Below are 129,233 nucleotides of genomic sequence, written 5' to 3' on the forward strand. Positions count from 1 at the left end.
ATTAATTTTTTATTTATTTTAGAATGATTGTAAAAATCAGCAGGAACAACACAAAGCATGGAGTTTAAAAGCCGCCTCACAATTTAAAACATGCTTGTCTGAGGTGAGTTTGGATGACAGAGATCTTTCTGTGACTGTTAAATGGCTTCAGGCACTGGAGAGATGCCAGAAGGAAGCAAAGCCCACCAGACAGACAGGGCTTATGTGTTGTATAGCAGAGCTGTGGCCTGGGGGCTAGAAAAACAAGTCTAGGACTTCAAGGTCAAGTGTCACCCTCTTCACTCGATAGCTGCAGCAATGAAAGGCACATCAGTTCCACTTAGAAAGAGGCCACATTGAGAGGCACCAAAACGTAAACCTGCATTGGTCCTTTTGTCCACCTTTTAGTCCCTTTGTTTTTACTTTATCTTGTAACATTTTCTATGAAAGTTTTACTGTTTTTTTGGGCATTCTTGTCTGGATTAGTAGTCCATTAAAGAAAAAAGTACTGTACTACATATTCATCAGAAAACAAAATGACTCCAGAGGTAGACAAAAAAAAGTAATAAAATATGTTCGAAAAACCAAACTAGTATTGTCAGCTTTTTAAAAGCTGCATCTTGATGTCTTTTTTTTAACACTCCCACTAAAAAGTTAAATTGTAAAATGTTCAATATTTTTTGATACTCATTTCAGAAAGTGAAACTCATAAATTATATAGATTCATTACAACTCGTCTTCCGCTTTATCCAGGACCGGGTCGCGGGGGCAGCAGACTCAGTAGAGACGCCCAGACGTCCCTCTACCCAGACACCTCCTCCAGCTCCTCCGGGGGGCACCCAAGGCGTTCCCAGGCCAGCGGAGAGACATAGTCCCTCCAGCGTGTCCTGCGCTGTCCCCTGGGACTCCTCCCGGTGGGACGTGCCTGGAACACCTCCCGAGGAAGGCGTCCAGGAGGCATCCGGTATAGATGCCCGAGCCACCTCAACTGGCTCCTCTCGATGTGGAGGAGCAGCGGCTCTACTCCGAGCCCCTCCCAGATGGCCGAGCTCCTCACCCTATCTCTAAGGGAGTGCCCGGCCACCCTACGGAGGAAGCTCATTTCAGCCGCTTATATCCGGGATCTCGTTCTTTCGGTCATGACCCAAATTCATTACACATAGAGTGAAATATTTCAAGCCTTTATTTCTTTTAAGTTTGATTATTATGGCTTACAGATAATGAAAACACTCAATCAAACAATCAACCACTGTCATGGTTCTTATTCAATTCAATTCAATTCAGTTTATTTATATAGCGCCAATTCACAACACACGTCGTCTCAAGGCACTTCACAAAAGTCAGGTACATACATTCCAATTAATCCTAACCATTGAACAGTGCAGTCAGATTCAGTTATTTATTCAAATTGGATAAAAAGTTTTTCTATCTAAGGAAACACAGCAGATTGCATCCAGTCAGAGACTTGCAGCATTCACTCCTCCCAGATGAACATGTAGAGACAGTGGACAGTGACTGGCGTTGACTTTGCAGCAATCCCTCATACTGAGCATGCATGTAGCGACAGTGGAGAGGAAAAACTCCCTTTTAACAGGAAGACACCTCCAGCAGAACCAGGCTCAGTGTGAGCGGCCATCTGCCACGACCGACTGGGGGTTTGAGAGAACAGAGCAGAGACACAAAGAGAACAAAGAAGCACTGATCCAGGAGTACTTTCTATGGGAAGGAAAAGTAAATGTTAATGGATGTATAGTTTTAAGGTGTAGAGTATGAGAGAGAGCACATAGAGTTAGTCACAGTAAAAGCTCAGTCAATCGCCATGTCTAGGAGAGAGAAAGGGTTAAACACTGAAAGACAGGGCCAAGTTGATCATCTGTAGAAGGAGAGCATTAAGTTGTTGCCAGCAGAAGCTTGGACGATGCCCCCTCTCCAGAAAGCTACACCTGGCCTGACACAGAGACAGGCCAGGTGTAGCTTCTAGAAAGAGAAATGAGAGAGAACAAAGTTAAAAGCTGAAATAACAGCAAATAATGCAAAATTGGAGAGTAGTGTGAGAATGTAGCGAAGAGGGTGAAAGTGGTCATTATGTCCTCCAGCAGCCTAAGCCTATAGCAGCATAACTACAGAGATAGCTCAGGATAACCTAACCCACTCTAACTATAAGCTTTATTAAAAAGGAAAGTTTTAAGCCTAGCCTTAAAAGTAGACAGTTTGTCCATCTAGAGCCCACTGATGGCCATTGTTATACTAAAAACCACAACAATTGGGATACCTCTCTCTGTCAGATTGACCATAACCATTGGAAAAGAGAAGGGGTCATACTCTTGCTGCAGCATTTTGAATCAGCTGAAGGCTTTTAACTGCATTTTGTGGACATCCTGATAGTAAAGAATTACAATAGTCCAGCCTTGAAGTAACAAATGCATGGACTAGTTTTTCAGCGTCACTCCTCGACAGGATATTTCTAATTTTGGCAATGTTCCGTAGATGAAAGAAGGAAATCCTAGAAACCTGTTTAACATGGGATTTAATTGACATGTCCTGGTCAAAAATAACACCAAGGTTTTTTACTTTATTATCTCAATTTAATGCCATCCACGTTAAGTGATTGACTAAGCAGTTTCTTTTTTACAGACTCCGGTCCAAAGACAACAACTTCTGTCTTGTCTGAATTTAGAAGCAGAAAATTTAAAGTCATCCAAGTTTTTATGTCTTCAAGACATGCTTGTAGTCTATCTAACTGGTTGGGTTCATCAGGATTTATGGATAAGTAAAGCTGAGTGTCATCAGCGTAATGGTGAAAATGTATTCTACGCTGCCTGATAATTTTACCTATTGGAAGCACATATATAGTAAAGAGAATTGGCTCAAGTACTGAACCCTGTTGTACTCCACAATTAACCCTGGAGATAAAGATGGTTTATCATTTACAAGAACAAACTGGAATCTGCCAGACAGATAAGATTTAAACCACATGCAAAGACACTCAGAAAACAAGAACACTTTAGTTGGAGTTTATTGAAAACACGGCCAGGCACTAATGAGAGCAGTGAGCCTAATCCCCATCACTGTGAGAAACAAAAGGGGAAACGGTTGGAGACTGAACCTCAGAATGTGGCCTAAAGGTTAACGTTTCTTACTGGTGGGTGGGGGCGTGGAACCCGCCAGGGAGAGGCACAGAGTCAGGAGAGGAAAAACAGTCTGCCAGGTTCAGTTTTAGTCCAGGAAGGAGTCCGCGCAACAAACAGAGGTCTGGTTCTGGATCAGATCAGCCAGAGATCACACCTGGAACAGGTAACAGGAGGAAGTTAGTGTTTCAGGTTCAGAGAAAAGTCTTTCAATCTTTTTCACAAAAAGCTTGCAAGAAACAGGTTTCAGAGCTGGCCAGAAAGATTACCACGGAGGGCAAAGCACTCAGGCAACGAAGTACTGGCAAACCATTCCTTTTATGCTCCCCAGCTGATGATCCAACGAGCGACACTTGTAGTCCTCGGCAATCTCCTGCTGGCGGCACCTAGTGTTGGAAGAGTGTTATTAGCAGGTAGCGGATAACCCCAGATCCTGACACACACCTTTTGATACCTTTGGCAATGTTGGCAGAGGCCATGTCCTGCTGGAAAATAATATCAGCATCTTCATAAGATTTGTCAGCAGAAAAAAACATGAAGTGATCTAAAATTTCCTGTTAGATGTCAGAGGACCAACACCAACAGATAAAACGGTTCCCCAAATCATCAACGACCAAGGAAAGTTTATACTAGACTTCAAGAAAAGTGGATTATCTGCCTCTCCACCTCTAGACTCTGGGATCTTGATTTTAAATGAAATACTTACTTTACTTTGATCTGAAAAGAGGACTTTGGACCACTGCACGACAGTCCAGTTCTTTTTTTCCTTAGCCCAGATACGATGCTTCTCACATTGTTTCTGGTTCAGGAGTGACTTGACATGAGGAATGCTACACTTGTATCCCATGTGCAGGATTCTTCTGTGCGTAGTGGCTCTTGATGCATTGACACCAGCCTCAGTCTTCTCCTTGTGAAGTCCCCCCCCAAATTCTTGGATCGATTTTGCTTGACAATCTTCACAATGTTGCGGTTTCCCCTGTTGTTGGTGCAACTTTTCCTACCACATCTTCCTTCCACGCAGCTTTCTTTGAATGTTCTTCGAAACAGCACTCTGTGAACAAACAGCTTCTTTAACAATGACCTTTTGCTGCTTACTCTCCCTATGGAAGCTGTCAATGACTTCTGGACATCTGTCAAGTCAACATTCGTCTCCATGATTGTGTAGCCTGCTGACCCAGACTGAGAGACCATTTAAAGACTCGGGAAACCTTTCCAAGATTTTGGAAGGTTCCAACATTTTACGTTTATTAGTTAATTACAGTATGAAAACATGGGTTTCCAATATTAAATTGTTTCACAATATTCTATTTTTTTTTGAGACACGGACTTTTTCGGTTTTATTTATCTGTAAGATATAATCATCTAAATTACAAGAAATAAAGGCTTGAAATATTTCACTCTATGTGTAATGAATCTACAGTACATACCAAACGTTTGGATACACCTTCTCATTCAAAGAGTTTTCTTTATTTTCATGACTATGAATATTATAGCTTCACACTGAAGTCATCAAAACTATGAATTAACACATGTGGAATTATATACTGAACAAAAAGTGTGAAACAACTGAAAATATGTCTTATATTCTAGGTTCTTCAAAGTAGCCACCTTTTGCTTTGATTACTGCTCCGCACACTCTTGGCATTCTGTTGATGAGCTTCAAGAGGTAGTCACCTGAAAAGCTTTTTCAACAGTCTTGAAGGAGTTCCCAGAGATGCTTAGCACTTGTTGGCCCTTTTTGCCTTCACTCTGCGGTCCAGCTCACCCCAAACCATCTCTATTGGGTTCAGGTCCGGTGACTGTGGAGGCCAGGTCATCTGGCGCAGCACCCCATCACTCTCCTTGGTCAAATAGCCCTTACACAGCCTGGAGGTGTGTTTGGGGTCATTGTCCTGTTAAAAAATAAATGATGGTCCAACTGAACACAAACCGGATGGAATAGCATGCCGCTGCAAGATGCTGTGGTAGCCATGCTGGTTCAGTATGCCTTCAATTTTGAATAAATCCCCAACAGTGTCATCAGCAAAGCACCCCCACACCATCACACCTCCTCCTCCATGCTTCAAGGTGGAAACCAGGCATGTAGAGTCCATCCGTTCACCTCTTCTGCACCACACAAAAACACAGTGGTTGGAACCAAGATCTAAAACTTGGACTCATCAGACCAAAGCACAGATTTCCACTGGTCTAATGTCCATTCCTTGTGTTCTTTAGCCCAAACAAGTCTCTTCTGCTTGTTGCCTGTCCTCAGCAGTGGTTTCCTAGCAGCTATTTTACCATGAAGGCCTGATTCACACAGTCTCCTCTTAACAGTTGTTCTAGAGATGTGTCTGCTGCTAGAACTCTGTGTGGCATTGACCTGTTCTCTAATCTGAGCTGCTGTTAACCTGCGATTTCTGAGGCTGGTGACTCGGATGAACTTATCGTCAACAGCAGAGGTGACTCTTGGTCTTCCTTTCCTGGGGCGGTCCTCATGTGAGCCAGTTTCTTTGTAGCGCTTGATGGTTTTTGCGACTGCACTTGGGGACATTTTCAAAGTTTTCCCAATTGTTCGGACTCACTGACTTTCATTTCTTAAAGTAATGATGGCCACTCGATTTTCTTTACTTAGCTGCTTTTTTCTTGCCATAATACAAATTCTAACAGTCTATTCAGTAGGACTATCAGCTGTGTACTGTATCCACCTCCTGCACAACACAACTGATGGTCCCAACCCCATTTATAAGGCTTGAAATCCCACTTATTAAACCTGACAGGGCACACCTGTGAAGTGAAAACCATTTCAGGTGACTACCTCTTGAAGCTCATCAACAGAATGCCAAGAGTGTGCGGAGCAGTAATCAAAGCAAAAGGTGGCTACTTTGAAGAACCTAGAATATAAGACATATTTTCAGTTGTTTCACACATTTTTGTTCAGTATATTAATTCCACATGTGTTAATTCATAGTTTTGATGCCTTCAGTGTGAAGCTACAATATTCACAGTCATGAAAATAAAGAAAACTCTTTGAATGAGAAGGTGTGTCCAAACTTTTGGTTTGTACTGTATATCATATATGAGTTTCACTTTTTAAAATGAGTGACAAAAAATATTGAAAGTTTTTACAATATTCTAATATTTGGAGCTTTAAATGTATCTGAAATATCTGCTGAAATGATTGGATTGAATTGACTTTTTATTTTTGTGCATATAAATTGGATCTTTTATGTTTTTTTGTAAAGTGCCTTGAAACAACGTTAGTCCATATAAATAAATTGAACTTAATTAAATTAGTGAACAAGGGAAGACTGGGCCTGTTCTCTGAAGGCCTCAGAGGTCCTCTTTCAGGAGGAACTGCACAGATCCACAGCTCAGGTGGGAAAATTTGTCAGTGGAAAGCTATTAGTTGTTCTCTCCACAAATCTGATTTTGATCTAAGAGTGGCAAGAAGAAAGTTGTCACTAAAATATAGGCCATAAGAAGTCATATTTGTAATTTTCCACAAGCCATGGAGGGAACAAATGTGAAAAGGCTCAAGGGTTAGGACTATATGTCTGACAGAGCTCAAATTATTCGTCTTCAACATTCTGAAAATTAACTTTCTAGTTCTGCATGTTCTGCACTCATTTATTTCAGTGTACGAGCACAATCTCCAGAACAGATCGAAGCACTAAAGTCATAGCTGTAAACATTGTCAAAGTAAGAGTTTGATATCTCGAAATCTTGTTTTGTCACCTTTTGAAATTCCTGCCACTGAGCCTTTTTTCCCTTTCTTCAATAAAGATGCACTAATTCACCAAGCTCCAATGAAAAACTAATGTGAATCTCATGATGAGATGATCAGCAGTGCTGTGTGGTTTTAACAGACAGTGGCGCCAGTGTTAGATAAAGAGTCCTTATGTGATTCACAGACATCTGTGTAACACTACAATTACAATTCAGCAGAGGGTCCTGAAATCATCCTGTGTGACTGATTAAATTTATAGGGCAAAATGTAAGAGGTGGATAATTTTACTGATGTGCCCATTCTGCATTTGAAAGCTCTGAACAAGACCCATGTTATGCCCAAGAAATGAGTTTTTTTGTTGTGTTTGGTTGCTTTGGTTATCGAGGAGGTCAGATGTGTTTAAAAAAAAATCCACCGTATGTAATTTCATTTAGAAAGAAACTGAACAAATCACGAAAAGATTAAGTTGGCCAAATCTAGCGCTGTAATTTTAAAAAATGGCCTGGATTGAATGAAGTCAGAGTCTCTGTGGTCTTTTATTTGCAGCACAATGTAAAGAGGCCCAAGTCAGATAAGAGTTTCTTTATGGATGGTGTTTCCCCAGGCCTCAGGGCCAGCCAGGAGATATAAGCTGATCTGGGTCTGCAGCCTGAAATTGTCAACCCAGCTGTTCACACAAAATCTCCACACACAGCGGGGGGCATATAGGGGCAATAAAGTAAGGTCAGGGGCAGACGACATGCCAGTTCTGTGATTTCAGTGTGTGCTCATGTGTGCATCATTGTACTGTTTTTTTGTAAGGGATGTTTACCTTTACCTCACCATGCTAACCCCCTGTTTGCACTCACTTTGCTCTGTTCCTTTGGAGTGTTTCTTAAACCTTGCAAATCAGTTGCATAAGTCGTTGTTGCTGTTATTGTTTTCTGAGCACTGACACGAAGCATGGGCTGCTAAAAATAGCAAGGTTGAGGTAAATAAAAGCAGCATCAAACACATGTAGCAACAAACTGATACCTCAACCACCAGCCTCTTCCAGCATAGAGGATTTTAATTTAGAAGGAACTTGTATGGTGGTAGGGTTGCTAACTTATTTATTTATTTTTTTGTATTTATTATTTTTTTTCCTAAATCATAATTATTGGTCTTAGCTCATTTTCTGTGAAGAACATATATGTTGGTGTGAAAAAGGGCAGCAGAACAATGATCCAAAGCACACTAGCAATTCTGCCTCTGAATTATGTAAATTACAAATCAATTGAAGATTTTGCAGTGACCTAGTCAAAGTCTGGGCTTAAATCCAATTGAGATGCTGAAGCTTGAAACTAAATTGGTTATTCATTCTTGAAACACCTACATTGTGGCTGAATTTAAACTATTCTGCAAACATGAGGGACGCTCCACAGTGATGTAAAGGACACATTGCCAGATATTGCTTATAGATGATGACAGTTGTTGCTCCTGTTACAAGCAGTTATTAGGTCGAGGGGACAGTTATAATTTAACATTGGGCCAGATTGGTTTGGATAGCTTTTTTGGTTCTTAATAAATTAAATCATCTTTTGAAAACTGCTTTTTATATATAGTCATGTTATCTAAGTCACATATTAACACGTGTTTAATGATTTGCAACATTTGAGAGTGACAAAAACACTCACACACATTTATATTACATACTGAATGTTGAGGTCCACTGGATCCTTAAAGGTCTTGTGTACCTTCACTTGGTCCTCCTCCTGTCTGGGCCTGTATTTGGGTGTGTGTATGTGTATTTTTGTGTGTTTGTTAAAGTGTAAGTTTTGTGTTTCTGCCCGTGCCTTTCCATTCACAAGACTGGAATATTGTTGCAGAAATCAAAAACCTTCACCAACTGTTCCTACAGCATAGCCTACTCTGTCTAAACCAATCTTTATTTTCTCATACTCTATCCTAGCTGCTAACTGGGGGTAGAACACAATAAGTATTGCTTTTCCACAGTGTTTCCTTATCACAACCAATCACATAATGATAACTCAGTATTTATAAATAGTTATAAAAAACCTTGCTTCATTTATTGCTTTGTTGAATTTTCTCCAGTTATATTTTCATTGTAATTGATTTTTATTTTGTCATTACATTTGACATTGGACAACATTCTGTAAAATCAAAATTTTTATGAGGAAAAAATTAGGACATTCTCTTATTTATTCCCATTAAAAATGTAAAGAATTGTTACAATATAGTTACTCTTATTTTAATTGATATTTGCCCCATTTTAGACATTATTTGGTTTGCTCCTGCTTGCTGAATTGAGAGTAAACACCATTATGGGTCTTAAAGAGCTGTTTGAGAACTTCAAAAAGAAAATTGTAGCAGTTTATTAGCCTGTTAAAGGATTTCAAGAGGTGTCAAAAGACTGCCAACATGCCCTGGTCTTGCCGTCCAAGCAAGTTCACCCTAAGAGCAGACTCCAAAATACTAAAAGAAGTCACTGAAAACCTTAAAATGTCCATACAGTAAACTCTTGAGACCGAAGTTTACTTGAGTAAATGTCGAAAAAGACCAGGACCTCTGGACTAGTATTCTTTGTCAAATGAGGGTAAAACTGAATAATGAGACACCAGAACAGAGGACATATTCGGCATTAAACGCACACAGTTTCCAGGAAAAGAACATCATACCAGCTGTGAAGCATGGAGTAAGAAGTGTCATTGTTTGGCTATTTGTTGCTGCTGCAGAACTTGGCCAGCTCATCCTCACAGAATCCAGCAAGAAATCCACCTTGTATAAGAGGGTGCTTGAGGAAAATACAAGAATCTCTGTAAAAAAATAACTAAAGTTTAACTGGTACCTGCAAAATAACAATGGCTCAAAACATACAAGTAAATCCACCAACAATTGGCTGAGTATTAAGAAATGGGAATGAGTCAAAGCCCAGATCTTAATCCCATTTAGAAACAGAGGGAGGACCTGAAAAGGGCTGCACATGCAAGAAACCCCTCAACATCTCACAGCTAAAAGTTGTTGTTTAAGTGCAAATAGGTTTATCTTTTTGTTTAATAAATGGAAACAAGATTAGACATTGTGTGAACATTTCACGTTAACAAATTGAGTATTTGATGCGGTATCTTCATTTTTATATCTATGTTTAGGATGAAGTAAACATCTGTTGAGTATTTAACATAAATATTGTTTGATTGTGTTCAAATAAAAACACAATAGCAAAAATATGAACAACATTCAAGGGTTAAATACATGTATGTATTGAGGTGCAGAAGTTTAAATCCTCAAAATACAAACTAAAAAAGTAAAAGAAAAGACAGTAAGTTTGGCTTTGAAGCATAAGAGGTGAATAAATCTAATAAAAGCAATATATTTGAGTGAGTGTGTGGGAGAGCATCCAGGCAGTGGTGAAAAGAGGGCTCTGTATAAGTATGTTTCGTAATGCCGTCTGCTTTATTTCCACACTGAGTACATTTAGAAGAGTGGAAAGCAAGGCAGAATACGATGACTAAACACTGCCATAAGATGTCACTTGTTGACTTTATGTCTTATCTGTTGCCTCAAGAATATCAGTAGTATCCACAACAATGACTCACTTGTGAGAAAATGAGAGAAATTGAAAGAAACCCTAATGAAGCCATGGCTGAATTGATGCATGGCGCCTTTAAGAAATAAAGTGAATGAGCCCCCCTTGGGGTGCCGAGACTGGGGCTTTGTTTAAAAACTGCATGCTCCAATCTGTGGCAAGATGCTGACATCAGCAGAAGCTGGGGCTAGGGGTCAGGTGGGGTCGAGGCTGCCACTCACCCGCTTCTAAATCAAAACAGCCTGGGCAGACCCTGCAGGCTTGCAGAGGAAAAAGACAGAGGGGAGAACAGTGAGAGAAGAAAACAAAATCTGCCTCGCTTGTAGCAGATGTACAGATGTACAGTTTCCTGTGCTCAATATAAACAGGGGATAGAAGCATTTCTTCTTCATCCTAACACCAATCAAACATAAGGAATATTTATCCCAATCTGGGGAAAAACACAAACCCTCTTACTCCTGGAAATAACTGATCCTTCTCTTTTACACTGTCAGTCACACCATGTTGATTAACAAACTCTGTAGTTTGTTGGGGATTTCTGGAACTGTTGTAGGGCACATTCACACCGCTCAGGGATCGGTCTAGGGTTTGGTAAAAGTGAAAAAATTCACACCTTCAGCTGGGCTGGTTTGCTTTTGCACAAAGATTTTTAGAACGGATCACACAAAGTCATGCAGTTTCAATAGATTGTTTAGGGGGCAGTATTGTGTTGACTGAGAAGATAAAAAGCACGAAGAAGAAATTCCATCTCATCTGGGTTCTGTTACTACTTTGGTGTTCAAATGTAGCTGTGCGCCTACACCTTTTCACTACACCACATAGCCCCACGGGAAATTTTCAAACTCTTTCATATTAGGGTTTGCGCCCTTACTTTGTATTTCCTTTACTTCTTTATGTTCTACTTAAATGCGCTGCTATTGCGTTACTTCCTCTCTTCCTGCTTTTAGTACACTGACCCAGTGTGCATTAACATTGCAAGCAAACTGCTCCAGGGTCTGGATAAATTGTGCAGAGACCGGTAGTTGTAACCATAGCCTGGCACAGTTTCAGGGTCTGCGATAGGTTCACACTGGCATTATCCACTCCAGAAATCGTACTCTTGCACAAAGCGATCCAAAGTTTGGTGTGAAACCACTGTTAGAACAGATCTTACTTTTCAAACAGAAGCCTTAGTGTCCATATAAACCATGTCCATGAATCATGTCATTTTCTGCTGATGTAATATATGATGTACTCCAAGGCCTGTTTTTGCCCCACTTCTTTTTTTTTGATATATATACACACCCTGTGGGACAGATGAGCAAAAAGTTTCCTAATACACCATAGTGCCAAAGATTTTGGGTCAGACAACCAAATCAATGTGTTCTTGTGTTCCAATCACTTCCATGGCTGTAGGTGTATAAAGTTTGGTGTGGAGAAACTTGACTGGCCTGCACAGAGTCCTGACCTCAACCTTCTTGAACACCTTTGGGATGAATAAAAGCGGAGGCTCCAGTTCTGGTTTTCTCCTTTAACTGTGAACACGCTCCTAAAACTTGTAGATGTTTACAGAATAATTAAAGTTGCTATTGCTGCAACTATGGGACCATCAACAAATGGGACCTTATGGATTAAAATGGAATTGAACCTCAAATCAACGTTTTTTGCAGATAAACTGTATAAATTGGGCCTTAATGCTGCTATCTTAAGTCGCTGTACAATTTTTTTTAATTTTCATGTAAACTTGTTTAATTCTCCAATATTTGTCCTAAATCCATCACTTTACCACTCAGAAAATGGACCCATTCTGCCCTCCGCTGCTTCGCCCTCCACTGCTTCGCCCTCCGCTGCTTCGCCCTCCGCTGCTTCGCCCTCCGCTGCTTCGCCCTCCGCTGCTTCGCCCTCCGCTGCTTTGCCAGCAGCACGAACTGATAAGGCTCAGGCCCGCTGGGCTCCACAAAGCCTCCCTCAATCTCTGGTGACGAGGGAGGTAAAAAGTCCTCCACCTTAAAAGACTTATCTATGGCGAAACTAAAAGCGTCGCTCTACACACTCTCATCCTCCTGACCTCACCCCTGCTTGACCCCTCCGCTCATCCCCACACTTGGCCCTGCCTCTCAGTGTCTCTTGGCCCACTTTGATGGCATTTTTCAAAGTTTTTCTGGGCGTGGGGTTATGCTTTTGCATCGGTTTTAGTTCCACTTTAAGAATAGGATGTCATCACATGTTTATGTACTTGTAAAAGTAGACAGACAAATATATTTGTCAGTATTTTTCTTTTCTCTCACTATAATGCAAATGTTATTCAGCTTTGTTGCTCCTTCGAGAATGCAGAGCTCCTCAAGCTGTCTGAATTACTTGAGTTCCTAAAAAAAATTACAAACAGGTTAATAACTGATTCCCTTTAATTAAACTTTGAGAAGATATCTAATTGTTGCCCCAAAGGTGATGTTTATGACCAATTAATACTTTTTGAAAGTCACTCAAAACAATAGGTAATTTGACAAATATTTTTAAACTAAGAAGGCTAGTGCCTAAACAGGGACTTGAAATTGTTATTGATACTCTTCCTCTTGTCGAGATTATTTTAACACACTTTTAATATTTAAGAAAGATGAAGGATTGCCTTCAGTTTGTCCAAAATATTTCATCAAAACCATTACCCAGAACAAACAGAAAATGTTTGTCTTTGTGAAGGTACTTACAGATTAAATCAACTTACTTACTTGTCTTTAATAGCCCTTTAGGGGTGTCAGAGTTAAGGGGGCTGAATAAGATGCATTCAACAATTTTTTGATTCTATTTCTATGAAATAATAAAAAATAAAAGCCATGCATATTTTTTATGCACTTCACAAGTGTACATTACTGTGTATTGGTCTATCACATAAAATATCTACGAAATAAGTGGAAGTTTGTGGTTATAATGTGTCAAAATGTGCAAAAGTTCAAGGTGTAAGAACACTTTTGCAAGGCACTGTGCACAATTAAACAGTCAGTCTCATTATTTGGAATGTTTCTGAAATATTTCTAAATTTAAACAAGATGCATCCCTTTCCAAGCATCTGTTGCAAGATTGCATGCTCATAAGATGCTGGGTTCCCTCTTCAGCCGCTTTGCATTTAAAATAACATAATCTCCTTCCAAGTCATGAGTCAGTCAGTCAGTCATCAGGATGGGTCCCTGGTGTGGTGAAAAATCCTTTGAGCAGCCGCTAGCTGGAACACCGTGAGCAGGCATTGATGAAATACGAGAATGCAGGTGTTACCCAGGAAAGACTGAGCAAGATCCAAAAAGGTCTTGTTTCAGACATGCAACAAAGCTGCCTCTAAAACAAGATTTGACTAATTCTTTCATAGTGCATAAAATTGGTTTTATAGTGCTATTTGCTGTATAGAAATATAAAATAAACTATATTTTATGTATAGAGTGAATGGTTCAAAACCTTTCTGATTTTTAACCATTGGTATACCTTAGACAAAGATACACAGACCAGGTTGCTTTGATAAAAGGGTGAGTTTCACCAGCCAGACAGGCCTCAGAGTCAACTGCAGGTCAAAGCAGCAGCAACATTGTGTAGGGCTGTGATGCGATGAAAGGTTGGAGTAACCACAAACATTACCCTCTTCATCAAAAGTCTTGCAGATTCAAAAGATAGATACTGTCTGTTGCAGCTTGATGCAAAACAACCTGGGTCACAGTTGCCTCTGCAAAGGATGTGTTCATGCTGGCACGTATTCAGAAAAACTGTTAAGGTGTTGTGGTCAAAGAGGTTTTTCTCAGAACCACCCTGTGCAACCTCCTGTAGTCCGACTGCTGAACTTTTAGTAACCTTGTTTCCCTTAACACAGGCAGAGTCAGAATTTCTTTAGAGTATACAGTGGCTTGTGAAAGTTTTCAAGCCTCCTGTTTCAATATTTGCAAGGTTACAACAAAGTCTTATGTATTTTATTGGGATTTAATGTTACTGAGTTGCCAGCACAATAGTTTCGGAGAGAAAGGAGAATGATTAAAAGTGTTTCAAACTCTTTGTATTTAAAAGGTACCCTTCTCTGATACCATCAAATAAAATCCTGTGCAACCAGTTATCTTCATAAGTCTCCTGAGGGGTATATAGAGTCACCTTGTGTGTAACTGAATCTCATTAGAAATATAACTGTTCTGTTAAAGCCTTCAAGGTTTATCAGCAGAAGTTAAAATTAGGATTAAATGATAAACTAATAGCCTAGGTTTTGAATATTACACAGTCAAATTCCTTGTTTGTGCACACAAACGTGGCTAATAAAGTTGATTCTGAAAATGTTGTTCAATTAATCATCTAAGAATAGAAAAGGTATAGCTGAACTGACAGGGCAGGCAACAAAAGCATCGATAGGAGAACTTGCCATGAGGACTATGGTTACCTTGGAGGAGTTGCAGCTCAGGTAGGAGGATTTATCTATAGGATAATGTTTAGCTGTGCTTCACAAACCTGGCATTTATGGAACAGTGGCCAGAAGCCACAAGCCATTTTTGGTCTGATGAGGCCACTATGTAATTTTCTGGGCTACATGCAAATCAGTGTGTTGTAGTGAACTCTTTCTGCACAACACTCTAAACACACCATCCCAAAGGTGAAACTTGGTGGTAGCAGCATCATGACGAAGGGGCGCTTTCATCAGCAGGAAAAGATAAGCTTGTCAGTGCTGACAGAAAGGTTGAAAGAGCTAAATACAAGACAATCCTTTGAAGATTATCCTGTTAGAGGCTGCAAAAGGCTTGAAACTGGTGTCGCAGATCACTTTCCAGCAGGAAAAGAGTTACAACAGTGTTGCTTAAATTCACATATTTTCTTGAAAACTGATGTATACTGACTGAGCTTGAGTGCTGCAAAGAAAATTGGGCAAAAGGGTTAAAATCTGCAGATGTGCAAAGCTGGTACATTCAGCACATACTCCAAGACACTTGTAGTTGTAACAGCAGCAAAAGATGGTTCTACGAAGTATTAAATCAGGGCGACTGAGTACAAATCTACATCACTGTTTTTGGATTTTTATATCCTAAAATAAAAAATCGTGATAACAATTTTGTGTTGGTCTACCAGATAAAACCCTGAGAAAATACTTTTTGTTTGTGGAAAAGTTTGAGCGACATAAACATTGTTGCACAGCAGAGTACACTATAAAATAATTCCAATATAGATTGTATTTTGCATTGATTTCTACAAGAAAGAGTAAACAAGTGTAATGTGTTGGAGTGAAATCTAAATAGATATTTTGAGTAAAGCTACCCTGTTCAATATTTCTGGTCTACTGTTCCCCAAGTCAGACTTAAACACAGGAAAAACTTGATTTTATTGCATTTACAACTTTGGCAGTGGCGTGAGTTCATAACAGTAAATCTTTTCTCAAGTCCATAATGTTGTGAGAAAAACAGGGCCCCATACATACAACAGTGGAGTTAACAACATGTGAAAATGCTGCTGAAAGACTGCTTTGCCTGCTTCTACCCCCATCAGCTTCTAACAGACAAATACTAAAGACATGGAAGTGATTTCATGGTAATCAAACTAGTCTTTTGAGGGCTTTAAATGTATTTTTTACGAAGCCTAACACCATTATGATAAATTACATTAGATTTCCTGTTAAAGGTGTTTAAATGGTGACAGGTATACAAGATGATCCGTTTTACAGGAGGACTTATTATGCCACCAACCAGAAACGAGAGAATAAATGTAAATGAGTCCAGGACTTCTAGGTGGAAGCTCGCAAACTTTTTTCTAGGTGGAGAATGGTTGCCAAGGCGAGAGTAAAAGATAAGAGAACAGCTGGAGATATGTGGAATTAAATTAAGATGAACGGCGAGCCTAGCAAGCTAGTACAAACAAGGTCCGATACATATAAACACACAGGTTTACACATATACACACACCCACGCTGTGATTCATGCAAACAGAATCAGTCTCCAGCAGGGATCTGTCCTCACCAGAAGGCCTCGAGGGGACACCACGAAATATCCAAGACAGGCCTTCTTAATCCTTTTAGGTGGACTACGAACACACACCAACACATACCTACACACTCACACAGCAGCTCTATTTGAGGAAAGCTAAGTCAAAAGAAAACAGGATATCACTAACTTTGTTTGCTTGCTTACATCTGTGTTTGTTTTACTGCGGGTGCATTGTTGTCCTTGCTTTTTATTCCTCTTCAGAATTTCCAAAACAATTTAGAACTCAACACAGTGGAAGCAGGATAGAAACAAATACTGTCATCACTGATATCTAGAAATGTTATCATCGGCATCAGGCGTAAACCTTATCACTCTTCATATACCAGACAAAAAAATATGTGGTGGCCTGGTGTGAGCTGTGTGCATGCAGAACAAATTTTATGAAAAAAAAAAAAAGATTGTGCAAGTAAATTTTTCTCTGTGGGTACTGTGAATTTGTGGTTGCAGTAGGTTGAACTGATATGTCCTGCTGTACTGTTTGATAGACTTTGTATATTTTTGAGAGTGACAGAACAAAAGGTCATGAGGCTGACACATCCCCTAAAACGTTGCAGCCACCTACACCAGGCACAAGAGATAAACTTTTTTCCTCCCCCTCACCACTCCCTTATTCTCTCCCTCTAGCTTGGACGATCAGGGAGTTGTTATCGTTGGCAGAAGGCCTGCTCCTAACTCCCAGTAGAAGCCACATGATTGTTTTTGCTGCCTGAGGTCCAGACCCTGCCTCTCCAGATCCTGTTACTGAGACTCTGGACCTTTCCACAGGGTTCCTGGTATGGGTTGGACACAAAATGAGAGATGAAAACTAGATTCTAAATGATAATTTTTTGCTGTTCCAACAAAATTCGAATGATCTATTTAATGGCTATAAATTTGACATTATACACAGTATGGTTTTCTATGGTTTGCAGCACATTTCTGTAGGATATTTGGTTCTTACCTGATTGAAGTAGTATTAAAAAGACTTGGAACAATTTGTATTTAAAAACAGGAGATATTAAGTTTACAGTGCCAAACCTCCCCTTCAACGTTTTCATATTTTGTAATATTAAAACAACAGGCCTTTGCTATTATTTTGTAATTTTATGTCATAGATCAACAAGAAGTAGAGCATAATTGTGAAGTGGATGGTACATATTTTTCAGATGATTTACAAATAAAAATCTGAAGAGTGGTGTGATTTGGTTTTGCCCATATCAAATAGTACCTAATTGTGTATAGTTTAATTTTAAAATAAATGCAGCTGTTGAGAACGTGAATAAACAAACAGCATCATGAGGACCAAGGGACACAGCAGATAGGTCAGAGACAAAGTTCAGCAGAATTTTAAAGCAGAGCCTTAACCATTAAACTAACATCCAAATGCAAAATACAGCTGCAGTGCAGCATCCATCCAGCTCTTGTTTATGGGATTGAATTACAGTTTCATGGTAAATTATATTCGGAGTCAAGCTCTCAATAATGTTTAGAATATTTATTTAATATGAGAGTAGTTGGCTGTTAAAATTTTTTTCCACCCAAAATGAGGTACTGAGGATGTGTAAACATTTCATTACTATAAACATTTTCTGCAAGAAAAGCAGTGAACATTGTTCAATTTCAGGGATTTTGGTGCATGCTTTTTCACTTAGTATGTATTCCCTGACTGTGTGCATAGCAAACTTTTAGTAAGTTTTTAAAACTGGGCTTTGATTTTGCAGTAATGTATTTTATACTTTTTATTCCATTCTTTGCAAAATACTTCGACACAATTGTGCATGGTAGCACTCTGTGCCTAAAACACCTAATTTGATTATGTATCTGATTTAATTTACCTTTTCATTAAAAAAAATTAGGCTTACAGCAAATTTTAATTTACTGGAGTCTCAGGCTCACACACACACACCTGCCTTTCACATATGTGTGTATTTTTAGCGGCTGACCCGAGCAGCTGTTTGCTATTACTCATATCAGCATGCACTCTTTCGCTCCCTCTCTGACCCATTGATTTTCTTTCCAAGCAGCCGAAACTGCAGTCGCTGTATGACATGGGTTGGCTTAACCCTGGCAGACTGTTTATTCTGCCACGGTGAAGCTTGTCCAGCTTAATCATTTCCTACCATCATTGTGCCCCAAATAATTTGTAATCTAAACTGCAGAGAACATTTTGATTAAATATTAACTGTTCTTCATTTTGTTGTTTACAGTGCAAAAATGTAAAGGAAATGGTGCATGTGTTTTTTTTTTTTTATGTTTTAAGATGGGTGGAATTTATGGTTTTGTGGAATAAAAGATTATCAAGCCTACTAAATCATACTATAATAACTATACAGTCCATGCACAAGTATTAAGACGACTTGATTTTTTTCATATTTGTTGTATTACAACATCAACATTTGTTACTTTCTCTTTGAATTTTGCACAACAGAGCGGTTTAAAGTAAATGAAAAACTGAAGTGTGACGTGTTTTTGTATTCAGCCCTATTCTAGAAAGTATTGATACTATAAAGTATCAATACTATATGGAAAGTATTGATACTATAAAGTATCAATACTATATAGAACAACTGTTTGCTAGTGTTACAGCTGCAAGTCTTTTGGAGAATGTTGCTACCTGCTTTGCACATCTACTGAGATGTATTAGATTTAAGTCTGGACTTTGGATCATTTTAACAAATAAATGTTGCTTGGATCCATTCAGTTGCAGCTCTAGTTGTGTGTTAAGGGTCATTTTTCTGCTGGAAGATGAACTTCCACCCCATTCTCAAGTGTTTTACGGTCTCTAACAGTTTTCTTCCAGGATTGCCTTCTATTTAGCTTCATCTATCTTAATTTCAACTCTGGTAAACTTTTCTGCCTCTGCAGAAATGCAGCATGATGCTGCCACCACTGTGTCACCGCAGACGTTAAATATTCATGGTGATGTGCTGTGTTAATGTTCTTCCACACATAGGGTTTTTGAAATAATGTTTGGTCTAATCTGACCAGAGCACTTTCTTAAAATGCCCCTTGTCACAAAAAGTCCCAATGAATTACATTAAAGTTGTGGTTATTATGTGACAATTTGTGACAGAGTATACGGACCTTCAATATTTGTGCAAGGCACTGCAAGCACATCGCAGCACCCAAAGACAAATGGGCAAATCCCATCATATTATATTCTCTGTCATGTGATCAAGACACAGCAACACGGGTGAAACCTAATGCAGTGTGTAGCTGAGAAAACATGCTTGGAGAATCATAGAGTCTCCTAATTGCCCCATATGTCATTTCAAAGATCAAGTCAAGGTCCCTCTATCCCAAAAGGCAGAAATAAAGAGCTTTATTACTCTTAATTAAGATTAGATGGCATTAATTACTTCCCCCGGGGTTTAGACATAAACATCCAGTCAGTGTTTTATAGAGTATAATTATCCCAGTGGCGTGATTACCTCAAACCGGAGCCTCCGCTGGCTTTCTGCAGCCAGTAATAACTGGCCAAGAAAGATATCAGCTTGTTTAGTTTAACTCCACAGATCAGGATTAAACAGAACAGACAATAAAAAGAGGCAAACAGTAAAGACTTTTACAGTAAATTCACTGTGCAAATATTCTGAATAAACATTGAGGCATCGAAGAAATGGCTGCAGGAAAGAGGTCAGTGCACATGGATTAATCAGTAATTGCAACACAAATCCTGTCGATCAGAACACAGAGATGTTCCAAGTAGATAAACATGATATATATAAATATATATATATATTTTTTAGAGGAATCAGATTTTCAGCAGAGTGTTTAGAGAGGATGCTTTTAACCAGGCAGCAGTCAAATCTGAAACCAGCAACATTGTGTGCATCAGTGGATCAGGTTAGTTGGTCATCATATCAAAGAGCAAACAAACCCTGAAGCAGAATTCTCAGTTTTACCTCTCTATTTAGGTTACAATTGATTTTGGAATCAATATATCACAGGCACATTACAGTCTGCTCTAAAGATTTTTCCATGTTATCTGACAGGGCCATAGCAATAACAGGTGTACTTTTTGAACCAGTTGCAATAAAGATATCATAACACTGCTGCAAAAACCCATATCAACAGAATAAACCTCAGAATCATGATGACGGTTTTGTGGAGTTGTGATTGGTGCTTGTGTTGGGACCCATTTTGCCATTTTAGTTGACATGCAAGCTGCATTTTTCAACAAAATGAGCACATACTTTGTTTGAGCATGCAGAGGCTCAACGAATCAGCACTCTATTATTTAAAAAAAATGTTGCGCTCAATGCAATGATCAAACAGTGTGCAGGATTTACTTTGTGAATAAATCCTTAATGGCTTCTGGGCACAGACATTTCGGGGTCAGTTCATGGACCAACCAGTATACAGGTGGCACTTCTAATGATGGAAAGGCTGAAGGCGGTGTGTCAGACAGATATAAGGTAGAGGCTAAAAGTTAATGAGAAAAGTGGAAGAATCTGTGTGGTTTCAACAACCTACTACTCTTTGCAGGGGATTTCCAAGCGGAGCAACCCCCCACCCAACCCACCCACCCGAAGGTCAGATCATTAACCTTTTATTGATAACTTGTGTATAGCTTCAGGGAATGGATACCGACAGCTTAACAAACAGCAAAACACTTCAAGTAAATAGGCTCGCTGCTGAGGTTAAATCCATACACACATATGAGAGTATTTCTAGCTTTATGGAAAATGATATGACTTTTAATATATCTTGTTTAAAAGCACAAACAGAATTATCAGGCATTAAAATCCCAAACGAACATAATATTTTTTTGTGGGCTGATGATCATATTAATTCAAACACAACCCTCCTTGTCTCGTGCAGCAGCACAAGCTTGACTGGTTAGAATACTGTTGTTGTAAATTTATTTACAGTTTGCTGAAAAATTATTCTTACACATTGAACTTTTATCACATTTTGTCACAACCCCAAACTTCAATGTGCTTTATTGGGATTTCATGTAATTAAAGTTACAAAGTAGTGCAAAATTGTACTAAATACCAAACAATTACCAATCTAAAAACTAGATACAAATACTATTGTATCAAAAGTAATCAAACACACACAGGAATAAAGGTTAAACTTCTGGAACATATATTAAACACAATAATAAATTCACAAAATTGTAACAATGTTTCAGTCTTTTGGTTTCCCAAAACCTATGTAAACTAAAGTTGGCCCACACTTCAATGTCCACCTAAGCTGGCAAATAATTAACTAAAATATAGTCCAAGAAAATAAAACCCCACATTGCAGGCCTGATATGATGGTGAAGCATGGAAATGTGATACCTCGCTCCAAAAAAAACATTTTGAACCCTCTTGGAATTTCACCTGTCCTTAGTCCCAGTCAGAAAGAAGATGATGGTGCGGGATGTTGTCAGCTCCTTTACCAGTCTCTCGGTCCACAGGAATCAGCAGGCAGCAGGAAAGTCCAGTGAAGATACAGTTTTCTACCACAGTCATAGAAACTACCAGTGTAAGCTCATCTCTCTGCACTAGGCTTAACTCTGGAAGCTCCCACGACGGAAACATTAGTTAAGTCTTCTTCTGTTAGTCGATTTAGCTTACAGAAATCCATGTCCATCCACTTTGTTAATGAATGCAATGCATTAGCGAGCAATAAATATAAACTCACGACTACTGTACAGCAAATTCCGGGTTGAAATAATCATAGTAGGTTCAAACAAAAGGGTAGAGTTGATATCTGTGCACAGACTATCGAGTTGAGAGTCTAAAATATCAGCAAACACCCATAAAAACGTGTTTAAACTACATATTTGTAAATTCTTTAACTTCTTATACCATAGTATTTTAAGTACTAACAAGCACAGTTTTTTTAACTTATTTATACACAATTTTAACACATGTAAGACTAAATTTTTAACACAGTCTAAATTATTACTCCTTTTATGATCTTAATTCAATACAAAATACCTTTATTTTGGACTGGGTTACATGTTGATTAGAGAGAGGTCGAGTGGAGTGGAGCTGTGCTGTGCTGGAACCGTGAATGGAAAACAGGCAATAGTGTTTTGTTTGTGGCACAGAAACATCAATTTCTGTCTCATCTGATGAGAGAACCTTCTTCCGCATATTTAATGTGTCTTCTTCATGGCTTGGGGCAAATTTAAACATGACTTCTTAAAGCTTTCATTCAACAGTGGCTTTCTTTTTGCCACTCTGCCATAAAGGCCAGGTTTGTGGAGTGTAGGACTAATAGTTATTGTGTTGACAGATTTGTGTATCTGAGCTGTGGATCTCTGCAGCTTCAGAATTGCCATTGGCCCTTTTGCTGTTTCTCTGAATAATGTCCTCCTTGGTTGGCCTGTAAGTTTAGGAGGATGGCGATGTCTTGGTAAGTTTGTGGTTCAGCCATACGCTTTCTTTTTTCAGATGGAACATTTTTTAAATGTTGGAATATTGTTTTATAACCTAACCCTGCTTCAAACATCTTCACAGCTCTGACCTGTCTGATGTGTTCTTTGTTCTTTATGATGCTGTTTTTTTTATTAATGTTCTCTAACAAACCTCTGAGACCTTCACGTACCAGATGTGTAACACACAGGTGGACTAATCAGGTGACGTCTTAAGTCCACTGGTTGTACTGGAATGTATTTACGGGTATCAAAGGGAACTGAATACAAGTGCATGACACATTTTTCAGGTTTTTTATTTAGAAGGAAATAAAATTATAAACCCTGAATCATCTTCCTCTGCTTCATGTTGTGTGTTGGTCTATCACACAAAATCATAGAAATATACTCTGAAATTTGTGGCAGTAATGTGAAAAAGTTCAAAGAGATTTGTAAGGCACTGTAAGATGATATGTTTCCACATACTGGCTTTTACACCTAATAGGTAGATGAGATTGTAGCTATGAATAAAGCCAGCATTCTCTTTTCACATCATGAACCACTATGAAATGTCAAATTAACCTTGGACAATGTTGGCAGTGCTCCCAGTTAACTGAATGTTCCATCTAATTCATAACTTTCTTCAGAAAATAAACTAGTTGCCTTTGTATGACACGAGAAGTCTGTCCCTATGAGGTGAGCTGTGCACTAGCAAACTGAGGGTATTCCTATTTTGTTCCCTGCTTGTGATTTCTGATACTCTAATCTAAGGGGTGCATGAGAGAAGGGGATTGCCAAGTTCCCTTCCCCCACCGGCCCTCGCTCCCCGCTTGGGGAAAACTTATTCTGGGCTGGAACGAGTAAGACACTCTCCAGACTCTTGCCTGATTCAACTCATAAAAACAGCCAGCATATGAGGCAACAAAGCATCATTCTTAACAAAACACATACATGGGTTCTTGGTTGTTTTTTGTTGCCCTGTGCTTTTCAAATTTGTGGCCAAACTTGATCGGTAACCTGAAAAACAAACAAAAAAGATCAAATATTAAGTGATGCCTATTGAAAGTGACCGAGTGAGATCGACTGCCTACTCTCTCACTCTACATTTGTAATAAGTTCAAGAGTTCAACATCGTATCTCCATCTTTTGTCTTGTGTTTTGAACCACCCGACCACCCTCTGCCAGCCAGTGCAGGTTTGGTTTAACTGACCGTTATATGTGCGGCATAAAACCACAGCAGTATGAGCTGGTTCAGCCTGAGTTCACGAAAGGGAAAGAGCAAACGGAGATGAGAGGCTCCTGTGAGCAGACTCAACTGATCTGCCTTTTTTGACACTGAAATGAAAAGCAAAAAGCACAAGTAATCTTTTGCCACATCAGACAAGAACACTGCACTTTTTAATTACTCACGAATGATTCAGCAGATTAATCGGTCTGCAGTATATTTGTTGCGTGCGCCTCCCGACCTAAACATCCTGAACCAGAGAAAACAAAAGCTCCCATTGGAGCAATATTGGATAAATAATTCCCATGTGACCACGGCCAAGTCCCATTTTGCCCTATCCTGTTTATTTTCCCCACCATTGTAATTACCCCCCTGCTAAAAAGCCCTCTCTAACTTCTTACAAACTACCCATCTGTAAATAAACCCAGAGACCCCTTACTTCAACCCACAAAAACATAGCAAAAGAAAATATAGGGGGTGGGGAATGATGAGGTTGTGGGATAGTAGCTCAAAGGGGCAAACATGGGCATTCGTTGATTGTGTGTGAGCAAGTGTGCACAAATGTGTGTGCAATCAGGAAACGGTGCCTTCAACCCCCTCCCCCCTCTTCCTCTGGCGTCCTGCCAACAACAGTCACAGTCTAATTACTGAAATCTGTGTGCCAGCTAAAGGCATTGTAGGAGTCAGTATTGTCTAGGGGGCTGTGAGAGCAGTCCCCATTCATCCCTGGGTGCCCTCTATTTACTGAGGTGCAATGGCCTTTACAAGAAATCTGTTTTTGAGAGAACAGCACGTTTGAATGACTTGTCAGAGACGGGCCTCAAAATGATACAGTGTGACTGTGTTGTTGGTGTGCCAAATTGGACAGCCAGCCTAAAGGAGGTAGAATACAGCTCCATATTTTTATACTTTAAAGGACACTGATTTGACTTTAGAACATTGTTTACATTTCATATTATGTAATCCAGAACAGTGACTTTTTATTCTTGGCCTTTGCTAAAATTAGGAATTCATCTCATTTTATTCCTCCCATACAGTCTTGAAACCCCTTTGAACTTTTTCAAATTTAGTTGAGATGCAACTAAAAACATCAATGCCTTTTCTAAGAGTTTTATGGGCAAGACTAACACAAAATAGTGCATAATTGTGAGTACTTTTGAGAGATACCTTTCACTGTAATTACAGCTGCAACTCTTTTGCCATATGTCACTACCAGCACATGTACAGACTAAATTTGTTTCTCATTCTTTCTTACAAAACAGCTCAAGTTTGGTCAGATTGAATGGTGAGCTTCTGTGAACATTGATTTTTAAGTTTTGGCTCAGATTTAGCATTTGGTTCAGGCCTTTAACAGGGCCATTGTTACAAATAAATATGGTTTGATCTAATCTATTCCACTGTAGTTCTCAAAGTATCGCAACGCAATGCACAGTGTCTGAATTTAGGCCATCATGTTGTCTCATCTGTCCAAAGCACGCTTCCTGTGTCACCAAATGGCTAGGGACAAACTGCAAATGAGGTTTCTTATAATCTCTTAACAACGGCTTTCTTAGTGCTACTCTCCAATGAAGCCCAGAATTGTGGAGTCCATGGAAAATTGTTGTCCTGTCGACAGATTCTCCCACCTGAAGTTTGATTTCTGCAGCTCCTACAGAGTTATCATTGGCCTCTTGGGTGTTTCTTTGAATAATGCTCTCCTTGCCAGAATATAAGTAAGAAATAAAATCATGCTCAAAACTGGGATATTGTTTTAACAAGTCCTGAATGGGACAAACATTGGAATTCTGGCAAACACACATGTCTATTTACAAAAAAGAATGAATGAAAACTGGTGGTTTTACCACCTTTTGAAATGTTGTCTCTCATAGCAAAATGGTGTTAGAACCACCACCTCTTGTGACTACCAAGCATAGAGATAGTTCAGGATTTCTGATATGATGTTTTGTGAGATAGTAACAAGTCATTGTTTCCAACTTTCTAGTCTTTTGCTTCAAATTCAAGTCAAGTCTCTAATTACTTAAATTAATATACTCATATCAGCTGCCTGCTATCTAGTTTGTCTCAAATACATAGTTGTGTTAGGGTATGGATTCCAATCATCAGCCTTAATCTTAATTTAGGAATTTAAGATTTATTATCTTCATCTTTCTAAAAACTGTTAACTGCCGTGAATTAATAAAATTTATATCGTACAGTATCTCACAAATGTGAGTAAACCCCACATATTTTTGTAAATACGACACTTTGATACAATGTAAAGTAGTCAGTATACAGCTTGTATAATTGTGGTAATTTGCTGTCCCCTCAAAATAACTTAACACATATTAATTCATGTCTAAACCACTGGCAACAAAAGTGAGTACACCCCCCAGTGAATATGTCCAAATAGTGCCCAAAGTGTCAACCTTTATTGTGGCCACCATTATTTTATAGTTCCCTAGAATTTCACAGGTCGTCACTGGAATCCTCTTCCCATCCTACATAACCAAATCATTGAGCTGGTGGATGCTACAGACCTTGCGCTCCTCCATCTTCAGTTTGACGATGCTCCACAGATGCTCAATAGGTGTGGAGACATGCCTGGCCAGTCCAACTTGCTTTACCCACAGTTTCTTTAGCAAGGCAGTGGTTGTCTTGGAGGTGTGTTCGGGATCGTTGTCAGTTTCCAAAGGGGGTAGGGAGGGTGATGCTGTTCTTCATCCTCTGCTTCAACATCTCACAGTACATATTGGTATTCATGCTACCCTCCATGGACTGTAGCTTCTCACAGTTGGTAGCACTCATGCAGCCCCAAACCATAACACTCCCACTGCCATGCTTGACTGTGAGCAAGACACACTTGTCTTTATACTCCTCATCTGGATGCTACCACATATGCTTGATAACATCTGAACCAAATAAGCTTTTCTTGGTCTTGGTCTCATCAGATCACAGGATATGGTTTCTGTAATCCGTGTCCTTTGTCTGCTTGTCTTCAGCAAATGAAGTTCTTTCTTTAGAAGAGCTTTCCTTCTGAGACAACAACCAAGCAGACTCAATTAAAGCTGTGTGCAGCATATAGTCAGAACACTGGCAGGCTCACCCCCCACCTCTTCAAGCTCTGCAGCAATGCTGGCAGCACTCATAAATTTATTTTCAAAAGACAATCTCTGGATATGACGCTGAGCATGTGCACTCAACTTATTTGGCCGACCATGGCAAAGCCTGTTCTGAGTGGAACCTGTCTTGTTAAACCGTATGAACTATGCCTGACATTACCATCATAACTAGTCATTCATATACAGTACAGACCAAAGGTTTGGACACACCTTCTCATTCAAAGAGTTGTCTTTATTTTCATGACTGAATATTGTAGTTTCACACTGAAGGCATCAAAACTATGAATTAACACATGTGGAATAATATACTGAACAAAAAAGTGTGAAACAACTGAAAATATGTCTTATATTCTAGGTTCTTCAAAGTAGCCACCTTTTGCTTTGATTACTGCTCCGCACACTCTTGGCATTCTGTTGATGAGCTTCAACAGGTAGTCACCTGAAATGGTTTTCACTTCACAGGTGTGCCCTGTTAGGTTTAATAAGTGGGATTTCAAGCCTTATAAATGGGGTTGGGACCATCTGTTGTGTTGTGCAGGAGGTGGATACAGTACACAGCTGATAGTCCTACTGAATAGACTGTCAGAATTTGTATTATGGCAAGAAAAATGCAGCTAAGTAAAGAAAAATGAGTGGCCATCATTACTTTAAGAAATGAAGGTCACTCAGTCCGAACAACTGGGAAAACTTTGAAATTGTCCCCAAGTGCAGTCGCAAAAACCATCAAGCGCTACAAAGGAACTGGCTCACATGAGGACCGCCCCAGGAAAGGAAGACCAAGAGTCACCTCTGCTGCGGACGATAAGTTCATCCGAGTCACCAGCCTCAGAAATCGCAGGTTAACAGCAGCTCAGATTAGAGAACAGGTCAATGCCACACAGAGTTCTAGCAGCAGACACATCTCTAGAACAACTGTTAAGAGGAGACTGTGTGAATCAGGCCTTCATGGTAAAATAGCTGCTAGGAAACCACTGCTGAGGACAGGCAACAAGCAGAAGAGACTTGTTTGGGCTAAAGAACACAAGGCATGGACATTAGACCAGTGGAAATCTGTGCTTTGGTCTGATGAGTCCAAGTTTTAGATCTTAGTTCCAACCACTGTGTTTTTGTGTGGTGCAGAAGAGGTGAACGGATTGACTCTACATGCCTGGTTCCCACCGTGAAGCATGGAGGAGGAGGTGTGATGGTGTGGGAGTGCTTTGCTGGTGACACTGTTGGGGATTTATTCAAAACTGAAGGCATACTGAACCAGCATGGCTACCACAGCATCTTGCAGCGGCATGCTATTCCATCCGGTTTGTGTTCAGTTGGACCATCATTTATTTTTCAACAGGACAATGACCCCAAACACACCTCCAGGCTGTGTAAGGGCTATTTGACCAAGAAGGAGAGTGATGGGGTGCTGCGCCAGATGACCTGGCCTCCACAGTCACCGGACCTGAACCCAATCAAGATGGTTTGGGGTGAGCTGGACCGCAGAGTGAAGGTAAAAGGGCCAACAAGTGCTAAGCACCTCTGGGAACTCCTTCAAGACTGTTGGAAAACCATTTCAGGTGACTACCTCTTGAAGCTCATCAACAGAATACCAAGAGTGTGCGGAGCAGTAATCAAAGCAAAAGGTGGCTACTTTGAAGAACCTAGAAAATAAGACATATTTTCAGTTGTTTCACATTTTTTTGTTCAGTATATAATTCCACGTGCGTTAATTCATAGTTTTGATGCCTTCAGTGTGAAGCTACACTATTCATAGTCATGAAAATAAAGAAAACTCTTTGAATGAGAAGGTGTGTCCAAACTTTTGGTCTGTACTGTATGCTATGATAACTAAGAGTGGACAACAATAATAATTTACTCAAATTATCTACTTACTTTCACTCCTGATTACAGAATATAGATAAAGTTCTGGAGCCAGAGTCTCGAGTCTTTAGAGAGCTGGCTTAAGTCAAGTCTAAAGTCTTTGTTTTTGTGATTTAAGTGTGATTTGAGTCCAAGTTGCAGATTCAAGTTTCTCTCGCTGGGTTCTGTTTAAAGGTTATAAAGAGCTAATATCTTTCATGTGGAAGATAAATATCAGCGTTTCCGTTCTCTATAAATCTGCGTTAGTCAGTCCTAGGAGTTAAAGCTAACAGCTAATCCAAAGGGAGGACACAACAGTAGACAATTTCATTAAACATTTTCATTAAACCTTTAAATTTCATCTGTGAATTTCAAAGCAAAATCAAGAAAAAATTATTTCTCACCATGTCCATAACTGTATCTGTTTTCCACCCTATTTGTGAAAGTGTTGGACTGCACAAACTCCCTCTGCTTATAACCATATTAGTGGGCTGTTCCCATTTTGAAGCCCAGTGGGGAGGAGAGGGGCTAGCTCATCCTAAATTCCCCAGGCCCATTTTTAGATCACCATGAATGGATTTATTAAAGCCTAATGCTTCTAAACTGCTTGATTTTCTGTGTAAACCCATTAGGAGGCATGCTGGAGGTGAGATAATAACAGCATAAGTAATAGAGAAAGCTCTTTTTTTAAAGGTGTTTACTGGACCAACTGTGATCTTGTCAAAGGCAGACATCTCAAAGAGGTCAAAGAATTCCCAAAATAGCAGTGTTAGCTCTCATGTTATCAAATGGATACAATGAGTTATTTACTGTACATCTGAGTTATCTCATCTGGCTTACTGCTTTCCACAGGAAATTTTAAAAACAGTACCAAGAGAATATCTCATAGGCACAACAATCTTTGCCAGCAGAGGCAGATAGCAAGTTCAATTGTGTTAACAGAGACATCTTTGCACTGCATTTGTCACTATCTGGCAGCAACATGCAAACTAAACTCAAACAATCAACCATGCTATAATAGTCAATCACATGTTATAACATGCTATGCTGATGGCTTTCAAAGTGGTGAGGAAGCTGAGGGGCCCCTGCCTGCTTTTGCTCTGTGTGGTGACTTTTGGTGACCACGCTTCATCTGCTGTAACCGCTACCGTCTCTCTCTGGCGACGCAGCCGTTCAGTAAGGAGGGCCCGTCTTCACTAAAGTTCCCCCATACCACAATGCAGCACGCAGCCACAGTCACATGAAACCTTAACAGGTTGGCAGAGCTGCTCGGTATGTACGTCTGCTACCACAGTGTACAGAGGCACATTGCACACCCCACAATAATGCACCATTGTGATGCTTTCATGTGCATTCGTGAGTTTCACATCAACTTGCGTTTTCTGAAATGTTCAAGTCACACAATTAAGGTCACAATAGTATTTTAGTGCTGTACTATACAGCAAACAGCATGCAGTGCTGGTAAAAGATTTACTTGCCATGGGCACGAATTCATATAAAGAATTCACATCCAATTTGTGTGATGCACTCATAACAATGACAGCTAAACAGACCCTCAGCCTGTTCCTGCCACCACCGTGCTTGACAGTAGGTACAGTGTTCTTAGGTTGATCCCGATTTCTCCAAACATACTTCTGGTTAATCTTTCTCTTCTTTGACCATAAAACTTTTTTCCAAAATGCATTTGGATTGTATACGTGGAAAGCTGCAGCTTGAAGTTGTTCATTTTGGGCCAAGGGTTATTTCCTTTGTTGGCACCCTCTCAGTCCATGTAAAACTTGCTTAACTCAAGACATAGCCATTGGTGTTTCAGCATTTTCTAGTGTATACAGTAATAGGCATTGGTTACGGGGTTCTTCTTCAATTTCCCGACATTTTCCCTTCATCTGACAGGGATATCTTGGGTCAGATGGTTGAAACTTGGACACAATTGAGTAATTCAACAGAACAATGAACCCAAATGCACATCAAAACTGATATTGGAATGGTTAAAGGAAGCCAACAATTAAGCCAATTTTCACCCCAAAAATGTATGAATTATGCCTGAAAGCCAGGTCCATCACCAGAAAGGTAAATGATTAAACTGAATAAAAGCAGTGGTGAAATTTTCATCTAAAATTGTGCCAGAAGCTTGTCGATGGCTAAAAAAAAGTATTTTCTTGCAACTTGCTAAGAAGCATTTATCTAATTATCAGTGGGTTTGCATTGATATATTTGAGCTTGTGTGTACAACTTGTTAAATCATTGTAAAATCTTTCCATCCTGAAAAAAAAATTGTTTAAGTGTGTCACTAAAAGTAGAAAATTAACACGAAATTTATTGTCATGGTAAGAGAGTGCATACTTTTCACTGGCACTCCAGAACCTATGAGCTATTTTTATCTTTACAGCTGCAGCCTAAATCAGTTTTAGTGTTGGGCCAGACAAAGACAAATGCTGCACATGACTACAAATTATGCTGTAACTTTGTTTCCCAGCCCACCTTCTTCTTCGTCTGCATTTGAAATTCATTCAGCTGTCTTGGAAGAGAATTATTTATGAGCAAATCTGTTTGTTGGAATGGCTCCCCTTGTTTTTTTGTTTTACTGCATTCCCCTGATGCATTTCTGCTGGGACAGCCTGTCAGAATCTCAAATTTTAAAACGAGCTATTGCGCCAAAACAAACAAAAGCTCGCTTTGTTTGAAAATAGGAATATAATTATAGCTTCATTACAGAAATTATAATCCCTTTACAAAATATCCACTGTCCCATTTTCCCAGACTTATTAAAGAGATTCTGCATGCCTGCTGCTTGCTGTTTTTTTTTTTTTTTTATCTTAAACAGGGTTTTCATGTCCTCCCATGGCAGGATGGAGGTGACCACAGGTTAATAATGAGCAGCCAAAAAAGAGACGATCCGCATGTGTTTCATTCTCTAAGCTTCAGTCCCAGGTGGTTTTCAATTCCAGATGTTTGAATATCACTCTTTTAAGAAGTATGGGTTCAGGAGTTTATTCTGTTCCTCTGGGCAATCAACTTAGCCAATCACTGCACAGACAAGGACAGTTAGCTGGCAGCAGTGAGCCTGGCTGAGACAGCTCTGTGTGAAAAGACAGGGTGAGCTGTTTTGTCTGAGCTGTCCACTCTGTGGGACAATTTATAAGCATATATCATAACATTTTAGAGTAGAAAAACCAACAAATCAAAGTATGAAACTATATAAAAATTGCAATCAGCTTTCCATTGACTTTCAGTGTAGAAAAGTAATTTTAACACACTTTTCAGAGTCACGGCCTCTAAAACAACAAGAAATGACCATTTATCAATTATGATATAGCATATATAATAGCACTCCCTGGAAAATCTCTCCTAGTAATCACAGAAAATGATGTTTTTTTTATGTTTTTAATGAAAACAAGATAATTGAACGCGTTGATACTTATTAGAAACAAAAAAAAGGATGTAATGAGCTATTTTGCTATAAAGATCATCAATGAATGAAACATTAGGTGAGCTCAGTGGAACCATCAAAAGCGGAGGGGTGAGGACGCAACACAGTTTATGCTACAGCTACAACAAAGAAAGACAACAGCCATACCACTAAGGCGAGTGCAGTGGCTGTTTGTGTGCATAAAATCTGTCAGGTTTCTGAGCCAAATGAGAGAAGGTATGCAGGTGTAGAAAAGTCAGTGTGTTTGAGAGAAGTGGTACTTGGAAGCAGATCCTAACAGTGGCCAATTGCAGGTGTGGACAGGGAACCTGATAGCAATATGTCCAGGCAAGAGAGACTCCTTAATATGATGTAAAAGGACAACATTTAAAAGGTTTTTTTGCTGTAAAACTGGTCATTTGTCCCTTCCCTTTTTGTATTTTCAATTAACAATGTTATTCATACAACATATGAATCTGAAGAGAAAGGAAAGAGAATATGTGGAACTGCACTTACGAAATGTAAAGTCACACAATATGATAAGAGTCATATGAAGCCATATGTATGAGGATGGTAGAGGAATACGAGGATAGAGTTAATGGAGTTGGCAGATAGTAACCACATAGTTAATAGGTTAGTATGGGAAACAGTTAGGAGTTAATGGTCTTCTGTGATGTGTGGATAGAGAATGCAATAAAAAAACATTTAATTTGTTCAAATTGGATCAGATGACGTCACTATGCTGTACTTTGTGTTTTTACTGAATTAAACAATCATAAATTTCCTCAATTGTAGACTAAGACATCGGAATGGAAGTTGTGTCTTCTGTCTTATTTTACTGAAGAGAGAATCACTTGAGAGCATTACAGGTAACTGCAACACATATGAAATAATGTAATTTACTACTTTACTCTATCCTGCTCTCCTCTTCGTTCCCTATTTCTGTCTCTTCTTGTATGCATCTTTCCCTGGAATACTGAAATATCCTTTATTGTCCCTTTGGTTTTACCAGCAGCAAGGCAAAAAGGTCGATATAAGAATACAGATAAGGCAAAATCTATAAAAATCAAAAACCAAAGTCAAAAAGCTAAGGAAAATCCCACGCAAAAAGAAAAGAAGTACTCTGCAATTATTATTCCTCGTCCTTTCTTTCGTCTTCCTCTCCTTTATTTTTTATCTTATGCTCTTGTCACTGTATATTCCTCCTCTTCATGGTCCCTTTCATTTGTCACTTTTTTATAGTTGGCTAACACAATTGATACCACTAGTTAAATCTAACCCTGCAGACTTTGGCCTCTGTACACCTTTCTATTAGTGCATCCATGTCCATTGTATCCTTGACCTCATTTTCAATGGCATTGAGAGCAGGGGAAGACAGTCTGTTCTGTAATGTAACATGGTGGATCTCAGGTATGTTTTGATTTATTTAAACACCGAGAAACTTCTTTCACAGGGAGGGTGAGTGGCAGTCTTTTACAGTAGCTATACTTAGATAAAAGTCAAGCATATTCTGCTGATATAAATAATCTAACATCTCAAATGGTGATGAGATTTGTGGGGGGAAGGACACATTTAATATTTTAATCAAGAAAAAATAGACATAGTGCTACAGTTTGTCTTACCTGTAATCACTTTGCTGTCAATATGGGTCCCTTTACCCAGAATGTAGAAAATAATTCCTGAAACTATCCATGTGGACAGTACTGCCACAACAACCATCAATCATACCTCATCTTGTTAATCAAATTCCTTGTCTTGTTGTTCCTCTGAGCTCACTTGTTCTCCCTTCATCCAGTCCAGGTTTTCTGTCCACACGTGCAATGTAGGAACATTGAAAAATGTCTGTTTCCTCACGCTCCGCTTTGACAAACCAGCGTCATCTTTCTATCTGATCCCTCCCGTCTCTCGCTCAAGCACCCTGCACTTCTTGGATATTTCTATGTGACGAAAACAGAAAAGCTCCCCCCTGTTCTGATATGAGAACAGGATGGAGCAGAAGTAGATCTAGTCAAGTTTTTTGCTATTGTTTTGATTGTAAATTCTAATTATTTTATCTCAAATAAGCATTATTAATGCATGGGTATTGTTAGGGGTCAGGCAACCAGCGGGGCCCCTTGCTGGTTGGGGGCCAACTGCCTATATTGTAAGTCCATGCCTGAGGTAACAACACAACTAGTAAATCCCACTAGTTTTCCAAGTTGCAATTATATGACGTCAGACCCAAACCCTGATACAAATAACGCAGAATATATTTTCATTTTATGAACTCAAGCTGAGACTTTGCTCTCAGTACTATCTTGGGTGGACATTGTGTTACTTCTGAAACACCCAAGTTTGGTGTGTCAGACATACTGTAATTACTCATAGGGAATTTTCGGCTGCCTTTCAGTTCCTTTTTCCATCAATTTCGAACATGGAAATGAATATTAACACAACGGAAAAGGAAAAGCCGTCAAAAAATTCTGATTATCTTGATACCCTTTGGAAATAAAGGAACAAAATAAACCATTACAATACCAATTTAGCAGTAAGGCTGTTTTGATTGCTACAATTTTCTTTATGGGATAAAGCATGTGCAGCAATAATAAATCCCTTCAAGGCATCTCCTTAACATCTCAAAGCATATGGCAAAAATACAATTCATAATATTTTTTTTTTACAACAGACTAGAGTAGAGGAGAGAAGGGCAGCAATTGCGGACTTTGTTTATTGACATCCAAACTTGGCTCAGCCAGCAAACCCTCGATCTCGTGCAATTGTTTGAGATGAACTGGCCGACTGCCAAATCTGGAGTAAATCAGCGCTGTCAGTCAGCAACAACAGCCAGCAAGAGGAGGAGGCAGAGGAGGACAAAGAGGATATGCACGAAGAGAGGGAAACTTTTGTGGGTTTTTGTGTATGCGATAGACATGTTTAAAGTTAGGGAGAGCATGAGAACAGGGCTCATATAAGACTGGGTAAAGGAGGGAAAGAGTAGTAGAGGAATGGGGGATGGGAGGTGTAGAAAAGGGAGAGAAAGAAGGATTGAAAGAAAAGGAGGGAGGACCTGGTGGTGCTCTGTTGTGAAACATAAGCTCGGAAAAAGTGCTCGGAGTTTATCACTCGACCCAATGTTTTTGCAGTTGTTACTGTTTGGAGGAGGTCCATTGCGTGAGTGGCTGCATGCACTGAACCTTCAAACACACACACACACACACACACACACACACACACACACACACACACACAATTGTCTGTGTGCCCCACCCCTGGTTGTGCAGGTTGTTTTTCTTCCACAGCCTGATACTTCAGTGCACACTGCTGTTATCAAGGTGAGGTGTGCTAACAAGTCAGGCCGCTTGCCTGATTTACCTGGCCCTCCGCCAACCTGCTGGATACAAAAACCCCCACTGAACCGGTCCATATTTTTGGCTCGGAGGCTTTCACCAGCCCTGTATGGGTTCTGCACGCTTGTGAAAGCACAGCGTCTGCAAAAGGGGCTTGAGGCAAACTCTTTTCTCATTACTGCACACCATAGGCCTTGCCATCGCACAGGACTCCTGATGCTTCCTGAGGAAACCACAGTGACTTCTCATTTTTATCTTGCTACAGGAATCCTCTTCCTGCCAATTAGTTCCCAGCAATGACCCTGCTTGTTTATGTTCCATCGAGTGACAACCCCATCACAATTAGGCAGTGCTTGTGTCTTTCTGAGGTGCATGCCAAGTGCATGGATTTTCATGCATGGGGAGAGAGTGCTGCCTGCTGTGTGAAGGTTTATGGAGTGCATCTTTTAATTGGGTCCAAATGGTGGTGGGTCAGAATAGAGATTAAAAAAAATTATAAAGCCCAGAAAAGGTAGAGGAGAGAACAATAGCCAGCAAGAGATTGAAAAGACAAGTTCAACAGGTTCACGAGCAGTGCTGTTAGGATTTAAATCCCTCCCCCTGACCACAGGACACTGCTGGTGTTTGTGAGTCAGAGATTTCTGTACTGGCTCTCTCTCCATTTATTTGTGTGTGTTTGTGTGTGTGCGTGCGTGCGTGTGTGTGCGTGTGTGTGTGTGTGTGTGTGTGTGTGTGTGTGTGTGTGTCATAGCTGTGATGGCCGGGAGTGACTGCAGCTCAACAAAGCTCTGCACTCTGCTGGGTTACTCTTGGTAAACAAAGGGAACTCACGGTGTAGTACATTGGTTGCCTAACCTCTCCTGCAGCAAGAGGAGACAGAAAAGAGCCTCTCCCGAAAATTGGATTAAAGGAGAGGTTGGAAACAACAAAAAAGTTTCCAAGTTTTGAAGGCATAAAAAGAGATCCAAATTGCAATAGAAAAGAGACTTTTTGCACATGTCTTGGATTTGTGGAGTGTTAAAAGTTTGCTTCATAAAGAGGCAGAGCTGGCTGTGGGGGGATGAACTGAACTGCTGAGAGGCTGAGTTTTTCTTTCTCGACCAGAGTTGGTCAGCTGTGACTATACACAGCTGAGAAGAGGGGGGCAGAGGATCATTGTTGGGTTGCTGCACCCACATCATGCTCCAGCCTCATTTCCCCACCGCCTGCATAGTGACACGCAAAAGCGTTGGCTTACTCCCATGACAACTAATAGCCTGAGCACCAGATGTTTGCAAAGCGCTGAACAAGAAGAGAGCAAAGTGTTCGAACATAAGCAAAGTTTAAATATCTTTGCAACTCTAAAGGGCAAGTTTAGTCTTTTCCAATAACTATAAAGTTTATTTTCTGTAAACTCAAAGAGACATATCAAGTGTGTCTACTTTAATCATAATGAAATTAACTGTTCTTTACTTGCAAAGATACAGTACAATGCAAAAGGGTTCATACCCCTTGATTGGGATTTTATTTGATCAGCCAACATGGAGCTGTGCATATTTGTGAAGTGGTGGGAAAATGATCAATGGTTTTCAAAATCTGTACTGAGCCCCCCTGAGTCAACAGATTTTAGAACCGTTGTTTAGTGCAGCCATAGCTCCAAGTCTTTTAGAGTAAGCATGTATCTACCAGCTTCGCAAATCTAGCAATTGAAATATTTGCCCATTTTGATGTGCAAAAAAGCTCAGTCAGGCAGGATAAAGAGTGTCTGTGAACATAAATGTCTTGCCATAAAGTTTCAATTAGATTGTAGGTCTGGACTTTGACTAGAGCATTCTCACACATGAATGTGATTAGATCCAGATCTTTCAATTGTAAGTCTGGCTGTATGTTTAGGGTTTTGTCCTGCTGTCTTTTGCAGCCTCTGACAGGTTTTGTTGCAGGATTGCTCTGTGTTTGGTTCCATTCGTATTCTCATTAACCCCCAACCATCTTCTCTGTTCCTACTGAAGAAAAGCATGCCCATGGCTGTCACCACCATTTTTCACTGTTGGGGTGGTGTTCAGAATTAGTTTTTCCTCCACATCTCATCTGTCCAGAGCACCTTCTTTGGGATGTTGACTGTGACCCCTACATGGTTTTTATAGTCACTAAGAACAACTATATATGGCTTTCTTTCAACAATGGCTTGATTTTCACCACTTTTACATAAAGACTAGATTTGTGAAGTGCTCGACTGAAGCTAATCCTGTCGGCAGCTTCTCCTACCTGATCAATGGATCTCGGCAGCTCCTCTAGAGGTATGAGCTCTCAACTGCTTTTCTGATAAATGCTCTCTTGCCTGGCCTGTCAGTTAAGGTGGACAGCCATGTCTTTATGTTTGCGGTGGTTCCATACTTTCCTTGTCAGATGCTCAAAGTTTACTTTTTTTTTTTTACTTAATCCTGCTTTAGACTCACACCACTGAACTTCCATAACTTTATTACTGACTGTTGATCTCCATGATGTTGTCTGTTCACTAATGATCTCTAACACATCTCTGAGGCTTTCACAGACCAGCTGTTTTTATACTTAGATTAAATTACACACCGGTGGAGTCTGTTTACCAATTAGGTCACATCTGAAAGCATTTTTATGTATGAGTTTCTGAATAAAGGAAGCTGAATACATTTGAATTCCACAGTTTTCAAATTTGATCGTTTGAAAAATTTTATCTGAAAATGATCTATTGTTTTCATTCAGTTTTGCCATTATGTGGTATTACATGCTGATCACATAAAATCCCAATCATATGCATTGAAGTTTGTAGTTGTAACAAAAAAGAGTGAAACGGTTCAAGGGTTAAAAATACTTTTCTTTAGCTATGGCTTTGACATAGCTGCAAGCATTTAGAAAACTCTGTTATCCTAATGATAGCAGCAGAGCTTTGAGCTAAAACATAGACACACATTTGGTTGCAAGGAATATCATCAAAATCCTTGTATGTCCAAAAACGTACTTGGCAATAAAGCTTTTCTGATTCTGATTCTGAACTGCACTAATGCGTTGAAGTAATGCTAGTAAATCTGTATCTGCACTCAGGAATTTAGGTTTGGGCTAAATACTACCATCAGTCTGCTAACATGATTGTAATAAAAACATTGTTTTTAAAGCCGATTTTATGTTTGTAGTAGTTATCTCTCATGATTCTGAACAAAACACAAAGTTAAAGGGAGTCCAAAGGGCTACATAGCCAGCCTTTATTTAATTCAGTAAAAGCTAACAGCTATTAATAATGATATATAGTTGTTTTTGAACAACTTGTGCAGCAAATCAGAGTACTTTTTCATGGAGGGGCTTGCTTATGCCAAGACAATGCTAAATCATTACATTTTACAAAAGTGTGGAGAGAAATTTTCAGCTTGCTCGAATGGTTAAATAATTTAATGTTTAACATGCTCAGCAGTCTCAACTTAAAGACTTTCTTTCTTTACTCCTGTAATCTCCATCTCCAAAGGCTGAATGCAAACATTATTTTGTAATTTTAAATGTGTATTGTTGAGTGAGGAGCTTCTTGAAACATTCTCAAGGGTTGGGGAAGTACCTGTGGCTTGTGGTGCTGAGCAGGTGCTGTGAGTCCTAGTTCATCGCTGCAGCTACTTACTTCAGTAGGCGACACATCACCTTTGCTTGGATTAAGGGCGACTCTAAAGAGATGAGGTGGAACTCGTTGCACTCGATGGCTTAAGCCCTGACAGAATCTGCTCTTTATTCTGCTGAGCTAGAAAGCCAGGCAAGTAGGAGGCTGCAGTGTTTTGATTGGCTTTGCAGACATAAACAAGAGCCATACTCTTGCATGACCCCTGGGTCTGACCCCAGAGATAGACGCTTCTCTAATGGGTGTCTCTTTCAGCAGGCAGCTAAGTGAGGGGAACAGAGGAGCCATTGTTTGGTCCAGGGAAAGCCAATGCTCTCTCCATTAAATGCTGATCCTAAAGAAAAGAACCACAAATTGTGAGATAAACATCCCGGGGAGGATTATTGCTGCCTTCAGGTTCATATTAGGTATAGTATTGAATGACACTGAAGCCCATATTCACATGATAACTGTATGATTTAAAAGGTTTGTAAATAATACTTCATATTATCTTCTATTCAAGCTTAAAGTCCCTGCATTCAAACATTTAAGACCCAGGTTTGGAGGAGAAAGATTCTGCAGTTGTGTATGCCAAGTCAACCATGACTGGGATAGCAGTTGTTGTTCAGTTTCAACCACATCCTTAGGCATGCTCATTGTGTGCATTTGTTTGCTTCGGGGGGCCACAGGCAAGATAGTTCTTCTGCTGCAAGCAGCCAGACAGGTGAGTCAGGTTTGGTTGAAGCATGAAACTCTACCTGCATGTACAACAATAAGAATGCCACGCGTCAGCCCTGAGGAAGGAGAAGGTAGGATGTCTGCTATTCTGAAACAAATAGCACCAATCTCTTTACTGTTATTACAAATACATACACCTCTTCTGTCAGCTCAGGGTCTATATAAGAATGAAATTAAAGTCTGTTCATTTTGCAGGTAATAATAATAATCCCAAACATACCAATAAGAATCCTTTATATTTACATGTCAGGAGTAATCAATCTCCTCCATGTCCTTCAGGCACTGAGGCTGCAGTGTTACTAATCTGCAGGCTCCGCAAGTCGGCCTTAACCTTTGAAGATGTGACAGTAACTCTTCTTATTCAGTGTATACATGGGCCTATTCACTTGTCATGCAGTGCGTGCACACAGTGTCTGCACGTGCGCATTGTTCGAACAGCAGATATTAGAGACTTTAGGAAGCCCCCCTGCTTCCACCAAACTAATTACTAAACTGTAGATAAAAATGATGAGAAGAGTCTTTGCAAAGCGTCTGGTTGGCTTCAAAGGCTCAGCTGGCCTAGGACACGTTGTAAGCCAGTGGCTTACATGCATAGAACAGAGGTTCTTCAAATGAAGTTGCAGCACAAAGGATTTTTTGCTGCAACTTTTTCTGCCCATGGTTAGATGAGATGGATGGGTTTTGAAGTCCAGAGAAAAAGTTTATTTAGCTAAAGGGAAACTATGCAAATATATATATGTGACTCTAGCTGTGATGCTTGACAGTACCTTGTATATCTAATACCTTTTTCACAATTTGTCATGTTACAACTTTGTTTCTGATTTTATGTGATAGACCAACAGAAACTGTCATGTAGCTGTGAAATTTAAGGAAAATCACACAAAATTGTACTAGAAATATAAAATCTGAAGAGTGTAGTGTGCATTTTGATTCAATCCCCTATTACTCTGATACTCCTAAATGAAATCCAGTCCAAACAACTATCTTAAGAAGTCACGTAATTCGTAATGGTTTGTTCGAGAACATTTCTGTACAAACAACATCATGAAGACCATGGAGCACAGCAGACAATGGAAGAATGCAGTTGTGGAGAAGGTTAAAGCAGGGTTAGGTGATCGAACAATATCCCAAGTTTTGGGAGCATCTGACACTCCAAAAGATGACACTGACAATGACACTAAAATGTAGCCAGAGCTACAGTGGAATAGTTTAGATCAAAGCATATTCATGTGTTACAATGGCCCAGTCAAAGTCCAGAACTAAATTCCAGATATACTATTTGGCAAATACTTTAAATTTGATTTTCACAGATTCTCTCCATCCAATCTGACAGCTTGAGCTATAATGCAAAAAAGAAGGGAAACATTTTCAGTCTCTAGATCTGTAAAGATGGTGGAGGCAGACCCCAAAACACTTGCTGTAATGGCAGGGAAACATGGTTCTAAAAAGTATTAACTAAGGGGGCATTGGACACAAAGGCACTTTATTATTATGCTCTTGTCTGATTTGGTCTATCCCCTAATTCCTAAAAAAAAACAAACAATGAAGTTTGTGTTTATAATGTGACAATAGTTGAAAAATCTCAAGTGGTCTCAGGTATTGTTGCAAGGCACTGTGTGTTATCTTGATCATCATAGGATAAACTTTACTCAGTTTCAAAACTTCCATAAGATTTTATTGAAAAAAGTACCAATAAGCAACAAGAAATCCAGAAAAAAATTTGTAGAGCAAAACTCTGTATATACAGCATATTGCACTACATAACAAATTGTCTTTACTTCCATATGAATATTAACAACCAGAAAAAATATATATAAACACAAAATAAAAAGAGTGCACAGTAGAGTCTCGAAAACACACAGTCAATGTTTACAAAAATGCTACATTTTCGCTGGGTCTCATTTCTTGGTATACAGAGAGTGTGTGATCATCAAGACTTCAATGAAACTGAGCAGTTAAAGGCATATTCCAGGGTTTTTTTTTTTTTTTTAGAAATATATGGTCAGCTATCTGTTCTGTAAAGAAGGGCAAACATTTTATACAAACAAGCTCATTAGTCAAGTCAATCAAACTGTATAATGCTTGGCCCAGGTTCATTACATGATAGAAAGATGTGCAAGGAATGTTCAGAGTTCATTTAAAAAAAAATGATTTTGATCTCACTGATTTAAAAATGATCCCACTTGTATTAAAAATTATTATTACAAGAATGAACTGTCCTTACAAAAAAAGACACTTTTTCTTCAGAAAATACAATTTTAAAAGTTAAGAAAGACCCCAAAGAATAAATGTTACTTTAAAAAACAGGCAAAATATTCTTAAAAAAAGCTAATTCCATTTTGTATAAAGTGGAAAACAAAATTCAAGACACTCATGGTTTCCAAAAAGTACCTGTCCAACACTTGGACCTCGGCACTCACGAAATGTGGTGAGCACAGTTCAGGAAACTTCCACTTAAAATAAAGTATAAGGACACCATGGTGGCTTGTTTCCCTTTTCAATAAAATCATCAGACTATTAAACCTGAACCTTCTGGACCAAATAATGCACAGAGATACAGCTGACACACAGCCAGATTAGCCCATGAGAACAATCCAGAGTTTATACTATACATTAAAACACTACTGGGATTTACAGAAACAAAGTACTTTCCAGTGCATAATGATTACAAACAATGATTGGGATTAAGGAACAAACATTCTGAGACTTGTGTAAATGGGTAACCTTATTGTTTATTTCCCAGTTTTCTGGGTATCATTGGAGATGGGTAAGATGTGTGATGACTAATTATTTATAAGAGATTAATTGAACTGCATTGAAGCTACTGCATTTTTGGACCCAAAAAATCATAAAGGTTTCAAAGAAATTGAAAATGTTGAGTTTACCCCACCCACAACCATATTCCTCCTTTGAGTGGGACACATTCATACGGGCTTGCAGGTTTGTAGTTTCTCTCTTCATAGTTCATATTGGCAACAACATACAACAAAATACGAATACTAACTTCTGTTCTGGCTGCAAGTGGAAAGTAGCAGAGATTGTGCACTCTGTTGCGTAACAAACTCAGAGGGCCTCAGAGCGTTTTCTTACAGGCTATGAGAAATGAGAGATACAATAAAAGTCTAAAAAATCAGGCACAATTACTCTGACGCTGAACCATTTCGAGTCCAATAACAAAGCAGAAAGAGGAAGAGGTGATTGCACACACAAGTGTATACAGTAGAAATTGGTAAAACATACCAAAAATAAATTAAAAAGGAAAAAAAAATAAATTACAAATTAAATGAACTACTGAACAAAAACTATGTCACGCAGGAGCAGCAGGAGTAGAAGGTCAAGAGCCGATGGTGAGACAAGGCACTACAGGGACTGGCTCAGCGTTCAGGATCCGCAGGAAACTATTATCACACTTAGTGCACCACTCTCACCTCTGACTGCAAACTCAGGAGCCCCTGTTACCATCAGCAAGTCAGCCTCAGACTCCTCAAACTGTACCTATGGGTGTGTGCCAGGAATTAGACTGCAAGAAATCTAAATGAAATGACAATACAGAAGACTCAACACCTCAAGAGGTGCCAACATAAATAAATGGGTGACAACACTGCTTTTTCTCTGAAACATGTAACAGATTCTCAAGGTTACCAGTAGCCCAAAAAGTCTGTCCCTGAGACATCTTAAAGAGAAAACAAGACACTAATTATGCAGTGATAAACTTGATACATAATAAGGAGCAAGTAATTATAGACCCTGATATGTACTGCTCCTTGGGTCCAAAAGATTCAGCATGAAAATAATAAACGTAAAAAAAAAACATAAACAACATCTTTAACAGTGTCTTTATATGTATTAATATTTTAACAACAACAATTACAGTTTTTTTCACTTTTGTTTCTTTTCAGAGACACTAGGTCTGCTGAGCCAGTGGTGGTTATATGTGTACCCACGTCCCAAATCTCTGAGTACCACAGACAATGTAAGATCACCCAACATAATATCAAATGATGTGAAACTGCACCAGGGTATCCTGAGAGGGGGAGATTTTGTTTCACAGACTGGTTATGCCATTCTGACTTGGTGTTCAGTGCTGGTCTTCTGTGAAAAAGTTGCTCTCGCTTAACTGAAATCCTGAAAACTGGTGAGTAAGATCCCCTGAACAGATGTCAAATCTATGCTCAGGCAGTCAGGCCTCAATACTGATTGTTTTTCTTGGCCGTATGAGTGAATACATCTGAAATGTGGTGGCAAGGAAACAAGCCGTGACTGAGAAACCATACGAGAAGGAGGTAAGCTCGGGAACAATCTGAACTCCTAAATGTCTGGAAGTCTAGTGCAAAAACAGTGGATCCACAGCTCCACTTGAAGGGCATGGAGGTCTGAAAACCATCACGTAAAAAGAACACATAAAAATGAAGGGGCAATGCTGGGAACAAGGCTAGAATATGTGGTGAAATGAAACCTAAAAAAAAAAGTAAACTATTAAACAGTGTGACAGTGTGCTTGATTCGTTTGCTCTAATTTAGTGCATGGTGCAAGACTTTTAATATTTTTTATATACAAGTAAAAGTCAACACCCTATGAGTTTAATGTAAATATCTACTCAGTGTGCTACATCTCAGATATATCTTAGCTGTCCACACAGCTATAAGATGTAAAAATGTTAAAAACCAGACAGATAACAAGCCTATTCAATAACTAACATACCAAGTGGCAGTTTTTATTTGGGTAGTCTTGCTCTCCGGTCAGGCTGACATGACCTGGAGGGTGCCATCAGTATTTAAAAACAAAGTAATGTCAGTTGCACTGCAAGCATGTTTTCTACTTTCAATCTGAATGTCCAATCAAAGGGAAACATATCATTTTAGCCCTTTCTGAGATGTTTTTTTAGAATTGCGTTCATAAGGGTGGTGAGGGTAATAAAGAAGGTAGGGGTCCACCAGGGAGGTATTCATGCAAAAACGGCCTCTGAACATATCTACGCAATTAGAACAACACAGAAATAATTATTGTTGCTACAAGCAACAGCAAGACAAGATCCAAAATCACGTTAACAAATGCTGTCTGTTAAATCATTTGCCTGACACTCCAGCAAGATTTAACTGATTTTTACGACTGGTGATAATTAGCTACTAATGAACTGCTTTTAATGCTCAATTATCTTGTCATTTCTTAAAACACAAAAGTGAAATCATCTGCATGAGGTCTGATTTTGATCTAAAGTTGTTTTTTTTTATGTTTGTTAGATCTGCTGGCACTAACCAGACTCGTTTAACCAGGTGGAGTTGTTCAGCACAGCCAAGTCCACCCCTCGTAAACTTCAAAAAGTCCCAAATGTTTGACATGTAGCACATGACTAATCTTTGAAACCAGTTCAGTGTGCCAATCCTTTTATGTACAAAAACTTTGCCTCATTCCTGAAATTCTACAAGATGAAGGGTCAAACTTAACATCAAAGCACAGAAAATAGAGGGAAAAGATACGTAGAAAAGATAAATAGATAAATGTTCCATTGAGGTGAGGTGCAAAATGCTTTGTTCTGAGAAGTGGCCTCTTTGGAAGTAAATAAATCAACTTGACTGGTCACCTGGGGGACTTCAGAAAAGAATCTGTCGCACCACATTTCCTTTCATTTCCGAACCATCTCATCTTGCTTGTCAAGAAACGCTCTATTCTCCTTCTGGCAGAAGACACTGACTAAGGCATTCCCAGGATGTGTAGAGGCCAGGTCTTTTAAGAAGGATACATGTTGAAGTGCAAAAAAAAAAAAAAATTACAAGAACAACATACTGTACAAGACGACTACATGGCATGTAGGCCAAAATATGAACATTATCCTTTAGACAATGCTGGAGCATCATGGCATCTTCTTTTAAAACTTGTATAAAATTTGGTTGTCGCCGTCCCGCGGTGATCATTTTGCCTCACTTTCTTTCTTCCCCTCAAACAGACCCGTGTTAGATTGAACAGTGCCTTCAGGAGCTTCCAGCTCAGCATAGATGAAGACAAAGGACATAAGGGGAAGATCCCCCTTCACCTCTGTCCTGCTCCACCTCCTCCAGCAATGAACCTCCTATCAAACAGGAGGCTGAGAATAGTTGCAGTCATGCGCCACCACAGCGGCCCCTGATTCCTTTGGTTTTGATGATACTAAAAAAACAAACAGAGATAAAGCATTCGACTGTTAGTGCAGTCTACAAACTCAAACTCCAAATGCAAAACAGAAAAAAGTCATTACTTGGTTGCGTTTGTTTTGCAGTGGCTGTAAAATGAGGTAAATGACAGGAGGTCAGCAAGGAAGACAGAACCAGACACTGGAAAAGCGATAATATTTCCATAACAGTCTGCTTTTGTCCCCAGTTGCATTTATTAATTAAGCCTTTATTTCTGTGTTGGATACACATGAAGCCAGTCATAATAAACATCCCAAGCAATAAACACATTCATTATACAGTCACACTTTTTTCTAATCTTTCTGCTTGAGACCAGCAGCCAGCAACCAAACACAAGACTCTCCGAGGTCTGCAAGCCAATTGGATTGTGTACGATTAGGGTGGATAATGCTATCTCACCCATTGAGAACCTGAGATAAGATAATTGCACCAAATGGGATTAGGGGGCTCCTGATGAGGGCCAGAGTCTCTGGAAAAAAAAGAAAAAATGCATCTGCATGACAGCTACAGTAGTCCAACAGCTCATCTGCTAATAAAAGACAGACTCCTTTACACCTGATAATGCTGTAGCTATTTTCAGTCCATAATAATCCAACTACATAAGCTAGATGTACTTAACTAATAAGTCTTAAATTAACGACAGATTATTTTTACTGTATTTATGATGCCTTGTTGAACAGGTTTGAGTTAAGACCCGAAAAAAAAAAAAAACTATTCAGCCCCCTTAAGTCCACATTTTGTAGAATCCCGTTGTGCAAATGCTGCTGCGAGTCATTTGAGGAATGCATCAACCAGTTCTGGACATCTGGAGATTGAAACATTAGCTTAAAGACAAGCCACCTTGTGCTCCCTCTGGCCATTCATAATTCACAAGTTGATTAGCCGCATGGATGTTATTTTTTTAAATCAACTCGAAAGGGATGGAGGGACGATAGGAGGCGTCATAGAGCATCAACATCAGCACTATGCATACAATCTTTATTAGAAGTCCCCCCATACAAGTCTATTCAAAACAGGGAGACAAAACCTAGTTTAAATACTTCCCATTTAAATTATAAAGCTCATCTTCTTCCTCTTTTTGTTGGAAATGATTTCTGGATCTTGTTGATGCTGTTAATCCTGCGTCTGTCTGGTCACACAAAACCTACGTCACTACTAAAATACTCCCAACAACCCGCAAAGATGGCTTGCCCCTACACAAGTTAGACAATTAGTGTTACCATGAGTCTCTTCGCTGTTTCTCTGATGAATGTTACTCTTCCTCGGTCTGCCAGTTTAGGTGGATGGCCATGTCTTGATTGGTTTGCAGTTTTGTCATGCTCTTAACATTTTCCTAATGGACTGAACCGTGCTCAGTCAGATGTTCAAAGCTTGTAATATTGTTTAATAACCAAACCCTGCTTTAAACGTCTTCACAACTTTATCCTTGGCCTATCTGCTGTGTTCTTTGGTTTTCATGATGCTATTTGTTCACTAATGTTCTCTAACAAACCTCTGAGGCTTTCGCAGAACAGCTTTATTTACACCAAGATTAATTTACATACAGGTACAATCTATTGACTAATTAGGAGACTTCTGAAAGCAGTTGGTTTAACTGCATGTTATTTAGGGGTATTAGAGCAAAGGGGGGGTACTTACTTACACATATCTAATTTCCACATTTTCACATATAATTTTCTTTCCACCTCACAATTATCCAGGACTCTTTGTTGGTCTTTTTCACAATATCCCAATATAAACCACTGAAGCTTAGGGTTGTAACAACACAAAATGTGAACAAAGTTATGTATGATTACTTTTGAATACATGTCTCATCATAATGTCCAGACCTTGACCTAGTTAAAAGCCAAGAGCTGCCACTGTGATAAAACTGTGGGGGTTTTATTCTCTTATCAGTCGGTGGTGAACATTGCATGGTGTTGCATAAGCGTTGCCATGTTCCAGCTTGCATGAGCGAATCTAGCTTTCCCACTTGCCTACTCTATCTTGCTCTTCAAAGGAAAAAAAAATAAAATAAATGAAAAGGTACAAAAATATGGCAAAGGTACCTGAGAAGGTCTGTTGCACATTGTATCTAAATCTTGCCTAGGGATATTTTGATAAAATAATAAAAACAGAGAAATGTAACACAGAGTTGAACTTGGTAAACAAGGAGGTGTCAACTAGATCTTCAGACATGTTGATTTAAAACTTAATTATATTATGTTACAGTTAATTTAGATGTATTTGGTTGGCAAACACTGAGCAGCTGTTAGCAAAGGCAGTGATAGCAATATGTGATGTAAGGAATTCATCATGTGTCGCACTAGACTACATGAAGAGCAATTAATCTTGTCAGAAACAAAATGTTCTTCTGACCTTTTGCACTTACTTCTTTCAAGTTAACTAGCATGCACATAAATAAACAGAGAAAGAGAGTAAGAGTGACAACAAGAGGTGTGCACCATCCTGTCACAGTACACTCATGAGTCACGCTGCCAATTGCCAAAAGGCTTCTGTCCCTAAATTTAGCTGGCTGATAGAGCGCAAGAGTCTAGTCAGATTCTCTGTGTCGTCACTTTGACACTACCCTGATGTCCTTTATCAGTTTCCAGCGCAGGCTGCTCAGAAGCACTGCCTTATCACTTGAGTAAACAAACTGGCCTCTGCATTAAACTCTGGATTAGTCATATCAGCAAAGAGAGAGAGCCCAAAGTAAAATACAAACATGCAACAAAGTTTTTTAAGAACAGACAAATCTTCATAGATTAATTAATGTAAAGATAACAGAACTTGTTTTATGTCAGCCAGGCTCCCTTCCCCCCTTTTCTACAAGTGCTGAAAGGAGAGAGTGTGGAGATAAAGCCACAAACACAGCATACATGCACACAGTCACCGCACAAACAGCCACATGCACAGCCACAGAAGATATTCAAGCCTGCTTTCAACACCTCCTCTCGAAAGCACCAGGAGTCGTCTCTCTTAAAAAAACATGGGGATGAAACCCGACTCTGCCCCTCGCCCTGCGCAGGCTGGAGCAGTCTTCCTGCCATTGTGACTGTCATTACTGCTGTGTCTCAAATGGCGGGCCGGCTAATGTCAACCATCCTCTGGGGACCTTAGCGTCCCCTCTAGGCCTCTGTGACTGAGGAGCAATTTATTTGTCAGCCTCCACCAACACTCCTCCGTTGCCTAATCCCTTGTTTCGGCTGGGGCGATGGGCTACCATGGAGAACACTTGCAGCCACATTGCTATAAAACCCATTGATGTCATAGTAGTCAAAAGCACTATAATTGCTCAAAGACAAGTGTCTGCTATGGATAATTGCTTAATACGTAGGCTGTGGTCCAAATCAACAGAACAGAGATGAGACAAAAGCGACCCAAAACATTTACTTTATTTCCCAGATCGTTTTATTTGACCGTGGTGGTCAGTTGCGTGTGTTTCCACTGTGAGGTCCAAAAGCAGGCTGTTTACGTGGTTACACCTGCTGACACTGAGCGGGTCACTCCTACTGCAAAATATATCAAATTGTAATCATCATCGCAATTTCAAAATGTTCGCTATTGTAATAGCAAAGGGCTAGCAAGGATAGTGGTGGGGTCATCATAACGATGAAAAGGAAAGAAGAGAATGAAAAAAATATAATAAAAGTTAATCCCAATCAATATTCTCATCACATTATTTATCAATAACATTGTGATTTCTTATTTTCCTATCATCGTGCAGCCCAATGCAGGAGCTTTGCCGCCCATAACAACAACCGAGTCCAGAGTCCGTTTTAAAAGTGAAATCACATCAATACGGCAATAATCTCAGATTGTTTCATAGCGGTTATGGCTTAAGTGTCAAGTACTCTCACTGCAAACTTTGTGGAAACTTGCAAGTAGAATTAATTTTAAAAGACCTGACTCCCAACAGTGCACGGAGAAGAAAGGAAAGAAGTTCCAAAAAAATAAACGCTATGGGTTTCAGCAATAAAACTACAACCGATGACTCTGTCACAGCGATTACACTATATAACTAACACAGAGTCCCTCCAAAACGTTATGGACAGGTGACTGCTTATTGCGTCTTTAAATAAATTTTGCTGATGCAGAGTTCTGTGTTTACTATCTCTTGGAGCAAGATGAAAGGACAAGAGAGACCCCAACTGCCCTGGTTAATTCCAGCTTGTCTGTTTCGCTGAAACCTAAAATCAGTAAGTAATAAACAATCCTTGGAAGTTGTGAAAGTTTATTTTGTATCCCGGAACATAAACACTGCAAATTATTGTAACACTAACTGATGGAGTAACGCTTTGATCAGATCATTACTCCATCAGCATCCACAAGTCCTAAAGAGGAAACGGCCACTTTATTCAATTCATTTAATTAATATTTTCTCTAAGTTAGCTGATTTAATTAATATCTTAAATTTGAACCTTGTAAAATTCAATGTGAGTGGCTGGGTTTGCAATGAATACTACCAATTATACCTGTTTTATAACTAAAAATCAAACTGTAGAGTTTAAACTGGGAGATGACAGGGAATAATTCACCAGTAGGAAAAGTTTGGGATCCTCCCACCACAAAACTTCACCTACAGTTCAGGGTCAATCAAAAAGTACTACATCCCTACAAGGGCAATTTTCTGGCCCTGCAGTGAAAACAATAGGGGTAATAAACAGAAGCAGAAAACTACCTTGATTCATTGAAAAGGTTCCTGCTGGGGAAAAGCACCTAAGCACCAATCAATGTGGTTATTCAGTGAAAGTTTTTGTCCTGATTCTCAGAGATAGAAAGTGAGAAGTAAGGGACAGCAAACAGCAGAAAAACAAGTATGGATGTAGTCATGCATGTCATGTACATACATACACACACATGCAATACAAAGAGCTGCACAAGCAGTACTAAAAATAGACAATACAGAGACACACACATCTAAGATTGCAGGTCATTTGAGTGTTTGAGCTGCAAAAACATGCCTTTGTAACAACCTAATAACACAAAACCATAGTGAAGGAACAAAAGTTATACTCCAATTGCAAAACTGTCTGAAGATTAGAATTGACTCAGCAATCGTGGTAGAAGCACAAAACTATTTTTCTCATAGTAAGTCACTAGTTTCACAATATGTGCATGCAGGATGTGACTCTACAAGGTCTTTTTTCACTCTGACTGTTTTCTCTACAGTTTGCTACAACAGTAAGAGGGGACAAAAGCCACTTCCTCATCCCCTGACACAGTCCAGTCTAAGTTGTGCGTCAGTACATCTCGGCCACAATTACGCTTTACAGCAGAACTACCGTCTGACTGTCTGGTTCTCTGTGTGTGTTCGCCAGTTCTCATGAGTCATGTTTGCAGTGATATCATAAATAACCTCTACTTGATAAGAAAACAGTCTCACTCCTCATATTGTGAGGTTAAAAATGGGAGGTTTTGGAGTATCCAAGACAGGGAGGAACCATTTTTTTTTTTCAAAAAGACTGAAGATGGTTGTTAATTAAGTATTTTGAGGTTTAATTTAAAAACCTCAGCCATTATGAATCTTTATGGCTTTAACCCCTTATTCATACTGTAGCTGCTTGTTGCAGAGTGCAGGGATGACTGGAGGCTCCCCGGAACCACAGCTGTTCCCCTCTGGGCGCATGTGCTAAGCTTCGGGTTACAACATGTTTATCTACTTCTGCAACTTCTGCTTTTTTTATGCACCGACCAAAATGTGTTTATGTTCAATTACATATGTGTGTACATCTTGAACTCGACAGAAACTATACGTTTATTGTAAAGTTTTAAAGATTTAACACACCCCATGCAGAAGCAGCGCACACTATGTGGACAGCTTGTATTGTTTGAGTGAGGGATCCTCTATGCCACTTGCCTTCACAGCATACTGGGGAAACAGGGGAAAGGAGAGAGAAATAAACAGGAAGAGGAGGCAGGGTAAGGGCCTGGTGCCGGTGGGCTAGGTGGGGGAAGGGCTGTCCTGAATCTGTGGGCTGAGGGAACAAGAGATGGAGGCAGTGAGGCACAGGGCTGAAGCTGTGCCTGAGCAAAGCCTCTCCAAAACAAACACAGAGTAAACACAATAAACATGAGCAAACTTTTTTTGACCCTACATGCACCTCTGTCGGGTTAGACCCAAAAATTTTAAAATGTATAGTTGGTGTTACAAATGCAGGAACTTTAGTCTGAGGTCAGTTGACTCCTTGTCCAATTTAATTTCTGTTATAATGTATAATGTAAACCATGGCATATTAGTTCATGTTCTTTGTATTTTTTACAAATTATAGGGGTAAAATGTATTGAATGTTTAACTCTCTAGCATAATGTAGTTTATTAGTATGTTATTATCTGAAAGGTTTGTATTACACCTTATTTTCATTTATGTTGCTGCTAATTCCTGTTTCAGTCAGTTGACTCTAATGAAATACGACAGATTAAGACACCTGATCAAACCATAATACCTCCGTCTTATAAATGTTATTTATTTAAGACCATAACCACATTTCCTGACCCTAAACTACGAGTAAATACAGAAATTTACTTTAAAACGTAACTTTTGTGTATCCACTTCATAACTGGGTGCAAAATACCCCCCTAAACATTTTCTAAACATACACAGGAATTTGGATTTCCTTTCACTAATTCAGCTTCTGTTTTCCATCTAATTAGCATGAATTTGCTGTGTCAGCATCAAGTAAAATGTAAAGTAAAGTGACTCTTAGTTAGGCTGCATCCTTTCTCCCTCACCTGTTGTAAGTGTTCCCGGTGAAACTGGTCGCCTATCAGCTGAAGTTTCTGCCCAATGCAGGCCTCCAAGCTGAGTGCAGCTGGCTGGTCCAGGGGTAAATGCTCCATCCTGTTCTGCTCCTCTGGTCGCCTCGCGTCAAAATCTCTGACAAGCTCGAAATGTGCTGGGAAGTGCAATCGAAAACCTGCGTTACCTGTTGAATGTCAAGGCCGATACTTATTATAATCTTAAACAGCCATATGGTCACTGAAACAATCCAAATGCAGCAATGACACATGCCAGGCTTCTTTTTAGAACAAAAACAAACATCTACTCAGCCCTGATCAGAGTCACTTAGCTTGAACAAGCCTTTCCAGCTGTAGCTTTATTACACATCATAGTTTTATAAGTTACACACTAACACATGTCAGGGTCAGTCAGTTGTTTTGTAGCTACTTTGGTATGACTGTTGTATATGGTGCCTGTGTAACTTTGCTATCACTGATAATCAGTAGTCTGAACAGCACAGGTGAACATCTCTGCCACGTGTCTTCAGTCATATTGGCGCCTTTTGAATAACAAAGCAGCTGGGTAGACTGCATAGAGACCATAAAAGCAGGTGTAATGACAACCATCAGGCGCCAAGGGGTGAGACAGTGCAGCAACACAGTTCAACAATTCTCACAGTGAGCCGCACGTGATAATTGTGTGCTTCAGTTTTATACCTCTGGTTCTCAAAACACAAGGCGCTGTTCCCCTTTTTCTTTTAAAGTACAACACATCACCAGCTTACCGTAGAATAGTGGTCTGGGCTCCTCCACGACTCCACAGGGCAGCATACCGTTGTGCGGTGCCAGGCCAGGACTGGGCGTCTGTGTGCCCCGATCTTCACACTTTATCTCTCTGAAGGGCGTGCGCCAGCAGCTGGGATCTGGCTCAAACACATCATCCTCCTCATCCTCCATACGGGGGGCACTAACAGAAGAGCAGCCTTGAATAGATTGAGAAAAAACATGAATTAGGCAAAATATTTTTCTTTTGAATCTGCCATTGAGAGTAAAATAAATAAATTTTTGTTTATTTCTTGCATGAATGGTGCCCAGGGTATGCTTCTTATTCAGGGAGTAGTACAGATAGATAGATAGATAGATAGATAGATAGATAGATAGATAGATAGATAGATATATAGATAGATAGATAGATAGATAGATAGATAGATAGATAGATAGATAGATATATAGATAGATAGATAGATAGATAGATAGATAGATAGATAGATAGATAGATAGATAGATAGATAGATAGATAGATAGATAGATAGATAGATAGATAGATAGATAGATAGAGAGATAGAGAGAGAGAGAGAGAGAGATAGATAGATAGATAGAGAGATAGATAGATAGATAGATAGATAGATAGATAGATAGATAGATAGATAGATAGATAGATAGATAGATAGATAGATAGATAGATAGATAGATAGATAGATAGATAGATAGATAGATAGATAGATAGATAGATAGATAGATAGATAGATAGATAGATAGATAGATAGATGTATCAATGCACTCTATGCTTTCTGCTTTTATGCTTCTCTCAATCTAAAGCTACCCTAATGCCTAAACAGCGTTGAAAAAAACCTACAATAAAAGGTCTCATAAATTTCACACAGTGTTTTAAAAAATCTCTGTTCAATGTAGAACACCCCAACCCCTCTGACTGTGCACTTTATTGTCTATATCATAAACCTCTCCCGTCTAACCTACATGAATTATCATAGATAACTTCTTGGTCTTGTAAACACATCAATTAAAACCCCAGCAGATTGAGTTAGGGAAAAGTAAGTGAACACGCTAGTTGCCATCATTTGTGGCTCGGGACTAATTTAAACAAATGACTCTGTTCAACTCACTCACTGATGTAACCACAGTTCACTGCGGTTATCCGACTCAGTCGAGGCAAGGTTACACAAAAGAGAGTTTAACTCTCTCTCTTTCACTCACTCTTGTTGGGCTTCTTAATTAACTGTCCTATCAATAATTTCACTAAGATTCTGCATTTTTAAATGATTACAAATTTCATCTGACATTTAAACATGCAGCAAAAAAACAAAAAAAACCATTAGGACGAATTAAGCCAATCTTACCACAAGAGTGTGGCAAGAGTCTCAAGGAGAACTTGGCAATCTCTCCGAAGTCAATGATATGGTGCAAGTCAATGGGTCAAAGAGTTATCAAAATATGCCTCAAATTCAAGCCGCCTCTTGGGCAAAACCCAAATCCACCATTAAGTTTTAATGCAGGGTTACAATACTACCACACTTCCAAATTAGGGTCCACAGCAAAAGCGTAATGACAGTCCTTGAGGAAAATCCTAGGACACTTTCCCTGACCTGGCCTCCACTAGAAGAAGGGGGGTTTGATTTCTTCAACCAAACATAAGTAGAAAGCTCAGTCTGTCTGCTGCATGAGCAGAGCTTAATGCTTTTTTGACAAACACAGAGGCTTTGAAAAAAATAAAATAAAAAATAAAAAACACTATTGTGTTGCTTTGCTCCATTGCCCAGGCAGAGCTCCGTGTGTTTCTGTCAGGCAGTGGCTCCCCCTGCTGCAGACGCAATAAATAGAGGCTGGCTGGTGGCTGTAAGCAGTGAGGCAGCTCTATTATTGACACAGTGTTTATACAACACAGCCTCACAAGACCCAACTGCACACAACAAGGCTGCAGGACACACGTAATGTAAGAAAAGATCTTTAGTTACAAAAACAATTTATATAAAAAAAAAAAAGTTAAACCTTATTATAATATAAATCCAGGCTAGATGTGTGTGTCTGTGAGAAAATGGCTATAAATTAGTGAAAATGTATTTTGAACCTATAAACAAGAGCGGAATAACACAAATGTGAAGTATATAACGTAGAACATGTGCTATTACACGCTTCCAGATGTTTAATATTGCGTCGTAACATTTTACCAGAAGCAATCTGCGGCGCGGGGCTCATTCACCGGCGGACATGTGAAAGCCGGGAGGAGCCGGTTTAATTCAACCCTCCTCAAACAATCACAGTCGGCGTTAAACAAGATCAGGTTGTTTTTTTTTTTTTTAACAGAGACGCACCGACGTGTCATAACATGCTAAATGTTACGAAACAAAAAAAAAATGTTATTTTTACGATGACGGCGGATTGTTTATCTGCTTCTTCCTCAGCCGCTGGAAAGCGCATGTAGAGTTTATACCCGTCTCTTACGTACTTACCGCAAAGCCTGGCTTCGTTTTAATACCTGTCTCACCAGCACAGAAGAGTAGGGGTTTAAAAAAAAATTGAAGGAAAGTTCAATATCCTGCCAAGATTAAGCGAGTTTAATCCTTTCCACTTCCACGGCTACTTCCATACTGCGAGAAGGAACTGATACAAGTCTATTTGACGTCAGTTTTATTACAGCTCTGTCAGCAGGGGGTGTGCACACAGAGGCCTCCTTCGACCAATGGTTGCCTTTGTTTATATCCCGCCTTCTCTGTCGTGTATTCAGACACGTGGACGGGAAATTCCCCCGAGCACAAGACGGCTTTCACGCTACTACTGACTACTGAAATGTGGTTAGAGAGCCTTGTCGAGTTGCTGTCATCTGGAGGGTGTATTTACACACGCGTATACCGTCTACAGCTCTGCTTTACACTGACAGATGTCAACGAAATCTGAATGCTTTACCGTCAGTGCAGTTAAAAAGAAACCTTTAAACCATCTCTCATTTCTTTATACTTTGTTTTCAAGTAATAAGACTTTGTTTTAAGATTGTAGAGTGATCTTGATCAATATTTCTCCAGCCTTTCTGGGTTTCTAAAGATTATTTAAATCTAGATAGCTGTGGCTGACTTTCTTAAAGTCCTTTAAAACAAAATGTAAATAAACGTGGAATGACTCAAGGATTCAAAATGCTGTAAATAAACATGTTTCACTGCATCCAAGAGCGAAGCTCAGCGCCTTGCAAAAGTATTCATAACCCCTTTTCACATGTTGTCACATTATAACCACAGACCTCAACTCGTTTTATTGGGGTTTTATGTATAGACCGACACAAAGTAGAGTATACTTGTGACAGGAAAGGAAAATAAAACATGGTTTTCCATTTGTTTTAAAGATAAAAATCTGGTGGTGTCTATTTGTATTAGCCCCCTTACTCTCCTACTCCAGTGCAATTGTCTACAATAGACACCTAAATGGTAAACAGAGCCAGCCTGTGTGTAATTGAATCTCAGTATAGATCCAACTGTTCTGAGAAGGCCTCATAGGTTTGTTAGAGAACATTAGTGAACAAACAGCATCAAGTAGACAAAGGAACAGGTCAGGTAGAAAGTTGTGGTGAATTCTTCTTTTATAAAACAATATCTCAAGCTTTAGGTATCTTACAGATGTTCAATCCACCATCCGAAAATAGAAGGAGTATGGTATAACTGCGTTCCTACCAAGACATCCAACTAATCTAACAGGGCAGCAAGGAGAGCATTACCCACATAAGCAGCTAAGAGGCCCATGGTAACCCTGTAGGAACTGCAGAGATCCACAACGTATGCGTGGAGATCTGTTGACATGTAAATCAGTAGTTGTGCACTCTGCAAATCCATGTTAAAGATTTTTATTTGTGGAACATTTTAAAAACAATGCATCATTTTTACACTAAATTACACTGTAGTACATTTTAATTTGTGGCTGTAACATGGTATTCATTATTCTGTTATACTGAACAGAGCAATTTAATTGAAACAATGTCTGGTGTTCTGGTTAAAAACAACCAATTGCATGTATATTAATAATAATAATAATAATAAAACTAATAATAATAGACTGACATCTTTTTGTTTATGTCTGGTGGTAATGACCTAAATTTATCTGGGACAGACCTAGATCTTGATCAGTATAATAAGGCACCTGCAGCAGAAAACATATCCGTTAGTTTTGACAGGTTTGTGACACAGATATAGTTGATACAACAAGTTGCAGTTGGTCTTATAAGCAAGTTGGGGTTTAATGTCAACCCTGAAGTTTATTATGTCACAAAAACACTGCAAAGAAAAGTAGAACTGATTGCATTACAATGAAACATTACTGACAGGGTACATGTTAAGGTCCTGTTTCTGTAAATGTCATTAAAACCCCTTACAGGTAAATACCGCACTTCATCTTGCTGAGCCCATAAGGCTATGCAGGAAAGTGCTTCCTGTAGATGCAAACTCATTTACCATTCAGCAAAATATTTTTGCACATCAGTCACAACCCAAACAACTCACCAACACTCCCTTGCAGCCTCTAGCACTCTTGAGTAATAAAGCCTCAGCCCGCACATTAATAAACAAATGACTTTAAAAAAACAATGGAGTTTCTCCAAATCTTAAATCAGGTGGTTCTTATGTTATGGCTAATTTGTATATAAAACTAGATAACAACCAAAAACATTTTTGTTTAAGTTAAACTTTATAAACATTATTTGATTACAGTTGATGTGGGGTTCTTCTTATAACAAAACTGTTACTTAAAGTTCATGCTGCAGTCAGCCCAGTGTGAGTTGTAGTCTGTGCTGGCTTGATTGCAGCATGTTGATATGGAGTGCAGATGTTGGTGATCTTCCCCTCCTGCCAGCGCTGTCGTACTGATCAATAAACCCGGGGACAGCTGGAGCAGAGGTCATCTATTCTCTGCATTCTCTCACAACAACCCTGCCCCCCTAACTGTGCTTTCCTCTCTCTCTGTGGTTCAGTTGGGAGATCATGTCCCACCATTCAGCTACTTGAGAAGTCAAAGCTCCCTGCCCCCCTACTCTTTCACCAGTTAATTAGATGGACGACTAACTTTGGACTTTGTTCCACCTGCAGCTTCTTTAAAGAGGTGGGGATGCATAGGGAAAAAAGAAGGAAAGATATCCTCCCGCCTCGTGATATTTGATGCTTTGCCTCTTGCATAAGTGGCTACTGTAAACAACAAAACGTTTAATGGTGTGGGAGTATTAGTTGCAGCTTTCTTTTGTACTGTGGCTAAACAAAGCATCCCCCCCTCCTGTTTTTTTTTTACATATGTCTCTCACTTGAGAAAACAGCAAGAAACACCTATAACTACAAGTGAATCCTGTCCATTGTTGTAGGGACAAAAGCCTTTCATGTGAGGAGTAAGAAAGGAAAAGATCTTAATGGTTTATTATTCAGTAGATTCTTACTTTCCAAGACTTAAACCAAAATAATGCTGTATCAGTGAAGATACACACATTTATAACATACCATACTTATTTTTTAACATGCAATAACATGTGACTAGTGTTTGAGATGCTGCAGGAATTATGTAGGAAGCATTCAGAGAGGCACAAAGGAAGGTTTTTGCTACATTAATTATGCATGGATGAATTTAGTGTTGCACTTGAAACACTCTTCTGGTGAAACATGAATTTAAATCTGTCATGTTCTTGGTTTAAGAAAGAGAGAATATCATTAAGGAGAATATGAAATATGATTAGTTACATTTCGGAAAATCTACAAGAAATGTTCATAATCTGTTCATTCAAATGGAATTTTACAGGGCCTTTCACAGCCATAAAGATCAACGTGGTATTTTATATCATAGAGAAAGACAAAGTAGTGCATGCTTTTTTTTAAAGTGGAAGCAAAATTATATGTTAAAAAAATCTCAAATAAAAATCTGCAAATGTGGCACAAATTTGTAGTCAGCTCCCTTTATTCTAACCCTTCTAAATAAATCCAGCGCAACCAACTGAACATCTTTAAAAAGCTTTAAATATCCCATGCTTTGAACATCACTGTTCAAACTCTGAGCACTGTTCAATCCGTCATTCAAAAATGGAAAGAGTACTGTACAATGCAGACCTCCCAAGACATCCAGCGGTGAGCCACCTAAACGTACAGGCTGGGCAAGGAGAACCCTAATCAGAGAAGCAGCCAGGAGGTCCATGGTAGCCCTGGAGGAGCTGCAGAGGTTGGGAGAACCTGTTGACATTGCAACTGTCAGTCACACAACCCACTACTCTGGCTTTTGTTAAAAACTGGCAAGAAATAAACTGAGAGAAAGCTGTTCTTGTTTGCAGTTTGCCACAAGCTATGTAGGGTACCCACAAACATAAAGCGTTTGTGGAAGAAGCTGCTCTGATAACAAATTAAGAAATCTAACACTGCATATTAACTTGACCACACAACCCCCACAGTGAAACATGGTGGTGGCAGTACCATGTTATGGGAATGTGTCTCTCAGCAGGGAAGGGAAAACTGGTCAAATGTCATCGGACAAAGAATGGAATTAAAGTCAAGGCAATCATGCAGGAAAACCTGTCAGAGCTGACAAAAGACCTGAGACTGGGGCAGAGCTTCACTTTTCCACAAAACAACGAACCAGCAAGAGCTACAACGGAATGGTTTAGATCACATGACTCAGTCAAAGTACAGACAAAAATCCAATTCAGAATCTTTGGCAATGCAATAAAACTGAGACACCTCCATTCAGTCTGACTGAGCTTGAGATTTGTTTTTTGCAAAGGTGGATGTTCATTTCAGTCGTTTATCATCTCTTGTGCAAAGCTAGTAGACATATACCCCTAAACATGTGGCTAACTGCAGCGAAAGGGGGTTCTACAGAGTAGAAAGGAAATGCACACAATAAATTTAACATCTTTATTTATAAAGCAAGTGAAAGGGGTATTCAGCATTCTGTCAAAATGTTTAAAAAGGTAGCTTTAGGGGAAAACTGGTAAAATAACTTTCTTTCTAGTGCTTGTAACTATAACCATTGACCAGTAGTTGTTCTATGCAATCAGCTGGTTATAAACAAATTCCCATAGATGCCTGAGAACCCCAGGAGAGGCAGACAGGCATCGGTAAATGTTACATCACAAAGCTGTTACCGCAGACAGATACAGGCACTCTCCACACAGATGCAGGCGTACACGTACACAAAAGGCACAATCACATGTCCTACTTGCTCGGTAACCTCAAAAGCCAAATCTTCGCCTTTGATATCTTCTTCTCTGTACACTTGGTCGCGTCATGCACATGTGTCCTTCGAATACACACATACTGTCTGAACACCAGAGTGTTCTTTGTTCCATGGCAGCTGCGTCCTGATGGCAAACCGGTTACTGGAGACTGAATGGCTGCAGTCATATTGGAGCACTGACCTGTTGACTAAAGGAGGATTACTTTAGTAATTTCTTATTTCTGTGGGTAATATGAGTTTAATTCTCAGGCTGCTTGTTAATTCCGATTTGGAAAGAGCTTTGAGCAATTTTTTAATCTTTCCACTTTATGCCATATTGATGCATTTAAGAAATAAAAACGATCTTCACCTAGTGTGCATCCCCTCAAAAGTTAGGTGAGAACACATTGAATAATGTAGTATGTGTGAGGTGGTGGGGAGGGGTGGTTTTGTCGCTCTTTTAGACATTGTGGAGGAGGGGCTAGTTATGAAACACTTGATCTTGCTCCCGTAACTGAGAGTGCAGATACAAATTGCCACCTTTTGTTAGGGTTGTCTAGTAATCATACATCCCTGTCTAGCTGCAGATTGCAGGACTAACTCGCTCAGATAAAAAGCCTCTTGTTTTTGAGAGTGAATGTTATATTCATGGTTTATATATCCCTCAAGAGTTCATATTTTGTGAATTAGGAAAAGGTGTGCACACTTTTGTCATATCCACCAACCTTTGCTAATTCCTAACTTCAAAAGTTCACAACACTACATTTTTATAGATGCAACAGCACTAGAAAACCTCTGTATGCTCATAGTGACTTAATGCAGGGAAGCAGCTGCAAAGTCCTAAGGGTACTAAGAGATACGTTGTGATTGTGGAGAAATGTTATGCAAAAGTGAAATCATGTTACATACTCACAGTCTTGATAACAAAACTCTGGATTCAGCATTTGGGAAACACACTAAGGTTTTTGTTGCGAAATTGTAGCACCAACATAGCCAGCTTTTCAGAAAGTTTTTACATTTTGGGAGAGAAAAATTAAAGTGTCTTGCTAAGAACTGATACCTCTTGAAATTGTTTCAAGTGTTTCACATTATCACTACAAACTTGAATGTATTTTACTTGGATTTGTATGGTAGCCCAAAAAAAGTAGCTCATTAATGTGAAGATATTTAATGTAAAACGGATTATCTGGTGGAAAAGCTAAGTGTGCTCCTTCCTTGTAAACACTATAGGTGTGGTGATAGCAGCATCATATTGTGGAAATGGTTGTGGTGGGTTTATAGTGAAAGACACCATCATACACCTGCTTCAACAACAGCTCTGTTAGCTAAACAAAACAGGCAGCACTGTAAGGATAATGTTCTTTGTTTTCTACAGTGCATCCATCTCAATTGAGCCTGATTTACTGCATCAGAAACTCCAGAAGGCACAGGTAGAGGTCTCAACAATCATCTGGATTAATTACTACCTCAAAAACAGACCTCAGTTTGTGAGACTGAAGAGTTATATGTCTGACCTGGTGGTGGGGACTGTGCTCTCACTATTCCTTTTCATTCTATACACTTCAGACTTCAGACCATTTCGAGTCAGACTAGTGTAATCTACAGAAATACTCAGATGACTCTACAGTTGTAGAGTGGATCATAGGTGGACAGAGAGCTGGTGGACCACTTTGTGGCATTGTGTGGGTACAATCATCTCAACTTGAATGTGAACAAAACAGAGTGGATGGTTGTGGATAGAAGAAAGAGTATGTCAATCACTAGTTTGATCATATTGGAAGAAGTGGAGATAGTGGAGGAATATAAATACTTGTGCAGACTGTGCCTCTTGAAGATGCTTAAGTTTTTCAGCGTTTGGAGCAAGATGTTGCAGATCTTCTATATGTCTATAGTGGAGTGCGCAGTCCTTTCTGCCATCATCTGTTGGGGTAGCAGCAACAAAGCTTGGAACAAATTGATACAGAAGAATGGCTCTGGTTGGAGGACTGTTCTGCAGGCTCTAGAGAATGTGCAAGAAGGGTACTTCATAAAATGAAGAACATAACAGAATGTCTTCAGAAAGGGGCTTCTTCAGAAGAAACCCTTATAGAGGCCACAAAAGAATCGAGAATGAAGCAGAGATTCAACTTTCAGCAGGACAAAGGATACTTTTGCAAGGCTCTACAAACAAAGGGTCGATAAAACTGGTTTAATTTTTCCAAATAATTTTCATGGTAAATGAAAAAGAAAAAACAAGTCTGTCCTACAATATTTTTTATCAGAATATAAAAATGGATGTGCAAGTAACAACAGAATAATGCAGATCTGATGTGAAGCAAATTTTATTATCTTAATCTGTCAGGTTTGCCAGGTGTTATTCTCTAATGAATATCTGGCATAACAGATAAAAACAAGCATTTTAGCATGACTTGTGAATTACTGTTTGTGATTACATTTCAGACTTTTGGTGGCTGCCACTTATAATTTTGTTCCTCCATACTGAATTTGTCCCTCTTAACCATTTTAAGTTGAAAGATGAGAAAACGGCACATATTTAAAACATTTCACTGTGATATACATGTGGACTTGGCATTACTAACATAGTCCATTTATATTTTATTAGAATGTGTAATAGAAAATATGTGTTTATGTCTAAAAGGCTGTTGAACATCTGAAATCAGATTTAATAGCAATCATAATGATTACCAGAAATCAGAGCCAGAAAATAGCTACAAATCCAGAGCCTATTGTCTTGATCTCCAATAAAAATTTGGAGTAGTGTGTGAAGCTGCTTTTTTAACTAAGAAAGATAAGAGTTCATGTATGGCAGCTATCGAAACACTCATGCACAAATATGCAGGCTGCAGATAAGACTGGAGAACAGCGTGGGAGAGCAGACTGGTTATCCAGCCTTTACACAGGACCCCCTGTTTAATCTGCTGCACATATTAAACCCCGGCAGCTCAAAGTAGACATGTCCTTACAGCTGTGGACATGACTCTCTGAAGTGCAGCAGCACAGCGGTGTCCACAGCCTCGCAGTACAGAGGCAGATGATGAAGACTGCTCACCATGAATGAGTCAATCTCACACCAGGGATATGACAATCCAAAGCACCCTCAAATCCAAACACAGCCCTTCAGGCGTGCACAAAGGGCTTTTCTCCACCATAAAAGGCATCACACTGGTCTTTCAACACTTTGAAATGCTGATATTGTTTTCCACAGGATTTTCGTCATGCTTTCAACACAAAATCCCTAGAAGTAATAATAAAAAGAGATCAAATAAAAGTGACAAATGGCTTAATATTTAACCACTGTTGATCATTAAACAATTAGAAAAGCCTGATTTTGATTAGTGCTCCATCTTTTACGATGCTGAAGACTCACTACAGTTGTATTTCGAATTATTTACTTGCAGGTTAATTAACTGTGGATGGCACAAATCAAGCCTGCTTCTCCATGGTGGTCTGGCTTAGAGACCTGCAAGCGGTGTCTGCAAAAGCAACATTAATGGCATCTATCATCAGCTACTAATTATGCTGCCTGTGGGCCCTACTGGATCTGGTTTCAGCTTTGGGCTGCCGCCACCAAACACTTAGCATTCATATTTAATCACACCTCATTATCAAGCAACAATGCAAAGAGAAGACAGAAACCTTACCTGATATGCCATGCAGTCACACAGAGACAGGGGAAAAAAAACATCTCCCACACACAACCACTGACACCTGCAAGGACAAACAGCAGTGACATATTAGCACCCCCTGTCAATTGGAGTTTGGGAAGAGTGCTTAAAGTGACACAACCTCTTTGATGAGAGGTAGCACCTCATTTCTATGCTTTCTCAGCAAGTTGGTGCTTTCATGTGAGATCCTCTTTTTTCAGCAGTTTCTGGTTAAAAAAAGAGCAAAAGCAAACAGAGGCTAATCCTTTATCCTCACAACATCTACGGGTTTGTTGCGGGGTGATCAGCGTAGAGTCATCAAGATGTCCCACTCCTCAGGTGTAGGCAGTCTGATGTTGGACATCAAATATGACTTTAGGCTGCTCAATACAACATATCCTTGTTGAATGTCATTCGTTTGAAAGGGTATATAGAATATAACAGTCTTCACTCATCTGGAAGCTTCATCAGTAGAATTATTTTTGATTTTGTTTCTGCACATTGTTTGTGGACTTACTTTTGTTGTTGGCATAATTTACTGGCTCCCGTGGAGTTCTTGCATCTGATCTGCTTCAACAAATCCTTTCAAGGGTTGGCTGTGCCCAATTTGTACTTAACACTGGTGCAGATAATTATCCAGCACTTGTTTGTCGAGTTCTAGGACTCCCGCCAACTGAAACATGAGACCCTCCTGAAAGATGCAGGGGCTATTAAACAAAAAGAAAAAAACGCAGCAATATCTTGTTTCTTCAAGCTGTGAATCAGCATGGACATCTTTTATGCCCTGATTGTTTTTCAGTTTTTATGTGTTAGCTTCTAATAACTGTAAACATTGTTCTTGGGTTGCAGAAAATCACTGCAGTTTGCAGTTTTAGCCATCAGTTTAGCTTTACAGTCCTATCAAATAACATTTTCCCTACATACAGACAAAGGCAACTGAAGTAAATACAAATAAACGGTTTTCAAATGATGATTTCATTTATTAAGGGCTCCAAAACTACCTGATGTACTGATGCTAAATCATGAATTAACTGTGGTTAACCACATTCTTTTCAGGGTGTTGAGTTTAATTACATCAACCACAGCCAGGGTTCATTGGTGGCCAATCACTACAATCAAGAAATTATTCAAGCAAGAACCTGTCTGACTACATGAAGTAGACTAAAAGATCTCAAAAAGCCACATGCCGTGTCTTAATCTTAAGAAAATGAAGAACAGACAAGAAACAAAGTCACTGACATGAATTAGTCAAGAATCGATTATAAAGCCTTTTCGAAAGCTTTGGGACTCCAGTAAACCACGGTGAGAGCCATTATCCATAAATGGAGAAAACATGGGGCAGTGGTAAACCTTCCCAAAAGAGGCTAGCCAACGAAAATTAGTCCAAGACGTCATTAACAACTTATCCAGGTCACAAAATAACCTAGAACAACATATAAAGAAATGCCAGTTCCCCTTGCCTCAGTTGAGGTCAGTGGTCATGATTTAACAATAAAAAAGTGAATGAGGAAAAATGTCATCCATTGTGAGTTTCATGGCAAAAAGCACAGTTGATCAAAAAGAATTGGTCTAACATTTAGCACAAACATTTGTAATAATCCCAAAAACTGTACACCCAGTTACATCTGGGATAAAACTAACATTCCAGGAAAATAACATCACATCAACATGTTGATGGTAGTGTGATATGATGTTGCTGTTTTAGTTTTTAATGAAAGCAATGCATTAAGATAACAATATCTTTAGATATACGTCTCAATTATTCATTCTTCTTGCATTGCAAAACATATTAGAAATAGTTCAGAAATCAGTTTCTTGAACTTCTACATGATCTACAGTTCTATACACTTGGTAGACCAGTTAACAAGAAATAAAATAAAGTAATTTGACCCTAAGTGGGGACAGGTAATGACTTTGACCTCAGACACTGCTGTCTCCCATTTCTCATCACAGACAGGAGACCATGAGAGAAAGTAATCTACAGGCACGTACACATGGACCTAATCCTCCCAGAATAAGTATAATAAATGTCAAATAAAATCATTTGACATTCCACCATGCACAGTAACACTGGAGTGCTAAACAACAGTCATTGAATCCGATCCTTAAACCTTTTGAATTTTCACCATTTTGTTATTCTGTTTTCAAAAATCTTGTGAAACCTTGTGATGTAACATGTAACATGAGTTAGAGAAGTCTCACAAGCTATAACTCTTAATTATTCATTCCATAAAAGCAATGCTTTCGGAAAAATCAATTGTTGAGTTTGGATCTGATGCAGAGTATGTTGAAATATTAGCTGTTGGGAAACATATCAGTCCAGAAACACTCCTTAATGTATATTCCATTAAAAATTTACACGCTGGTCTGAGTGTGTGTCAAGCATGCGGTCATATGTGTTTGTGTGTTTTGTGCAGAGATGTTTGTGTGATTGAATTAAGGGTGGAGGGGATGGTGGTCTCAGTCTGCAGTACTTCATGCCCCATCTTTTGGATGGCCTGTGGACAGAGGTGTATGCCAGGGGGTTGACCTCTAGTCAGTGTTACGTGAACCCCCTTTTGGACCTTGATGAAGTCAGATTGCCTAATACACAGAAAACAAAGGTGCTGTCAGTCAGGCTCAACAAGTCATCAGCAACAGCAGCAGCTCCACCAGCAGGTTGGTTCTTTACGCTGAGCTTCACTTATGGAATATTGATGATGGATAGACATCTGACTTCGAGCATACTGGAGCTAACTGTCTCTAAGTGTTCAGCAGTGGAAACTAACTGTACTTTCTGTTTGGATAAATAGAATGCACTTATTATGGTGACTCTTTGTGTTTAGTTGAAAGGTCTGTGTCAGATAACATTCTACGGCTGGTCTTTAAAGGGACTGTAGCCTCATTTGGGATTCAGTATATTAACTGTAATTAGACTTGAGTACATCTTAAAGATTCAACCAAGAAACAGGCTGCTAGATAAATTATACCCAAGATTATAAAACTGGTACAAATGCCTGGATTACCTTTAGTGGTTTTTAGTGGTCTTTTCCTTAACATAGAGACGTGTTCAAAATAAAAAAAAATTGAACCGAACAACAGTGACCAAGAGCAAGTGCTGGTGGCTACTTATGTTGAGTTCTATTTTCCTCTAAAGTCGGAACGCTGCTCTGGGAATTGCACTAAAATCCAGCTAAATCAGTTGCAAGCCTAAAAATGAGTGTGATAACGTGCTTATTAGCAAGCTAACTACTACTAGCAATACAGGCTAATAACATCACTTTTTTGCATTTTGTTTAAAACCAAAAGGAAAATGCTCATTAACTGAGGTTGAATGGCACTATGTGTGAAAAATGTAATGAAATATTACCATCCGATGTTTGTCTTGTCAAGCTAAGGTTTACACACATAGCAGCCATATTGGATTCTTAGGTTGGTGTCGGTGATACGCATCTGACTTTATCGCGTAAAATCCAAACTTCAATGCACTCCCTATCTAGTGGTTGAAGTGTGAATTTTGAGCTCATGTTGTCTTACTGTTCTAAAATGTCTATTACTATGATGGTACAAGGAAACGTTAGTTTTTACTGTTGTGAAATTGAATCTGAACCACTGGATCATAAGCCTACAATTCTTCTGAAATTATATTTTCTGTCATGTTTATGAACGTTGGAAAACTATTAAAACGTTTTTCTCATTTTTCATGCGTGACTAACATAGGTTTACTTCTGGCTAAGATTTTAGACGGAAATCCCAAAGAAACCCACTCTTTGATTTACCTTGACAACAATTTATATCTTTTTCATTTACTGAAGCCAACAGATGGCAATAAACATCTCCAGTGAACAGTAATGAGCATTATGAATGAGATCATCATTCACTGTAATCTTCAGTCAGAACATGAGACTCAGCAGACAATGAAGAATAACCAGTCTACCCAGCTATATCAGCTTCCTTTAGAGGGCCTCAATTCAGTGTTGTTTACGTCTCGTCCTTCTACTTGAGATGATGTCATTTGAACAGCTTTGTTATTTTTGTGAATATTTACCCGAAACAGGCAACATACAGGCGGGATGAACCAAATATAATCAGTGCTAAATGGGATGTGGAGAGAGATGTGACAGTGAGAGAGCTGGGGCAACCACATTCCAGGAGTATGAGGTGACCCAGTGTTGACTGCCCCACGAGGAATCCCTTTGATAGTACTCCTATCGGCCCAGCAATCAATACATAGTACTGGACTGATAAAACAACAGGGCTCACATCAAAGCGCACGCCTGCCACAATGAGGAGGATAAGTAATAAAATGTAAATTATTAATAGAGGGGAAGGGTCCCCTTTCAAGTGGAAGAGAATTTAGATAATCAAATTCAAACAGAATCTAACGTCTTCAGATGCTTTCCTCCAGGCATTCAAATCCTTCATAAAAGGACATTTAATTCAATTCAGTTTATTTAATTTTTTCAGTTTATTTATTTAGCGCCAATTCACAACACATGTCGTCTCAAGGCACTTCACAAAAGTCAGGTACATACATTCCAATTAATCCTAGCCATTGAACAGTGCAGTCAGATTCAGTTATTTATTCAAATTGGATAAAAAGTTTTTCTGTCTAAGGAAACCCAGCAGATTGCATCCAGTCAGTGACTGGCAGCATTCCCTCCTCCCGAATGAGCATGTACAGACAGCTCAATTCAGTTCAATTCAGTTTTATTATTATAGCGCCAATTCACAACACATGTTGTCTCAAGGCACTTCACAACAGTCAGGTACAAACAATCCAATTAATCCTAACCATTGAACAGTGCAGTCAGAGTTAGCTTTTTATTCAAATTGGATAAAAAGTTTTTCTATCTAAGGAAACCCAGCAGATTGCATCCAGTCAGTGACTTGCAGCATTCCCTCCTCCCGGATGAGCATGTAGAGACAGTGGACAGTCACTGGCGTTGACTTTGCAGCAATCCCCCATACTGAGCACGCATGTAGCGACAGTGGAGAGGAAAAACTCCCTTTTAACAGGAAGAATCCTCCAGCAGAACCAGGCTCAGTATGAGCGGCCATCTGCCACGACCGACTGGGGGTTTGAGAGAACAGAGCAGAGACACAAAGAGAACAAAGAAGCACTGATCCTGGAGTCCTTTCTATGGGAAGGAAAAGTAAATGTTAATGGATGTAGCTCCTTTAGTCGTTTCACCTAGAAAGAAAGAACAGATAAACTCTGAGCCAGTTTTCAAGGTTAGAGTCTGAAAGAGAGCACATAGAGTTTGTTACAGTAAAAGCTCAGTCAATTGCCATGTCTAGGAGAGAGAAAGGGTTAAACACTAAAAGACAGGGCTATGTGGATCATCGGTAGAGGGTGAGCATTAAGTTGTTGCCAGCAGAAGCTCGGACGATTCCCCTCTCAAGAAAGGTGTCACAGGTAGACACAGAGTCAGGCCAGGTGTAGCTTCTAGGAAGAGAAAAGAGAGAGAACAAAGTTAAAAGCTGAAATAACAGCAAATAATGCAAAATTGGAGAGTAGTGTGAGAATGTAGCGAAGAGGGTGAAAGTGGTCATTATGTCCTCCAGCAGCCTAAGCCTATAGCAGTATAACTACACAGATAGTTTCAGTTCAGATTATTTAGTTAAACGGCGCTTATTTACAACAATGTCATCTCAAGGCACCCCACAAAGGGTCCCACTGATGGTCATTGTAATACTAAAAACCACAAGGATTGGGATACCTGTCTCTGTCAGGCTGATCACAACCATCGTAAAAGAGAAGGGGTCACACAGGTAGCAGAAATGGAGAGTGTGTTTGCACCTCAACCATAATTGAGCCGGTTTAGGCTAAACCTGACTCCCCCTTGCTTGTAGTCTAAATAACTGGTTGGGCTCATCAGGATTCATGGATAAGTAAAGCTGAGTGTCATCAGCGTAACAGTGAAAATGTATCCTATGCTGCCTGATAATTTGACCTACTGGAAGCATATATATATATATATATATATATATATATATATATATAGTAAAGAGAATTGGCCCAAGTACTGAACCCTGTGGTACTCCACAAGTAACCCTGGAGTTTAAAGATGATTTATCATTTACATGAACAAACTGGAATCTGTCAGACAGATAAGATTTAAACCAGCCTAGCGCTGTTCCCCTGATCCCTACAACATATTCCAGCCTTTCTAAGAGAATATTATGGTCGACTGTATCAAATGCAGCACTGAGATCTAACAGAACCAGAACAGACACAAGTCCATTATCTGAGGCCATAAGAATATCATTATAGACTTTCAGCAGAGCTGTTTCAGTGCTATGATGAGCTCTGAAGCCTGACTGAAACTCTTCAAACAGGTCATTGCTGTGTAAATGCTCACACATTTGATTAGCAACTATTTTCTCAAGAATTTTAGATAAGAATGGAAGATTGGATATAGGTCTGTAATTTTTCAAGTCATCTCGATCAAGCGAAGGTTTCTTAAGTAAAGGTTTAATTACAGCTACCTTAAAAGCCTGTGGTACATATCCATTTACTAAAGATAGATTAATCATATCTAAAATGGGGCTGGTAATCAGAGGGAACACTTCCTTAAATAATTTGGTTGGGATTGGATCTAACATACAAGTTGAAGGTTTAGATGAAGCTAATATTTCTGATAACTCAGGAAGCTCCACAGGATCAAAACAGTCCAAACACAGATCAGGTTCTACAGTTACGTCCAATGTTGTCTCACTTGCTGAGGATGAAGTAATCATCTTCAGAAGTATGTCAAATATTTTATTTGTAATAGAATCAATTTTATTTAAGAAGAATCCCATAAAGTCATGACTGCTGACTGCTAAGGGAATGGATGGCTCAACAGAGCTATGACTCTGTGTAAGTTTAGCAACTGTGATAAAGAGAAACCTAGAATTATTCTTGTTCTCTTCTATTAATGATGAGAAATAAACTGTTCTAGCTTGGTGAAGTGTCTTTTTATACAACAGTAGGCTATTTTTCAAGATTAAATAGGAATCCTCTAGGTGTGTAGAGCGCCATTTTCTCTCCAATTTTCTAACATTGTGCTTTAAAGTACGCAGATCTAAATTAAACCATGGAGCCTGCCTCCTATGAATGATTACCTTCTTTTTCAAGGGGGCTGCATTGTCTAATGCATCACGCATTGATGAAGAAGCACTATGAACAAGAGAATCAATTTGTGAAGGGGAAAAAACAAAATGATTGCCCTCCACTGTGCTTTTCTGTGATAATGAGGAAATCAAAAGTGGAACAGATTCTTTAAAGGTTGTAACAGCAATGACTGATAATGATCTACTACAATGAAATTTTCTTTCAGGTGTGGAGTACTCGGTTAAATTAAACTCAAAGGTTATTAAGAAATGGTCAGACAGGACAGGGTTATGAGAAAATATTGTTATGTCTTTACACTCAATACCATATGTCAGCACAAGGTCCAGAGAATGAAGACAAAGGTGGGTTTAATTGCATGTAGACAATGCAACTTCAACCAAAAAAATTCTGTTTTGACACATCAAGAAAAATCCAAAAGGTGTAACTTTTTGATAAATTTCAGAAAACCTTCTGCAGCTGCTGTGTGTCTGAACCTATAACCCTTCACCTCCAAATAACCTGCACATCTGTCCCAGCAAAATACAGATTCTCAGATCCATATTCACATCCACCTGAACTCTTCACACCTCACTGTGGCTTTCAATCAATACTTCCCCCCAAGAGTAGCTTTGTTCTTTCATGTTTTGATTCAGACGGTCAATGTAGTTCTTTCTTCTCTTTCGCTTTGGCTCCAGCCCAGCTGACTACAAATTTCATAGCTTTTGATGCAGCAGCACGTCAGACACTATGATTTATTGATTAGCAAGTCTCTGAAAACTTCTACAGGTTTTAAACAATGCACAACATTGTGCTCTCTCCTTTAACATGTCGATAATATTAAATATTCATGGGAAAAAAAATTATATTTCCATATATATTTCTTGTTACTATTCCCAAATGGAAAGAAAATTCCTGTACAGCATCAGGATTCTTCAATGAATACATCTTTTTGGTCTGTTTTTCCTTTCATTTCACCCCAGGCATCAGTTTGCTTTCTCTTCTTTTTGCAGTGAAAGAACAAGTATAACCACTAATGACCATTTGTGAGGGTTTCTGAGTTGTTCCTTTCCATTAAGTTCACATAAAAGCAAGATTATTGATTTCTCACTCCAGACAAAATGTGCTGTGAAGTTTTCAATCTGCTCCACCCTCAACTCTTATTCTTCTCGTCTCTGCTGGATAAATTCTGAGCTCAAAGAGGGGTCAGGTTTGTTTGCGTCCATCAGCTTGATCAAAACATAAAAAGAAATCCCTTCAGTGAAGATTTTTTTATAAAGAGCTTCCTTTTGTTCTTTGAATATTTATTTCAGTTTCCTGGGGAGAATTAAAATCCAGGATACATAATACAGCACACTATTAGTCTGACAGTTCATTCTTTCAAATGCTCGTAACATTTGTATAGGTGTATCTCAAAAATAATTTAACTCAAAAATAAAAACTGATATTACACAGATTTGTTACACAAAATGATATATTTCAAATGTTTAATTTTGTTTATTTTGTTTAAAATTTTTTTTTTTTGCTTTTGTTTTCAGATCATTTCTGGGTTATTATTGTCAGTAATATCTTACCATATTCAAGACATTTATCCTTTGTGTATTATTTTGGTAAGGGTCTTGCTACGCAGGTTCATTTTTTTGTGTATAGTGTCTTACTAATGTCTTGTGCTCTTTCCTCTGCGCCTTTTAGTTTATTCTCTTGTGTTAATGCTAGATTTTCTTTCCTTTTGATATGCAGATCCTTTTGTGTCTAAGTTCAGCCCCCACTGTGTTATCTGTGTTAATTAGTTTCCTTCCCTCAGTGCCCCTGCTCAGTACTCCTCCTCAGCTGTTCAACATTCTCTTGATTAGACTCACCTGGTTTTCATGTCACTAATCACAACCGTCTGTATTTAAGATCACTGGTTTTCATTGTTTCTTATTAGATTCCCTTGGTGCCATTTCTGTATGTCTGTGTTTTTCATTAAACCTTTTTTCATTCCATTTCTGCTTCTGGTATGCCAGCACTTGGGTCCCAGAAAGGCACCAAACCATGACACACAGGGCTTTCTATCAAAGTAGTTCCAGTGCTCAGCTAGGGCTGGGGCCAGTTCCTAACTGGTTCTCCAAAAGAACTGGTTTGCTTTTTAACCACTTGAGAGCCAAGTTGGACCCTCATCATTACATCATTATAAATGTCTCATCCAGTTAATGGTTGAACTTCCCTCTATTTTATTCAGTGAAGAATAAGAGATGAGGATGACTGTTGTGCATTGGGACAGTTTAGGTACACAAATCACATTATTTGTCCCAGCATACCTGCAAACAGATGCCTTACTATCACCACCTTCATTTATCAGCGCTGTTTTAGGCAACAAGCAGTTGCTTAACACAACTTTTAGAGAAAAATGAAAATAGCAGACAATGTTAAAGAATTGTGTCTGAAATGGTGTTTATTGGATTTAGTGGAAAATAAACAGATGTAAGTGGCACATTTATTTACTTAAACTCTGTGATTGGTGATTTCAAAATAAATTACAGGAAGATTGAAGACAGGCAGTTTGTCTTTTTCTGATGCTAATCCAACATCTTATTATTGCTACTGGGTTTTGTTGTTCTAAATTTAACAGCTACAAAACTAAAACTCTTGAGTTTTAAATTTGGAGTTCAAAACGTTTTGATTGGCTGCTTTTCATGAGCTTGCCTATAGCGGTTCTTTCCTCTGGTCCAGCAGCAAACTGGTGCAAGGTTAGCACCAGTTCTTTGGGGTCATGGTGAGAGTTTAACACAGTGGAAACATAACAAACTGGTGCTAAGTAAACACTAGCCCCAGTTCAGCACTGGAACCAGTTTGGTGGAATAAGGCTCTTCAAATGCTACTGATGTCTATGGTTCAGGAGTGGTTTAACACAAGGGACATGTTAGTGGTGGGCCATGTCCTATATACTCTATGTCTGTGTCTTGAAGCACTGATTCCAGCTGCAATCCCTACTCAGGATCTGTCTGTTAGGTTTGTATTTGTTTACTTTTTGCTCAGCCAGTGCTTTTCTGTTCATTTCTGGTTCTTTAGATTCCATCTGGTTAGTTTTGTTGTTTTTCTGTGTTCTGGTGTTAGATACATTTAGTTATATTTTGATAGATCTGGTTCTTGTTTATGTTCTTTGCCTAGTTATTGTTTTCTTGTATTCTGGTCACCTCCATGCTCTCCTTGCTCATTTGTGTTAATTGATCACTCTCCCTCAGTTCTCTTGCATCCCTGGTCACCAGCTGTTTCACATTCTCCTGATTAGCTCCTCTCCCAGCTCATTGGTTCTCACATCACTTCCCTCAGTTTATAAGCTCTCTGGTTTACATTGTTCTCCACTGGTTGCTCCCATTGTCGTCATGCTACCTATCCTGTGTCTTTGCCCTGGTGCAGTCTTGAGTTCTTCCATGTCTGTTGCCTGGATTTTCATGCACCTGCTTTCATTCAGTTTATGTTTTCCCTGTGCCTGGTCAGCTGTAAGGTGGTTTATTTTCTATTAAACCTTTTCACCAACTCCACTCATCCTGCATTTGGGTCCTACCACCAAAACCCATCATGACACTTTGCTACTGCTCCTTTTCCTTGCACTTAACTTTCCATGGATACAGCACTCTGTGAACAGCCATGTTGTGGCTTACCCTCCTTGTGGGGGCTGTCATGACCATTGATGGACAAGGGTCGAGTCATCAGTGTTTTTGTTGTTTAGACCATAAACACAGTATTTCTGTGGTTTAAAAAAAAAAAGTATGTTTAGAGAAACTGGTCGTTGAGTTTTAATTAGCTGTGGGACATGATCATCAAAAGTAGCTGAAATACTCTAATGAATCTATAAAATCTCTGAGTATCACTGTTTGAATTGTAATTACTGAAATTATAACCTTGGTCATGATTTTTTGAGATGCACATTATTTACTCAACTTATTTTTTCAAGTAAAAATGTTGCTGTGTGACGTACATAAGTAGGTGTTAGCTGGCTAAATAAACAGGTGTACAGTCTGAAAGTGGTTTGACAAAGGGATGCAGTAACTCAGCAGGAATGCAGGCATTTCTGCTTCTCCAGCATTCCCAGGTTGTCTAATCTGCTTCTTTTGTTGGGCTAATGTGGTGATTCAGGATACTCTAGCGCTCAGCAGGGAGCTCCTGGCCACCTGCAGGGCAAAATGGCCGGGAGTGAACACACCATGTTTAACAAACTGACCTCTACAAAGTCCAGCTGGGATGGCAATATGGGTCCCCAAAAAGAGGACAGCAGCAAAGGAATGACACAAAGAACTGGTTTGCATGGTATTTCAGCCCTCATTTCTATTACATTAAATTTAAATACAAGTGTACCTTTTCACAAATGCCAGAGGGCAAAAAAGTAATAAATGTAAATGGATATAAGGGGTGAGTACTGCATATTTTACAACATTTTAACAAATACAATAAATCATAATAAATACAATTAATTTGACGTTTTGGGATAAATTTTGTTGATATGACATGGTTGTGCAGATCAGATTCATTTGTTAATTTGCATTAAAAAACACAAAATGTGTTATGATTAGTGTCAAAGACTGAAACAGCTTTTCACTGAGTCCTGCACCTAGTTTAAAACAGCCCAGTAATGACAGTAGCAGAAATATTAATTTAATTTATAAGCAATATCATTCAAAATTGTACACTTCTTTGTGTCTCGTATGTCTCCTTTGTTCCTACATAAATGCAAGTAAGAAAATGTGCATGTAACTTTCCACTAACAGCTTATCAGTCTTGTAAAAGCTGTAGGAGTAGTTCAGGCATCTACTACAAAGAGCAACTGAAACTTTTAGATAACAGTGGGTGTCCTGTTAAGAAATGACTTCTACAACAATAAATTTAGGTTCTGAACTCTGTCTTGGCTTTTCCACGACTCAGCTTCAGCATTTTTAAACAATTCTTTGGTAGAATAGCGTAGAACTCAAGTTCAAAGTAGATATTAGTCTATTTTCCCCTGAAGTTCAATGTAATCAAAAATGCATGGTTTCAGCAGTAAATGTAAACCTTCCTGGACCACAGTGTTGGAAAACAGGCCCAAATGGCTGCTTCTGCCAACAACTCTTCTACAGATGATACACTTGGCCCTGTCTTTCAGTGTTTAACCGTTTCTCTCCTAGACATAGCTACTGGCAGATCTCTTACTGTTGTATGTGCTCTCTTTCATACTCTAGACCTGAAAACTGGCTCAGAGTTCATCTGCTTAGCTGTCTTTCTCTCCTAGATGAAACAACTAAAGAAACTGCTGCTGCCTTTAAGGTTTCACTTTTCTTTCACATAGATAGTATTCCTGGATCAGTGCTTCTGTGTTGTTTTTTTTGTCTCTGCTCTGTTCTCTCAAATTCCCAGTCGGTTGTGGCAGATGGCTGCTCACACCGAGCCTGGTTCTGCTGGAGGTTTCTTCCTGTCAAAGGGGAGTTTTCCTTTCCACTGTCGCCTCATGCATGCACAGTATGAGTGATTGATGCATAACAAAGCAAGCGACTGTCTGTTGTTTCTACATGGTCATCCAGTGAATGCTGCAAGTCACTGACAACACTGATGTAATCTGCTGGGTTTCCTTACATAGAAAAACTTTTTAACCAATTTGAATAATAAACTGAATTTGGCTGTGCTGTTTGATAATTAGGATCAGTTGAAATGTATGTACCTGACTTGAAATCTGTATGATTCGATTGAATCAACTTGACTTGAGACGACATGTGTTGTGAATTGGCGCTATATAAATATACTGAATGGAATTAAACTATGATACCACCGCTAACTCCACCTCTATGTGAACACAGAAAGGATGAGGCTCCAAAATTAGAATAATTTATTGTCTTTTTTCTATTCTTAGTATGTTTACTCCCTAAAACATATTTCACAGTCTTGACCAAATTATGTTTTGCAAAATAAAAAAAATTTAAAAAACCTTGGGGTTTTGTAATAACTTTTTTTGTGCACTCCTGAAACTCCGGGATTCCAATCAATCAGATTTTTAGATAGACAGAAGCAAAATCACCAAATTTGTACCCCAAGACAAATAGGATGGTGTAATCTTTTCTCTTGCCTGCCAGTAAGTGACACATGCCACAGAGGGTTTCCGATAATGATATTGTAGTTATTGAAACATGCCAACAAACCACAAGGTACACATAACAAAATCTTTGCAAAGAAATGTAGTACCATGAAAAAATCTCTCATTCAGTAACATTAGCACTGACTTCTTCTACCAGTTTGTAACTCTATCCCTCTGTGAAATAATTGTCAATCCATAAAGAAAGTTGATTTGTGCGTATTTGCCAAAAATGGATCATTATTTTCTTTCTTGTTCCACTGAATTTACCCCAGTACTTGAACAACTTTGGAATAAAGGGTAAAGAATAGCTAATTTCTTCCATTTATTTACTACATCCTTCACCCGCGCAGTTAAAACTAAGGTAGGAATTTTTCAAGCGTCCTTTTAAGGAGTATTCAAGTATGTGACCTATCTTAAATATTTTTTTACATCACACCTTCCTCCTAATTACAGTGGACCACAAAACGATCCCTTATCACAAGATATTTGACTGAACTACCATCAACACTTCCTTTTATTCTCCCACTTTTCTCACAGCAGTGTGACTCATCTTCACAGTTAGGACTTCACTGTGGCATAGACACATGGTCTGCAATCTGTTTGTTCCTCTGCATCCCTTCCAGACCCTTCACACTTCAGTGTGACGCTGTTTCCCCCACATCTAAAAGATTAACTGACCATTACCACATGCTTTGCTCTGCACAACTTCCCTCGCCTCACTTTTTGCTTCAGTGTGTCTCCTTAGACCAGCCTGCATCTGTTTCAAGGTCCAGGATAAGGTTACTGTCCTGAGTTCACTTGGCCCACAAGAAGGGGTGAGTTAATGGGTCATATGAACGAGGGAGACACCCCCCACCTGGCAGTAGGCGCTGATGTCATGGCAGGATGCCTCAAGGATGGGCTGCACGCCGGTGATATCATAGCATGCTTGACTATGTGATGGATGAGTGACGGATTGGAATGGGGATGGGAATGTGTTCAGAAATTAATGAATAGCAGCAACACAGTAATGCAATATGATGAAATTCACAGAAAGATAAGCTAATTAGTTTTATTTTACCATGAATATTTATACATAGCCATTTAGAACAAAATTAGCAGAGATCTTAATTCATAATATGACCTGAGATAATGTCACAACTATACACGAGAGTGCATATTTGTAATTTTCAAAAATGTTTACAATTAAAATCACAATTTAAAAAGGTATCGTATGCTTTTGTATTCAGTGCCCTCTGAGTCAATATATCGTACCTTTTCCAGCTCCAAGTCTCTTCGGATATGTCGCCACCAGGTTTGCATAACAATAAAATCAAGATTTTGTTCATCTATCTTTGCAAAATAGCTCAACCTTAATCAAACTTGATAGAGGGCATCTGTTAACAGATATTTGACAGTCTTGCCATAGTTTCTCATTGAATTTAAGTCTGGGCTTTGACTAGGCCACCCTGATACAAGAATATGTTATGATATAAACCATTGCCTTGTAGCTCTCGCTGCATGTTTAGGGTCGTCTAACTCTGACCAGTTTCCCTGTCCTTAATGAAGAAAATCCTTACCATGATGCTGCCACCACAATGTTTAATCTTAGGATGGTGTGTTGTGGTCATACCCAGAGTTAGTTTTCTACCACACAAAGCATTTTGCATGTTAGTCAAAAAGTCAGATTTGGGTCTCATTAGACCTGAGCACCTCCTTCCAGCTGTTTGCTGTGTCACCTACATCAATGATTCCCAACCAGGAGTAACCCTAGTGGTACTAAGCACATAGCAGGGGTTGTGTGGAAACGTACCTTTTATCTACCAAAAGAGCAAAAATGGCACAATAAAATAACTATAGAAGGGAAAGTGTTCTGTTGCTGAGTTTTTCTTTAAATGTCTGTTTATTGAGGACTTATCCAAGTGTGGCGCTCCACCCCGCCAACAAGGTAGGCATACTACGTTTTCAAAGTTGATGTCATTCATTTTAATAGATCACATCCTGAGCGCTTTCTGTCCCTGTACCATCGCTACTCTACTTTTTATGTCCAAACTTGACAAAAGCTGGACTAAAACACACTCCTCATACTCTGTGTCGACGCTGACACGTTGAGTTACATATGCTCACCAGCAGGTGAACACACGCTCCCAACAGCGTAGAGAGAGCGGACAGAAAAACATGCGCTAAAACCTGGAAAGAAGGGAAGAATATCTGCAGATTTAAAAGTGCCGAACTTTGTTTTGATGGCAGCACTTCCTCTCTTGCGAGTAGCAGCAGGGCTAACTCTTCTACTCCTGGTACATATGGCAAAGGTACAAGTACACAAAATAGCCCAAGTGTTTCATGCCCTGCCTCTGACATGCAGCTAAAGTCCAGTCAACGCAGAATAAAGATTCTGACCTGGCTTGGCTGTCGAAGGTGAAATAATCCCCCTGGCTCTATAAGAGTGGTAATCAATCAATCAATAAATCAATTAGCCAATCAATTAGCCAATCAATCAATCAATCAATCAATCAATCAGACAGACAGACGTATCGATAGATAAAGAAAGACAATATATAAAGATGAAAAAAGACAGAAACAGATAAAAGATGTGATAGAGACAGAAAGATGGATAAATAGGGAACGATGGAGAGCCAAGTAAAAAAGATAAAGATATAGAAATTATAAATAAATAGAGTAGGTAGAAGATGCACAAAGACCATCTCAGTTTTTTTTCCTTATGAAAGTTCTCTCTCTCTCTCTCTCTCTCTCTATATATATATATATATATATATATATATATATATATATATATATATACAGGTCCTTCTCAAAAAATTAGCATATTGTGATAAAGTTCATTATTTTCCATAATGTCATGATGAAAATTTAACATTCATATATTTTAGATTCATTGCACACTAACTGAAATTTTTCAGGTCTTTCATTGTCTTAATACGGATGGTGCCGCATTCCCCAGACCTGGGCTACAGAGAAGCAGCACTGGACTGTTGCTCAGTGGTCCAAAGTACTTTTTTCGGATGAAAGCAAATTCTGCATGTCATTCGGAAATCAAGGTGCCAGAGTCTGGAGGAAGACTGGAGAGAAGGAAATGCCAAAATGCCAGAAGTCCAGTGTCAAGTACCCACAGTCAGCGATGGTCTGGGGTGCCGTGTCAGCTGCTGGTGTTGGTCCACTGTGTTTTATCAAGGGCAGGGTCAATGCAGCTAGCTATCAGGATATTTTGGAGCACTTCATACTTCCATCTGCTGAAAAGCTTTATGGAGATGAAATTTCATTTTTCAGCACGACCTGGCACCTGCTCACAGTGCCAAAACCACTGGTAAATGGTTTACTGACCATGGTATCACTGTGCTCAATTGGCCTGCCAACTCTCCTGACCTGAACCCCATAGAGAATCTGTGGGATATTGTGAAGAGAACGTTGAGAGACTCAAGACCCAACACTCTGGATGAGCTAAAGGCCGCTATCGAAGCATCCTGGGCCTCCATAAGACCTCAGCAGTGCCACAGGCTGATTGCCTCCATGCCACGCCGCATTGAAGCAGTCATTTCTGCAAAAGGATTCCCGACCAAGTATTGAGTGCATAACTGTACATGATTATTTGAAGGTTGACGTTTTTTGTATTAAAAACACTTTTCTTTCATTGGTCGGATGAAATATGCTAATTTTGTGAGATAGGAATTTTGGGTTTTCATGAGCTGTATGCCAAAATCATCCGTATTAAGACAATAAAAGACCTGAAATATTTCAGTTAGTGTGCAATGAATCTAAAATATATGACTGTTAAATTTTCATCATGACATTATGGAAAATAATGAACTTTATCACAATATGCTAATATTTTGAGAAGGACCTGTATATATGTATATACTGTATTATATTTTGCCTTCTGTTAAACCCCCCCACCACCAACACCAACATCCTAGTGGACACACTGGAGGGGGTGCCCGTGGTATAGCAAGATGGCTCCAGGGGTACACAAGTCAAAAAGGTTGGGAATCTACATGGTTTGTGGCAAACTACAAACGGCACTTTATATGACTTTTTTAATTCCTACTCAACCATACAGGCCAGATTTGTGGAGTAAATGACTTACAGTTATCCTGTTGACAGATTTTCCCACCTGAGCTTTGAATCTCTGTATCTTCTCTGGAGTTGGTCTCCTGGTCTTCATGATGCTTTTTGTTTACTCATATTCTCTTACAAACCTCTGAAGGAAATAGGTTATTCTGAACTTTATTTAGTGGTATCAGAGTAAACACAGTTAAACACAAATGCACCACACACCGGATTTTTGTTAAAAAGGGAAACAATGTAGGGGAGCAGCGCTGGTAGTGTAGGTGGTTAAGCGTGCGAACCATATACGGAGGCCTTAGTCCTTGACGGGGCTGTCCTGGGTTTGATTCCCGGAGCTGGCAACATTTGTCGCATGTCTTCCCCTCTCACTTCGTTCCCATTTCCTGTCTATCTACTATCAAATAATACTAGAAAAATAAAGGCCACTAGTGCTGCAAAAAAAACCAAATCTTAAAAAAAAAGGGAAACAATGTAAACACTCTTCTTTTTTTTAAATTCCAGAGAGAGACCATGCTTTTGATGAAAATTTAAATCTTTATTAAGCTTAGAAAATATTTTAAACATTAATTTCTTGTTTAGAAAACTCATCTCATTTGTAGTAGTAGTCTGTAGTTTGTTTCATTTTGTTTGTACTTCTTCAACTCATTTTCACTGAAATTATCAGTAAAATATTAGGAAATACATGTGCGATTAAACACACTGATGGTAAATAAACTATTATTTGGATAATATCCAGAATCTCCTTGCTTCTTTAAATTTGTGTGGTGATTGCACACTGGGGAGGAAAGATGTAATCCTTGAGAACCTTGTTATTTTTTTATCATGGCAATGGTTGTTGATGTATATTAATGTAATTTAAGGTTGCAAAACTTAAAAAAATTCAAAGAATACCATTTAATGGGACTTGTACATGCAAACACAACACAAAACAGGTGCTTTGAACAAGAAGACACAGTCGGAGATCCCACATTCCAACATGAGGCTGAGCCAGCTCCTCCTACTTCTTATATCCTCCATCTGAAACTCCTAATACTCCCAAACACTTTGATTACGAGATCATTTTACACTGCCAAGCCAAGAGTGAAACATTACTCTAAATGACGTCTCTGCTAGATAGTTATAGATTGCGCCACATGGAGGATGAGGTCATCCGGCAAACGTATAACTGCAATGGCTCAATGTCACTTTTTTAATTGGAAAGACTAGCAGGGTCTAATCTCTCTTGTGCTAAGATCTTAATCTCTTTAACATGATTAGAACTGACATTGTTTCATACCTGTTTCAAATAAATATTGACATATCTAGATGTTTTGGTGGGAATGTAGTCAAGGCTTGCATTTGGTGATCAGTTGACCTCAGGAAAAAGTTCAAGGCAGGGGTAAGGGATCTTATTTTAAAGTCTGTGTGCACACAAAACTGCTGTGTTCTACCATGAAGCTCCAGAATTTCCACCAGTTGTCTGCTTGGGAATCTCCATGGCTGGAACAGCAGCAGCTGCAATGCTGCTCCACCAGACAAACAAAATTCATCGGGGAAGTTTTCCAAAACGAATGCCGACCAAACAGCTCTGCTAAAGCTCTCTGTGGTGGGAAGAAAAAAGCTCCAGCGTTACAGCAAAAGATCCATTAAGGGACATCAAATATTCATTTGCCATACGGCACAGAGCTTGTGACTCTATACCCACAGTGCTGTGAAACTGCTGCAGAAAACAACAAAACAGTTAAGAATAATAAAATATCTTTAGCTTTATTTGAGATCACTTCAGGAAACAAGTGTTTCTTTTTTATTGAGTAGCAAAAATACACCCATCAAAGAAATTACTCACAATAACCATCACTATCTTTATTCCAAGTGCAATCTGCACTATATTTTGATAGAAAATGATTTAAATGAATGTTTAATGGTCAGAAATGTGGAATTTCTCCCCTGCCCACATGTGTGTCAATAACAAGCTCATTGTGAGAAGCCATTAATGAGGGCAATAATGACATCACCATATGGCTCAATAACTTAACTCCAAACTGTCAATAAAAACGCCATAAATGAATCTAGCCAGGACAATTCAGACCATGACCAAGTCTTAAATTTGTTTATTGTGAGCTGGTAATTGGCTTTGAAGCCTCCCAGGCTCAATCCAAAGATATTATCAACCTGTTCACATCAACAAGGAAGTTGGGTTTGTTTTAAATGATCAGCCACAGTAAGTTTATCTATACTTGATCAAATTTCCAAATAATTATGGTAACATTTATATTTTTTAGACCAGAAGTTGTCAGATCAACAGTAGCCTTTGTAATATTTAAGCCTACACTGTGTTAAATATTTCATCACACGTGTCGGTAGCACCATCTGTCAAATTTTCACCAGGAGGCAGCATTAGCACATTTTTCACACTGCAGGTTCATATGAAGTTCATCTTCTGTAATCCACTTCTCCCTCTGCCAACCCTTTCTGCATGTTTATTGAGTGGCCCTGAGGTATAAACCCCATTTCACACTTCTGTCAAGACTGGTCAGTAATACTTCGTATATATAAACACCTGCCAAACATCTAATACAGTCACTGGGGGCTGGGAACCTTCTGACATTTAAGAACATGAAACAGTCTGCTGAAATCTTAAGATGGAAATTTTATAAAATACACGGTTCTTGATTTCAAAATTTCAGTACTTAAAGTCCTACAAACCTTTTAAAAGCGACAATATATTAGAAGCCTGTTTTCAACACCTTATAATATGAAATCTGACCAGCAATTCACAATGTGGATTATCTGTCTCAGACATGCAGTGTTGATTTATTGGAAACACCTGCAGTAATATTTCCTTCTACTCTCACCTAGAATCAAAACCCTTCCTGTAAGAGCAAAACTAATTTGGTTTGAAGCACCAAAAGTGCCACAATCAGGCAAGTTAATAAAGCATGAAAAAAACTAATAAAATGTAATTTTACAGTACATATTAAGTACATTAAATAAATAACTACCATAGTAACTACAAGTGTTGTTGTATTGATTCAGAATCATTGCAAATGGTGATGGCTGTAGGCAAGAATGATCTCCTTTTTCTGTATTACCACATATTTAAAAAAAGCCTCTGACTGAAAACACTCATGTCATGATCTTCCAGTGTTAGGTGTTTGTGTTTTGAGTTTCTGTTTCTCAGCACTTCACTGTTTAGTTGGTGTTTTTCTTTTTAAATTAGGTTTTATGGTTCATTCTTGTGTTTAGAAATTTAGGTAACTTCCCTGGATTTCTCCATGTTCCTTCTCATCTGTGTAAATAACCTCCTTCCTCCAGTTGCTTTGCATTGTCCCTGCCACCAGCTGCTCCACATTCCACCTGATTAGATCTTTTGGTTCATAGGTCATTTCTCCTCCCTGCCACTTTATTTATACTCTCTGGTTTCCGTTGCTCACCACTGGATCCTCCTGTTAATTACCTGCTCCACATCTCTGCTTGTCAGGCCCAGTCAGCCCATGTTTATGCTCCGTTTAAGTTACCAGGTTTAGTTTTTAAATAACCATTCAACTCAACATGTGTCTCCCATGCTCTGGTCTGCACATTGGTCCATCAAACCAACAATCTCTGACACTCTATTGTTGAAATATAGTCTCATTACAAGATGGTCAATGTTGTCCATTATGTTCTTCATTTTATGAAGCATCCTTCTTGGAACAATCTTCTCTAGAGGCTCTAGAGCAGGGGTCCGCAATTTGCAGCTCCAGAGCCGCATGTGGAACTTTGACCAAAAATGCAAAATATTAAAGAAATGTTTTAAATTGTAAAGGCAAGGCAAAGGTAATAATGCTGAAAATGCTAGCTTTAGCAAATTTCCCTAGCTGTTTTAATACACATACCATTTCCATAAAGAATGACACTAATAGTGTGAGGAACATTCTTTTTCATTATGTAATTTTTTGTGCTTTATCTTAAAAAAATGTATGTCCCATTGAGCAAAACATATTAAACATAAAAACAGAAATAAGAAAATTAATTGTTTTTAAATTGTTATTAATTTAGAAATCTAATCGAACTCACTATAGTAAGTATGATAACAAGCTATTTTATTCTGAAGAGTCCTGTTGCTATGGTGACAGTAAATAAATTTCATTTAGCTGGACCAAAGGGAAAATGGCTCTTAGGGTTGTAAAGGTTGCTGACCCCTTATCCAGATTGGATAAGAAGTTCCAGAGTGTAATGGTTTGACAATGCCACAGTTTTTGTTGTCATTTAGATTGAAAAAAATTTAATCTCTCTTATGGGGAAATCTTGGCTCATGCGCAGTATAATCGAAATCTATAGAAATGGATGTGCACCCGCACAACATAATGGCTGCTGACCAGTTTAAAACCCACAGAAGATAAAGATAACAATAACAATGGCGGATTGCGGAGTACTTATGCTGCTGACTCTTTTGAATCTAACAACTGTTTTCCAACAAAGTGCTCTATTTCTGCCCGTTTTGTAAGCAGGAAGTGTCTGCTCATGTTATTGAGTTTCAAAGAACATAGCGCCAACTAGTGGCAATATGTCATACCATTTTCTCATCTCTTCTATTGCAGCGTGAATGCTGTTTGTAAATAAAATGTTGTTATGTAAATGTGTAAACAGAAATGGAAAAAAATAATTCAGTTTTCAATGGATCATTGTTGTATAAACAGGGCCTCAGATTTGATTTGAAAGGAAACCAGACTGCAGCTGCAGCTGTTGCACATGTTTAACTGTGAAAAGATGCACAGATTATTAGCCGGTGATATTGGTGGATTAAAGGCTGTTAATGGCTCATAACGATCTGCTCATGTTAGCTGTAGCTACTGTTGGGACCACAACCATGGTTACAACGTGAAAGGCCAGAACAGACTTTTCTGGAACTTTCAAAATAAATTGCATTAACCTACTTCCGGCACAGCCAGGAAACGGGGTAAATGAGAACTTCCTGTGACGTCACTGTCCAACTAAAAGCACCGCTCTTGCTACACCCTGTCTCTTCCATCCGGACCCCGCTTTACTGGCAAACAGACATAACTCTTCAACTGGATTCAAGGGTGTCATACGATCATCGATCATATGCACAAAGTTAAGTATAAATGAATTGCTGTCTGTGTATCCGGTATTCATTCAAGAACGGGAATAATTAAGGTACAAGCGTTGCTTGACTTTTCTCTCTACTAAAAGCAAACTGTTTGCTGAGAATTCCCTGCAGAGACGCTGTCTCTACGTTGCCAAGTGGAGCGGTTTCCCAGTCTCAAGGAGGACAACAGAGACCGCATCACCGTGGTAACGTGGAGTTTGGTCGGCCCGACAGAACGAGCCACCAGCCACAGCTCCGGAGGTTAGCTATAGCTAACCTTTTGTTCACAGAGTTTCTTCAAACTTTGTCGCCCCGGACAACGTTTCCTCAGCACGGTTCATGAGGTTAGGTTTGGGCAGAGAAAAGTGATTTAGGATGAAATGATCTAAACGATTTTCATTTTATGAAGTTTGGTTTTGTTTGTGAAACTCTGCTATCTTAGTGCTAGCAGGCTATCTGTGGCACACATGCTCCGTTGTGTTCTGTGTTTGTGTGTTTTTTAAAGTTAAGACAAACTTTATTTAAAGGGTGACTTTAAACACAGAAGATTGATCATAACACGTCATCCGCGCTTATGCATTTAACCCTTTTATTAACGGTATTTTAAATGTGTGTGTTTGATTGTGGTACTAAGCTATCAGCTTCTTTTGTTAGCTTTAACTGCTAACAGCTAAGAACACATGCTTGCCTGCCAAATAATATTTACCAAGAAAGGTTTAGTTTTCAGTCCAGTAAATAATAATTCCCTAAGAACATTATTTTACTAAACTTGATAACTAAGTAATCACCATTAAGCCCCATTTCTCCAGAAAGATTTGGCTCTTTTCCAAAATATTTCCTTAAATATTTTAGTATTTTCTTAATAATATTACTTTAAATATTATTTTAATAAAGGCAGTTAATGAGACACCATTTATAATTAGTCATCCAGAAGGTTGGTTTTATTCAGCAGATCATTCTTTAAAACATTACTTTAATAAAATAATATTTTATCTGATCTTGCATTGTGAAGAGTTGTCTAAACGTTTGCTGATTATTGCCCAAGTTGGTTCCAAGACTAACTTAACTTCACTTCCAGAGTCTTCAAGATAATCCTTGGTTCTCAAACATAAACATTGCATGGTAATGTTGCATCACTCTTTTAGTCATGGTTTCAACCATCTTTAATCAACTTGTTTATATTGTACATAGCCCATTAGTCTACCCTATTCTTTAATTCTGCTTGGTTGTTTAGTTGGATTGTTTTAGCATAGTGAAGAGTTTGTTGATATATGTTTGATTTTGAGTTGACTTATTTTTGTTAATAAATTCTTGTATTTTAAGAAAATGTGTGAATTCATTCCATGTGTGTGCAGAGTTTTGCTGTTCAAGAATGTCAGAGCTTGGCTCACCCTTTTCGATTTTTGTCCTAATACCACTGCCTTACTGGGCTGGTATTCACAGGACAACCCTTAACAGACCAAAATATTATTTGATAAAATATTAAGGTGTTAATATTAAATATTAAATAATATATTCAGATTCATAGTCACAATACTACACAACAATGACCACATAAATGTCTCTCCAAATGAAACCTGTATTACTTTGGATTAATGACAAATGACAAAATAAACTTAAACCTACCTCTGACATTTTCTCGCTGCTAAACAATCTGCAAGAGTTTAAAATATCCAGCTGAAATATATCAATATAAAAGCACTTCCTGCCATGTCATGGACTTTATGAGAAAATTTGTGTTTTAGCCATTAGAGACTTGATACTTGACTTGGACTTGGAAAAAATGAGTTGTGAGCATCTTTGATACGTAGTACCTTGGTTCAAATACTGAAATACCCTAGTTTCCTTATTAAGTATAGTCAGCTATGGATCTTCCTGTATGCAGCCTCACGGTTCTGTCTTCATTCCAGTATGTTGTCTAAGCGAACCCCAAGGTATTTATATACTCCTCCATCACATTCTCTTCTTTTTTTATGATGGAAATTGTGTTTTACATATTACTGTTTCTCTTGAAATCTATAATAAGCTCCTTTGTTTTGTCCAAATTCTAGATTGGACAATTGTTATGACACCATGCCACAAAGCAGTCCACCAGTTCTCTACTCAGTCTATTGTTCATCCCTGATACACCCGACAACTGCAGAGTCATCTGTGTATTTCTGCAGATGAAAAAACTAACTCGTACTAGAAGGGTGAGGCAAACAAAGTAAAAAAGAATGGAGTACAGTCCCCTCTTGTGCTCATGTGCACAACCTTTAACCATCACAAACTGTGCATATACTGGTCCTTCTCAAAATATTAGCATATTGCGATAAAGTTCATTATTTTCCATAATGTCATGATGAAAATTTAACATTCATATATTTTAGATTCATTGCACACTAACTGAAATATTTCAGTTCTTTTATTGTCTTAATACGGATGATTTTGGCATACAGCTCATGAAAACCCAAAATTCCTATCTCACAAAATTAGCATATCATTAAAAGGGTCTCTAAACGAGCTATGAACCTAATCATCTGAATCAACGAGTTAACTCTAAACACCTGCAAAAGATTCCTGAGGCCTTTAAAACTCCCAGCCTGGTTCATCACTCAAAACCCCAATCATGGGTAAGACTGCCGACCTGACTGCTGTCCAGAAGGCCACTATTGACACCCTCAAGCAAGAGGGTAAGACACAGAAAGAAATTTCTGAACGAATAGGCTGTTCCCAGAGTGCTGTATCAAGGCACCTCAGTGTCTGTGGGAAGGAGAAAGTGTGGCAGAAAACGCTGCTCAACGAGAAGAGGTGACCGGACCCTGAGGAAGATTGTGGAGAAGGGCCGATTCCAGACATTGGGGGACTTGCGGAAGCAGTGGACTGAGTCTGGAGTAGAAACATCCAGAGCCACCGTGCACAGGCGTGTGCAGGAAATGGGCTACAGGTGCCGCATTCCCCAGGTCAAGCCACTTTTGAACCAGAAACAGCGGCAGAAGCGCCTGACCTGGGCTACAGAGAAGCAGCACTGGACTGTTGCTCAGTGGTCCAAAGTACTTTTTTCGGATGAAAGCAAATTCTGCATGTCATTCGGAAATCAAGGTGCCAGAGTCTGGAGGAAGACTGGGGAGAAGGAAATGCCAAAATGCCAGAAGTCCAGTGTCAAGCACCCACAGTCAGTGATGGTCTGGGGTGCCGTGTCAGCTGCTGGTGTTGGTCCACTGTGTTTTATCAAGGGCAGGGTCAATGCAGCTAGCTATCAGGAGATTTTGGAGCACTTCATGCTTCCATCTGCTGAAAAGCTTTATGGAGATGAAGATTTCATTTTTCAGCACGACCTGGCACCTGTTCACAGTGCCAAAACCACTGGTAAATGGCTTACTGACCATGGTATCACTGTGCTCAATTGGCTTGCCAACTCACCCGACCTGAACCCCATAGAGAATCTGTGGGATATTGTGAAGAGAACGTTGATAGACTCAAGACCCAACACTCTGGATGAGCTAAAGGCCGCTATCGAAGCATCCTGGGCCTCCATAAGACCTCAGCAGTGCCACAGGCTGATTGCCTCCATGCCACGCCGCACTGAAGCAGTCATTTCTGCAAAAGGATTCCCGGCCAAGTATTGAGTGCATAACTACATGATTATTTGAAGGTTGACGTTTTTTGTATTAAAAAAACTTTTCTTTTATTGGTCGGATGAAATATACTAATTTTGTGAGATAGGAATTTTGGGTTTTCATGAGCTGTATGCCAAAATCATCCGTATTAAGACAATAAAAGACCTGAAATATTTCAGTTAGTGTGCAATGAATCTAAAATATATGAATGTTAAATTTTCATCATTACATTATGGAAAATAATGAACTTCATCACAATATGCTAATATTTTGAGAAGGACCTGTACAGGGGTTGGACAATGAAACTGAAACACCTGTCATTTTAGTGTGTTAGGTTTCATGGTTAAATTGGACCAGCCTGGTAGCCACTCTTCATTGATTGCACATTGCACCAGTAAGAGCAGAGTGTGAAGATTCAATTAGCAGGGTAAGAGCACAGTTTTGCCCAAAATATTGAAATGCACACAACATTATGGGTGACATACCAGAGTTCAAAAGAGGACAAATTGTTGGTGCACGTCTTGCTGGCGCATCTGTGACCAAGACAGCAAGTCTTTGTGATGTATCAAGAGCCACGGTATCCAGGGTAATGTCAGCATACCACCAAGAAGGACGAACCACAAGAGGAAGCTGTCTGAAAGGGATGTTGTGTTAACCCGTATTGTATCCAAAAAACATAAAACCACGGCTGCCCAAATCATGACTTAATTAAATGTGCACCTCAACTCTCCTGTTTCCACCAGAACTGTCCGTCGGGAGCTCCACAGGGTCAATATACACGGCCGGGCTGCTATAGCCAAACCTTTGGTCACTCATGCCAATGCCAAACGTCAGTTTCAATGGTGCAAGGAGCGCAAATCTTGGGCTGTGGACAATGTGAAACATGTATTGTTCTCTGATGAGTCCACCTTTACTGTTTTCCCCACATCCGGGAGAGTTACGGTGTGGAGAAGTCCCAAAGAAGCGTACCACCCTGACTGTTGCATGCCCAGAGTGAAGCATGGGGGTGGATCAGTGATGGTTTGGGCTGCCATATCATGGCATTCTCCTGGCCAAATACTTGTGCTAGATGGGCACGTCACTGCCAAGGACTACCGAACCATTCTTGAGGATCATGTGCATCCAATGGTTCAAACATTGTATCCTGAAGGCGGTGCCGTGTATCAGGATGACAATGCACCAATACACACAGCAAGACTGGTGAAAGATTGGTTTGAAGAACATGAAAGTGAAGTTGAACATCTCCCATGGCCTGCACAGTCACCAGATCTAAATATTATTGAGCCACTTTGGGGTGTTTTGGAGGAGCGAGTCAGGAAACGTTTTCCACCACCAGTATCACATAGTGACCTGGCCACTATCCTGCAAGAAGAATGGCTTAAAATCCCTCTGACCAATGTGCAGGACTTGTATATGTCATTCCCAAGATGAATTGACACTGTATTGGCCCCAAAAGGAGGCCCTACACCATACTAATAAATTATTGTGGTCTAAAACCAGGTGTTTCAGTTTCATTGTCCAACCCTTGTATTTTGTGTTTGCGTTTGCTGTAGTGCACCATGAAAACATAGCATGTAACTTGAGTGCACTTTAGGGAGGGTAAGTGTGTAGGTGGGGCTGATGAAGAGGAAATGTTGTGAAGGTTAACCAATCAAATGTTAGGGTGTATATGACAAGCACGTGGCCCACTGAAAAACAACTATTAAATCCTTAAATAAACATTGCAATAAGCATAATTTTTACATTTAATTGAATCACTTAAGAGATTTTCAAATAAATATAGATTATATATATCATAAGGTGACATTTAAAATTCTTTCTTGATTTTTCAAGGTGCAACTCCTCTGGAGGGGTTGTGTCCTCTTTTTAGATGTGTGGTCACTGGCATTTGGATTGGCTAAGTGGCGGCGGCAGAGCTAAGCTGGTTGGCGTTTGTTCCTGGTCGTTGCAGTGGCAGCAATGTGGTGTGTTTGCTTGGATGCGGGGGCATGGTGGGGGCCGCCGGCTGGGGATCTCTTGTCGGGTGAGTTTGTCCCATCTTGGTGCAAGGCAAGGTCAGGGGGTCTGTTGTGAGTACGGTGCTCGGTGGTGTCTGCTCTGTTGTGCTTGTGGGCTGGGGCTGGGATGGTGTTGCGAGGGGCCTTTCCTTGCCGTCGTGGCACGCTGTGTGTTGGGATGGCAGGATGTGGCAGAGGGGCTTGGAGCGGGGCTGTTTGTGGAGCTGATGCTGTGTGGATGTGTCTTCATCGGCTTTTCGAGGGTAGTACTCCTCTGTGTGGGTGTGCCCCTGTAGGGAGAGGATCCATGGCATTTGGGTTCAAGGGCATGTGTTTGATATCTGTGTCCTGGTTGGGAGTGGCCCTGTGGGGGAATTCATGTTGGGGTTCATGGGGAGTTCATGGGGTTTCGATTGGAATTCATTGGGGGTTGGGACTGTTTTCGTCCTGGGATGGCTCTGGTTGGCGGCCTTGTTTGGGCCAGGTAGACCCCTCTTTTGTCCATGGCCCCCTCTCTGGATGGGGATGGGGTCGTTGGGGGCTGGGATGGGAGCGGGGGTTGGTGTCTGGGCCAGGGTTGTTCAGGTTTGGGCGATGCCAGCACTAGTGTGGGCTGGTGCAGTCTGCCTGTCTCCACCCCAGAAGGAAAGGTACCGCCTCCTGGATCCGGGGACCAGTTGCCCCTCTGTGGTGTCGGCACCTGGACCTGGGAGTATAGAGTATGTATCGGGAGTGTTGTGCGTCTTTACATTAGGTGTGTGGGTGTGAGTGTTTTTATGAAAAACAGGGGTGGGAATGTGTGATTGTGACTGTGTGCACCTGTTTTTATGTCAGGTTGGATCTTGGGCAGCTACGCCTCGTGGCTCAGCCTATTTCCTTCCCGCCACACTCCCTGCCGGTGGCTGGTGTCTCTGCCTGCTGGTGTATTGGTGGTTCTCAGTGTCTGCAGCTGGGTGGTTTGTTGCGTGTCGGCTCACTCCTGGTGGTTGCTTGCAGGAGCCTGGGCCTCCTGGCTCTGTCAGGCCTCTGCTTTGGAGGGTGATGTGCCTCAGGATCTCTGGGTCCACGGCTTGATCTACTCCGGCGTAGACTGTTGCCAGCGGGGCCTGTGGGTTCCTTGCTGCAGCTCCCTCGGGCTTCTGCACTGTGGCTGCTGGGTCATTCGCCTAGGGCTCTCCTAGGTGACAGTTACCACCAAATACATCTTACATTCATTAGTACTGTGCACTTTTTGGTAACATTGCTGTTGTTATTTATGTTTCTGCAGGTCTAGAAGCAATGTTCTAGTATCTTGTATTCTCTTTATCTTTCTTTCTCTCCTCTATTCTCCCCCTTTTCCCTTTTTGACCGACCTCTCACTTTCTCCGCTTCTCCTTTTCGATATATATATATATATATATATATATATATATATATATATATATATATATACAACAGACCAAAAGTTTGGACACACCTTCTTATTCAAAGAGTTTTCTTTATTTTCATGACTATGAATATTGTAGCTTCACACTGAAGGCATCAAAACTATGAATTAACACATGTGGAATTATATACTGAACAAAAAAATGTGAAACAACTGAAAATATGTCTTTGATTCTAGGTTCTTCAAAGTAGCCACCTTTTGCTTTGATTACTGCTCCGCACACTCTTGGCATTCTGTTGATGAGCTTCAAGAGGTAGTCACCTGAAATGGTTTTCACTTCACAGGTGTGCCCTGTCAGGTTTAATAAGTGGGATTTCAAGCCTTATAAATGGGGTTGGGACCATCAGTTGTGTTGTGCAGGAGGTGGATACAGTACACAGCTGATAGTCCTACTGAATAGACTGTTAGAATTTGTATTATGGCAAGAAAAAAGCAGCTAAGTAAAGAAAATCGAGTGGCCATCATTACTTTAAGAAATGAAAGTCAGTGAGTCCGAACAATTGGGAAAACTTTGAAAATGTCCCCAAGTGCAGTCGCAAAAACCATCAAGCGCTACAAAGAAACTGGCTCACATGAGGACCGCCCCAGGAAAGGAAGACCAAGAGTCACCTCTGCTGCGGACGATAAGTTCATCTGAGCCTCAGAAATCGCAGCTTAACAGCAGCTCAGATTAAAGAACAGGTCAATGCCACACAGAGTTCTAGCAGCAGACACATCTCTAGAACAACTGTTAAGAGGACACTGTGTGAATCAGGCCTTCATGGTAAAATAGCTGCTAGGAAACCACTGCTGAGGACAGGCAACGAGCAGAAGAGACTTGTTTGGGTTAAAGAACACAAGGAATGTACATTAGACCAGTGGAAATCTGTGCTTTGGTCTGATGAGTCCAAGTTTGAGATCTTTGGTTCCAACCACCGTGTCTTTGTGCACCGCAGAAGAGGTGAACAGATGGACTCTACATGCTTGGTTCCCACCGTGAAGCATGGAGGAGGAGGTTTGATGGTGTGGGGGTGCTTTGCTGATGACACTGTTGGGGATTTATTCAAAATTGAAGGCATACTGAACCAGCGTGGCTACCACAGCATCTTGCAGCGGCATGCTATTCCATCCGGTTTGCGTTTAGTTGGACCATCATTTATTTTTCAACAGGACAATGACCCCAAACACACCTCCAGGCTGTGTAAGGGCTATTTGACCAAGAAGGAGAGTGATGGGTTGCTATGCCAGATGACCTGGCCTCCACAGTCAACGGACCTGAACCCAATCGAGATGGTTTGGGGTGAGCTGGACCACAGAGTGAAGGCAAAAGGGCCAACAAGTGCTAAGCATCTCTGGGAACTCCTTCAAGACTGTTGGAAAACCATTTCAGGTGACTACTTCTTGAAGCTCATCAACAGAATGCCAAGAGCACAGGAGCAGTAATCAAAGCAAAAGGTGGCTACTTTGGAGAACCTAGAATATAAGACATATTTTCAGTTGTTTCACACTTTTTTGTTCAGTATATAATTCCACATGTGTTAATTCATAGTTTTGATGCCTTCAGTGTGAAGCTACAATATTCATAGTCATGAAAATAAAGAAAACTCTTTGAATGAGAAGGTGTGTCTAAACTATTGGTCTGTACTGTTATACATTAAGCGGAACATTATAGCATAAGCCGTAATGCTCCACCTGTGGAAGTAAATCTGTTGGGCTTCTTCTTGGCACTCAGACAACAATTCTGAGTGCTACTCTGCCGGACAGGACACGTAAAGAGAAAAAAAAAGGTGCAACACTTGAGTGATAATGTTAGAAAATTAAAGATAAAAAAAAACAACCAAGTAGGCCACGAGGACTCCATAAATGACATTTTTTTTAAAAACTATTTCAGAATAAAAGCATGCTGCAATGTGTGCTGTCTGAACTAATACAGAAAAAGAACACATACATTATAAATGGTAAATATTGATTGATGTTAATGAAATAAACATTTTTGCAAGCAGTTCTGTTCTCTTTGTAAATTTCACTGATGTTGGGAGTCTATTAAATGCCTGAAGACTTTATTAAAACTCAAAATCACTGTCAACAGTGTGCTAATTTTTGATTCATACTTATTCAGACCATAGAATAACCCTAATCCAGCTTAAAACATTTGTGATTGGTTGTCTCTCAAATTAAGTTGTTTAAAAAATCAAAATGCAACAGAAATTGTCTGGGTAATTCCAATAAGACAATCTTGAAACAAATGGATTGAAGCAGATTTTATTCTGACCAAAATGTAAATGAGGTTTAGAAAAATGCTACAACAAAAAAGTTAGATATATAAAGAAGTAAAAATTGGGATGAGTTGATTAAAATAGTAAGTAAGAAAACCCCATAGGTTGGTGAGCATCAACAATCAAAACAATTTTAGAGCCAATGTATCCCAGTTTTAAGAAAATGTGTTCTGTAGATAGTATTATTAAAATTACTCACTACGTTTCAGTAATTTAAATGCTTTAGTAGCTATCCAAGGACATATTTATTATTATTATTATTATTAGTAGTAGTTGTTGTAGTAGTAGTAGTATTTCAACCTGGAAAGACTCACAAAGAGAAGACAGGGATGCAATTAGAAAAGTTGATTAGTGAATGTTTATTTCTTTGGTGCTCAGACCCTGGTGGAAGACGTGAATGCTCAGAATGACGTGCGCTTGAATGAACATCTTAGGGTTAGATTTAGAGATGTCTTCCCCCTGGGATCTGATCCTGGTGGTGGAGTGGAGGCCTGAGGAGATTTGGAAGGAGTTTGGAAACCAAATGGTGGAGATGGGGTGGAGGAGGGTCAAAGTTCAGCTGCAGAACGGAGGGTTCCATGGATGAAGATCTTTTGAAGCGGAGCCTTGAAGGATGATTGGCCGGGGAGAAATGCAGACTTGATGCTGATTGGTGGAGCAGAGCCGCATGGAGGAGTAATTAGACGAAGCTGGAGGTGATGGTGAGTTTTCCATGTTGAATTTTTGTTTAAACTCCATTAGTAGTAGTAGTTTATAAAATTGGACTATTGCATGAGAATATCACATGACTTCATTAATTACGCAGCACATTGTACAAATTAAAACCATGTAGAGCTATTAGGTGTTTTATGGTGGTGAAACTCTTGTAGTCTAAATCTTTAGGGTCTATGTGCTGACGCTGACATTGTAGATTCACAGATATCATCCCTCCACATATAATTTTTCTCTTCCAAAGAATGCTTGGGGTTGGGTCATCACAAAGTTGTAAGCCTGAGTGTGTCTCTCTCCTCCAAGGCGCTCCTGCATTGCCTTCGTCTGCACTGCTCTGGCTTTCAGACTGCAGACTGGGCACCCTTACCGATTCTTGGCCCCACTTCCCATCCTCAATCCTGGTCCCTCCCCCCCTACCCTGGGCACAGGACAACAGACCTCTTTTGCCCCTTTTCCACTGGCTCTTTTTGAGCTGTGCGGCTCCGCTCCACTTGGTCTTTCTCTAGTCTGTACAGTACCTGTTGTGTTTCCACTGACCCACTGACGGCTGGAGCTATACCAGCTGAGGCTCCGCCTCCAGCCGTCAGTGTAGTGCGCTGTTCCGCTATTAATGTTACTGTGAGACATTGCCACATTAATCTGAGGGAAATGATAAAGAAGAAATACATAAATAGAAAATAAAAACATAAATAAACAAAAAACAAATAATCTTTGTATTATGGTATGTGCAGGAATGTCTTCTATATGTTTATTTCATATATAAAATGATCCACTGGGATAATTACCTGGAACACAGCCCAGCCAGAACTTATAAATTAGGGCTCAGGGGGTTTTAAAAAGTGTGTTGTGTGTGGAGTATGTATCGGGAGTGTATCGGGAGTGTAGCAGGAGAAGTGGGTCTGGATTTGTAATGCTCCAAAGTTTGCCTGAAGAAGTTAAAATTTTGGGCTTTTTGAGGAAGTTTGTGTCTCGGCCATGGCAAAAAAACAAAGACAAGGACTTTAAAGTGCAAAACCTCTGACTTTTGACCGCATTGAAGTTAGTTTTAGGTTGAATATTGGATATTCATGCTGTGCGGATTCAGCGGTGTCTTCCTCCCGTCTGATCCGATGTAGAGAGTGCCACACATGCGTGCAATTCAGAAACCTGATGTGGGTTTTTCTTTTCTTTCAGCCTTCAGGCATGGTTTATGATGAATATTGTAGTCGCTCTTGAGCTTTATTAACTTTCCCTGCACTACCTTGGCAAAAACCTTCTTATTTCCTCGTTTCCTTATTTCCTGGTCCCATGGCCAATCAGTGACCAGCAGTCTGTTCACGTCGCATGTACCTGCTCAGGAGCAGGGACCAAAAAAGTAGGTACCGGTACAGAAAACCAGTAATGGAAACGCTCGCAAAGGGGGCTGAGTGGGGCCAAATTAAGCCAGTAGAAAAGGGGCATTTGTCCCCTCACTGCTGACGGGGCTGATAAGAGGCAAAAGTGTTTTCACACTTACAATTCAATAAAAATGCATTAACAAAACAACAATTTAAATGTCCTCAACCTTGTCCAAACAGACAAAAATTTAAGATGTATAATAAATTGACCTACTTTTATATATTCAATAAAAACTATATGGGACAACGTCTTTGGTCTCTGCAATGCTTTTATATTGCCTGCAAAAAGGTTTTAGCCAGTTTTGAAGTGTGCTGCAAAAGTGAAAGAGGTGGAGAACTGTGACGTAGATGTGGCTGAAATTGTCAAACCACAAATTACCTAGGTAAAGTAAACATAACTCCACATTCTTATCACAGTCATCCGCTACCAAGCAGTACATTTAATCTAGGGCAACAGCTATACATTATAATATAGATGACATGCATTGCAGGAGTGGCAATTTTTTGTAAATGTTTTGACTTTCAGAATTTAAAAGCAATTTATTAATCATGTTGACCCAAAATTGTTTAAAGTAACTTTTACTGAATTGGACTTCCAATAAACTATTTTGAAGTGGTCTTCAAATAAATTTACTCTCTAAACAGATTTTATAAATATAATACTTGACCAAGTAGCTTTATTTAGAAATGCAGGGTTTTTTTTATGTTAATGTTTTTATAATTAATTCCAATGTATTCCCCATTTAGTTAAGGGCACAAAGGGACAACTGTCTCCATGTTCAGTTATAAATTAAGTCTTTCATTTTAAAATGCAAACAGGTACTGCTGGCAGCTATTTGTTTACTTCATTTGCGTCACATCACTTTTAGGAAGACATGACATGTTTGATCATGCAAATTTTAGCTGGACGTACTTCTTAGATTTCTGTTTTAAATGCAATATCGTACATATAGACAGAAAGCAGAAAGAAGGGTAATATTTGTTAATGGAAAAACTACTTTCAGTATAAACTTGTAAAGTACAGTGCAGTCAAACAGCATTCTCACTTACAGATTCTGGATTTTTTTTTTTCTTTCTTTTTGTCACACAAATGTTTCAGATCATTGAAAAAATGTTGAAATCAGACAAAGGCAACATGTGTAAATACAAAAAGCTGTTCTGAATTAAAAATATATTCATTAGGGTAGAAAAGTTAAACCATGTGAAAAGGGATAGTTTATTTGACTCTGGAATAATTTTGTCCCGCTTTTTTTGCAGAATTGTTTAATTTCAGCCCCGTTGGAGGGTTATCGAGCATAAACGGTCTGTTTAAGGTGGTTCCTTTAATTGCTCTAAGTTATCCAGGTCCCCATACTTGACTATCGCTGTGATCTTTCTTTTTATTTTTTCTTAAATGCTTGTTTTACACAAAATGTTCACCTTTTGTTCTGTCAGTCTACAGTCTATTTTCCCAGAAGTCTTGTGGATCTTTAAGATGTTTTATGACAGATGTCAGTCATGTCTTTGTGTTCTTTGGTCAGTGTTGGTTTTCACAGTGGATCTCTCTCTTCGGTACAATTTTTGCCCAGTCTCTTTCTTATGTTAAATTATAAACAATGCCTTAAGGTAGGCAAGTGAGGTCTGCAGAGCTTCAGATGTCGCTCTGGATACTTTTGTGACCTCCTTGATGAGTTTCGATCCCCCATTGAGCAAATTTGGTAGTTTCTGCACTCCTGGTAATGTTTACTGCTGTTGCATGTTTTCTCTATTTCTGAATAATGGTTCTCGCTGTGTTTTGCTGGAGTCCAAAATCCTTAACAATGTTCAGACTGATATGTGTAAATGACTTTGTTTCTTTTCTTGAATTTCTTAAGATTGAGGAATGATGTGTTGCTTTTTGAACGTGGCTACCAAAATTTCACAGATCTTTGAAACAAAATTTGGTTAATCAGAGTTAATTACTAATTTAAAAAGGGAGGCAGTTATATTTCACATAGGGTGTATATTGGGTGGTGTTTTTACCCAAATACATGCCTCATTTGTTTTATTATAAATACCTAATTTTAAAAAACTGCTTTATATATAAATAAGATTTATTTTTGTGAAACAGAGCTTTGAACCTTTGGGGGGAAAAATTCTAAGAGTAGGAAAGACTTGAAAATATATTAAAAAAAACTTTTTTTTCTATAGGGATCTTTAATCAATAAAATAAATAGCGAAAGGGTTCAGGAATGGGAATAAAAGAATGGGCTGTCCCCAAAATATGTACCAGTTTCCTTTAGAAGAATATTATTCAGCTTTTGAAATCTGAGATTGGAAAGCAAATTTCAAGGAGCATACCAATCATGCCAGTGTGATCAGTCTAGTCACATTCAGCTCCTCAGGTGGTTGCTAGGATGCTCACAAGCCCCCAGCTGAATGCCTTGGTGATGGAGGTTTCCTCAGTAGCTGAGACAGAACCTCTTTGTAGGTTTAAGATGGCTGATGTTATTTTGCACGTACACCAATTAGGAATGTCTTCTTAGCGTGTCTTGATGCTGTCCAGGAAAGAGTACCACTTAGGGATTATTCAGTCCCTGGTTAACTTAAATGCCCATGATGGAGTTATCTGGAGGGGCGTAGTAGGGAGGAATGAGCCCCATCAATCTGAACCCAAGTGTTGTTTTGTTGTTGGACTTGTGTGCCATACATACCATGTCCACAACAAACACCTTGATCCAGTAAGAGGTGGTTAAGGTTATTTATGAGTGTCATTGGCAAAAGGCTGCCTTGGGCTAAAAGATCAATGATTGATTATCTAATTGTACCATCATGTTCAGGGCCTCCACTGCAGATGTGGTTTCCAGAAGCTGGGGCTTTGAGGTCATTTGTAATGGTTGGGATGGAACCCAAAGGACCGATGGAAGCAGTCAAGCTTAACAAAGACCTTAGAACTTGGTTGACTCTGGGGACTCCTGAAACAGCAGACTGGTACTTGGTTGCCAGAAGGACTGTGAACTCTGTGGTTGCAGAAGCAAAAACTCAGGCACGGAGGGGGATTAGGAGAAGCTAAGAAGACGGACTTTCAGTTGGCCTCAAGAAAGTTCTGGCAGAATTAACAAATTGGTGACTACAAAAATTCATTAAAGAGAAAAACTGGTACATCATAACATAAGCAGGCCCTCTATCAGTCGCAATACAGGGAAATTGCTAAACTGTGTGGGATAGTGATGTTATATTTGCAAGTGAAATAGGGTGAATATGATACCACGTAGGGATATATGCTTGGTAACAGAAGGCAATGCAGAATTCATCTGAATCATGTAAAAGAAGCAGCTGTTCATCAAAGCAGGACTTAAAGGCGCACGTAACCTCCCGTTTTGATCAAGTTAATTGTTCTTGTATTCTCCGAAAATGTCACTGTCAGTTGTAACTCATCACTGGATGTTAGCTTTAAAGATATTTATTCTCTTTTTGGGATTTTTGCTCCAGTACCACATTTGCGAAGCATCAAGTAAGTAACAAAAGTGCTATGGTGATGGATATGTATTTGTTTTACTTTTAACATTTATTCATTCATTGATTTATTTGGTGTTTATTACAGACTCGGAGAAAATCAGAAACATGCTGTTTATCAGTGCTACCTATACTAATGCAAGTTTTCCATCAAGTAAGCTTGGGTTTACTTTGTGAAAAGCTGTTCTTAAAGTGGATATAATTAAAGCAACAACAAACAAAAAAAACTAAATATATTGTGGTTTTGTGTTTTCAAGTTGCCATCTTTAAAAACGAGAGTGAAACTCAGCTTTGTTTTAACATTCAGCCAAAAGAAAACAACAGCGGTAAGGTTTTCTTGGTCTGCTATAGATACAACCATGAAACGTTCCATCTTGGTAACTAAATACTTGTGACTTACTGTATTTTCAGGCTGTTGCAACAATTTTATTTGCCCAATACGTCAGGACAGCAGCTTCAATAGCACCCTGACTCTGAATAATATGTCTCTCGAGAACCAAGACATCGTAGTGTTGCTGAACACTTTTAATTCCTCATGTATGCCCTCAATTCTCTATAGCTCATCAAATAGGCCTCCGGTGATGAACAACAGTGGGGAAAGGTTGCCCCCTAGTGGTAAAAAGGTTACATATTTCTCATTTCTTCAGACGGTTTTCTCTTTTAATAAAGCATGTCATGTTTTCCTACAGGTTTTATCCTAAATCTTCACAGGTGCTTGAGACCAGGTAAGCTTGCCCATTAGCACTGAGTTTGTAAATAAAAACATTGCTCCCAACCAGGTCTGATGTTTTGTTTTAAGGTGGCAAGAATATCAGGCTGAGTAAGGAGGGCCTGTGTGGAAAAACTTTCAACCTTGAAGAAGAAAAATGTCACGGTATTGTTTTCTTTATTAGTGCATTTTAAGCAAATTTCAGGAAGCATATGATTAACAACATGTGTATATATATGTGTGTGTGTTTGCAGGTTCAAAAAAGACAAATTATGATATCCAATTAAAACAACCAACATCTTGCAAAAAAACCATATCTTGTATTCTACCAGGGAAAAAGCCAGAGACAATTTTAATTGTTGATGCTTTAAACAGGCCTATAAATGGAGCTGAAGCAGGGTAAATATCTCAGTTATTAATCTTAATAATGTAGGGATGATATAAAATCTATAGGCTTTTTTGTGTCACTACATAAGTCAGCTAAAGCTAAACTGTTATTTGCTTTACAGAGCTATCATGAAAGATCTTGTTTTCAAAGTGAGCCTGATGGGCAATGCAAGCACAGCAGAAATCAAAATGGGCAATGTCACTGGGGTGCTTTCTAAACTGCCAAAACAAAATCAAACAAGCATGAAATTTGGTTTCACATTAAGTGGAAGTGTGAATGTAAGTAGCATTTGTTGACACGAGAAGTTATCTGAGATGTATACATACAGATGTATATATATATATACAGGTCCTTCTCAAAATATTAGCATACTGTGATAAAGTTCATTATTTTCCATAATGTAATGATGAAAATTTAACATTCATATATTTTAGATTCATTGCACACTAACTGAAATATTTCAGGTCTTTTATTGTCTTAATACATATGATTTTGGCATACAGCTCATGAAAACCCAAAATTCCTATCTCACAAAATTAGCATATTTCATCCGACCAATAAAAGAAAAGTGTTTTTAATACAAAAAACATCAACCTTCAAATAATCATGTACAGTTATGCACTCAATACTTGGTCGGGAATCCTTTGGCAGAAATGACTGCTTCAATGCGGCGTGGCATGGAGGCAATCAGCCTGTGGCACTGCTGAGGTCTTATGGAGGCCCAGGATGCTTCGATAGCGGCCTTTAGCTCATCCAGAGTGTTGGGTCTTGAGTCTCTCAACGTTCTCTTCACAATATCCCACTGATTCTCTATGGGGTTCAGGTCAGGAGAGTTGGCAGGCCAATTGAGCACATTGATACCATGGTCAGTAAACCATTTACCAGTGGTTTTGGCACTGTGAGCAGGTGAGCAGGTCGTGCTGAAAAATGAAATCTTCATCTCCATAAAGCTTTTCAGCAGATGGAAGCATGAAGTGCTCCAAAATCTCCTGATAGCTAGCTGCATTGACCCTGCCCTTGATAAAACTCAGTGGACCAACACCAGCAGCTGACACGGCACCCCAGACCATCACTGACTGTGGGTACTTGACACTGGACTTCTGGCATTTTGGCATTTCCTTCTCCCCAGTCTTCCTCCAGACTCTGGCACCTTGATTTCCGAATGACATGCAGAATTTGCTTTCATCCAAAAAAAGTACTTTGGACCACTGAGCAACAGTCCAGTGCTGCTTCTCTGTAGCCCAGGTCAGGCGCTTCTGCCGCTGTTTCTGGTTCAAAAGTGGCTTGACCTGGGGAATGCGGCACCTGTAGCCCATTTCCAGCACACGCCTGTGCACGGTGGCTCTGGATGTTTCTACCCCAGACTCAGTCCACTGCTTCCGCAGGTCCCCCAAGGTCTGGAATTGGCCCTTCTCCACAATCTTCCTCAGGGTCCGGTCACCTCTTCTCGTTGTGCAGTGTTTTCTGCCACACTTTTTCCTTCCCACAGACTTCCCACTGAGGTGCCTTGATACAGCACTCTGGGAACTTTATCACAATATGCTAATATTTTGAGAAGGACCTGTATATATATATATATATATATATATATATATATATATATATATATATATATATATATATATATATTTGAGTTCTTCTAATATTCTCTTCTTGTAATAGATTCTCGAGGAAAACGACATAGTGATGGACTTTGCTCACAGTGTTTACCTGCCTATCGAAGCCACTAAAATGGCAGTTGAAAACAATGGCTCATTTGCTGGAGTTCTGCGTTTTCCAAATATTTCTGAGGTAAAAGCCATCGACAATCTTGTTCTCCTGAAACCCAGACATAGTAATTTAATGATGATTACATTTCACTCTCAACAGATCGACAAAAATCGTTCCCTTCTCAATAATGAAATGCTGGGGATTGAAATGGGAGCAAACATATTTAATCTCTCAAAAACCATCGACCTTCACTTCAGTAATTTGAACATGGTAAAGCGTTGTTAACAAGTTTCATACTAACCTTTAGTTTGACCAACCAAGTGTTCAGTTTTTTTCTTTTTTATCCAGACTGGATTCAATGCCACTTGTGTATCATGGGATGGCAATAATTATGGTAGGTGGGTTCAATTGATGCAAATTTAAAAAGAGTTTTATAACGTTTATAAATGCAGGCTTAGGTATTGCAAGACATCAGTTGATGTGACACACCCTAATTCTAATTTTATTGATTAAAGTGAATAGTATGGTCTGATTTGTCAACAGTTTTTATCATGTAACCATCTGCTGTTTTGAAAAAAACAATCCTACTTTTTTTCTGAATGCAAAGTTTCATAACTTGTTGACATTTACTGGCCACTTGAATGTAAGTGTAATGGCAGAAATAAGATTTGTGTCACAGGGTCAAAGTTTCTCCTTACCTGTCTAAGACCAAAAGTCCAGTCATGTCCATTTGCTTTGTGTTCCCATTGTCCACCAGAGAATAATGTAAACTGGATCACAGATGGCTGTCTAACAAAAAAGGGCAATGACACCATCACATGCCATTGCTCTCATCTCACATTTTTTGCTATTCTCATGGTAAGAGGTTTTTGTGCAATTTTTTGAAGCCACTTTTTACAATTTCTCGTGTTTATTAAAAATGCTTTGCTGTTTGAAACCAGTCACCATTCGCCATTGGTAATACCAATAATAATGGTAACCCTAATAATACCACTGGGAAGATCAGCTCCTCTGACCTGAAAACCCTGACCCAAATCACAAAAGCCGGCTGCGGCATGTCGATGTTCTTCCTGGGTGTGGCTCTCTTCATGCATTTTCTCATAAGGTAAAAATATTAAAAGCTCTGCTTTTGATTTTAATGATGCTTCTCCGCAGCATTTTCCTAACACAAACAAATTTTCCTTACAGGAAAAATAAAGCCAGCCAAGCTGTAAAGATCCTGATGAATCTGTTTATCGCCCTGTTCGTCCTGAACTTTTGCTTCCTGATAAATGAGTCAATTGCTGACCTGAAGGTCATGGCAGCATGTGTGGCGATGGCAGCGGTTCTGCACTATAGCATGCTGGCCACATTCACATGGTTCTTCATGCAGGCTTTGCACCTTTACTTCAATCTGTACAAAATCCCCACAGACATCAAAAATTACATGTTCAAGATTTGCAGTGTTGGATGGGGTAAGATACGTGAGCCTAAAGCATTGATTGGTTTGAGTGTGCATTATAAAACTGAAATAACATGTTTTTTTTTCCATCTGTTCAGTTATTCCATCTGTGGTGGTGGTTGGACTTCTTGCTTCAAACAAATATAACTACATTGAAGTTTCTGATGATAACGGAACCTCAGTAGCTATGTAAGGAAATATTAATTATATTTTGGATTTTAAATTTGATTGTCATGCTCTAAAATAATTGCATTTCTTTCATGACTTTCAGGTGCTGGATCCCTGATCCTATAATCCACACAGGAGTTAACATTGGTTACTATAGCATTGTGTTCATCTTCACTTTAACCATATTCACAGTAACCGCAGTGCAGATCACACACGTTGCTTCCAAACAAACAAAAACCCAGGAAAACAGTTCAACCAAAAAAAGGGTTTTCTCTCTTCTGGGTCTTTTCTGCCTTTTGGGCATCACCTGGGGGTTTGCTTTTTTTAGCCACGGTCCTCTGCTCCTTCCCTCCTACTACATCTTCACCATCCTCAACTCCTTTCAAGGTAAGCATAAAACTTGCAGTTAGAATGTTGGATTTCACAAGAAACAAAAATACAAAATAATCAACCCAATCCATTCTGTATTTGTAGGTTTTTTCCTGTTCGTCTACTACTACTTTTCAAGCAGGATAGCTGTAGAAGACACAAAAAACCCTAAAAGTGGTTCCACAGAAAATGTGCACACCTATGGATAAGTTACTAATTTCCCCATCCTTAGTTTGTCTCACCAATATATATTTGTTGTGTATGGGGATTTGGAGTTATATTGTTAAAAGTTAAAGAGAACTTGTGGAATCAGAGGGTTTTTATTATATCCATAGAAGCAGAACTTCAAAACATTTGCTATTGGACTTTTGGTATGTAGGTAATAGGAGTGGATATGTCGGGTGAGTGTCCCCAAACTGATTGACTTACAGTATCTGCGCCGACTACACTGTAAATTAACATTCATTAAGGGAGTCACATATCGAAGAGAGGAATCGAAAGATATGAAGCAAAACACCCATCAGAACTGAAAAATCAATAACAAAAGACAAGAAAAGAGAAAGAGGAGGACCATGATTTGAACATCATAGATGCCTACAATTAAGTATTTGTGCCATTCAATAAGAGCTAAAAGTCTAGTCAGAAATGAAAAAAGACCTGATTAGTTTCAAATAAGCCTGAAAAAAGTCTTAACATGCTTCTGCGATTACATAAACAGCAAAGTTACTGAAATGAGCCAGGACTTAAAAGACATGGTTCACCAAGTTGATGTGGCAGAACAGAAGATTGCTAAAGATGCTTTCAAGCCAAAGTAATGGACCTTGAATCCTGTTCACAAAACATTTAGGTTCCTTTGGGTATAAAAATCGAACATACCGCTGTTAATAAGGCAGGACTGTGTAGTTGTAGTGTAAAATGTGTTGTAAAGGACTGTTCAAGTCAATTCATACGCAATTCCAAATCTTTTACGGGGTAAAAAAAATATTCTGGTTGCATAAATATGGACACTCTTATATAATTGTAAATGTGGCTAAAACAAAGTGGTGGCAGTATCATGGTTTGGGGCTTTTTCCTTTGTTGGAACTGGGACTTTAGTAAAGGGAGGGAAATATTACCAGTTCCAAATACCAGTCAGCATTGGCAGGGCTTTACTAGAAGGATAAAGAGGCAAAAGCAACAGATGACGTGAAAAAGAGGAATGGAGAAATAACCTAGATCCACATTGCTTCATTAGAGAAGTTGAAGAATATAACAAGAGTGAGAGGGGAAATTTGGGGGTACATAATCTAGGAGTTGCATGTTAAAGTGTGGTTTCTTTTAAAATATTAATTATGTAATATTGTGCTGATTTAGAGATTTAAAAATGTTTTTTTTTTATATATTCCATGATTGTTTAAATTATTAATGTATTAAACTCTGAAATGCATGCTTGTCTTTTATTACTTACAATCAGTGAAAGTGTGAAATCTTTAATGGAAAATTTTTGGAATGAGACGATGATAGTTGTTTGCACTTCTCTCTGAGTTTAAACATTGTGGTAGAAAAGGGTTCGTACAACTGTTCTGTTGACGTGTAGCTCAATGTGGCCACACATTGGTTTGTCTGGTTGGTTGATTGGTATCTCGTGACAACTGCCGGACCTCCTTCAGTATGTGCTGAAAAGATAAAAGCCGTATTACCCTGTCAGATTCTGGCTGGAAGTAAAGCTTTTGAGAGTCGTATGCTTTATCATTTTTGTGTAAAATTCCTGATAAGTTTAATATTTTACTCCATGAGTATCTAAGGGCCATGTAAGCTAGCCGCTAACTCCCTGCCACAAAATGACCCTCTTGTAAGAACATAACTGGTTTCATGATGTCACCTTAGCTAAGCTGAGAAACACAACAGATCAGTTCACAAAGATGTAACCCCTGCCAATGCTAAAAATAAGCATAACTCGAAGTTTGGCTAGCTCTTTCTTTAAACCTTTTGATAAACATTAAATCTTTAATCAGCTCAGAGAAGATCTTAATTGTTTATTTCCTATTTACAATGCTCCTCTTCTTAGTCCTATTTGCAGATTGTACATATTTTATTTAATTATGTTTCTGCTTCGTTTACTTAAATCAGTAGGATATTTCGTATTTGTAATTAATTAAAAAAATATCTTTGCTTCCTTTAAACAGGCAATAAAGTTGTTGTTGTTCAACACCAAGAATAATAATTTAAAAGTAAATTTCGGTGCGTGGTGTAGCTGTAGAGCGGATGCCCCATATACAGAGGCTATAGTTCTCAACGTAGCAATCCTGGGTTTGATTCCCAACCTTGAGACCTGCATGTCTTACCCCCTTGTCTCTTTTCCCATTACATGTCTGATAACTGTCAATAAAGGCCACTAATGCCAAAAAAACTAAGTTTCATTTAATTACCAAAAACTCTTCTAGTATCCCAACTTGTGCTTCAGACTGGGTTGTAAAGAGAGCTACACTCTAAAAAGATACATTTTATGTCATTGTATGTGCAAATTAAAATGAGACTGGCAGAATTTTAATGAGAAAAATCATTTTCAGAAAGTCCGAGTGAATGCTATCTTGGATAAACAGATGGAAGTGAAACTCAAACGTTTTAGACACACTTTCTCATGTAATGGTTTTCTTTAGGTTTATGATTAGTTACATTTTACATAAATTCTCACTGAAGGCATCAAAACTGTGAATGAACACAAAAGGAAATATGTAGCAAACAAAAAATTGTAGAAGAACTTTAAATATGTTTTATATTTTAGATTCCCTAAAGTAGCCGCACTTTGCTATGTTGACTGAAATATTAACCTTTGGCTGAGTCTCAATGAACCTCTGGGAAGTTCTTTAAAGACTCTTTGGAAAACCATTTCAGGTGACCACCTCATGAAGATCATGGAGAGAATGCCAAGAGTTCAAAGCAGTAATCAAAGCAAAGGGTGGCTATTTTGAAGAATCTGAAATATAAAAATGTTTAGTAATTTCACACCTTTTGTTTACTACATAACTCCATGTGTGTTCATTTGAGCAAAAATAAAATAGATATGAAACCACACAAGCAAAAAGTCATTAGAACAATAAAAATTATAAACCTAAATGTATAAAATAAGTTCTAAATTGGCTTTAAAAGAGGCTTTAATCCCAAACATGTCAACACTTTGGACCCTACGAAAATAGAATGTTTTCTGCAATCCTTAGACCAGATCAGAATCAGCTTTATTGCGAAGTTCGTACATACAAACAAGGAATTTGACTCCGGTACACTATGCTCTCTGGGTTTTTAAATATATTTATGCATACATCTTTATGTCCTTAAATATACACATATACAAAGGTGCATTTGCAACTTCAGTATGCTGTTGTTTTGTACTCTATCAAATTTTCAGCAGAGAAACAGCCTGGGGGAAGAAACTGTCTCTGTGGCGACTGGTTTTAGTAAACAGTGCTCTGTAGCGACGGCCTGAAGGTAAAACTCTAAACAGTTTATGTGCAGGTTGTGTGGGGTCTGCAGAAATTTTAGCAGCTCTTTTCCTGACCCTAGACCTGTATAAGTCCTGGATGGAGGGAAGGTCAGCCCTGATTATTCTCTCTGCAGACCTGATTAGTCGTTGCAGTCTGGACCTGTCCTGTTTTGTGGATGAGCCAGACCACACTGAGATGGATGAAGACAGGACAGACTGAATGATGGCAGTGTAGAAGATAACCAGCAGCTCCTATGGAAGGTTGAACTTCTTGAGTTGCCTCAGGAAGTACAGTCTCTGCTGGGCCTTCTTCCGAACAGTGTCTATGTGTGAAGACCATCTCAGGTCCTCAGAGATGGTGGTTCCTAGGAACCTGAAGTGGTCCACGGCCGATACAGTGTTGTTGAGGATTGTGAGGGGGGTGGATGGGGATGGTGTTCTCCAAAAGTCCACCACAATTTCCACAGTCTTGAGTGGGTTGAGTTCAAGGTAGTTCTGACAACACCAATGTATCAGCCGATCCACCTGCTGTCTGTATGCAGACTCATCACCATCCTGGATCAGATGAATGACAGTGGTGTCATCTGCAAACTTCAGGAGTTTCACGGACGAGTCCGCTGAGGTGCAGCCATTTGTGTACAGAGAGAAGAGGAGTGGGGATAGAACACACCCCTGGGGAGCACCAGTACTTATTGTTCTGGTTCGGGAGAGGATGCTCCCCAGTCTCACCTGCTGCTGTCGGTCCATCAGGAAGCTGTTGATCCACTGACAGGTGGAGGCTGGGACGTTGAGCTGAGTGAGCTTCTGGTGGAGGATGTCTGGTAAGATGGTGTTGAAGGGCAAGCTGAAGTCTACAAACAGGATCCTGGCGTATGTCCCTGGGTGGTCGAGGTGTTGCAGGATGAAGTGTAGACCTAAGTTAACAGCATCATCTGCCAACCTGTTTGCTCGGTAAGCAAACTGCAGGGGGTCCGTGATGTCTTTCAGGTGCTTCAACAACAGCCACTCAAAGGATTTCATGACCACAGCAAAAGGTGAGGAACCCAATAAGGTAACTACGCAGGAAATTACTAAAGCAGAGGACCAAAGAAATGGAAAAGGTTGCATTTTCCAGAAGACTCTACATACAACTCTAAAAAGGATTGCTCAACATGAATACAAGAGAACAATAAAACTGCATAAAAAGAGATACTCAAATACATGCCCTCCTGGAAGACAGAGGTAGAACAAAGAGGACGAAGAAAAAGGGAAATCAGGAAAAAGCTGTGGACACAACTACTGGTGATTGGTCAATTGCTCTTCCACCTTTGTGTCTATTCAAATTAACTTTGGTTTGTCTTGCTTTCTTTTGTCCTTTTTCTTTTTAATAAATATATACATGTGATTGTGTCATTATACTACATTCATTGAAATGTCTGCTCAGCTTATTTTTCTCAAAGCCCAGGTGATCTTTTGAATGTGCAGTTAGTTGTGATGTGAGTTTGGCTATTTTTAAATGAATAATTTAAAATAGGGATTTAAAAAATGCTGTTGGATCTTGTTCCAAAAGGCAACTTTTCATCACTTACAACCAGAAACCATTCCCTGAGTTTACTGCCACTGACTTCTGAGGGCTCTCCTAATGAGAGAGTTATTTCTCCTCCTTTGTTTCAGCTCTGCCTTGCTGCCACAGCTGAGATGTGTTGCAGCTCACCAGGCAGTGCAAAAATACAGGTCCTTCTCAAAATATTAGCATATTGTGATAAAGTTCATTATTTTCCATAATGTAATGATGAAAATTTAACATTCATATATTTTAGATTCATTGCACACTAACTGAAATATTTCAGGTCTTTTATTGTCTTAATACGGATGATTTTGGCATACAGCTCATGAAAACCCAAAATTCCTATCTCACAAAATTAGCATATCATTAAAAGGGTCTCTAAACAAGCTATGAACCTAATCATCTGAATCAACGAGTTAACTCTAAACACCTGCAAAAGATTCCTGGGGCCTTTAAAACTCCCAGCCTGGTTCATCACTCAAAACCCCAATCATGGGTAAGACTGCCGACCTGACTGCTGTCTAGAAGGCCACTATTGACACCCTCAAGCAAGAGGGTAAGACACAGAAAGAAATTTCTGAACGAATAGGCTGTTCCCAGAGTGCTGTATCAAGGCACCTCAGTGGGAAGTCTGTGGGAAGGAAAAAGTGTGGCAGAAAACGCTGCACAACGAGAAGAGGTGACCGGACCCTGAGGAAGATTGTGGAGAAGGGCCGATTCCAGACCTTGGAGGACCTGCGGAAGCAGTGGACTGAGTCTGGAGTAGAAACATCCAGAGCCACCGTGCACAGGCGTGTGCAGGAAATGGGCTACAGGTGCCGCATTCCCCAGACCTGGGCTACAGAGAAGCAGCACTGGACTGTTGCTCAGTGGTCCAAAGTACTTTTTTCAGATGAAAGCAAATTCTGCATGTCATTCGGAAATCAAGTTGCCAGAGTCTGGAGGAAGACTGGGGAGAAGGAAATGCCAGAAGTCCAGTGTCAAGTACCCACAGTCAGTGATGGTCTGGGGTGCCGTGTCAGCTGCTGGTGTTGGTCCACTGTGTTTTATCAAGGGCAGGGTCAATGCAGCTAGCTATCAGGAGATTTTGGAGCACTTCATGCTTCCATCTGCTGAAAAGCTTTATGGAGATGAAGATTTCATTTTTCAGCACGACCTGGCACCTGCTCACAGTGCCAAAACCACCGGTAAATGGTTTACTGACCATGGTATCACTGTGCTCAATTGGCCTGCCAACTCTCCTGACCTGAACCCCATAGAGAATCTGTGGGATATTGTGAAGAGAACGTTGAGAGACTCAAGACCCAACACTCTGGATGAGCTAAAGGCCGCTATCGAAGCATCCTGGGCCTCCATAAGACCTCAGCAGTGCCACGGGCTGATTGCCTCCATGCCACGCCGCATTGAAGCAGTCATTTCTGCCAAAGGATTCCCGACCAAGTATTGAGTGCATAAATGTATATAATTATTTGAAGGTTGACGTTTTTTGTATTAAAAACACTTTTCTTTTATTGGTCGGATGAAATATGCTAATTTTGTGAGATAGGAATTTTGGGTTTTCATGAGCTGTATGCCAAAATCATCCGTATTAAGACAATAAAAGACCTGAAATATTTCAGTTAGTGTGCAATGAATCTAAAATATATGAATGTTAAATTTTCATCATGACATTATGGAAAATAATGAACTTTATCACAATATGCTAATATTTTGAGAAGGACCTGTAATGCCTGCCACTTTTCCCTGGGCCCTGATCTGCAGTGCTCTTGTTGTATACTTGTGCCACTTGGTGTAATTTCTCTGTGAGTAAATGTGGACTAAAAGGCAAGTTAATTGGTTCCCTAGTGGAAGCTAGGGGTACTCTACCATTTGTTCTCCCGTTTTGTGGTTAGACTGGGGGCTCGGCCATTGTACATTTTTGTTTTCTTATAGATAGAGCTGTCTTTTATGGCATAGTTAGAAGTGTTAGGATCTGCCATTTTGGACTTTGTTGTAGTTTTGTGTTTGTTTACTTTTCAGCCAGATGTTTCTATTTCTTTGGGTTTTGTAGTCATGTTTGTTTATTTCCTTCTGTTTCCTGATAGTTTTGTTCTCTCTCCTGCCTCCTAGTGTTTGTTGTTCTTTCTCCCCTTGCCCATAGTTCTCTTGGTGGTTGCTTCCTCATTTATTTATTACTTAGAATGGTTTTCTCCTTATTATTATTAGGCCCGAGCAAGAAAACTGCAAGGGCCTATTGTAATCGCTCGAATTCTTATTATTATTCCGGGGACTTTTGGCGGGGCAATATGGGGACTTTGCCATATCCCAAAACTCACCAAATTTTACCCAAAATTGTCACCCGCGTGAAATTTTTGTTCTTTAATGCCGTCGTCAGTGGGCGTGGCAAAACCACTTAGCCACGCCCCCAAACGTGAGATAGGTCAAACCGTAAGTCGTACAGATCTGAAATTTGGCACAATGCTAGAACTCCTCAAACCAAGAAAAAAAGTATCTTGGGGGTATGCCCTAAAATGCACAGGAAGTCGGCCATTTTGGGTCAAAGGCCGATTTTTGCCCCTTTTTCACTTTTACTCACCTCGAACTTTAACAAACTCCTCCTAGGGATTTTCAGCTATTGGCTTCATATTTGGTCAATATGCAGTTAAGGCATGGGGGATTAAAAGTTATCCAAATTTTGAGTTTTCGGCCATGTTTAGGGGGCGTGGCCGGGGCACGAACTTGCCGTTCGCGCTCAAAGTGAAAAAATGCAATAACTTTCCCAAAGAAACGACAAATCAAACCAAAGTTGGCATGAAGGAGGACCTTTGGGTTCCCGATGATCCTATGTGGTCATATTCTGACATCATCAAAGCCACGCCCCCTGTAAACCGGAAGTCACTTTTTTCACTTGGAAAGGTGCCTCTCTGACCCTCTTGACCCAATCAACTTGAAAGTGTGTCAGAAGACAGACAACTAGTGGGTCTAACTTCGTTTGAAGCACAGTAACTTTTTAGAAAAGGGCATGGCCATGGTGGCGCGGCGAAGTCAGACGTCACGCCATGGCCATACGTTTGCCTCTAATTTCCACATAGATCATCTGATCTGCACAAAATTCAATGTGATTGATCCTTGTCCAGTCCCCAACAGAGATCTGATGACATATTTGGTGGGCGTGGCCTAATTCGTCCACAGCGCCCCCTAGACAATTTAAAAAAAACAGCCCCAAGCCATGCTTTGACCAAGGAATCTGAAATTTGGTACACTTATGTATCTTCTCTGGACATACAAAAATGTCTCTTGGAGCATTGGTCTAAACCCCACAGGAAGTCGGCCATTTTGGATTGAAGTTGTCATTTTGACCCTCTTTTGGGCGTTTTTAGCCCGCATATCTGAGCGAACTCCTCCTACAGTTTTGACTTAGAGATTTCAAAATCACTCAGTATACTCTTAAGGCATTGTGGATCAAAAGTTATCAAAAGCTTTTTGATACATGAAAGCGTGTGGGCGTGGCCACGCCACAAAATATGACTTCTCGCCATAAAACACTAAATTGATATAGCTCCTACAAGGAAAGTCACAGACAAATTAAACCTTCTGGGATTGATCTACCTCTGGCCCTGAACAATATTCACTGATCAGATGATGACATCATCGAAACCCCGCCCCCTCAGAACAGGAAGTGTCATTTTTCACTTAGTGTGGGCCATATTTGATCTCCTTCAACTAATCAACATGAAACTGTCTCCAGTGACAGATAACACGATGGTCTAACTTCATCTCCAGTACTGACAGGTTTGGCTGGAGGGTGTGACCGTGGTGGCGTGGCGAAATCTGATGTGACGCCATGGCGATACGTTTGCCTCTAAATTACACATGCAGGGTCCGATTTACTCCAAACTCAATATGATTGATCCTTGTCAGCCCCTAAACAGCTCTATTAGATTACATATGAATTTGGCTCAACAGCGCCCCCTACGACACTTCAAGTGCTCTAGCTCCCTCATGCCCGATCGGATCCACTTCAAACTTCCTGTACATCATCATGTATCAATGCTGGACATGTTGACACAGTCAATACATTACATCACTCTAGCCCCGCCCACTAATAAACAAAAGACTGTAGCTGCCATATGGAAGGTCCGATTCACTCCAAACTGAATATGGTTGATCTTTGTCAGCCCCTAAACAGCTCTATTGGATTACATTTAAAATTGGATCAATAGCGCCCCATAGGACACTTCAAGGGCTATAGCTCCCTCATACATCATCGGATCCACTTAAAATGTAGTATACATGATCATGAGTTAATGATTGACATTTTGACACAGTCAATTGATGATGTCGTTTTTGCCCCACCCACAAACAAACAAGCGACTGCAGCATCCTTCTGGAAGGTCCGATTTACTCGAACGTTTGAATGCTTTTTGCCAGACCGAAACTCTGCATGACCGAAGATCATATGACATGTTGCTCACAGTACTACTTAGTGACGATGTGTTGAAGTGAAGCAGTGTCATCGTCGGTGCCGTGTATGAGGAGATGCCAGGCTCCCGTGGTCGCTCAACAGCCCGAGTTGCGCTGAGGGGTGCGAGGGCCTTCAAAGCTGCTTGCAGGTTTCTAGTTAGGCCCGAGCAGGAAAACTGCAAGGGCCTATTGTAATCGCTCGAATTCTTATTATTATTCCGGGGACTTTTGGCGGGGCAATATGGGGACTTTGCCATATCCCAAAACTCACCAAATTTTACCCAAAATTGTCACCCGCGTGAAATTTTTGTTCTTTAATGCCGTCGTCAGTGGGCGTGGCAAAACCACTTAGCCACGCCCCCAAACGTGAGATAGGTCAAACCGTAAGTCGTACAGATCTGAAATTTGGCACAATGCTAGAACTCCTCAAACCAAGAAAAAAAGTATCTTGGGGGTATGCCCTAAAATGCACAGGAAGTCGGCCATTTTGGGTCAAAGGCCGATTTTTGCCCCTTTTTCACTTTTACTCACCTCGAACTTTAACAAACTCCTCCTAGGGATTTTCAGCTATTGGCTTCATATTTGGTCAATATGCAGTTAAGGCATGGGGGATTAAAAGTTATCCAAATTTTGAGTTTTCGGCCATGTTTAGGGGGCGTGGCCGGGGCACGAACTTGCCGTTCGCGCCGAAAGGGAAAAATTGCAATAACTTTCCCAAAAAAATTACAAATCACACCAAAGTTGGCATGAAGGAGGACCTTCGGGTTCCCGACAATCCTATGGGGTCATATTGTGACATCATCAAAGCCACGCCCCCTGAAAACCGGAAGTCACTTTTTTCACTTGGAAAGGTGCCTCTCTGACCCTCTTTACCCAATCAACTTGAAAGTGTTTCAGAAGACAGATAACTAGTGGGTCTAACTTCGTTTGAGGCACAGTGACTTTTCATAAAAGGGCGTGGCCATGGCGGCACAGCGAAGTCAGACGTCACGCCATGGCCATACGTTTGCCTCTAATTTCCACATAGATCATCTGATCTGCAACAAATTCAATGTGATTGATCCTTCTCCAGTCTCCAACAGAGATCTGATGACATATTCGGTGGGCGTGGCCTAATTCGTCCACAGCGCCCCCTACAAAATTAGAACAAATCAGCCCCAAGCCATGCTTTGACCGAGGAATCTGAAATTTGGTACACCTATGTAACTACTCAGGACCTACAAAAAACTCTATTGGAGCATTGGTCCAAACCCAACAAGAAGTCGGCCATTTTGGATTGAAGTATTGCCATTTTGACACAGTTTTGACCGTTTCTAGTACGCATATCTGAGCGAACTCCTCCTACAGCTTTTGACTTACAGATTTCAAAATCAATCAGTATACTCTTAAGGCACCGGGGATTAAAAGTTATCAAAAACATTTTGATACATGACAGCGTGTGGGCGTGGCCACGCCTCAAAATATGACTTCTCGCCATAAAACACTAAATTGATATAGCTCCTACAAGGAAAGTCACAAACAAATGAAACCTTCTGGGATTGATCTGCCTCTAGGCATCAACAATATTCACTTGTCAGATGCTGACATCATCGAAGCCCCGCCCCCTGACAACAGAAAGTGTCCTGTTTTCCTTTACAGAATCAGTGTTTGAGGTTCTTCACCTAATCAATGTGAAACTGTCCCAAGTAACAGATAACATGATGGTCTTAGACAGTCGCCAGTACTTACTGCTTTAGCTGGAGGGTGTGAATATGATGGCGTGGCGAATTCTGATGTCACGCCACGGCCATACGTTTGCCTCTAAATTACACATGCATGGTCCCATTCACTCCAAAATGAATATGCTTGATCTTTGTCAGACCCCAAACAGCTCTATTGGATTACATTTCAATTTGGATCAACAGCGCCCCCTAGGACACTTCAAGGGCTATATCTCCCTCATACATCATCCGATCTACTTGAAATTTAGTATACATGATCCTGAGTTAATAATGGACATTTTGACACAGTCAATTGATGATGTTGTTTTAGCCCCGCCCATTAACAAACAAGCAACTGCAGCGTCCTTCTGGAAGATCCGATTTACTCCAAATTTTCAATGCTTTTTGCCAGATCGAAACTCTGCATGACCGAAGATCATATGACATGTTGCTCAAAGTGCCACCTACTGGCGACGTGTTGAAGTGACGCGGTGTCATCGTATGTGGCATGTGATGCCAGGCTCCTGCGGTCGCTCAACAGCCCGAGTTGCGCTGAGGGGTGCGAGGGCCTTCAAAGCTGCTTGCAGGTTTCTAGTTATTATTATTACTATTATTACAGTGCTCTTGCTTGGGTTCTCTAGTTTAGTTCCTGTTTAGTGTCTCTGTGTTTGTTTATGGTTAGGTTATTTGTTATTGCTGCACTCTTCTAGTTCATCAGTTTCTTTTCCCTGTTACCCATCTTGTCATTAGTTTCCCCTTCAGTTATTTACTCAGTTTTCATCTTCCTTTATGTTTGTAGTTCTTCCCAGCTTTATCCCTGGTTTAGTCCCCTGTGTTAGTTTTTATTGTTTCAGTTTCTTCTATAGGTTAGCTTGTAGTTATTGTTTGCCACTATACTTTGTTCGACTTATTATTTACATTTATTCTAGTCTTGGCTTTCTCTGCTCCCTTCCCACTTAGTTTCAGTCAGTGTTTGTTTGGGTTTGTTTACTTTTGCAGTTAGGGTTTCCTTTATGGTTTCTTTTGTTAATTCTTATTTGCCAGGTTCTTATATCTAAGGTTGTTATAGATTGCTTAGGTCTGTTTCTCTGAGTTTGTTAATTAGTCCCTTCTCCCATGGTTTAGTCTTTGTATTTATTTCACCTGTCCTTCAGCCTCTCTCCGTCCCATGTCACACCTGTCTCTAGTTCTATTGATTACTTGTCTTTTGTTCCACATTGATTACCCTCTGTATATTAGTTGGTCTGTTTTCCTTGTTCCTCGCTGGTTTGTTGCATCAACTTCCTTGCATCACCTTCCCTTTGTTTTTTCGTTCTCTGTCAGACCTGGACACCTGTATGCTTTTGTTATACCCTGCCTGCCTGCCTTCAGTTAAACCGGAGTGATATTAATAAATCACCAGTCTCTGCACTTTGGTCCACAAAAACCCTCAACTATGACAAGAAGCAGGTGTTACACCGTTTGGCCTTGGGGAACCTTAAGCTAAAATCTTTCCTATGTTTGCTTATTTTGTCCTGCAATTGGTTGTAAAATAAATACATGCGTTCTACTCACATTAACTATTCACTGGCTAATAGTTTGTTTGTTACACCCTGTGTCAGGTAACACCTTTGCTATTTAGCGGCTTATATCTGAGGTTATTAGGACACTAGATGACTTAGAGAAGCTTTACATTTGTTAAGGAGGCACTGTATCTAAAATGGTCTTAAGTCCTCTCATTATTCCAGACAAGCAAAGTTTTGGGTTGTAAAATTGTTGTCTTCCCTCAGATGAGGAGATGGAGAAATTATAATTATTTGTTTAACGCTTAAACGCTTCCAAAGGTGTTGGAGCAAAGCATTCAACAGGCAAACTACAAATAAAATCTCCCCTGAGCCAGATGATCCAATGGACTGTCCAAGAAGACACTACTGGACCCATGACCAAACCTAAGGCCCTTAATTAATAATGTAGACTGTACCCCATTTATCATAAGATAGCATCAGTGACAGAAGGGCTTAAAGAACAAAAAACACCTTTAAAGGCCAAAACTTCGCTCACAGCACAAACCTGCATCAAGCTATCTAAACAATTTTTTAAGTCATCGACTAGAGTGGTGTGGGAGGAGCCTGCTTCTGGACAAGAATGCTTTTGCTTTTAAATTTGATTAGCTAATAAATAGCCTGTTTGAGATGAAATGCTATTTTCAATAAATTGCTTACCAAATGTGTTTTGTCTCTGGCTCCTGTTTCTTTTTTTCTGCATTTTGAAGCCTATCTTACTACATAGCAACGTATCTGCACACCGTCTGGTGTTACGTGCCTGCTGATAATTCTTTGGACCAGCAAAACAGCTTCCAATAAGAGGAAGTCACTAAGTTACAACTATTTCCCAAAATGTCTCTACTTTGATCTTTAATCATTTTATGAAACTTCTTTGCATTTGCATATATTAAATGGAGATTCTGTAAAGTTTAAAGTATGGATTATGTTAATCATAAGTAGCCAACTAAGGGTTACTCATTGTTGCTTTTGTAGAAAAATTAGGTAAGAAATTACCTATTATTTCAGATGTTTTCTGTAACCAGGTCTTTAAATATGGTCATTGTTAGTTTAGGTTATCTATATTTGATCACATTCCTTCATAATTTATGTAATACTTATTATTTTTAAAATCAATTGGCTGCCAAAACACCACAGACCAGAACCTGACAAATCACAAATAGCCTATGTAATATTCAGCCCTATACTATGAATAATACTTCATCACACATAGCGGTATCAGCAGCTGTTAAATTTTCTTTTCCAGGAAGCAGCATTAGCATATTTTTCCACACTACAAGTTCATCCTTATGTAATCTACCTCCCACTCTGCCTTTGATATTTCTGCTTGTATAACAGAGACCTGGAGGTATAAACACATTTCCCACTTCCTTCAAGACTGATCAGTGATCCTAAATGCATGTAAACACCTGCCAGTGAGCCTTACACAGTCGCTGTGGACTGGGAACCTTCTAATATTCCAGAAGATGAAATAGCACACTGAAATTTTAAGAGGAAAGTTAAGAAAAATAAATAAATAAATAAAACAAACAAACCACTGTTGATTTTCTTAAACTTTGGCAAAACTTAAAAACAGAACAAGTAAAAATACACAAAAAGCTTGGTTTCATTACTGTAAAACATTAAATCTAACTAGAAACCGAACACACGTCGAACTCTGACTTAGGACTTCAGTGTAGATTTATTATTACACCTGACATAATTTATTTTTCTGGCTTACCTGGAATGGAAAACATTCCTATTATCTGATAGTATGTCACTATCGTGTGTTTAGTGGTAAAATATATTCTGCAATTATTAAGAACCTGAATGAAGGACTATTAAAAGTGAATTGAGTGACCTTTATTCTAACCACCTAAAATAACATGTAAATCATATATTGAGGGTTTATAAAATGTCCGACCAGAGAGGACAACATTCTGGATCACTGTTACACCACCATCAGAGACGCTTATCACGCCGTCCCACGTGCTGCACTGGGCCAATCCGACCACATCATGGTCCACCTGATTCCTGCATACAGGCAGAAACTAAAGCTCTGCAAACCTGTTGTGAGGACGACAAGGAAGTGGAGCAGTGAGGCTGTGGAGAATCTCCAGGCGTGTTTAGGCTGTACAGACTGGGATGTGTTCAGGACTACTACCAACAGTCTGGGCGAGTACACAGAGGCTGTGACTTCCTACATCAGCTTCTGTGAGGACAGCTGTGTACCATCATGCACTAGGGTGAGTTACAACAACGACAAACCCTGGTTCACAGCTAAACTCAGAAGATTAAGACTGGATAAGGAAGAGGCCTTCAGGAGTGGGGACAAAGACATATACAGAGAGGCAAAGTACAAGTTTGGCAAGGCAGTGAAAGAGGCCAAACGACTGTACTCTGAGAAGCTCCAAAACCAGTTCTCAGCCAACGACTCTGCGTCTGTCTGGAAAGGGCTCAAGCAAATCACCAACTACAAGCCGAAAGCCCCCCACTCCATCAACGACCGACGCCTCGCCAACAACCTGAACGAGTTCTACTGCCGCTTTGAAAGACAAAGGGACAGTCCTGCAACCCTCCCCCACAACGCCCCCCGACAGCTGCAGCCACAATCCACCACCCCCATCTCTCCAACGTCAAGAGGGGCCTTGGCACCTCCAACCCCCACCCTGAAGTTCCCACCAGCCTCCTACCCACGCCGAGGACGGCTCTTTCCATCCAGGAGAGGGACGTCAACAAACTCTTCAGGAGACAGAACCCCCGGAAAGCTGCTGGTCCGGATTCTGTCTCACCAGCCAGCCTGAAGCACTGCGCTGATCAGCTGTCTCCAGTCTTCACAGACATTTTTAACACCTCACTGGAGACATGTCATGTGCCAGCCTGCTTCAAGTCCTCCACCATCGTCCCTGTTCCCAAGAAGCCAAGGACCACAGGGCTTAATGACTTCAGACCCGTCGCCCTGACCTCTGTGGTGATGAAGTCCTTTGAGCGCCTTGTGCTCTCACACCTAAAAGACATCACCGACCCCCTCCTGGACCCCCTGCAGTTTGCCTACAGAGCCAACAGGTCTGTAGATGATGCAGTCAACTTAGCCTTTCACTTCATCCTCCGGCACCTGGACTCCACAGGAACCTATGCCAGGATCCTGTTTGTGGATTTCAGCTCTGCCTTCAACACCTTTGTCCCAGCTCTGCTCCAGGAGAAACTCTCCCAGCTGAGTGTGCCCGACTCCACCTGTAGGTGGATCACTGACTTCCTGTCTGACAGGAAGCAGCGCATGAGGCTGGGGAAGCACGTCTCTGACTCCCTGACCATCAGCACCGGTTCCCCCCAAGGCTGTGTTCTCTCTCCTCTGCTCTTCTCCCTGTACACCAACAGCTGCACCTCCAGTCACCAGTCTGTCAAGCTTCTGAAGTTTGCGGATGACACCACCCTGATCGGACTCATCTCTGATGGTGACGAGTCCGCGTACAGATGGGAGGTGGACCATCTGTTGGACTGGTGCGGCCAGAACAACCTTGAGCTCAACGCTCTAAAGACAGTGGAGATGGTTGTGGACTTCAGGCAGAACCCAGCCCCGCCTGCCCCCATCACCCTCTGTGACTCCACAATTGACACTGTGGAATCTTTCCGCTTCCTGGGAACCATCATCTCCCAGGATCTCAAGTGGGAGCCAAACATCAGCTCCCTCATCAAGAAAGCCCAGCAGAGGATGTTCTTCCTGCGGCAGCTGAAAAAATTCAACCTGCCAAAGACTATGATGGTGCACTTCTACACAGCCATCATTGAGTCCATCCTCACCTCCTCCATCACCATCTGGTACGCCGCTGCTACAGCCAAGGATAAGGGCAGGCTGCAGCGTGTCATTCGGTCTGCTGAGAAGGTGATTGGCTGCAGTCTACTGTCGCTCCAGGAACTGTACACCTCCAAGACCCTGAAGCGGGCAGGGAAGATTCTGGTTGATCCCTCCCACACCGGTCACAGACTCTTTCAGATTCTCCCCTCTGGCAGGAGGCTGCGGTCCATCCGGACCAAAACCTCACGCCACAAGAACAGTTTTTTCCCATCTGCCACCAGCCTTGTTAACAAAGCCCGGAAACCACACTGACACTCCCCCCTTTCCCCCCCCTTTTTTTTTGCTGACAGGACACTTGTAAACTGTAACTCTATGCGTTACATTAACGCTCAGCTTGGACTCCTGCTTTACTTGCACACTGATCATCTGCACTGTGGTATTGCTCTTGCATCTTATACTGCTCTATACTTACTCTCACTCACTTAAAACTGTGCACATACAGGTCCTTCTCAAAAAATTAGCATATTGTGATAAAGTTCATTATTTTCTAAAATGTAATGATGAAAATTTAATATTCATATATTTTAGATTCATTGCACATTAACTGAAATATTTCAGGTCTTTTATTGTCTTAATACGGATGATTGTGGCATACAGCTCATGAAAACCCAAAATTCCTATCTCACAAAATTAGCATATTTCATCCGACCAATAAAAGAAAAAAATTTTTAATACAAAAAACGTCAACTTTCAAATAATCATGTACAGTTATGCACTCAATACTTGGTCAGGAATCCTTTTGCAGAAATGACTGCTTCAATGCGGTGTGGCATGGAGGCAATCAGCCTGTGGCACTGCTGAGGTCTTATGGAGGCCCAGGATGCTTCGATAGCGGCCTTTAGCTCATCCAGAGTGTTGGGTCTTGAGTCTCTCAACGTTCTCTTCACAATATCCCACAGATTCTCTATGGGGTTCAGGTCAGGAGAGTTGGCAGGCCAATTGAGCACAGTGATACCATGGTCAGTAAACCATTTACCAGTGGTTTTGGCACTGTGAGAAGGTGCCAGGTCGTGCTGAAAAATGAAATCTTCATCTCCATAAAGCTTTTCAGCAGATGGAAGCATGAAGTGCTCCAAAATCTCCTGATAGCTAGCGGCATTGACTCTGCCCTTGATAAAACACAGTGGACCAACACCAGCAGCTGACACGGCAACCCAGACCATCACTGACTGTGGGTACTTGACACTGGACTTCTGGCATTTTGGCATTTCCTTCTCCCCAGTCTTCCTCCAGACTCTGGCACCTTGATTTCCGAATGACATGCAGAATTTGCTTTCATCCGAAAAAAGTACTTTGGACGACTGAGCAACAGTCCAGTGCTGCTTCTCTGTAGCCCAGGTCTGGGGAATGCGGCACCTGTAGCCCATTTCCTGCACACGCCTGTGCACGGTGGCTCTGGATGTTTCTACTCCAGACTCAGTCCACTGGTTCCTCAGGTCCCCCAAGGTCTGGAATCGGCCCTTCTCCACAATCTTCCTCAGGGTCCGGTCACCTCTTCTCGTTGTGCAGCGTTTTCTGCCACACTTTTTCCTTCCCACAGACTTCCCACTGAGGTGCCTTGATACAGCACTCTGGGAACAGCCTATTCGTTCAGAAATGTCTTTCTGTGTCTTACCCTCTTGCTTGAGGGTGTCAATAGTGGCCTTCTGGACAGCAGTCAGGTCGGCAGTCTTACCCATGATTGGGGTTTTGAGTGATGAACCAGGCTGGGAGTTTTAAAGGCCTCAGGAATATTTTGCAGGTGTTTAGAGTTAATTCGTTGATTCAGATGATTAGGTTCATAGCTCGTTTAGAGACCCTTTTAATGATATGCTAATTTTGTGAGATAGGAATTTTGGGTTTTCATGAGTTGTATGCCAAAATCATCCGTATTAAGACAATAAAAGACCTGAAATATTTCAGTTAGTGTGCAATGAATCTAAAATATATGAATGTTAAATTTTCATCATGACATTATGGAAAATAATGAACTTTATCACAATATGCTAATTTTTTGAGAAGGACCTGTATATTTATATTATATTGTAGATATGTTTATACTGTTTAATTTGTATTGTATTGCACTGACTACGCCAAAACAAATTCCTCGTATGTCCAAAAACGTACTTGGCAATAAAACTTTTCTGATTCTGATTCCATGGAAAAAAAAAATGTTGCTTTCAGTTACACTTTTTTCACATTTTAATGTAAATTGAGTAACATAAATAATGAATTTTCACCTATTAGAATGCTGTAGCTGCATTAACCTTTATTATCCTGGTTACATTTAAATGTTTTTTTAATGTTCTTTAGAATGAAATTGGTTGTTTTAATGTACAACTGTTTGGAAAAGTTGCTAGTATACTTACTAGTCATTGGGTAACGTCACTTCCTGACACGTGATATTTTAAAACCATGCTGGGAAAAAGAAAAAAAACAAGTTAAGAGTTTTGGTTGGATTATCAATAATATAGCAGAAGAATTTCAAATATATGAAAAAGAAATAAGTTTAATGTTGCCTTTGCCAGTAGTGCCACCGTGGCTGTTACCAGAAGCAGTGGTGGATATGGCGTTGATGGAAAAGAAAAAGGATCCAAAATGTAGATTAGATTCAAGTATAATACAAGAATATATAAACAATTACTATCATTATGTCCAGATTTACACAGATGCATCAAAAACAGATGAAAAAATAGGAGTAGCATTTGTAATACCAGAATTTAAAATAAAAGTAGGAAAAAGAATTACAGATGGATTATCAGTATATTCAGGAGAATTATTAGCCATATTGTTAGCAGTGCAGTGGGTGGAGGATATAAAACCATTAAAACAATCATTTGTTCAGATTCAAGTTCAGCATTATTAAGTTTAAAACATAATCATTCAGAGGGTAGACCAGACATTTTGTTGGAAATAAAACATACTTTATTTAGAATACAAAGAATGGGATTAATATTAGTGTTTTTATGGGTACCAGCACATGTAGGAGTTGGAGGGAATGAGATGGCGGACAGGATAGCAAAGAAGGCAACACAAAACAACATTAGCTTTATAATAATACTCAGAGTTACTGTAATTAAGCATGCCTGGAACCGACAATGCAATGGAACTTGCTGAAATTGAATCATCCTGTGAACTTTAATTAAGACTTTCAGAGAGTAGATAAAAATGAATTAAACCAATATCCATATACACCTCTTACTCCAGAGGGGACAGAAGGATTATTTTACATTAACTATGCTTTAGGCCCTGCTGCCTCTGCCTCACCTTTTGCCTGAGGACTATTGTATTTCCTGCTTCTGTAGTCTCAGGGTGCTTAAAACCTTCTGATCCTCAGCAGGGATGTCTTGACCCCTTCTAAGTGGAGGATGTCTTCTCAGTCCTATTAATTAATTGCATTTCTTCATTAAAAACAAACAATGCCTGGGTTCAATCACTACAATCCTTATGGCCCCTGAACAGTAAGCACAACAATAGATGAATATAATAAAAGAGTAAAAATGCAAAAACATATAAAATATAACTTTTGTTAAGTAAAAACCATAAATTGAAAATGTTATTATAATTTTTTGTCTTCTCTCGTCCTTTCGTCCTCCGGGTGGCGCAGTCTCGCTGTTTGTTGGTCCCTTATACAGATGACATCTTGTGCGCTGGTGTCTGTTGGTCTTCTTTCTTCAACAACTAAGGTAGACTGCCTAGTTGTCTGACACAGCTGAGGGGATTATTCTGCCCCTTGTGATGAAGCTGTGTTTTCTCCAATCTCCTCCAGGGGTCTCCCTGGTTCCGGTGCCTCAGCGCACTGGCTCCAATGAAACCACGTGTCTCCTTTGCCCTTCAGCCTCACTGCGTGGGATGTCCTCTCTGTCATATGGTACGGTCCTGTGAACCTTGGCTCCACCCACTTTTGCTTGATGACCTTCAACCACACCCACTCGACCTGGGGTGTTGTTGGCTCTCCTGTAGATCTCTCAGATCCCAGAACCTTGTTGTAGGGTTCCACCACCGTCTGTAGCTGAGAAAAATAGTCTTTGTGTGACAGATTCTGTATATCACCTGTAGATGTCAGAACTGCTCCTCGTTGTCCCGGAAAACTCCTTCCGGTTTCCAGCTCGTATGGAGTGTATCCTGTGGTTGAGTTCACTGAACACCTGTGCTTCAGCCCCAAACTGGACTCCACCTGTTGCAGCTCCTGGTTCTTAAAATGGGTTCCATTGTCAGTCCTTATCTTTTCAGGAAACCCGTGTCTGGGAATGTAATGGTTAATGAGACATTTAACCACAGTTTTGCTATCTTCCTTTTTGCTGGCCATGCTTCTGGCCATCCTGTGAAAGCATCCACACACACAAGCAGATATCAGAAACCTCTTACTGACTGCACCATATCTGTATAGTCAATAATTATTTCCTTTCCTGGCCTTGTGATTAAAGGAAATTTTCCCTGCAACGGTGTCAAAGTTTTCTTTGGGTTGAATTGCCCACACACTGTACAGCATTTCACAAAGTGTTTCACCATGTCTGTCATAAAAGGATGCCTCCACTCCTTCAGATTCTCCAGCATCTGTTTAATTCCAACGTATCCTACTCCATGTGCCTCAGAAAAAAGTTCCTGTTTAAGTCCAGGAGGGAACACCATCCTACCTTCACACAAAGATGTGGAAAAAATTTATCTTGGCAATATCCCCATGTTACTTTAAATTGATCTTGGCAATATCCCCATGTTATTTTATTCTGACATTCCCCCCTTCTGGCGCAGGGTCCAACCCCTGCGACAATCCAGCAAAAGGTTTAAACAAGAATGTTCTAGTAACCAAGATCACATTACATAGAACCAAATAAATGAATTCTGACATAACTATGTGTCACTATGAATGTAATGAAAGCCACATAAATAAAATCCAGATGTTTTTAACTGTAACTCAGTTCCATTAACAACAAAACACAAACTTCAGTCGTTGTACAGTTCATCAATATTTCACTTAGAAATAAGTCACATATCATCCTGATTTGTCTAGCATGAAGATAAATATTAGACTAATGGAAATCTAATGTAATATTGACGCATACACTCTACAAATTTAATCGAATAAATAATTCCTGTCAAGTATGAAATCATAACTGATTCTTCATCAAAAATATATTCCTTACTTTTGGCATGTCTTGAATTGTCAGTTAGCTTAATGGCACCAGGGAAAACTTTCAATCTAATACAGGTCCTTCTCAAAATATTAGCATATTGTGAAAAAGTTCATTATTTTCCATAATGTAATGATGAAAATTTAACATTCATATATTTTAGATTCATTGCACACTAACTTAAATATTTCAGGTCTTTTATTGTCTTAATTCGGATGATTTTGGCATACAGCTCATGAAAACCCAAAATTCCTATCTCACAAAATTAGCATATTTCATCCAACCAATAAAAGAAAAGTGTTTTTAATACAAAAAACATCAACCTTCAAATAATCATGTACAGTTATGCACTCAATACTTGGTCGGGACTCCTTTGGCAGAAATGACTGCTTCAATGCGGTGTGGCATGGAGGCCATCAGCCTGTGGCACTGCTGAGGTCTTATGGAGGCCCAGGATGCTTCGATAGCGGGCTTTAGCTCATCCAGAGTGTTGGGTCTTGAGTCTCTCAACGTTCTCTTCACAATATCCCACAGATTCTCTATGGGGTTCAGGTCAGGAGAGTTGGCAGGCCAATTGAGCACAGTGATACCATGGTCAGTAAACCATTTACCAGTGGTTTTGGCACTGTGAGCAGGTGCCAGGTCGTGCTGAAAAATGAAATCTTCATCTCCATAAAGCTTTTCAGCAGATGGAAGCATGAAGTGCTCCAAAATCTCCTGATAGCTAGCTGCATTGACCCTGCCCTTGATAAAACACAGTGGACCAACACCAGCAGCTGACACGGCACCCCAGACCATCACTGACTGTGGGTACTTGACACTGGACTTCTGGCATTTTGGCATTTCCTTCTCCCCAGTCTTCCTCCAGACTCTGGCACCTTGATTTTCCGAATGACATGCAGAATTTGCTTTCATCCGAAAAAAGTACTTTGGACCACTGAGCAACAGTCCAGTGCTGCTTCTCTGTAGCCCAGGTCAGGCGCTTCTGCCGCTGTTTCTGGTTCAAAAGTGGCTTGACCTGGGGAATGTGGCACCTGTAGCCCATTTGCTGCACACGCCTGTGCACGGTGGCTCTGGAAGTTTCTACTCCAGACTCAGTCCACTGCTTCCGCAGGTCCCCCAAGGTCTGGAATCGGCCCTTCTCCACAATCTTCCTCAGGGTCCGGTCACCTCTTCTCGTTGTGCAGCGTTTTCTGCCACACTTTTTCCTTCCCACAGACTTCCCACTGAGGTGCCTTGATACAGCACTCTGGGAACAGCCTATTCGTTCAGAAATTTCTTTCTGTGTCTTACCCTCTTGCTTGAGGGTG

At 39.8% G+C, this 129,233-nt stretch overlaps 2 protein-coding genes across 6 annotated transcripts; one reads left to right on the top strand and one right to left on the bottom strand.

Moving 5' to 3' along the window:
- Positions 1-3,043: 3,043 nt before the first annotated feature.
- LOC124855901 (bcl-2-modifying factor-like) lies at positions 3,044-56,160 on the bottom strand. 4 transcript variants are annotated; one of them, XM_047346046.1, is made up of 5 exons: positions 56,023-56,160; positions 53,560-53,757; positions 52,787-52,980; positions 3,377-3,493; positions 3,044-3,264 (listed from the first exon to the last, which is right to left on the bottom strand). In XM_047346046.1, the coding sequence occupies exons 2-5, from the start codon at positions 53,729-53,731 to the stop codon at positions 3,259-3,261; spliced, it is 489 nt and encodes a 162-aa protein (XP_047202002.1). In that variant the 5' UTR covers positions 53,732-53,757; positions 56,023-56,160; the 3' UTR covers positions 3,044-3,258. The 4 variants fall into 4 exon arrangements, with proteins under 4 accessions (XP_047202002.1, XP_047202001.1, XP_047202000.1 ...); XM_047346045.1 differs by lacking the exons at positions 3,044-3,264; positions 3,377-3,493 and adding exons at positions 41,559-46,049; positions 51,843-52,032 and having other exon boundaries at positions 52,787-52,950; XM_047346044.1 differs by lacking the exons at positions 3,044-3,264; positions 3,377-3,493 and adding exons at positions 41,559-46,049; positions 51,843-52,032.
- A 30,390-nt stretch (positions 56,161-86,550) lies between these two features.
- On the top strand, positions 86,551-107,736 carry LOC124855591 (adhesion G protein-coupled receptor G3-like). 2 transcript variants are annotated; one of them, XM_047345562.1, is made up of 17 exons: positions 86,551-86,925; positions 101,591-101,656; positions 101,760-101,828; positions 101,914-102,117; positions 102,192-102,227; positions 102,302-102,376; positions 102,466-102,610; positions 102,721-102,877; positions 104,262-104,390; positions 104,469-104,579; positions 104,658-104,703; positions 105,067-105,167; positions 105,251-105,414; positions 105,498-105,763; positions 105,849-105,939; positions 106,022-106,305; positions 106,393-107,736. In XM_047345562.1, exons 2-17 carry the CDS (start codon positions 101,611-101,613, stop codon positions 106,494-106,496), a joined length of 2,028 nt encoding a protein of 675 aa, XP_047201518.1. In that variant the 5' UTR covers positions 86,551-86,925; positions 101,591-101,610; the 3' UTR covers positions 106,497-107,736. The 2 variants fall into 2 exon arrangements, with proteins under 2 accessions (XP_047201518.1, XP_047201517.1); XM_047345561.1 differs by lacking the exon at positions 86,551-86,925 and adding an exon at positions 101,118-101,500.
- Positions 107,737-129,233: the final 21,497 nt, after the last annotated feature.

Source organism: Girardinichthys multiradiatus, chromosome 19, assembly GCF_021462225.1.
Source record: "Girardinichthys multiradiatus isolate DD_20200921_A chromosome 19, DD_fGirMul_XY1, whole genome shotgun sequence".
In the NCBI taxonomy this organism is placed as follows: Eukaryota; Metazoa; Chordata; class Actinopteri; order Cyprinodontiformes; family Goodeidae; genus Girardinichthys; species Girardinichthys multiradiatus.

What these genes read in the sequence shown, in the direction of transcription:
- LOC124855591 (XM_047345561.1), top strand. Translation starts at nt 101,401, where the DNA reads ATGTCACTGTCAGTTGTAACTCATCACTGGATGTTAGCTTTAAAGATA. An exon ending in CCACATTTGCGAAGCATCAA is followed by an intron (nt 101,501 to 101,590) that starts GTAAGTAACAAA and finishes TGTTTATTACAG; the next exon opens with ACTCGGAGAAAATCAGAAAC. An exon ending in TAATGCAAGTTTTCCATCAA is followed by an intron (nt 101,657 to 101,759) that starts GTAAGCTTGGGT and finishes TGTGTTTTCAAG; the next exon opens with TTGCCATCTTTAAAAACGAG.
- LOC124855901 (XM_047346044.1), bottom strand. Translation starts at nt 53,731, where the DNA reads ATGGAGGATGAGGAGGATGATGTGTTTGAGCCAGATCCCAGCTGCTGG. An exon ending in GCCCAGACCACTATTCTACG is followed by an intron (nt 52,981 to 53,559) that starts GTAAGCTGGTGA and finishes GACATTCAACAG; the next exon opens with GTAACGCAGGTTTTCGATTG. An exon ending in ACCGGGAACACTTACAACAG is followed by an intron (nt 52,033 to 52,786) that starts GTGAGGGAGAAA and finishes TTGTTCCCTCAG; the next exon opens with CCCACAGATTCAGGACAGCC.